This window comes from Phycodurus eques, chromosome 12, assembly GCF_024500275.1.
Source record: "Phycodurus eques isolate BA_2022a chromosome 12, UOR_Pequ_1.1, whole genome shotgun sequence".
Classification (NCBI taxonomy): domain Eukaryota; kingdom Metazoa; phylum Chordata; class Actinopteri; order Syngnathiformes; family Syngnathidae; genus Phycodurus; species Phycodurus eques.
The window spans coordinates 10,154,518-10,272,052 of NC_084536.1; the positions used below are offsets into that span (position 1 = coordinate 10,154,518).

General features: G+C 40.7%; 6 protein-coding genes across 11 annotated transcripts; 2 read left to right on the plus strand and 4 right to left on the minus strand.

Annotated features, from left to right (window-relative positions):
• Positions 1-9,170: 9,170 nt before the first annotated feature.
• Positions 9,171-21,082, minus strand: ralba (v-ral simian leukemia viral oncogene homolog Ba (ras related)). Its single transcript, XM_061691716.1, has 5 exons — positions 20,943-21,082; positions 13,846-14,027; positions 10,915-11,123; positions 10,659-10,836; positions 9,171-10,189 (listed from the first exon to the last, which is right to left on the minus strand). Exons 2-5 carry the CDS (start codon positions 13,957-13,959, stop codon positions 10,067-10,069), a joined length of 624 nt encoding a protein of 207 aa, XP_061547700.1. The 5' UTR covers positions 13,960-14,027; positions 20,943-21,082; the 3' UTR covers positions 9,171-10,066.
• Positions 21,083-21,336: 254 nt separating this feature from the next.
• nepro (nucleolus and neural progenitor protein) lies at positions 21,337-28,693 on the minus strand. Of its 2 annotated transcripts, none has more exons than XM_061691797.1 (9): positions 28,588-28,693; positions 28,241-28,395; positions 27,661-27,749; positions 26,045-26,173; positions 25,144-25,218; positions 24,738-25,036; positions 24,022-24,080; positions 23,721-23,935; positions 21,337-22,007 (listed from the first exon to the last, which is right to left on the minus strand). In XM_061691797.1, the coding sequence occupies exons 1-9, from the start codon at positions 28,670-28,672 to the stop codon at positions 21,953-21,955; spliced, it is 1,161 nt and encodes a 386-aa protein (XP_061547781.1). In that variant the 5' UTR covers positions 28,673-28,693; the 3' UTR covers positions 21,337-21,952. The 2 variants fall into 2 exon arrangements, with proteins under 2 accessions (XP_061547781.1, XP_061547779.1); XM_061691795.1 differs by having other exon boundaries at positions 21,337-23,164.
• A 1,714-nt stretch (positions 28,694-30,407) lies between these two features.
• LOC133410992 (transmembrane protein 163a-like) lies at positions 30,408-70,845 on the minus strand. Its single transcript, XM_061692759.1, has 8 exons — positions 70,329-70,845; positions 62,638-62,757; positions 39,976-40,019; positions 39,150-39,241; positions 38,718-38,814; positions 36,263-36,374; positions 34,636-34,777; positions 30,408-34,516 (listed from the first exon to the last, which is right to left on the minus strand). Exons 1-8 carry the CDS (start codon positions 70,540-70,542, stop codon positions 34,456-34,458), a joined length of 882 nt encoding a protein of 293 aa, XP_061548743.1. The 5' UTR covers positions 70,543-70,845; the 3' UTR covers positions 30,408-34,455.
• A 5,715-nt stretch (positions 70,846-76,560) lies between these two features.
• Positions 76,561-82,115, plus strand: acmsd (aminocarboxymuconate semialdehyde decarboxylase). The gene is made up of 10 exons (XM_061692469.1): positions 76,561-76,629; positions 77,350-77,394; positions 78,788-78,884; positions 78,967-79,016; positions 79,374-79,610; positions 79,786-79,879; positions 80,617-80,712; positions 80,790-80,962; positions 81,073-81,171; positions 82,053-82,115. The coding sequence occupies exons 1-10, from the start codon at positions 76,561-76,563 to the stop codon at positions 82,113-82,115; spliced, it is 1,023 nt and encodes a 340-aa protein (XP_061548453.1).
• Positions 82,116-85,903: 3,788 nt separating this feature from the next.
• ccnt2a (cyclin T2a) lies at positions 85,904-101,796 on the plus strand. 5 transcript variants are annotated; one of them, XM_061691439.1, is made up of 10 exons: positions 85,911-86,215; positions 89,742-89,823; positions 89,917-90,045; positions 90,358-90,418; positions 92,853-92,915; positions 94,534-94,579; positions 96,972-97,135; positions 97,231-97,301; positions 99,087-100,380; positions 100,508-101,796. In XM_061691439.1, exons 1-10 carry the CDS (start codon positions 86,058-86,060, stop codon positions 100,579-100,581), a joined length of 2,142 nt encoding a protein of 713 aa, XP_061547423.1. In that variant the 5' UTR covers positions 85,911-86,057; the 3' UTR covers positions 100,582-101,796. The 5 variants fall into 5 exon arrangements, 4 of the variants coding, with proteins under 4 accessions (XP_061547425.1, XP_061547422.1, XP_061547424.1 ...); XM_061691438.1 differs by lacking the exon at positions 100,508-101,796 and having other exon boundaries at positions 85,910-86,215; positions 99,087-100,497; XM_061691440.1 differs by lacking the exons at positions 92,853-92,915; positions 100,508-101,796 and having other exon boundaries at positions 85,910-86,215; positions 99,087-100,497.
• A 1,286-nt stretch (positions 101,797-103,082) lies between these two features.
• map3k19 (mitogen-activated protein kinase kinase kinase 19) lies at positions 103,083-105,322 on the minus strand. Its single transcript, XM_061691971.1, has 5 exons — positions 105,308-105,322; positions 104,110-104,393; positions 103,787-104,039; positions 103,499-103,707; positions 103,083-103,412 (listed from the first exon to the last, which is right to left on the minus strand). The coding sequence occupies exons 1-5, from the start codon at positions 105,320-105,322 to the stop codon at positions 103,280-103,282; spliced, it is 894 nt and encodes a 297-aa protein (XP_061547955.1). The 3' UTR covers positions 103,083-103,279.
• Between the last annotated feature and the right edge of the window lie 12,213 nt (positions 105,323-117,535).

A 117,535-nucleotide genomic window follows, 5' to 3' on the forward strand; every position in this document is an offset into this window, starting at 1 on the left:
AAGTACATCAGTTTGTGAATGAAGAAGTCTTCCACAACTACTGTGACTCAGCAAGCTGCAATACTAGTTGTCATTTTTCACAGAGGATAAAGAAAAATGCCTGTGAGTATTGTTGTATTGTCTGTCTATGTGTGTTGCTGCACCATTTGTTTTCAAATACCTGTCTCTTGAAGTTTTATAACACTGCCACCTAGATGTTATGTCCATCCATCCATTTTCCATACCGCTTATCCTCACTCAGTTCGCGGGAGTGCTGGAGCCTATCCCAGCTATCTTCGGGCGAGAGGCAGGGGACACCCTGAACTGGTCGCCAGCCAATCGAAGGGCACATACAAACAAACAAACATTCGCACTCACATTCACACCTAAGGGCAATTTAGAGTCTTCAATTAACTTGCCATGCACGTTTTTGGAATGTGGGAGAAAACCGGAGTACCCGGAGAAAACCCACACAGGCACAGGGAGAACATGCAAACTCCACACAGACGCGGCCGGATTTGAACCCGGGTCCTCAGAAATGTGAGGCAAATGTGCTAACAAGTTGTCCACCGTGTCCCCTGCTCACAAGTCATAAGCACAACATAGGCTCAATGATGGCTCTTCTCTCGAAAAACTCGTAAGTCGGGTCACCTGTATCTTAAGGTACTACTGTATGAGTTATATTTTGCTCTGCATTGTGCATTTGTTTTTTTGTAAAGGTACATTTTAAAGACTGTTTTTTTTTTGTGTGTGTTGATTTTGCATAGTGCATAAGTGCTTTTGGATGTTACTGTTTCAACATGTTGCAAACTCTTTTCTGGCTATCGAACTATTCTAACATTGTTTCTATTTGTCAGTATTATGAAAGGTAATGTTTCCTTGCACTCAAATGTTTTTGGCCTTTCAGTCATAAATTTAGGGTGATGAGCGAATAAGCACAACTTCACACATCAAGAGTTGAAGAAAATGGAACACTCTTTTTACTGCTTTTAAAAACGCTTTGTTTGAGAAATAAAAACTTTGTATGTATATATTTATATGTGTATATATTTATAATTCCCCCTCTAAAATTAGCATACAAGCTCTCGGTTGTGAGTATGCAGCCATTGAAGGATGTTTCACATTTGCCACAGTGCTTATGAAATAAAAGTATACCACCCTTTTACTGTATGACCATTTATAGTATGCCGTTTGGACCCACTGTGTCCAACCTTAATGGATTGCAGCAATTTCACAGAGAACATAATGCATGTGTGTCTGCTCACAACCAGTGTTGTCTAGAATGGGTCACCTGTGCATTGACTCGTAAAAAAATAAAAGCATCTTAAGTGAAACCAAACATTACTTTAAAATGGAGGTTGGGTCTTCAGTAATCATTGGTGTACAGTGCGTATTCTCCAGATTATGTGTGTGCTTGTTTTGTATGTGTTCTGCTGGACCTTATTACTCTATTGTTTAGGTCAGGGATTCTCAAAGTGGAGTCCCCGCACGCTGCTCATGTTGTCTGTTTTTCAGCAGGAATTCAAAAGAGAGTTCGTCGACCTAGTTGCAGACAGAAGAGGAAAACAAAAGCAAAATAAAAGCAAATACAAATATAAAAACAAAAGAAAATTTATCATGTGATATAGTTAATGTACATATTTACATACATTACAATAGCAGATGGTGACTAGAAGGGTCAAAAGTACAGGATCCCTCGCTAATTTCTTAATATGATAATATTGGGGTGAATGAGGTAAATTCTATTTGTTGCAGAATGTTCCTGTTGTTTGTGACATAAAATGTAAATGAAGATCAACGAAAAGTACGGATTCTGGGAATGAAGAGATTACTGAAACTGCTGCAACGGATAGTGCAAATGGTGGCATGCAGGGTGAGCAGAAACTGGAAGATAGGATGGGGGCCTGCCGATAGAGATGTAATTATATTTTTATTTTGTATGCAATTGTATGAATGTAATCTATTGTCATTGTATAGTTTTGTTTATTTTCAATTTCACGTGAATATTTAGGTGAAAACGTTTCAAAAAGTATGTATGGGTTCACACGGTAGTTTTGATTCATTGGTATTAGAATTATTTGCTTCCCTGTGACGGCTACATAGACCCCAAACGTTTGAGAACCCCTTGACTTAGGTGTCCTTAATATTTGGTTGGCATTCGAGCATATGGATTAAAAAAAAAAAAAAAGCAAGATCCATTTAAAGTGTGCAAGTTTAGTACACAGGCATCAAAATACACCATGTGGGAATGATCCAGAGGACAATGTGTGTGTGTGTGCGCGCTCGTGTGCTGGATGAAATAGGGACAGCAGGCCCTCTTCTTCGTCTTCCAGCACTGCGGGACCGTTCTGTCAAATACTGTAGCCCCTGTTGAGCAAAGCCCTATGGCGCATGGAGGATAGTCGTCGGGATCCATTACTCACAGCTCCAAAAACTAGGTCCCCTATGTGACAGATCACAAGCAAAAGTACTGAATAATGCACAATTTCAAATTGTATGCATGGGAATAGCAACACTTTAGATTACAGCTAGAAAAAGGCCCACACTTAAGGCTTAATCTTACTTACAAAAAGACAGTCAAGGATTTGCGGTGGCGCTATGCAAAAGACTTCTAATGTAATGAATATCTGAAATCTGAAATATAACGTCATGTTATTCGAGTGAAGGAAATGGGATGTCTTCTGAAGTGACAGGAACAAAAGAACAAGAGGTGGTTTCATGTCAGTCCTGCTATGCTGGCTTTCCTCTGACATGAGTAACAGCTCATATTTATCGTGTTTACGCATTCAGGCAAGTGGCTGTCATAACTTCAAAGGGGGGAAAAAAAACATCTTTTAAACCTTCAAATACGTTTGTACGATGTAATTAATCATGTATCTTAAAGATCGCGTTTATATTGTGAGAGTTTTTGTTTTGTTTTTGTTAAAACATTATGACCTGACAATAATACATGATAAATATGATCTATGGAAAAACAAACAAAAAAACCAGCCGTCTCTGGCCTCATCTTGTACCTCTAATTTGATTTGCAAGAAATCAGTGTCTGAAGAAAAACAAAATCATACAAGGAAAAAGGTTAGCTAAGAAGAAGTGGGACACTGAGAGGACCGAGGAGAGGCGAAAGGAATACATTGAGATGCGACTCAGGGCAAAGGTAGAGGTGGCAAAGGCCAAACAAGAGGCATATGATGACATGTATGGCAGGTTGGACACTAAAGAAGGAGAAAAGGATCTATACAGGCTGGCCAGACAGGGATAGAGATGGGAAGGATGTGCAGCAGGTTAGGGTGATTAAGGATAGAGATGGAAATATGTTGACTGGTGCCAGCAGTGTGCTTGCTAGATGGAAAGAATACTTCGAGGAGTTGATGAATGAGGAAAATGATAGAGAAGGGAGAGTAGAAGAGGTAAGTGTGGTGGACCAGGAAGTGGCAATGATTAGTAAGGGGGAAGTTAGAAAGGCATTAAAGAGGATGAAAAATGGAAAGGCAGTTGGTCCTGATGACATTCCTGTGGAGGTATGGAAGCATCTAGGAGAGGTGGCTGTGACGTTTTTGACCAGCTTGTTCAATAGAATTCTAGTGCGTGAGAAGATGCCTGAGGAATGGAGGAAAAGTGTACTGGTGCCCATTTTTAAGAACAAAGGTGATGTGCAGAGCTGTGGCAACTATAGAGGAATAAAGTTGATGAGCCACACAATGAAGTTATGGGAAAGAGTAGTGGAGGCTAGACTCAGGACAGAAGTGAGTATTTGCGAGCAACAGTATGGTTTCATGCCTAGAAAGAGTACCACAGATGCATTAGTTGCCTTGAGGATGTTGATGTAAAAGTACAGAGAAGGTCAGAAGGAGCTACATTGTGTCTTTGTAGATCTAGAGAAAGCCTATAACAGAGTACCCAGAGAGGAACTGTGGTACTGCATGCGGAAGTCTGGAGTGGCAGAGACGTATGTTAGAATAATACAGGACATGTACGAGGGCAGCAGAACAGCGGTGAGGTGTGCTGTAGGTGTGACAGACGAATTTAAGGTGGACGTGGGACTGCATCAGGGATCAGCCCTGAGCCCCTTCCTTTTTGCAGTGGTGATGGATAGGCTGACAGATGAGGTTAGACTGGAATCCCCGTGGACCCTGATGTTTGCAGATGACATTGTGATCTGCAGTGAAAGCAGGGAGCAGCTGGAGGAACAGTTAGAAAGATGGAGGCATGCACTGGAAAGAAGAGGAATGAAGATTAGCCGAAGTAAAACAGAATATATGTGCATGAATGAGAGGGCTGGTGGGGGAAGAATGAGGCTACAGGGAGAAGCGATAGCAAGGGTGGAGGACTTTAAATACTTGGGGTCAACCGTCCAGAGCAATGGTGAGTGTGGTCAGGAAGTGAAGAAACGGGTCAAAGCAGGTTGGAACGGGTGGAGGAAGGTGTCAGGTGTGTTATGTGACAGAAGAGTCTCTGCTAGGATGAAGGGCAAAGTTTATAAAACAGTAGTGAGGCCAGCCATGATGTACGGATTAGAGACAGTGGCACTGAAGAGACAACAGGAACCAGAGCTGGAGGTGGCGGAAATGAAGATGTTGAGGTTCGCTCTTGGAGTGACCAGGTTGGATAAAATTAGAAATGAGCTCATCAGAGGGACAGCCAAGGTTCGATGTTTTGGAGACAAAGTTAGAGAGCGCAGACTTCAATGGTTTGGACACGTCCAGAGGAGAAATAGTGAGTATATTGGAAGAAGGACGATGAGGATGGAGCTGCCAGGCAAGAGAGCTCGAGGAAGACCAAAGAGAAGGTTGATGGATGTCGTGAGGGAAGACATGAGGGCAGTTGGTGTTCGAGAGGAGGATGCAGGAGATAGGCTTACATGGAAAAGGATGACGCGCTGTGGCGACCCCTAACGGGACAAGCCGAAAGGAAAAGAAGAAGAAGTGTCTGAAGAAAAACAACCAATCACAGTCAGAAGGCGTGACTTACGGGGTGGTGTTAATCATTTGTCGTGCACTCACAGGCACACACCTGTGACCTCTGAAAATATAACTTCAAAACAATAACATTTCGGGCTCTATTTTCATAAACTGTGCAACGTGCACCCAAATGCAAATGGAGACGTATCTTGATTTTCAAGGCTCGCTGACATGTTTGTCAATTTGGTAGACCGGCCTTCACCAACGAGTGTACCGACACAATGGGGGTGTGTCCTTTGACATTCATGCACCAAATGTGACAATTTGGTGCATGAAAGTCAGTCCAAACTTAGACCTGCTCGGATCATGTTTAACTTTTAGTGCAAGGTATAATACTTCCGGTTGAACGCGATGATGGTGAATTTGATTGAGGTGATCCCGTTACACTGCGTTTGAAATTATTATGCAAATATTTTGCCAGATTTTCCTAAATAGGTGATGCAAATGACAGTTGGCATAATTTTCTAGTCATCAACCATCAGAACATAATTCAAATGTCAACCTCCCAAATAGTCATTGAAAATAGTTATTTATTGTATTTGTAGTATTAGGAGGTCATATTTACTGGAAACAAAACTATATGAATCAAAGACATCTTAACATGTCAAGTTACATTTTGATAAAGGACTCCTTATTTCAGGGGTGTCAAACTCTTTTTTTTTTTTGTCTCGGGTCGCATTGTAGTTATGATTTCCCTCAGAGGGCCGTTAGAACAGTGAAACCATATAAATGTTTAATCATCACCAAAACATATTATTACCATTACACAACAAATTGAGGGATAAATCAGAATTGAAATCAGAAGACAAGGATAATAGTTTGTTCAAGTATTGTTGAAGTTACTGTAGAAGAAGGGTTTGGTAACAGAAAAATGCAATATCTCAACATTATTGTTTATTATTATGACAATTTGGAATTTGGGTACAGATTTTAGCACAAGTCACGGAAGTTGACGAGCATGATTGGCTTTCGCAGGCTACATAAAATGATGTGGCGGGCCGCATTTGGCCCCTGGGCCTTGAGTTTGACACCAAAGCCTTATTTGATAGCAGCTTCACAATTCTTAAATCCATGAAAGTTTGGACTTTTTGGAACTATTTAATTTTCCCAGGATTATCACGGGATCATACTGCATTTAATCACGTCGTCTGTTGCCACATTGGCCAAGAGGAGAGACAATGCTCCAGTCATGCACGGATCGCTGCATCCTCTTCTGCATATCTCCACGTGAGGTCTATTGTCCTTTCTGTTGTGTTGGGCAGTGGGCACAGTCGTATGCGTGACAGCCGTATGCCAATATTTAGGTAACAGTGAGAAATTACAGATCATATAGTTTCCCTTAGCATTGATGTGTCTGCTTTAAGATATAAATAAAATATAAAGATTCAGATGCGAAACAAAAATTCCTCAATCAATCCTTATTTTTAGTATTTTAGTATTTTTTTTGAAGGCTCAATAACAGTGAATCACAGCCCTTCACTTCGTCAATCGTCACCAGTGAACGGAGCTCAACAGAGGGAATAGGATGAGTGAAATGCAAACATAGTGAGGCCACTGGGGTTTGTGGAAAATGGATGGATGAGCTTCAAGGAAAAGCAAGACTGCCATCTACTGGCCGAATAGAGAACAGGCGCCCCCAACTCCAACAGCAGCAGCACAGTTGCAAAAATAGAAGTTCTTCTTTGTCCATTGCATTTATCTTACAGGTCGAGCGCAATTCCACAGTATGTGTTTCTCTTTGCGTCTAATGAAGCAGCGTGATGGTGTTTTATCACGTGAACATCCTCATCTCCAACATTAGCTCACATATAATGAGGGTTACTCAGAGGACGGGGGGGGGGGGTAGGGCCCTCTCTGCACGATGATTAAAGACCGGTGACACTGCATCGGTCATTAGGCTGCCCCACTTTGCCCTTTCATACATTTCTAAATAAGTGCCTTCCTCCGAGTTTAATGGACCCCCTAATCTGCCTACTTAGCGGCGGGCGAAGGGAACGGGTGCAAAGTGTCGGGCGAGCGGGTCAATGTGCCTGTCGGGCGGGCTGACATTTGGTTTCGCTGGTTGAAATGCTTCATTATACTAGTAGCTTTCACTAGTGCAGCGGTTCGCAAACTTTTTACACCAAGTACCACCTAAAAAAAAAGACTTGCCTCTCCAAGTACCACCGTAATGACCGGTATTCAAATACAGTAGGCCCAAGCATTCATAAAGTATAAGTCTTTAAGTGTAAATTTAAAAAAAAAAAAAAAAAAAACAGGCTTTATTCCCCAAAAAGTATATTCAGTATTATTATAATCCACGGTAACTATATCCACAGTTTGAACATTAACACTGTGCTCAAATATGGGAGGAAAAATGTACTTAAATAAGGATTCAATTAAAATGTAGCCGATTGGAAGGGGGTGGGGTTCCAAAATATGTGTGGAATAAGTGTATTGTCCTTAAATGTTAAATACAACTGTACTTAAATGTACAGTACTGGATTTTACAATTTTTTACAACACTGTAGCATTATACAAATTATTTTATTTTCACGTACCACTAGAGTGAGCACAGGTACCAGCAGCGGTACTCGTACCACACTTTGAGAATCACTGCGCCCCCACACACACACATAAACTAATGATAATAATAATACATTAACTGCAAGCAGACCATTCACATGCAAACAGAAATATGTAAGCTTGCTGACAGGGTGGACATTTGTGGCTAATGTTATCATTTTATAAGTACATGGTGGACCTTTACCAAGCAACATCATCCCATAACAAGCAGACTTTATACTGTTTGACAACTATACATTTAAGTTGAATTTTTGAAAAGTTTTTATATCAGTTGATATTTCACTATGACAGAGTGAATGATAAGGTAGACTAAAAAAAAATTGAAAATTACGAAGCGTGCGTCCAGGGAAAAAGCCAAAAGACTTCCTTTTAGTGTAGTTACTCTGCAACCATCCACTGTCTCAGTCTCCTTTGAGGAAACACAAAGAACACCCACATTAAATCTAGCACCACCTTAAAACATTCTTAGCTCTCTAAGTACCGCCATAAAGACCAACATTAAAATACAGTAGCTAGTAGGCCTAAGTGTGCATTAAAAAAAGAGAGATGTTTTCATCCTAAAAACTACATTTAATGGTTTGTTCCATAACTTTCCATTTGGGTAGGATGTGGGCGATATGTGTGGGTCTTCAAACCTTTCACCAGGAAAAGTGTGGGTGTCACTAACATAATATCTGATCATCTGGGTTCTCCCATTACATTTTCAAGTCAGACACGGGGTTAAAATTGACCATAGCGGGAAAAGTGTCAGCGTTGAAACATGACGCCCCTGCTTTAGAGGATTACATTTACATCTAATAGTCTTAAATGTTATAACAGTATAGTGTATATAGATTCCTTCAGTAACATGCATGGAAGCCATCACACATCATAAATACCATAAAGCAGCAGAATGAGGTCAGCGTAATTTCCCCTTCAAGTAAAAGACACAAACGAGCCCCTCAGAGGCACACACACACAAAAAATGACTTCTATGTTTGGTTATGGAGGACTTGCAGTAATACTTTCAAGTCTGTGGAATTTCTGTTGTTTTGCATACTGCCAGGGGACACTTTCCTATCCTGCCCCTTCACAAATGCGTGTATACCTTTCAGAAATGGGATTCACAAATTCTTCCATGCAGGATAAGACTGATCTGGAACAAATGGCTGGCAGTTTATCACTGTCAGATAGAGAGAGAGAGAGAGAGAGAGAGAGCGCGAGCGAGAGAGAGAAAAGAAAAAGAAAAAAAGTTCAACAACCGCCCTTTGCTACACAATAGAGCGGCTTACAGGTAACAAAGCAACTTCTGCATTGTTTGGTGCATTACAACGACGGGAACATACAGTAACATTTAAATGCAGTCGAATATTCAGTTTTAATTGTTTTGAATATGTTGTGACAGAACTCCTGAGATTTCTAGGGGCCCTCAAACATCTAAAAAAAAAAAAAATTTTTTAAATGGATGCATAGTTTTCTCTGATATTCTTGCTTCAATGGTTCATTCAAACGCTTGCAAACACATCAAATTGCTTAATCTATCATGATCGTTTCAACTGCTCACCCTCCCTTCTCATGCAATGGACTAGCTCATCTTTGAACTTGTCAGTGGTATGAAAATCAAGCATCAAATTGTTAATGATTGCAGAGGGATGGTTTTGAAAGAAATCAATTTCTGTTACGCATGTACAGCATATATAAAAACATTTATTCAGCAATGCTCACAGGACGGAATTAAAAGTATACTCACAGTAGTGGGCAGGTAAAAAGAAAATTGGGGATGGGGGTGTGAATACAAAGAACATTGGAAAAGTCATTTTCCGTGGCACTTGATTATATAAAAAAAAAAAATAAGGTTAAGACATTGGTATTGACTCGGAAAAGTTAGGACTTTTCAAATAGTTTTAACGTTTTAGTGGCAAACTCTGGACATCAGCTGTAGTGCATGTCCTTCAACAAAAGAAAATGATCTCCAAACTTCCTTGACCTGTCGTAGGAAACAGTAAAAGATGCACTTTGGGAATGTTTGCTTTGAAGGGTCAGAATGACATCAATATGGAGGAGCACCGTATAAAAAAACAAACAAAAAAACAATATGACTTAAGAAATGTTTGGCCATGTATGTTCTCACTGATTTTTCAGTGGCTAGAAAGGACAAATTCATAAAATTCATAAAAAGACAATTGGAATTGCTGTAAATTTGGTGTAAGATGAGACAGTAGCATTAGAGTTCCTTTGCAGTAAAATAAGGAGACAATCCATAATGTAGATTAAGATTGTTAAAGTAAATACAAGCACTGTTACTGTGAAGCCCGGTGGGGCAAAGTCAAAGGCAGTGTCTCTGACCCTAGAAAAGAAACGGACGTCCCAAGATGAAGCGTTAGCGTTGGTGAAAGGTTGGTTCATTAGTCAGGACCGATGTTGGCGTCCGATGGCACAGCAGCCCGGATGGCATGACTCAACAATTAGGTAGTTGACACACTGTACTGGCTATAAAATATACTTTTTAAATTAAATGGCAAAAAAAACATAACATTTAAAAAAATAAACTGGGCAGTTATATTGTGCATAGTAAGGTCCATAGTTCAGAGTAGACAGCATCTCTCTCTGAAGCTCTTCTTGTTCTTCTTGTGTTTCCCTTTTCCGTTTTTATCCTTGTTCTCAGACATTTTCTTTCCCCGGATGTCACGCATCAGGTCAAAGAAAACCTGCAGTGAAACACCAAAAGCAGACTTCTCAACTCACAACACACAAGGGCCAATCAAAGCCTCTCGGCGTGTATCTGAACTTACCGTCACGGGGGGGGGAATGATTGGTCCACGCTTGTTTCTTCTGTTTCTTGTTCATTTTTAATGCCTGGTACAACTAAATATACATTTGTTTGGACAAAATATAATAAGAAAAATATCTCAGAGGAGTTCAATTTAAGCGCTGATACCTAGCCAATTACAATGGCTTTCTTGAGGGCAAACAAAATCACTGGGCAAACAATTAAGCTTAAGCATGTCAAATAAGACGAAGGAATCAGCTGCATTGTTGTCGTGTTCATTACATTCTTCAGGTAATAAATAAACCTTGAATGGTACCAGGAATAAAAATCAACAAGAAATTGAAGAAACAAGGTTGGTCTGTTCATATTTTCCATGACTGAACGTGCGTGTGCATGAGAATAAGCACCTTGTCAACATTGGCCCTGGTTTTGGCGGACGTCTCGACATATTGGACCGCCCACTCTTCGGCCTTCCCGCGCGCCTCGTCCACAGACACCTGCCGACGGTCCTCCAGGTCCGACTTGTTTCCCACCAGCAGGAGAGGGATCTTGTCCTCTTCCGCCTTTACTCGCAGGATCTGCTCCCTGTGAGCACGCACACACGCACGGTTGTTGTAGTCCACTTCAAGTATGCAAGATAAAAACTTTCCGGGTGTCCAGGACCTGAACTCGGCAGTGGCCGTGAACGACTCGTGCTCGGTGATGGAGAAGACGAGCAGGAAGCCCTCCCCGCTTCGAAAGTAGTTGTCCCTGATGGCGGCGTAGTCCTCCTGGCCCGCCGTGTCCAGGATGTCAATCTGGACCTCCTCCCCGTCCAGGACCACTTTCTTTCTGTAGCTGTCCGCCTTGGTGGGCTCGTAGTCCTCTACAAACTGCAAATTAAATTTTTGCTTAAATTCGACGGCCGATAAGACATCAATTTAAATCTGTGTCAACTTCAGGGAACAATTTATTGATTTATGTATTTAATGTATTTATTTAATTGATTTATTTAAACTTACAGTTAACTTTATAAGCAATGCAGCTGAGCCTGGGAACTCCCTACACTTTTTGTACTTAAAAATGAAAAATAAACATTTCAGTTATTTTGGAAAACTTTCGGCGGCATGGTGTACGACTGGTTCGTACATCTGCTTCACAGTTCTGAGGACCGGTGTTCAAAACCCGGCCTTGCCTGTGTGGAGTTTGCATGTTCTCCCCGTGCCTGTGTGAGTTTTCTCCGGGTACTCCCGTATCCTCCCACATCCCAAATACATGCATGGTAGGTTGATTGAAGACCCTAAATTGCCCGTAGGTGTGAATGGGAGTGCGAATGGTTGTTTATATATGTGCCCTGCCATTGGCTGGCGACCAGGTCGGGGCGTACCCCGCCTCTCGCCCGAAGATAGCTGGGATAGGCTCCAGCATGCCCGCAACCCTAGTGAGGATAACCGGTACAGAAAATGGATGCATAGAAAACACTTTTCACTGTCGAAAACTTTAGAGAGCTACTTATATAAGTTTTCATTTAACTTTATAAGACATGCTGCTGAGCCCAGGACCTCCCTGCCCTTTTTGTTAGAAAGTTACAACAAAGATTACCTACTTTCAACAACTAAAAAAATTAATAAATAATAATAATAATGCATAAATATCTGCTCCGTTATTAGTCTCCTTGACTACTAATAAACGTTATCGTGTCAAGCCTTGAGGAGAAAAAAAAATTAAGAGTTTATCTTCTGTTATTTAAAAGGGAATATATAATGGGAAATGCTTTAATTGCTTGTATACACATTTGGTCTCTGTTCTGCAGTCTTTTGCTTTTTTAATATACTAGTCACGGTTCAAAGTGCACCCACACCTTGCTCCACCCCTAGTTGTCATGGCAATGAAATCCATACTAGACATTGGCCCAGCAGTATGTGGGCAGGGTGACCAGTGGCTCAGTTGCATGAGGCAGAATTGCCCCCTCAAAACAGGCTAATTTTAGTAAATCCAAAAATAGTATGACACCAATTCTTTAACCTTGGAGTGTTTTAAAGAAAGCATGTCTCGGACGCATTAAGACACCTCAAAAAAGAAAAAAAAAAATACATTCATCATATCATACATAAACTGCTGAACCAAGTAGTCAAATAAGGAGAGCATTCCTTTTTTTAATATTTTGGGATGTATTCCAATCCAAAATTACTAAACACTATATCATCAATTTGCAGTTATTTGCTTATTTGGCTTTTAATGTCCTAGATTTAACAACGTTGAGGAAGTAGTGATTTTGTCATTGCCCTAAACAATGGGGACATGCACTCAACTGCCACCTTATGAGGAACAACAAGTACTAACATCACAATATCAGTCAGCAATAGTGGATCAGAACGGCACGTGGACATGGGGAGGAGGATTAGGAGGAGTCTTCAAACTGAGTAACAGTATGAGGACAAACGGGTGATATAAGAGACAGTTCTGACATGTAATGCCATACCGAGAGCAATTTTAGCATGGGACCATTGTGAGCTACAAAATAATGAATGAAATAATTTTCGGTTTACAAACAGTCTTGGCATGGCTGTGGAGGGCTCAGAACTTTGTGCTTTTTCTCGCGCCACAAACATTAATGGCTCTGTGCGTTGGGTAACTGTTTTGTTTTTTTTTGCCTAAAATGGCCACCGCCTCCCACAGTGCAACGCCAGAGCTGCACAGCATTGTGGGAGGTGGCGGCCATTTAGGGCTAGTAGTAACCACGGTGAACATAAACAGTAAGTACTGTACCCAAAAAGGCTAAGACACTGCACGGTGATTTCGCTAGCGAAAACAGTTATTCATCATCAGATTTCTGTTTTTACCTATTTGTATATTGCACACTATTTATTTTTAACCCCACAATAAACAAAATACGGTCGCTCCAACGTCATTTTGTGGCTTGAATAGATTAATTGCATTTCCAATCATTTCAATGGGAAACATTACCTGGCTTTGTGAACATTCCAGTTTGGGAATGGAGTCACTAAACACATTTGTAACCCAATGTTTCACTGCATTTTATTGGCTATTATTATGCAAACGTATATTATGCATTTAGTAAAATAGTCCTTTTCTATTATTGCAGCTGACCGCATGCTCGACAAGCGACAAAATGATGATACAAGACAAAGGCAGAAAGCATTTTTGGTTCGCCGCAGGTGGATAATTTAGGTTTGTCTTTACTTTCATAAATATGAGCATGACTCAAATAGACATCTTTTTCAGAGTTCAAAATGTGTTTTTTTCCACCCCATGGATGTTCTCTGTAGCAGTTCATCGAGTTCATAAATATAACATGCTAGTTTTTTATTTTGGTAAAAATAAATAAAAATGCAGTGTTATCCTCACTTCAGATGTCAAAAAGGTTTTGTGGCTTCCAGTATTTATTTTTCTGTGGGAGACCAAATGGCCCTTTGAGTATGTAAGGTTGCCGACACCGATCATAAACCTACAACAAAATTGAAGGAAAGTGATTGGAATATTTATGATGGGAGCCAGTCTCGTACTTCATTTTGTTTCCAGTTTGTCCAAACAAGTAGTTTGTCGAAATCATTTTAAATTGTGATTTAAAAAAAAAAACTGGTAATAACCTACCTCATCATACATAAACTGTAGGGTGAGAGCTGACTTGCCCACGCCCCCACTGCCCACCATTATCACCTTGTGCAAAGCAAGAGAACTCTGGCTTTTACTTTTACCAGTAGCCATCGTTGGAGTGGTCTTGGCCTCCCTCGGACACGCTCACACACAAGACTTCGCAGCACTCTTGACACGACCTGTAAAAGACGAGGAAAGTTCAAAATCACCATGATGGATCATGCCGGTACCGCCAGGGGTAGATGGGTACCTTTAGGAGCAACTAGATGCTTCCCTTTGATTGACACCAACTCCTGAATCATAAATTTTTATTAAGTCAACCATCGTGAGGTCATTCCAGTTTATGGGGTGTAATGAAGCCATCACTGGTTGCTCCAAGACGGCCCCCGGGACTGCAGAAAAAATTATCTTGAGCTCGGCCTTTTTAAAAAGGAAGGGAGAAGTCGCCGGTCATCTCTTTGCACATTATGAGTTCCAGCCTGAGAGGGTGAAAGCTCAGACTCAATTGCTTTCACCGAACTTCCATATCTTCCATCTTAGTCAGGCAAAGAGCGTCTTTTACCGTGTTGTAAATACCTGCCTGCCGTGTAAGATACTATTTGTGTACCAAGCATGACCCCCTTTCCATATCTGAACATACACAATATAATTCAACCAAGATTATTTAAGTTTTGTGATTGTCACATGAAGCAGAAATGGCAGTTTAAATATACATCTGTTATTTGATGTTTTTTTATTTAAAACATTTAAAAATGTGAATATCAGGTATAGCTGGTCCACTTTTTTTAAACTAGTACATTCGGAAGCGAGAGCTCATTTTGCCATAAAATGCTCAATTGAAATATGACAAAGAACTGCGTCAGGGTATGTGCAGTATGAGTTTGTGGCTTGTAAAATATTAGTATTATATGTGTTTAATGTTTTAATGTTTTCCATGTTTAAGCTGTGAGCACAGATAAGACTGCAAAATGTAGTGGATGTAAGTTTAAATTTATACAGTGATGCGTTGAAATACAAGTTTAATTGGTTCTGTGACCACGCTCGTACCTCAAAACATTTCGAATCATCGTTCACCACTTAAATTAATGGGAATGCCATGTTAATCTATCAACATGTTTTGCTCCACCATTTGCATTCAATTATCATTTGCTTGACGGGTTATAACACTGCGACAGCAATGCTATTTGTTGGCCCGTCTATGGCATTTTGCATTGTTTCTTAGCATTACTAAACAGATGTAACTAAGACAAAGCTATGCGGTTTGTCTACACACAAAACATGTAATTCTCTGTTTTATATTTAGTTTGACAGTAAACTTCAATTGGGAGTGGCAATAAACAGCTTGAAGCCCTTTTTTCAAGAATTGTTCACTATTTGCCAAACTGCTTATTGCGGAATGAGTTGAATTGGGTTCACTGCCACCATACAGCCCTAGTATCTTAGGTTTGTTCGTAAGCAAAAAAAATCTAATTAAAATAAATAAATAAATAAATCACTCGTATCTAAAGGCACCACTGTACAGTGAACATGACAATTATTCTCCCAGTGACTGCTCACAGTTTTAGAGACACTGATAAAGACAAATCCCACAAATTGACAAACCACCGACTAGTCAACAGCAGAATTCCAAAACACACAAAAGTATCTGACTGACTAAAAGTTCCATCATCATGATCTATTATCAGTCAACAACATACATCATTGTCCAAAAAGCACTTGGGCACATTTGACTTGCATTATTAGGTAAATAAAAAGGTTGAGTGTGCCAACTGGAGATGCTGAGAATGTGGCATCATCTTTCCAAACTGCCTGACCAGGAAGTTGAGTCCACATTGTGTCCTTCCTGCCTTTGTTAACAAATTAGGTCAGTGAAAGGGTTGATAGACAGAATGTCTACTACTCAGCATTTATACATTGGGGAGAGGGGCGGCAGATGGAGGGTGGTCTTGACATAAATCATTAAAACATGACCCATCTCCACATGCACACACACATTTGTAATAATGTAAATAAACCCGCCATATGTTAAATAAGTAAGGGAAGACTATAGAGCAAAATGGTTTAACATTTCCAATGGACTTTTCCAAATACAAATGTGCTGTCCTTTCTGTTTGAGCAATGGAAAATGTGTAAATAGCCTGACCTACATATGTAAGAGGGTCTGTTGCGTGTTGGTCTGCTCAAGGTGATGCTGGGTTAGAGAATAGGAGCGGGGGCTTAAGGGGGTCCAGAGACCACTTAGGCTGCTGAGCTCATAAAATATAGATAAAACTATGCAGCATGGACGACAGGATTTAATCAAGACTACTCTTTGGGTGGGGGGAGGAATACAAAAAATAGGGCAGCGTTCCCCCAACTTTAGCAGTGATGCAAGATGTGGAGACCCCCCGCGGATAGTGATGAAAGAGTACAGACACAACGACAAGCCAGCGAAAGTCTACAGGCCACGTAAAATAGGCAATTTCTCCAGAAGACAGTACATCATGTAAGTGTTTGGGTCGATTAGGCACCAGTCAAAGCTGTGTCCATTAAAGATACAATTCCATCACAGTTGAATTCCGCTGTCATGCCCGCAAAGGCTAACTAATTATACATAAATAAGTGTTACATTTGGTTGGGCTGACAACAAAAAGCTGACAAAGGGGAGGTGAATACAACTTATGTGTAAACACCTCAGTATGATGGAGTTCACTTTTACAGTACATTCCCATTACAATATCCAACTCCTATTGAAAAATCTATTTACAGTGTTACCTTGACTTACAAGTCCCTGACTTAGGCTTTTTTTTATATACAAGCTGTCATTAGGCCAATTTTTTTTTGCTTCGACTTGCGAGCAAAAAAATTGACATAAGCGCGCTAGATGGTGGCAGCAAACTTCAAAACGAACAATTCATCAAAAAAAGGCTTCAAGATGTTTATTACTACTCCCAGTTGAGGTTTACTGTCAAACTGCAGTCGTGCTCACAATTATTGGCACCCATGAAGTTTAAGTACTAAATGTGGAATATCTCCTGAAGAAAATTAATCAAGTTAAAATGTTTCTATAGAGAACTTGTGTTTGATACGAAAGAGCAAATGATAACATTTTATGGACAGATAAAACAAAAGTTGAGCTTTTTGACAATGCACACAAACAGTATGTTTATAAACAGCGCGATGAAGCCTTTAAGGAAAATCGGTCAAGCATGGTGGAGGATTCCTAATCCTGTGGGGCTGCTTTTGAACTTCTGGTACTGGAGGCCTTGACTGACATGAAATCAGTACATTATCAAGAGATTTTAGAGCAAAATCTCTTACCCAGTGTAAGAAAGGTTTGAGGCAAAGATCAGGAGTCCTCCAGCAAGACAAAGACCCAAAGTGCACATCCAAAAGCACACACAGATGAATGGTTGAAAAGGAAAACGTTGACTGTTTCAAAATGGCCAACAAAGAGTCCTGACCTCAAATCTTTGGGGTCAACTGAAATCTGTCCTTAGGCAAAAGAACCCAGCAAATGTTTAAGAGCTTGAACAACTTGCAAAGGAAGAGTGGGAGGAAAGTACCACCTGAGAAGTCCAAAAAGCTTATAGATGGATACAAGAAATGTTTGGAGGCTGTCATCGCTACCAAAGGGTGTGTTACCAAATATTAAGGAGGGGTGCCAATATTAGTGCACATGCTGTTTTCATTATTATTATTATTATTTTTTAATTACACTAAATTGAATTTTTTTTTGTTCTCTTAGTTAAATTACTTTGGACCTCCAATTAAAAGATGCTGATGATATAAGTTTGGTAAATTTCCATTTATTTCTGAATCTATTACTCAGGTTATGCAAAAAAATTAAGGTGTGCCAATAATGGTGAGCAGGATTGTAACTGTGTTTAAAACAACCACATGCCTTCGCGTAAGAAATTCTGCTTCATGCTAACAGGAACACACAATGCAAAACATCTTAGACAGGCTAAAGGATAGCATCAATGTTGATTTGTTACATAACCCTTTAAGCAACAGATGTTGGCACATAAATGGGGCAGCAGCACATGTAGATAGACAACACCACTCACAGGCATATATTCTTTATCCTCTGCAAAAAAACAACTGATTACTGCAGCTTACTGAGCATTTGTAACTGTCTTCTTCAGGTATATCAGTATCACTGTAGTATACTGACCCCTGTTGGTCGAGACACGCACACCATAATAAGCCACACAATTTATCATGATGCACTGTTTGATTCTTTACATTATATTTAAGATTATAAAAACAAAGTAATAAAGTACTGTACTGTTGAGTGCTATTTCTTTTTTTTTTTTTAATGCGTGTTGTTTTTTGGAGGGGAGGCTGGAAAATAATAGAATTTCCATTCATTTCGGTGGGGAAAGATGATGTGAGATGAGTGTTTTGAGTTACAAGCATGGTCACGGAACAAATTTAACTCATAAGTCAAGGCACCACTGTATTTGCAAAGTTTACAAAGTTGTAATAGCTTGCAACGAACTAACATAATTGAAATACCGTAGCTTACCACATGCAGTTTAAAGTTTGTCCATTTTGCAAGCAAATGTATTTGAAAATAGAGGTTGAATGAGTTTGCGTCCAATCATGGTTAAATAAAAACCTATCTGAGAGTCTCAGTTTAAACATTGTATTCTTTGTAACGCTATACTGTAATGCATTTCAGCTCTTATCTCTTTAGCTTGTGCAGGTTTGGCAAATCAAGCAGAGAACAAATAATAGGATATCAAGTGTGAAATACTCTAATATAAAGCAGCCAGGTGGAAATGTCGAAACAGCACCCCACAATGCATACTAATGATGCCAGGGTATGTAAACAGAGGCGTCTTTGACCAAACCAGGCAGCAGGAAACTCAGTTCAGGCATCAGCCCCACTACTCTGACAACACAAATAGAAATCCAGCCACATAAGAGCATTAGTCCTGCACTAAATATTTAGCTGCAAATTGATGGTGCTGTGACAATAGAAATCCAGCCACATAAGAGCATTAGTCCTGCACTAAATATTTAGCTGCAAATTGATGGTGCTGTGACACTGTTAAGAACAACTTCTTTATGCAATAAACTATAACTATCAGAAAGAATCCTGGGATTAACAAAACAACTGGAATTTTTTTGAACTAATCTTATCAGCAATTACGAGAAAATTACAGTGAATTTACAGGCTGACAAAAACAATTTCAAATCAGTTAAATTATATGGTAGACTATGACTTCCTTGAAACTGCTCAAACATAATTATTTCAAGGAATAAGTCATCAAGGCTGGTTGATGTCTCCCACCATTTCTCAGCTATGAATCATCTGATCCTCTTTTTGTAAAGCCTGCCCATTACCTCGACATGAACTGTTAGGGGGAAAAGATATAGGTAAAAGGTCAGCGATGTTGGATATGAGGGCCTGACTCATGATCTTTCACAACACATGTGAAAGCCTTTACCCATTTGTTTTCAATCACAAACCTGTATAAATGGCACGGACATGAAACAGGGGAGGATTAACCCACACAGAATTTTTCCACCAGGTATTTATCAGAGCTGCTGTATAAAAAGCAAAGGCAGACACATGCTGTATCTTCTGTTCAAGCCCCGATGTGCCCATTTTGCAGGTTTTGGTGTAAAAAGGCTATTGACATGATAAAGTCAATCATGTCGCATTCCACTACACGAGAAGTTGGCTGGCTGCAAGTTTTGCTAAAATTCAAACAATGTCTCCTTGGCGTTCAGGGACAGAGGCACTTATCATTGTCAAGTTTCACTTTTGTGCATGGTTGCCTGGAAATGGAAGGGCTTACATCAAAAGGTTTAGTCATAGAACAGAATACGGCAAACAAGCGGACATGGAAAACCACACTGACAGTGGTTATTGAAAGTCTACAAACCCCTTACTTTTGTATCCTTCTCCTGACTGATCCCTCTGAACAATGAGACCCCTCTGATTATCCCGAAAACAAGCATGGTAGGTTAATTGAAGACTAAATTTCCCGCAGGTGTGTGTATGTGAGTGCGAATGATTGTTTGTTTATATGTGCCCTGCGATTGGCTGGCGACCAGTTCAGGTGTACCCCGCCTCTCACCCGGAGATAGTTGGGATAGGCTCCAGTACGCCTGCGACCCTAGTGAGGATAGGCGGAACAGAAGATGAATGAATGACACACACATATATATATATATAGTTTTTACTCTCTGATTTTCACATTATGACATAGGTTCACAATTTTTATAGACGGTATATTTTAAAGATATCCCATATATTTTAAATTTAGGATCAAGACAATATATAGAACCCTGAATAATACTGTATAGGTTGCCTGCAATTATATTTCAAACCCAGCAGGTGTGTTTTGAGCGACAGGGACACAGTATCAATACAATTGGAACCCCCAAATAAACGTCTATTTACCGTTAAATAGTACAGGTTACCGAGAACAATATTTTTGGACAGGCCATCTCGAGATGTAAATCTTCCCTTATTTTGCCATTATGGTCCGCTTTTGTTTTGCCCACACTGAGGGGGGGCTTGTTCATGCAATCTTGGGTCAACTGTGCACATTCAACCTCCAGGGGCTCCTCGGTTTAGCGACGGCGTTCCGAATTGATCTATCACTGTCCTACACGAACGCTGCATTTGTTACATTTGCGGTAAGTATGGCAAACACTTCTGGGTCAGAACTTTAAAACAATCAAATGGGAGGGTGGGGGGGGGGGTGTTAACCTCAAATCGTCAACTGAAAAACTTGACATTTGATACTGAAGCCCAATGGATACAAATAATAATGAAAGGCTTCCCTTCACGGACACTTGCGGCGTATTATTAGACTTAAATTAACATTCACCGTAAGCGGGACATCACATGAGAGGTCCATAGAGCAAGAGCACTCTTGGGTGTGTCGCCTACTCAGCAGGAAAACTTTGGAGCAGCAAACATTCAACTAGGTGGGCAAGTTGTGTACATAACTATTGTTACGCTTAGAATATAATTATTACGTGAGGGGCACTGATAATTTAACAACTCTAGCTACATTGGAGTCGTTTATTTTTTATTATTATTATTTTTAAAAAGCATCCATATCAAACAGCAAATATTCTCAACTTACGAATGCAGGATTTGTATTTCTGCCTTTGGTCGCTGCTATCTGGACGGTTGGTTTAAAGGACCAAATCGATGCATTGGTTCCCCCGGAAGGCAGCACAACCACCGCCTCGGCAACAAAAGCCCCACCTCCCGGATGTAAAACACCAATGGACGACCGGCGTCATCGTGCCTTTTCTTCCTTGTCTTCAAAAGCGCAGCGCAATACTGCCACTTCGTGAACGGGAGTCAGCAATTTATCGTTCACCTTTGATTTGCTTTTTGTTGTTGCGTTTGTCACACTTAAATGTTTCCCATCATCAAATAAATGTAAATATTAGTCAAAGACAACACAAGTAAACACAAAATGCAGTTTTTATTATTTAAGGGAGGGGAAAAATCCTAACCTACTTGGCCCTGTGTGAAGAATGTTTAATTTTGAAGAAGAAAAAAAAGGCAAACTAAAGCTGTCCCACAAAACCATTTTTATTCAAAATACCACCCTTGTGGCTTTAAGAAATACTTTAAATAAGCAAGAAAGAGAATTGTTGTAGTCAGTCACGTTTTTTTAGAGCAAGTAAAAGATAAAAATATGGACTTGCTCAATTCTGTGGAAAGAAATAGGGAGTCATCTTGTAATTTTCAGTTTGAAAACGAACACATCATCAGATTGAATCTGCTGAGTCTGCAGTTTAGAAAAAAACAAGAGTGCTCACAACTTGGAGAGCTGTTGCCCCAAGTGGATTGACACGAATCATGGCTCCAACATGAGAGATGTCAGTGGAAACCAAGGTGTGAATTATAAAACTTCTTCAGCAAGGTCAAATAACAGTGTGTAAAATCTGGACCAAATACAAAAAAAATGAGAAGGTTGTAAAAGGAAAGCATCCTGGTACACCAAGGAAGACCTCAAAGCGTCAAGATAGAAAACTTAAAGCAATATGTCTTGAAAATAGAAAATGCACAACAATATAAATGAGGTAAATATGGGAGGAAACTGGGGTCAACGTCTGTGACCGAACTGCAAGAAACCGCCTAAAGGAAATGGGATTTAAATCCAGGAAAGCCAAACGAAAGCAATCCTTCACACCTAAACAGAAGGGAAAAAAACAAGGTTACAGTGGTGTAAAGAAAAGCATTAATGGACTGTGGGTGACTGGATGAATGTGATATTCAGAGATGAATCACAAATCTGAATTGGGCAAGGTGATGATGCTGGAACTTTTGTTTGGTGCCATTCCAATGAAATTTCTGTTAGCATATGTTCCCAATAACTACAAATTTGAGTTACGTCGTTACTGTAGGAACAAAACTCGAAGTGCAGCAATACAAAACACGTTAAGATGCTGTGGAATCAGTTGCTTTATTATAAATGTAACAATTATCAGTCGCTTTCACGATTCTTTTAAAAAAGAGACACTAAGCATTTTTTTCACTATTTGAAGCAGTGCGTTATCTTTGTCTTGCTAAAATTTGCCTAATTTGAGAGGGCGGCCCTGTCTCATGTTAGTGTGCAAGTTATTTCGGCCCTATATACTGAAGATGAGTTGGGGTGGAGCAAAGACAACATGGATTGCATTTCCACTCATGGAGGTAGCACTTCATCACCAAGCTGCTGAATTATAATGCTCGGAAACGGTCAGATAAAACCTTTACTTGGCTTTTCCAACAATTTGTATACAAGCAATTATAAAGTGTTTTTCATGATGTAGTGTGTAGATTCGTCTGCAACTTCACCAAACAAACAATCAGCTAACTGAAGACTTAAAAATGACTCATGTGAGAAAGGTTGTTCGCTTCAATGTGTCAGCCCTGTGATTAAAAGGTCATCAGTCCAGGGTATATCCCACTTCACCCACTTGTGAGCCTGCAAAGGCTAAATGGCATAAAAATCGATGAATAGGGGAATTTAAAAACAGTTACAAACCCACTAAGGCAAAAATATCATCTATGTCATCTGTACTGCTACGGTTAAACATCAAGGCAGTTGTCCTGCCTATTGTTCTGCTTATCCAATCATCTGTCTGGACTGCAAGCGACACACGCTTCTTTGATTTGAGTCCATTTGTCGCATTATTTCTCATTTTGGATGATCTAAACTGCCTCCTGAGTGACCACAGACGGGTTCTCAGGCAACCACGTCTCCGGCACGCAGCGAATGGGCGGCGGGTCTTCAGAACTGGGCCTTGAACACGGAAAAAAGCCTGGCGAACTTCTTGTTTGAACGCCTGCAACTTCTTCTGCACACTGCAAATGAAGATGGATCACACTTAACTTCATGTGTTGTCCAACAATATGGTGATGTAAAGGGTTGGGCGAGCACCGATACCAGCCTTATTTCAATGTATCAGTTACTCGTGAAGGCTGCCGATACCAGCCACCGCTACTTAAGGAACCCTCTTGTGGCCGTTCTACGATCAGGAAGGGACATGCATGGCTGATAGAACACTCTTCTGTGTGAATTGCATCCCTCTCACTCCTCTCATATGCTCAATAAGACTAAATGTCTGAAAGTATATATATTTCATAGGGGTTATATTAATGCGTCAAGTGCATTATTAGTGTGTTGCGACCAAAATGTATACATTTATTTGATTAACTCAATGTCAGAGGTGAGGATAAGCGGCTCAGAAAATGGATGGATGTGTTAATTGAAATTTTATGTATCAAATGTACTAGTAGTACTGGTACTCTGTATCGGTCTCAATAAGTGCTTAAGAGTGAATACTCGTACTGGTGTCGGTCTGAAAATAAGTGGCATCGAATACAACATTCATAGTGCTGTATATATTCTTGTCCTTACTTGTAACCTGCAGCCTCTGCTCCTCTCATCCGCCAGCACTTTAATCTCAGGAAGGTTAAAAGTCGTTTAGTTTTATTCAGTTTCTGGGATTTGCACCACAAGATCATTTCTTCTAGATTGGAGGCCGTGTCTTTGAACGTGGCGGCTTGCCTCATGAGTCTCTGAAACATCCGCTTCCTCTCAGCATGGTGTTGTTTCTCTGGGAGGATTGTATTCTGGAGTACCAGAATGATATATTGATTAGATAAGCAGCAGCAGCACATGCATAACAGAAAACACTGAATGTTGTCCAGTTACATACCTTTGCATCAGTGCTGGAAATGCTTTGACTAGACTTTACGCTAGTATCCAACACCAACCCTGCAATGACAGATTAAAAAATAAATTTAAAATTGTTTTCCCATTCACTCCAGCACATTCAAAGCGCAAGACAGGAGATCATGTTTTTGGTACTGGCCCTGTCACTAAAAAGAAGTTATTCCACACTCACTGTCATGGACAGCAGCCATTTTGGCATAGATCTGGTTTACTCATTTAGGATTTTTGTTTGAATTTTAAATAAAATACAAATTACCATCCACAAAAGCTGACACATATTACCGTCATCTACAGGACTCGGGTGAGCATTGGTGTAAGTAAGCCCTCTTAGAATTGCTGTTTATTAAATCGTTTGCTAGTCAAAATATATATATATATTAGCACACCCAAAACCTACTCCACGGCCTGGGAGGCGGGCTTTGTGGCCAGTGTGTGTATATGTATGTATGTACGCGTGTGTGTGTGTGTGTGGGGGGGGGGGGGGGGGGGGGTGGTGGTCATGGTTTGCAGTCCAACTATATTGCAGGTTTTGATTTACCGGTATTTTTCATACTGTTTGTACAATATTTTTCATGTTATCCATTGCTCTTGCTCTCTCTCAATATATTATGTGTTTAAATGTGCTTATATTGTTTTAGGTGTTTATAGGCCTTTTTACAATAATTGTTGCGGAGGTGGACTGGAATTTAACAACCCCACCTCTTTGCACAACAACACCCAGGTCTTGTTGAACCTTCCTCAGCTGTCCCCGGTGATTTGCTTTGACACGAGCCTTCCGTCTCTCCTTGTTTGCCTTGTGTCCCGTGACGTGGAGATCAGATTTGGGTTTCACAACGAGTAAAGCTGCATCAGAAGGACCTAGGAAGTCAGCCATATTTGCGGGCAGGTTGAAGTCTGTGAGGAAGGGCATGGGCCGAGCGAGGGCTACTTCCGCCCGGAGCTCCAAGAGCTGCTGGTACAGAACAGACAAGCTGGCCAGGATCCCTCTGAAAATAACCCTAATGGAGCGCAAACAGCCATGGACAATTGCTGTTCAATTTAATAAAGACGCCAAGCATTGCAAAATATGAAATGCCTTTATCTATAAATTGTTGAGGTGACTCACCAGAGGCGACTGAGCATGCTGGTTATCACCAAATTCAGGATGATGAACTCATATTTCATGTGCTGCTTGGATAAGCTGAGGCAAACGTTTAAGGCAGTGATGCTCAAAGTGTGGTATGCTGGCTCCCTCTAGTGGTATGCGCATGAATCACTGCCCAAGTACAGTTCACTTTATCCATCCATCCATTTTCTTTACCGCTTATCCTCACTCGGGTCGCAGACTACTGGAGTCTATCCCAGCTATCTTCAGTTGCATTTAAATTTTAAGAGCAATTTGCATTTAGTTTCTAAGCTTTGATTTAGGTACAATTCCTACTTTACGTACAATGCATAATTAAACTAATCCTCTGGTAGTTTTTTCCAAAATTTTCACATTTTGATTATAACATTTTAACTTTATTCCTCTAAAATTGCATACTGTCTTTTGCATGATGTCTTTTTCTTGTAATGTAACTTTGGGAATTAGGGCTGCCACAAGCAATTATTTTGTTCGTCAACTTGTCATTATTACTTGTCGATTATTTTTGTGATTAGTCGACTAATGTAAATTGCAGCTTATTGCACAAGCAAGCAGCTGCTCTTTTACAAGCATTATTACCTTCCAGGTTGAATTGTTTAAGGTATGTGAAAATATAATAGTTCATTTAACTTTTAATAAACTTTGCAGCTTGTACCAGCATTCCTGACAAGTTTATTTATGATTCTCAACGTTATCATTAATAGTCGACTAATCTTGGTAACCCTATTAGGAATACAAACCCTTGTCTCATTTTTGATAACCATTTACATTTTGTAAAACGTTTGAGAACCACTGGTTTAAGGGAAGTCAGTGACACAATAGATCAATAGATCATGAAAACTGAAATAAGTCTTAATTCTAGAGGCGCATCTGGAAAGGATACACAAAAGCTCTGCTACAGCGTTTCATTGTGCAGCTCATCAGTTGCGCAGCTCCCAGCACTTTGAGACATTGCCACTCCAGCCTGGGTTGGCTGGGAAGATCGGCTTCACCGGCCTTCATGCTCAGCTGCCTGAAAGGAAACAAGTACAGTGGGGCCTTGAGATACTGTACGGGTTTAATTTGTTCATTGCTCACGCTCTTAACGCAAATCCTCTTTCCCCATTGAAATGATTGGAAATGCCATTAATCCGTTCCAGCTCCTCAGAAAACACCAACAAAAAAAACAATAACATAAAAATAGCACTTTACAGTATTTTACTCACACACATACATTAATAACATAACGACGTAGAACGTAAAGAAATAAATAGTTTGTGCCGAGAAATTGTGCAACGGTGAGTGCACCTTGGCTACCAGGAAGTAGTATAATACAGACATACAGAGTTGCATGGACAGTCATAACTGCTCAGTAAGCTACAGCAACATTAGTCGTTTCTCACAGATAATAAAAAAAAAACGCGTGCGAGCATTGTTAAATTGTGTGTCCACATGTGATGCTGCGCTGTTTGTGTTCAAATATCTGTTGCTTAAAGGGTTATAACAACCTGACATCGACGCTAGTTTTGTTGGCCCGCCTTTGGGCAAAATTATTGCATTGCGCGTTGGCATTAAGCTAGCGGACCTTCGGGGGAAAAAAAAAATTGTGATATCAAATTTAGGCCATATCGCCCAGCACTATTTTCACATTAAATGTCTTATCTTTGTAGTGTAATTATTTGAAGAGCTTGAAAAATAAATTTTTTATTTACATTTTACACAATGTCGCAACTTTATTGGAATTGTGGTTTGTACAATTTGTATCTATAAAATATCCAACTTTTTACTTTGAAGAAATAAAAACATATCATCATACTCGTAATATGATCACTTTTATCTAGAAACAAATAACTATCTGAAAAATATACAACTTTTTGTCAACAAATATACTCTTAATATCATGACTTTAATCTTGAAAATATCCAACTTTTTAAGTTGAAAATATACATCTCCCCCCCTAAAACATACACAACATTCCTTTAGTAGTACAACTTTGATCCAAAAAGACTTCCGACTGTTTATGTAGAAAATACACAACTTATTCTTATAATACTACTACTTTGATCTCGAAGGATTTCTGAGATTTTATGTAGAAAATATCCAACTATTTGTCCAAGAATGTAACTTTATTCTCAAAATCTTGAAAATATTTTATTTTCGTCTCAAAAATATCCAACTTTCCTTCTCAAATAAAATCCACATCTTCATTCGCGTACTATTAATAATTTAGAAGACTTTCGGCTTTTCCATGCCTGAAAAAAAAACTGTAAAATGTATTTTTATATATATATATATATATATATATATATGTGTGTGTGTGTGTGTTGAAAAATATGACTTTTTACTTCTAATATTATGACTTATCAGGAAAAATTTTAAATTGTTTCTCAAAAAAATATCCTACTTTTTCTTTGAAAATATACAACTTCATTTTTTATTTCTTCAGTGTGGCCCTAATCCCCTATAGTGTCTCATGTTGTTCAGCACAAGTGTCAAGAACGAGTCAACCGTTGTGCCTACCTTTGGATCCTATTGGGACACAAATCGCTCAAACTCTGCAGAGCGGAGTCCAACTTCATCTCCTTCAGTCTGTTAACGCACTGTTCAACCTGGATGACATGAATCAGGCACAAGAAAATGCACATTACACGTCCTTATTAAGGCTTACTGTTCAACACACCCACCATCACACACGTTGTACTGTACTTTTATTAGGCGCAACCCTAGTGAGGCTAAGCGGTGCGGATGGACGGATGGATGCATTTGCTGCTGACTGAAGTGGTCCAGTGATGATGATGATTAACATTTTAAACACACAGAATACGTTCAAAAATATTGTACACTTTATGTTAGAAAATTACTTGGTCAAACATTGTTTTGTAATACATAGTCATTCCCAAGAGCCAAAAAAGACGCACAAAATGCAACGCAGCACATACTGTATGTGGTAAAGCTACAGCTGCCTGTAATTATGCACATGGCCAGCAGGTGGTTTCATGTGCAATGAAGCATCAAGAAATGAACCACGACTCCAACCAATGGCTGAAGTGTTACGATGCTTCATGAAGCTTCATCTCGCCATCACTACTTACAACCTTACCTGCTTTAGGACTCGAAAGGTTTTGTTGCCTCTTGCGCTATTGTTGAGATTGTAGAGCAAATCGTATAGAACTCGAACTTCCGTCTGAAGAAACCTACTTCGAAGTACCTTGAGGACGTTGTCGTTCTCCGCCAGGAGGTTTTTCACAGTGGTGTCTGCATTAAAAAAAAAAAACATATTTTTCTTATTCTTATTATTATCTCGACACTCACTAGTTTGTCCACACGCACGCTCAAAGTAGCCTGAGTGTCGCGCACGTGTGATACAGCAAACACCCACACACACGGTTCTTAAATTGAGCTTGGACAGGCAACGTACGCAAATGACATAATCCGAACATGTCTAACCTGTTTTCGAAGTAAAATGTACGCAGACTTTGGAAAAAGCACCGGGAATGGTAATATTGATCCTGTTCCACGGATAGCGTGCCATTTTGTGTCGAGAAAACACGGAAGTCTGTCAGCCAATAGTAAACGTGCAAACGGCGACGTCACATAAAGCCGTGGAAGGAATCAAGACTGCGAATAAATGCGCAATTCATACGTTAGATAAACATATTGCAGTGTTTTCACTTATTATTAATATGTTCGCAATAGGTCACATACAATTGTAATAAACTATGGAATTTTTATTGGGTTCGGTATTGATATGCATATTTTATTCTTTTTTGATTGTGCTAATTGCACATTCATTTTGTATATGAGTAATCTTTATTTGGGTCACAGGAGAGCTGGAGCCTATCCTACTCTTTTTTGGGGGGGGCGGGGGGGGTGTACAACCTGGACTGGTCGCCAGCCAATCGCAAGGCAAGTATAGGAAAGAAAACACCCACTCACAATCATTTATTTTATTTTAATAACTTAATGATATCATAGAGTTCATATATACATAAAGGATATTTGAATAATCAATTAAAATGTATACAATATGTGAGTGTATCAGGCATTAAATACATGCATACTGTATGTTTAGAGCAGGGGCGGTCAAACTTTTTCGTCTGAGGGACGCATACAGAAAGCTCGAAGGATGCAAGGACCACTTAGAAATGTTTCATATTTAAGTTATTAAACACACTAAAACATAGTCCACCAAGCGATTATATATTGTTTATAAATTGTTGTTATTTAAAAAACACAGCAACATTCCAGCTTTCTGTTAAAAGTAATCAGGGAAATTTTGGAGTGGCCCACAGCCAGTAACCCGCTAGAATAGATCTGCCCTACATTCTGCACATTTTTATTACTCACACTGTAAATATTTTGCACATTGGGCACATTCACGCCTCATTCAGGGTCCCCTGAAGTTGGGAATAGTTGGCCGGGTACTGGCACACCTGTGCTGGTCTCCGGTCTGGTCGCCCCCCTTCTCTGCCCTGCCGGTCTTCCAGTTTAAATGCATCATACACCCATCCACCCCAGTGGGTGGAGGGCAGTGTCGGACTGGGGAGGACACTCGGCCAGGTGTTCTGGCACTCTGGCCTGCCCTCTGGCCCACCGACACCCCGCCACACATGATCACAGTCCAGGGATAATGGTTGCCGGTCGGGGATCTGGTAACCATAGCAATAGGTTTCACATTTCTCTTGGCTTGACTCCTGGGGCCTGTGCCGCATCCCCAGCCCCTCACCCGCTTAGTTGTTGTTCAGCAGGGAGATGGGTGATAAGAGAAAAGATAAGAGATTGTCAATGTATGAGAAGTTGGGAATATCGCCAGTTCCTTCAAATGGCCATTAAAGAGTGGGTAACAGTCAAAGAATGCAAAATAAAACATGAAGACTCAAGAACCTGAGAATGAATGGACTTTCAAAAAAAAAAAGAAAAACATGTACTGTATGATACATTTATGGCATCATAGCAATGAGGTTCTTAGAATGGAATAGAGTCTTTAAAAAAGCAATATCGGGAACACGAAGAGAGTCACACAAAACAAGGGGGTTGGTGGTGTTTATCCAAGGCACTGCATCAGTATGAAGGGCGTCACGCTATACGCAATTGAGCATTATGTTGTCTCGCAAGGCACATCCAGACAAACTACTCACACTCACATTCACACCCATGGACAATTTACCATCTTACCCACAAGCTCTAATAGACGTCCTAAAGACATTAATTAATATCTCACAGTGTGACAAAAAGACAAACACTCTGTCGAGGGATAAACTGGCATAATCTTTATTAATCATTGAAACTTTTTTTTAAACACATTTTTTTTTTATATATATAAATACAATAAATGGTGTATACATTATAGGTAATATCACAGACCTCATTACTGTACAAACATGGCAAGATACATATTGATCGTGCGTGCGTGTGTGTGTGTGTGCAATGCATTTCAAACTACTTATAGAGACTACATTGGATTAAGTCCATGCAAAGCATCGAAAGAGTGAAGAGTGTCACTGCTGTTAGAATTGAACAATCATGTAACGTCAACGATTTGGTATGATAATTCATCAGTACAACTACAGTGAAAGATGTGAACTGTAATGATTGAGATCTGTGTTCATCTTCTAGTAAACTCACTTCAGCCTTCACACGAGGCAGCAAAAAGCGAACAAATTCATTAATGTGCTTTAAATTGAAATTCAGCTCATGAGATTGAGTTCAAAGCTTCACAAAGATACTTCAGGAATGAAAGAGCATCATGGCAGCATTAGAAGGTACAGTAAGTGAATTCAGGAGTGTGAAGTGGGTACAAAAGGACTTGAAAATGACAGTGCAAAGAAGAGAGGTAGAAAGGTCTACGCAAAGTCTAGACTCAAACCATAAGAGGTATACAAACAACTTTAATGAACCCTGATGATTCTATATGCTTGGTCTGTGCCTCACAATATGCAACAATGTGCTTAAAAATATGCTTTCTAATGATTGTTACTAATACTTCAGAGAGAGGGAGGAATGGACATTATACAAATCATTGTGCTTTTGGTGAGCTGACAACACATGAGTTGGTTCATTTATTGTATTCCTGTCATTGGCACAGGAGACCACACCACAGTATTTTTTATACTTTACCCATATGGCAATGTAATTTGTCAAAACTGACGTGCAAGGTAGACCCTGTCAGAGAAAAAGTATAACGCTGTAACTCAGTAACTTGTACTATAGAATAGGTCCTCGATTTATCAAAGATTTCCATTCCATTGAGATTTTTTATTATCCAATTACACTTAATCAGTCCAAAAAATATTATTTATTTAATACAAATAGTGCATCTTGGTTCATTTATTCATGGAAATGATGTATAGTGACAGGCAGAACAATTTAATTCTCTTACACTAGATTTCAAAAGTTCCAAAATTCACCTGTGTATACACCTTTTGCCATAAATACAACAGAATAATAGATTTGTGTTCAACTAAACGGGCCCACATTTCATACGAAATAAATTTGTGAGTAAATTGAGACAAGATTCTCATTATTTCACTTGATACACCTTCTGTGACATTTAAGTTGGTGGTATGCCGTGAGATTTTCCTCATGTAAAATATGTGCCTTAGCTCCATAAAGGTTGGGAAACACTGCACTAACCTTCATTAATGCAGTTGTAAAGTCATAATTCCAGTAAATTGTTGTACAAAAAACTCTTCTAGGCCATGAATATACAAAAAATAAAAATAAAAATTCAAAAGTACGGTGGCAACTGAGCGTGTTCATAACCCTCTAAATGTCGTAAACCGAGAACTCCCTGTACATTGTATACCTGTACAGATTAAAATTGTTGCCATGTGGTTTCTAACCAGAAGGGAGCTCACAAGTATTGAAGATCCACATGGCTACAAAGCCCACTTCCAATACTGCAAATACATGGGTCATCATTTGTGAACTCTGGGTATCTGTCTTCACATGTCACATCATCTATGAACAATGCATATCCTCCATGAGGATGTCTATTACACAAAACGGACACTATCCACATTGTCAGAATATTCAGTACAAAGTATTTACATGTACAGCATCTCTGAGGTCATACCCAGACGTTTCCAAAGATCAGTAAATACAAACTGATAGTAATCAGCATGTTTGTAAAACAACAACCTTGTCAGACAGCGGTACCAGCTTGATCTCCACTCAACCAGCAGCGCACGCGCACACACACACTGGAATGGAACTGTACTTCACAGGGCGGTTTCACAAGGGGGCGCAAATTCCCCATACAAACGCTAATGATTGACATGTGGTTCCATTACCTTCACAATAGAAACGCATTTCTTGGAGCATTTTCTTAAAATTGGTTTGGGTTGTGTTGCTGCCCCCCAGCAATGCTGCCCTGTGAGGCCGCACATAATGCACATGCCAGAAACCGCCACTGTTGTTGGATGACAACAGCCTACAGTGCAAAATCTGAATTTTATTTCATCACTAATATGTAAAAATATTTACAGAATATATGCACTATAAAGTAAACATGTTAACATTTTCAAATGAAGCTTCTTAATCCAAATTTTTGCTGTTTACCTGCATATCTATTTGTGACTTTTTCGACTAACGGAACCAAATGTAAGTTTAACTTATTGACAGATTGTGTGGTGGGTGTTTACATTCTGTTCATTGCGACATGAAAACATGCACTACAAATGTCTCACGTGCTGGTGAGCAAATACATATTATGTGTACTGTATTTGCAAATTTGTACCTTTTCCACTTGGTGCTTCATCTTTGTAAACCGTAGTGAGCCACAAAGGTCGAGGCGATGCAACTGGAATCAGCCTTGACTCGACCATGACCTGGATGACTGAGACTCTACGTAGACACTCAGCCATTGTGCAGTCTCTTCTAAAGCCAGGTACACACATAATGGGGCCGATTTCCAGCATTTTCCCTCCCTTACGATCAAAGTGAGCAAAGGCCCTTGTATTGGATGTCTCTGAAAGATTATCCTGAGCAATAGATTTTTCTGTGGTCTGGGGTGACTTTAGAGTGATTTCCCTCCTCCAATTAAGTTCAGCACATTCATCTGTTGCAGCTAGCAGCTCTGCCTCCTCAAGCCAAAACCTAGTTGATATCATGCTCTAAATATCATTGTTGAGTAGTAAAGTCGGCCAGTCTGTACAGCCCGTAGTAAGAACACACTTTCTGGGGTCTCTCACATTTTGAAAATCGATGAATATGTTAAAAATCGGTATGTGTCTACCCCACTTTAGGTTACAATAGTCAACATTCATGAATGACTGTTCAAACATGACACAAACAACAATAAACATATAAAAACAAGATTTAGGTATTTCGAGCCCATGATGCCAAGATTATGGCACATGGGTCACTTCAGAGTTCAGTGCCTTCACATAGAAAATCAAAACCTGAGAGAATGTTACAAACAAAACAGCATGAATACTATATAGAACTAGTTATATAGACACATGTACCCCGACCCTTTGCAGCTACAGCTAGTGTAGTCCAACTCCTGATTGAAAAAAAAATATTTGATTAGAATGTTTGCCTCGATACGTTTCTCTATATAGCTGAAAAACCCTTTTACAAACTTTGGTTTTATGATACTTCTTTTAATCACTTTTCACTTACCCCGTTAAAAGGGGACAGTTAATGTTTTTGTTGAAAAAAAAATACATTGACCCATCCATTGCAAACAAATTGAAATATGGCAAATTATTAAATAAATAAATAAATAAATACATGAGAGTCACTGATATCAAAGTGTGAATACCTTAAAGGAGGCGCTCATTTCTTCTGGCTACTGAACCACAACTGCGCAAATATGATGTTTGCTTTTTTTTTTTTTTTTTTTTGATACATCACATAGCACACATCACATTGACTCATAACTTATACACTTTGTCTGAACCGCTTGTGTATGATTAAAAAAAAGACGTCTATCAAGGTCTTATGTGTGCCTCCTGATTTGATGGTTTGATGACACAGCCTGTTGAACTCATTCAGTTTCCATCCCTCCATCTTCTTATTTAACCAGTCTTCATGAAATGTGGGGAGGCTTAACAATAGAAAAAGTTATCTTAATGAGCGTGTCTGTCTGATGTATGGGAAGGGAAACATGAGAATGCATGAATGCAGAATATAGACTCTATGAGGCCCGCGACCCGAGTGAGGATAAGCGGTAAAGAAAATGGATGGATGGATGAGGGTATGCTTATTACAGTGATGTACGTAGCGCCCAAAATTCAAATGTCCAATCACTACTTTTAGCACATAAGGAGCGAGTTGATAGCAGGGGGACAAACAGTCAGTTTGAGAACCTCACTCAAAGCGTTCGTAGTTTCTTGTTTGCCTCACACGGGGCACCATATCCATTAAAAGCCTGTAGAGACACAAAGAGTGTAAAAGTGCTATATTTCTGTATATCACAACACCGTGCTTGGTTCTGTTTATTAGGTCAAACAAAGACAGACATCAAACGACTGTTAGTTTATTCCTTACTTGACCCCGTATGCCAAAATGATGAGTCCAATGAGAAATCCAATCAAGCCATCCAAGAACCAGACATCAGGGTGGTCCTTGAACACTTGGGCACTGATAAGAATGGTAAATCCCAGGAAACCACCAACCAGAGAGTTAAAGCCTGACAAAAAAAAGAATAGTCTATATTTATCTTCTATCTGTTTTGGAGGAGGAACTTTTATTGCTTCAACCATGTTTCATTTCTATAATTTCCAATTTGAATGTTTAACTTTTAATCATCTTTCAAATTAATTCTAAAGTTTTGTGCTGAATGTTTTGTTTTGTTTTGCCATTATAAAGCACTTTGAATTTGCCTAGTGTATGAAATGTGATATACAAATAAACTTGCCTTGCCTTCGGAATCAACCAATCCCATTCAAACTCATGTAAAATGGGAGTCAGCACATGCCAGCCACCATTCAAAGTGCCTCTGATTAACTTTAAATAAAGTTAAACTGTTCTAGTATGCTTCTTCTCTAATTTGCTTTCTGGCAGAGGCCTGAAGGAAATAGGAAATGGATGGATGCTTGGATACATAACAGAAATTAATGGGCTTTACACGATCAGGATTTTTGGGGCTGATCACCGATCAGTGAGTTTAAAAAAAAAAGACAACTGATCACCGATCCGATCACAAGATGGAGCAATGTGTCTATTTAAATTACTTGTACAGTATGTACTTGTGTACTGTATACTGAGTATCTTCAAAAATATTCTCTAGTCAGGTCGTGTATTCTAATCAGTCAGGTCAAACCAACATTACAACATGACAGAAATAACGGGTGCTAACCTACTGTAATTAATTTACTTTCTTGTAATTAAATTACTTCACACACATCGAAACTTTAGAGCATGATTCAACAGAATGCCGGCATCTTTGCGTCCAACCGTTAGTGCTAGGACTAGCTTGCTAGGCTACATAACGTTTTGTTGCCTGCTTGCGAGCCGTATCGTATTAAAAGTATGTGAACATACCTCAAGCAATCCTTGAACGAACGTCTTCTTCCGAGCACCGGTGACCACCACCAGCACACGTTTTTCCCCATTTTTGTCTTTGACCAACACAATACACGGCGCGATCCATTGTTGTTGTCGTGGCCGTGATAACGAGTGTATACGGTCGCGTTTGATTTGACAAAGCCCAGTGATCGTAAATGACATCAAGACAAGGCTAAAAATAAACTGGCTTTTGGATTCAAATATACTGTATACAGGCAGCACGGTGGACGACTGCCTCACAGTTCTGAGGACCGGGATTCGCCTGTGTGGAGTTTGCATGTTCTCCCCGTGCCGTGCATCCCAAAAACACGCATGTTAGGTTAATTGAAGACTCTATATTGCCTTTAGGTGTGAATGTGAGTGCGAATGGTTGTTTGTTTATATGTGCCCTGCGATCGGCTGGCAACCAGTTCAGGGTGTGCCCCGCCTCCTACCCAATGATAGCTGGGATAGGCTCCAGCTCCCGCGACTCTTGTGGGGATAAGCGGCTCAGATAATGGATGGATGGATATACTGTATACGATGGCACTGCAGAGTAAATGTCTTTTGCATAGCTGATCAATACGTCATTTATTCCAATATTCCCATTGAACTGCATGTGACCTACCATCTGTGATGAGTGCGCGGCTCGTGAGCACTTTGCCCAGCATGAACTTGGCAACAGCCAGCACAGTGCACACAAATCCACTCACGATGGACACACTGAAGAGGAAGTCATCCTAAAGGACAAATGATGAAGACCTGATTATTTATTCAATATAGGAGATCACATTTTAGTACAGAGAAAAGATACATCTGCACAATTGAAAGAGATACAGTTTAAAATGTGTTTCAAAAACTCTGCCTCTACCTGCTTCCGATTGAGGTTCATTTGAGCAGATTCCCTTGTAGTTTTTCAAAGTACGAGCCCTGAAGTTTTCCCAAAATGTCTGCTTCAAACCAAAATGGTCGACTTACTTCTTAATTTCAGGCATGGGTCCTTGAGACTTTTTCGTGCTTCATATTATTTTCAAAATATCTACCCAATTTGTCCCAGATTATCGCTCTACTAGTCACTTTAAACTGCATACACTCCTTGAAGTCTCGGCGCCCTTTGCACAATGGTCATTGTACCACACTATTGCTATATTAGTCATTCAAACTGCTCTAAGTGCTAGAGGACTCTTTTTGTACAATTGTCAAAAAAATATATAATAATAATTGGACCAGCATTACCAGATATCTAGCAACCCTTTATTGCTCAGTGACTGTTTTTCTCAATGTCTTTATGTCTCAAAACTATTCTCTGTCAATTGACTGTCTGTTGTCGTACTAGAGCGGCTCCAACTACCGGAGACAAATTCCTTGTGTGTTTTTTGGACATACTTAGCAAAATTAAGATGATTCTGATTCTGATTTTGTGATAATCGGCGAAACTGATTGCGGGAGGTAATTTATTTTAACGTATACATTTTCACCATTCGAAACACCAGTATGTGCTTTACCATGTGAGTATGTCGAATGAGATGTGAATGAATGAATGAATGAATATAACGGCACCCAATGATGCACTTGGGCCACGGCATGAGTCGCTCATCCCCCACTAATTCAAGAACTTCAGCCCGTTTGTTCGCATCAGTGGTTATCTGGTGCAATTGTGAGGTGCAGCTAACTGCTAGCTATGCCTACACTCCCAAACATTTTTTTCCTTATGATAGTCTTAGGTGGTGGCCGCTCAATAGTTCCTCGTTGTCGGCGAGAGTGTCATGCAGGGAAGGAAAGAAGAGCAATAAAGGGAGAATTTTAAAAAAAAGTCCACCTTGACAGCCAACTTGTTGACTGGGGCTTCTGGTTGGCATGGTCGCTTTAGAGCGCTTAATTGTCGACCATGAGTGCGTGCATGTCACGTAGGGAAGAAAAAAATGACAGGTCTGATGTGACAGTCAACAAGTGGACCGGAGTTTTGCACTGGCGTGGCTCTTCTTGTAGACCTCTCATAGAAAATAAAACAATGACATTGTATGGAAATACAGCGTCTGTAATAGCTTGTGTGGGTGTTTGTGTGTGCGTGTGTGTGTGCGTGTGTTTGTGTGTGTCTGTTTAACCCCTTCCGTCTCTTTCTCACACAGTTGCCTCATGACGCAAACAATCTCTGCTTTCTGTGTTTAATCAGGCACTGCATGTAGACAGCTCACAATGAGAGCAGCAGTGACGTGAATTAGAATTCCCAATATTCTGCACTCCCTCATTACGATTTAGCTGCTTGATACTTCAACGAAACACAATTGTAATCACAAATGGCCTCAAGAATGCATGAAAACTGTGAGGAACACATCAAATTAGCAAAAGGTCAAAGTCACACGATGAAACAGTCCAGATGTTCAGGAGAAAGATGACTGCTCACAGAAAACATCACATGTCACATTAGACCCTGTTTCCGACATCTTCACATCTAATTATCTGATTGCGGGATGCTGAGTTGGGCAGCATGGTGAAGTAGTGCTTAGTACGTCAGTTGAGGTAGTTGAATTTCTCCCACATTGGAAAAACATGCAAGTGAGGTTAAGTGAAGACTAAATTGTCCATAGGTGTGAATAGTTGCTTGTCTAGGTATATGTGTCCTGCGATTGACTGGCGATCAGTCCAGAGCGTACCCCACTTCAGCTTAGGTACATCGAGCGATATGGGCGAACACGACTGAAGCGCAAAAAATACAGAGGGTGACTCTTTGCCTCACACCGAGCGATTCAGCGCCACGCTTCTATTGGCCCTTTGTAAAGGGTTTTGAGGCACCATATACAATAAGCTGTATGTTATTATTGTTTTGTGAACCAGAAAAATATGGCACGATTGTCAAGGAAAGCCACAATGACAGGAAACAGGAGACAACAAAGGAGAGAGTGTGTATATTTTGAGAGGCTATTGGCAATGATCGATGTCCCCACTCTCCACACTTTGCTTTCTAGTCACAGGTGCATATTGGCCAATGACAGGCTAGGTCTCACGCTTAAAAAACCGCAAATGCTTTTCTTTTTGACTTCTAGCTTTTTTCTGTTTGTTCAAAAATATGTGTGATGTCTTACCACTTCTGGGGGCATCCTGGAAACCAGATTATGAATTGCCTTTCCAAGAATGCACAGGGAGCAGAGCACAAACACAATTCCCAGCACCACACAAGCTCTGTAGAGAGACAAGACAGAAGAGCGAGACACCAGACTTGAGAAAATGTGATCCGAATACGGCTGGATTCCTAGCTTTGATAACACAGTCTTTGATTAGTTGTGGTGTCTTTTAAAATATTTTCCTGGAAATAGACATGACACATACTAGCTAATGATGGTGGAAGAGCAGCAATGGCCTTAGGATGTTCACCATGTGAACAAACAAGACTTGGTTTCAAATTGTTTGACTCCATGGATAGATCCCAACAATCTGGTTGAATAGGTCTGAAGATGATAGAATAAATTGTACGATTCCAAAAGTGTAATGCAGACCACACTTCATTTTACACTCACATGTATTCTCGGTGTGCTGAATGCACAGCGGCCGCATTGCTGTAGCGCCAGAGTACAATGATTGATGAGAGAACATCCAAGGTGGCATCAAACTACACGCACAAGGTACGAGTCAAGGAGAGAAAGAAGGGAAGGAGACAATAATTAGATGGTTAGACCCGCAGCTTTTAACAACACACTCTCACACTCATTCTGTGCTGTATAAAAGTCAGTTAACTATGCCCAGACTGAATGGAGCATGGAAGGGAAATTCCTTACAACCATTAGAGACAATTTAACACATTTATGACAACGTGAACCATGGTCTTTGGTCTTTCATGGTTCAATTTCACTAGAACAAATGAAGTTTATGTGTTAAAAGACATTGAGGACCAAAGCTAATCAATTATCTGTTCCCTCACTTAAGTAGACTTCAAACATCCTCTGGAATAATCTGGTTTCTTTAATCTGGTTCACCCGTGTCTATTCAACATTTTTAAGCAACTGTTGAACAAAAATATATACGAATACATTTTGGTGATCCTCCCCTTATTTTCAGAGTTAGGTGAGTTGATTGCACTTTCTATTTTGTATTTGAAGAAATACATAATGTAATAGAGGGCTGGCGTTGGTGTTTAATTGCCACACAGAAGCTGTTTTGTTCTTGGTTTTCATTTGCAAGACCCTGTAAAGTGAAATCTTGTTTCTACATGATCTAATCCCCTGTTCAGACAACGGGGCCAGTAAAAATTGAGTTCCAAGACTCATTGATAAATCACAGAGACCAAAGTTATAACTAATTGATCAATGCAAATGGAGGGAACAATGACGGAAGCTGGAAACTCACGGCAAATCCGAAGGCCGATGCGCTGTGCCTCATGAACGATACAGCTGTGGAAACAGACACAGACAGACAAACAGACAGCAGTTAGTGTTAGTGAATTGATTTCCAGACCATCCATCCATCCATTTTCTTCACCGCTTCTCCTCACTCGGGCGTGCTGGAGCCTATCCCAGCTATCTTCGGGGAGGAGGCAGGGTATATCCTGAACTGGTTGCCAGCCAATCACAGGGCACATATAAACAAACAACCATTCGCGCTCACATTCACACCAACAGGCAATTTAGAGTCGTCAATTAACCTACCATGCATGTTTTTGCGATGTGGGAGGAAACTGGAGTGCCTGGAGAAAACCCACGCAAGCACGGGGAGAACATGTAAACTCCACACAGGCGGGGCCGGGGATTGAACCCGGGTCCTCAGAACTGTGAGGCAAACGCTCTAACCAGTCGTGCACCGTGTCGCCGATTTCCAGACGTGTTGTGCAATTTTTTATACATTTGCAACCAATTCTATTTCAATCCCATCAATGTGCAGAGATGGCATGGCACACCATCAGTCTGATGTTATCTAAAAATAACCTGTCTCTGACTCCATTGATGTGGGCTTGTTTGAGCCTAATTGGATCCAACCAGAATCTTCAACGTGTGACTCGCTACATTCCAACAATGAGCATTCAGAGCCGAGATTCGCTGACCATAAACTGTTATGGGCTTAGTCTAATTTCTGGTTTTCACCAGGTTGAACGTGCTGGCACACCTCGTGGAATATACTGCCTGCCTGGATGTGCCTCAGCTGTTGTTGACTGAAATAGGAAAAATACTGTCATTCTTAATCATTAAAAAAAAAAGTAGGAGCAAAAACATGAAGCCACTGCAGAAATATTGCTTCACATCTGTTGTTAAGTTCATTCATTAATTTTCCGTACCGCTTATCCTCACTAGGGTCGCGGGCATGCTGGAGCCTATCCCAGCTATCTTCGGGCGAGAGGCGGGGTACACCCTGAACCGGTCGACAGCCAATCGCAGGGCACATATAAACAAACAACCATTCGCACTCACATTAACACCTATGGCCAATTTAGAGTCTTCAATTAACCTACCATGCATGTTTTTGGGATATGGGAGGAAACCGGAGTACCCGGAGAAACCCCACGCAGGCACGGGCGGAACATGCAAACTCCACAGAGGCGGGTCTGGGATTTGAACCCCGGTCCTCAGAACTTAGAGGCAGATGTGCTAACCAGTCTCCCACGCCGCCCACGTTTATATTAATAAGTATATATTTTTTTACACTTCTGTCTTCCTCTTCTCCTCAGTTATCACATTCCCCATCCCCCACCCTCCCAATGAGTATCCTCATTGTATTTCTCTCACTTTCCTGTTTTTCCACTGTCCACAGCTCAGTTATCCTCTCTCACACCCTTCTCCACTTCAACCATTCTTGTTAGCACTCGTGCTTCACGCCCGACCTGAAGCTCTCACAGGAGGCAGAGAAGAATCGATCTGCTAGCAGACGACAAAGGAGATCAAGATTTATTTTATGGCCATAGGAAGGAGTGTTCCATCTCCATATAATAATAATAATAATAATAATAATAATTATTATTATTATTATTGTTATTATTATCCTTTTTCAAATTATCTATCCCATTTGAAATGAATGGAAATGCCATGCTTCCCCCCAAACAAACAATGTTTTTTAATACGAAAAGTAGTACTATAATATTGTACTGTACTTTACAAAAACATTTAGTAATGACATAATGAGAATCTAAAGAATTCAACAGTTCATGCTACATTTTTGTTGCTTCAATTCAATAGAAATTGCGCTGCTCCTTCTGGTGTGTGCGTCTTGGCCACCTGCAGGCAGTGCAAACATGTACACGTGGAGGCATTCAAAACTCCTCAGCAGGCCACAGTAAAATTAGTCGTACAGAGTATAAAGAACATATGCCTGTGAGTATTGTTATATTGTCTGTGTACATGTGTTGCGTCTCTGTTTGTGATAAAAAAAAAAATTGTTTCTTAAAGGATTATAACACAGCACATGGTATTTGTTAGCCAGTCTATGGCATTTTGCATTGTTAGTTAGCAGTAAGCTGAATGGTCTCATCTTTTATTTATTTATTTATTCATTTTTAACCTGTCCTTATCAGCTGCATGGCCATGCAGAATGGTGGATCTGTATGCGTCCCCCTTTTTAATTTAGTTGTTATTTTTGTTAATTATTCTGATTTTTATTGAAAATGCTGAAAAGGGTTTTAGGGACAGACAGGGACAGAACGAACAAGGGAAATAGGGACGATACACATGGTCAACATTACATAGTCAACATTACAACAGACGAATCTTATTTGTGGACGCGGGGTACACCCAGTGAGGACATGCAACTACTAACCAATAGGACAAGATGAGAGGACAGAAAAGGACAGGGCAGGACAGGATGTGGGAAATGAGCAAGGCAGTGCTACTGATGAGTGGTGTGGCGGAATGCTTTTACGTATAGTGTCTAAACACCTGTGAGTTGATATCTTAATACAACCTGTGTTATTGTTAGTTGTCTCAGTATAAGCAATTCAAGCCTATATGTGTATGAAACTTATTAATGAATAAACACCATATCACATGCATGTTAGTCAACTAATGTACGAAGTTGCTGTGTCAGCACACTGAGGAAGGGCGGGCCCAGTCCCCTCCACCCGCATTGGGGAAATCAGCGAGGGGGACGGCACCCAATCCCAAGGACCCCCAGCCCAACCGAAGTGCCCTGACGTGCCCCCAAGGGAGCGGGCAAGGGGACCGGACCACCAACCCCCACGCCCAATTCCCCCCCCCCCCAGCGCACCCTTCTGCCAACAACACCCCCGCCACGCCCAGAAGGCATGGGGGTCCCAACCAACAACAGGGCCTAACGCATGAGCCAGCCTGAGAAGACAACAGCCCCCCAACAGTGAGCATGAGAAATGACGGGCGAGGGCACCAGCAGAGGGAAGAGGAAGGCAGGGAGGACCCAAAGGTTCTAATTTTTATTTTTTATTTATTATTATTTATTATTATTATATATATTTTATTTATTATTATCAGCTGGAATAGGCTCCAGCAGGCCCGTGACCCTGATTGAATGAATAAAAACGTGGTGCTGTCCAGCCGTCCTTCCATCTATCCAATAGGATGAGTCTACACACGTATGAAGAACAGAATAGAAGACATACTTTGTTTCCCTCACAAACCTTTCTTACGTGACATTTTAAAAAAAATTTCCCCCATAATTTAAAACAATTCTCAGGTGTCTTAGTAACAAATTACATAATAACCATGACTTCTTTATGTCAAAATACCCCAAGGATGTAGAATTATAAAGCAAAGCAAAGCAAATTTATCTATATAGCACATTTCATACACAAGTTAACTCAATGTGCTTTACATAATTAAAAGCAAAAAAAAACCCAAAAAAAAACGCTTATATTCAGGTGCAACGGCTCACCTCGCTTCGCTTGACTGCTGAATCAATAGCTGTTTTCGTTACCATAACGACCCCAGGCGGGGTTGCAATGATGCGAGTGGCCTCAACTTGCACAAGCGGAGCCCAGAGTGTGTAATAAAAAATACAGGTGCTTGTAAAGACAATAAAAGCATTTTCACTCGTGGAGGCAGCACTTCGAACACTACACTTCATACACTACACTTCATACACATACACAATTAATAGCGCTTATCAGTACATGTGGTGCATGCTGTGAACAGATTGGCAAACACTAATACAATGGGGCCTTGAGATATAAGTGCCTTGACTTCCAAATTTTTGCCTTTGCTTGGCCGATTTTTCTGCCTTGAGTTTTGGCCAAAATTTTGATGACTGCGTTTCAGAGGACCACCGCTAGATAGCGCCAACAAACTTCAAAACATCAGGCCACCATCAATTCACATTGGATTCCTTGCAGTGGCAGGACAATACCAGTTGGTGGTGGTAATGCGACATTAAACTGGTTTGCTAACCACAAATAGACCCCATAGAAGAACAAGGAAGGACAATACATTAGGTACAGTCGTGTTTTGTGCTTGCATTTTCCATGTTTGTCGATTATGTGGAGAGCAAATGCAATTACTATGTTTTTAACATTACAATACTGTTGAGTGCAATTTTTCACGTGAAAAAATAATCTATCTGCTGAAATTCCAAGAATTTTGTTTAAGTTAACCAAGGTCTCGAAACGATTAATCAATGATCAACATAATTTTCCATTCATTTGTTAATAGATTAGTTGTTAATTCATTGATTAATTTTTACACCTCTAAATCCGACAAAACTCAATGCAGCTCTGCTTACCCTCTGGCCTTGGCATTCACAGTACACGCCATAGACCGCTGTATAGCCATGAGTTGAACTCTGTGGACTGGAACTAGCTAATTGATATTTGTGGTAAGGAGGAGTGCGCTTTTGTTTGCTAAATTAATATTCTAAAGTAATTGGCAACACATTAACATTTCCTCAGGAACTGTTTTGCATAAAAATGAGGGGTAAAATCATTACACTAAGATTTAGGTTGATGCTAGCAGACACGCCAGTGGGACTACTTAGTCAGTCTAAAAATACTGCAGCATCACTTGCCCAATGATCCATACTTCCTGCCTCTTAACAGACACGCAACAAGACTGCAGCCCTTTGCCCGGCTGCAAAAGATCACGTTCAATAATTCAAGACCTACTGCTTGGCTCTGCACTGTGCTGCACCGCTGTGTCCGTACTTTAGGGCTCCCGCCTTCTCTTTAACCTCCCATCTTTGCTTTCTCACTCACTCGCTCCCTCTTGCATGACAATCTTTCCTCGGTCTTTCTTCTTAGAGAGGAAAAAAACAACACGGTCTCTCTAGTGAGTATTATACATTTCAACCTTAACCCCATATTGATCCCTTGAGCTTATTGCACTTTGCAACCATCTATTACAAGCCTGTGTTATTTGTCTCCAGTAGCACATCACTTTTACCATCTGCCCTCTATCTATCTATCTGATCATCTTCCATCCATCATCCATCCATCCAAATAATAAAGACATTATCTGAAGAAATGTTGGTTATTCATTGGGTCAAAGCAATAACACTGTTTCTTGTTACTTTAACTCATCAGCTCTTGTGGTTACAATAACTGACCACATTGTCAAACAATCTGATACAGACAGACTGTGGTCACATGAGGAATAGTCAGACACCACACACACTCTTCTCTTTATAAGAGCCACACACACACACACACACAAACACACGCATAAATCACTTCAGCTCTCACCAGTTGGGTGCTGTTTAATGACACCCAGATGCAACACACCATAGCTTGTTAAAAAGATACGTGACACCGGGCACCAACATTACAATATTTAGCAAATCCACACGGTTTGCTTTTCTGTGTTGTTACACTGACATACAGTAGCAGCAGCAGCGACGATGGGTGGTTCATTCATTACACGGGCCTTAGGTGGGGACTCACGGAATTAATCAAAATCTTAATACCATCACTAACACACCAGTTATACAAACCATCCATACTGTTAAAAATGTTTTTTAAAAAATGCAACATAACAGTATGCAACTGTTGCATGTACACAGTTCAGAGTCTAAATATATTTAATAGCGTGATCAAAAAACATTAATAACATACATCATACTCACCAGATATGCTGATTATTAAATGTATTAATTTGTGCAGCTCGCTTTAGATATGTTTTGCTCGTCCAACTCAGCTACATAATTTGAAATCTGATTGGTTAAAGAAACAGTCTCATTACTAATATACCGGTAGTTAAGTTATGTTGGCCAGCACTACCGATTCTCAAGGCCCTGGGCAGATTAGATTGACATGGCAACACAAACAGGCTGAAATATGATTGGACAAGAAAAATCTAACATCTACATACAGTACACATACAGAAAGCACTGCAGTCAAGAGTATTGCTACCGAATGAAGAACAGGGGCGTGCGGGGGGAGGGAGAGTGTTTAACATGTGCGCAGGTGTGTGTAAGCCTGTCTGTGGCATTTCATCAATAAAATCTAATGTAACCATGTTGAAAAAAAATAGCATCAAGTTAATATCTATTAAGGAATTTAAAAGGTTATATGCATTTGACTATAGAGAGAGTGCATGTGAGAGGGGAGGGGCTGTGTCGAGTCTCTCTGCATAGGGTTAGTTTCACCGGAATTAAAGGTGCCGTAACACAGCAAGAAAACAAGCCCCCACTGAATAGTTCCCCTGCTACCTGTCACTCATACACACAAACACAATTTTACAGCCATTCAAACTGTTAAAAACCTTTTTAACGTTATACCACGCATTTCCGAGCTACGATTGAATGCACCATACTGCGGCTCACACACGAGCAATCAGACCGATCAAATGTTCGACGAAAAAGCCATGTAAATTGAGTAACTCTTTTACATGTTAATGTAAACAATGTTTGACAAGTATGACAAGTTAATAGGTCATGTTGAGGTTAGGAGGGATATTGTGGATTGTGAAGTCGACCGGCAACCAGTCAACACCAGTCCAGACCTTCCAACTCAAAAGTTAGCCATTTTGATACACTATGTGTCATAAAGTTGAATCGGAGCCCTGATGCAAGGCTGATATTGTTACCTACAGTATATTAGCATGCTTGCTAGCTATTGTAATCTAATAAACAAAGCCACTCACTGGTTTGCACATATTTATGGAACATTGTTTGGAAAATGATTGATCCCAGCATCATATGTTGATCAGATTTTTGATATAAGGTTTTGGATTTCATACAGGGGAGACCGGGCACTCGTTGGGCATGACTGAGTTCGTGTTGGATTCCAAACATGTCAGAAAAATGGCAATAATGTCGATCACTTTTCCAAAAGCTGAAGCTGATTTTGGCTCATCCCCAATGGAAGAGTCCTTAAATGATTCAGGTCTTACCTGGAGGAAGGGAGATATTTTGTAACTAATGGAAGTGTTCAATCTCATTGAATGGCAATGACCTATGGGGTCCCTCAAAGGTCAATCTTGGACCCCCTCCTGTTCAGTCTGTATGCGACCCTTGGGTCAAATTCTTCAGAACTTTAATTTTGACTATCAAGAGCTATGCACATGACACACAGTTATATTTAGCAGTGTCTCCACTGTTCAATTGTCACTGTCAACAACAGATAAATAACTGGATGAGCCAAAGTTTTCTTCAATTAAACCACAACAAAACTGAGATAAATGTTTTCATGAATAGCCTGAAATGCTATGCTAATGCCTTTCAAACTCTTGTTCAATGTTGTTCTTTTTTAACTTTGAGCACCTGATGAAGAGAATAGACTGCTGCAAATAAATTAATACAAATTAATGGAATGAATATTCAAATTTAGGTTGTAATTGCAGGTAAGTGCTTCTGGGAGTGTTTAGGCTTGTCCTCATCCGGGTAAGCTGTGGCTGAGCTGGAGACAGTCCCAGTGCCTTTTGGTGGGAGACGGGTTCCACCCTGGACTGGTCGCCAGTCAATCATAACGCACATACTATAGAAACAACCATTCACACTCACATTCACATCTATAGACAATTTATAGTCTTTAAGGACCCTCAAATTGATATATTTGGAATGTGGGAGGAAGTCAGAGTTTAACTATTGGAGTGGTAAATGAAGGTATACTTTACATGCTATGTGTACTGTGTATTCACAATACACATGTAGTTGTTTGCCAGTCCACCATTCAGTAATAAATGAGTCATTACGAAGCTGACAGGCTACAAGGTGCAGGTGTGTCGCAACACAACCGCTAACAGTAGGAGCCACGGAGAAAATAGGCCAATCAATGAAGACAATGGAACTGTATCCCATCTGGCAGCAGCAGCTTGTAATGTTTCACTTGGAAAAACAACACCTCCAGTGACTGGAATAAAAAAAAAACACAATAAATCATGCATAGTGCAAGACTGCAATTAAAAATCATGCCAACACAACCACATAATGTTAATTTTAAAGTTATAGATTTAATGTTGATCTGACTGGCCCATAATCAGAAGTAGCTGCGACAATCGGGTCACCCCATTGCGATCAAAGTCAATAAAGGCTCTAAATCTGATGTCGCTCAAGATTCTCCTGAGCCATAATCCTGTGGTGTGGGGTTTTGTCCAGAGTGACTTCTATTCCCCGACCTACTCTGAAAACAGTTGGGGCTGAAAATCATAAATGATCAACCTGTTCAATTATTTATGATTGCAAATCTTTATATGTTTGTTTAATAATTAATTCAGCCCCCATATTCTGTGGTTGTCAAATCTTTCTTCTATTTATTTTGTGGCAGTCTGGATGCCACAGGTCGGGATGCCACAGGTCAGTCTTGGTACTACAGCGAACATCTCATCTGATTTTGACTCATCCACATATTTTAATTTAGAGTATCTTTCTCCTTGTCCGATCTGCTTGGAATGATCATCCTGATTAACTTAAACACGTGCTTTGAGAAATAAATGCACCAGTTACTGAAAATGTTCCGCATGATCTCTTCAACCTGAGATAACCCACAATCAAGAGGAGCAGCTACTGCATTCTTGGTAAGGCTCCCACCCCAATGCTATTTTATCTTGCTAAAATGAATGAGCCAAGAGTCATGACCTGCAACTATATCCATCTATTTCAATGGGGCGCTGTCCCTCTGTATTTGTGTTCTTGTGTTTGAGTGTGTAAAGGGAGCTGTAAGAATACTGATGAAAAACTGAACTTGTGCTTGAATTTTGGTTGAATCAATTCATTCATTCATTCATTCAGTCATCTTCCATATTGCTTATCCTCACTAGGATATGAGCCAATCAATTCATACAACCTTACAGCTTTCTCTATAGTACAGCTTTTTTCAAGGACATTTTAGTCCACTGCTCTAATCAGTGTGTAGATGGATAGAAATACTGATTGTTTTCATGGCTGCAAAAAAAATATTTTCTGCACTTTGTGGATCATTATTATTAAAATGGATTTATCCGCACCATTTGAGGGGATTTATCAAATGGACTGGAACTAAATAGGCAATTAGTGATGATTTTACTTTGTCAAATTACATAATACACAGTTATCACATTCTTAAATGTTTTCAAATGGCAGCAAACAAAAAGGTCTTGTAAATTTGGCACATCACTTAATAAGAGTCTTGTTAACAAACTGGACAATAAATACATTAATTAAAATATCGTAGAATATGTGAAATCAGGCATCAATTTGGTCAAGAATTGAGACATACTTTTAGCTTGCAGATGCTGTGGGCATGTTGATGAATTCCTGAAAACCCCCCTTCCCCGGAACTTTTCAGCTGCTTTCAGCTGTCAATCTTATTACTACTTACTTACTTATTTCAGGGCTCATAAACGGGGAGAGGAGAATTCCCAGCGATGGACATTTCACCCACTCTCACGGGCTGCAGAGAAGCAGCCTCTGAGCCGCCATAATGACCATAAGACGATTCGCCCTCCTTCGAGCATACTTCTGTGGCTGCCGAAGTGTGCGCCATAAGTGGCCACAGTAGCGCATCGGTCCCCTTGGATGATATTTTCCCCCATCCTTCTCCTCCTCTTCGCCCCACGACGTATGGCCGGCAATTGTGAGGGTGACGGTTCTAACCCTGTTGTGCTGGACCTCCGGTGGCTACTTTAACCGTGGGTGGCAAATCCCGTCCGGTTCGCCGCTGCCTCGCAACGCAACGCGACACTGTAGCCCAAATAACACAAAACACATTCCACTTCAGGGAAGATGCATTTTTTCGAGTTGTAGGCATAGTTTGATGGCCAATTGCATGCTATACTGGTAGTAATGGGTAAGGTTTTAATGAATGAGGAAGTAGCAATTCTGCTGAATGGCCACTGCATGGAATAAAGGCGCTTGGTGTTTATACAGTATAATGGGGAACGGCCTCATGCTAGATAGTATACACCCCAACCCGCTGTCATCACAGGACTAATTTTTAGCCCCGCCCAAAATATTCAGCCAACTGAGATGATGAAAAATAATTTTAAACTATATCTCAAAAATTCATTACTACAGTAAATTGTTCTCATTCTTTGCACGTTTTCAGTACTTACCTTCAAACATATTTATTGTATTATAGACAAAATACGACAATGAGCTTGGTTCAATTTGAAAGGTTTTGCGATTGCTTTTGAGCGGTACAAGAATCGTGAAAATGTGTAGTATATCGATGCAACGTGGGTAACAACAAGTATGCCACCAGCTGTGACATGCTCAGCAGGTCCATCCATCCATTTTCTGAGCCGCTTCTCCTCACAAGGGTCGCGGGCGTGCTGGAGCCTATCCCAGCTATCATCGGGCAGGAGGCCAGCCAATCGCAGGGCACAAACAAACAAACAACCATTCGCACGCATATTCACACCTACGGGCAATTTAGAGTCTCCGATTCATGCATGTTTTTGGGATGTGGGAGGAAACCGGAGTGCCCGGAGAAAACCCACGCAGGCACGGGGAGAACATGCAAACTCCACACAGGCGGGGCTGGGGATTGAACCCCGGTCCTCAGAACTGTGAGGCTGACGCTCTAACCAGTCGTCCATCGTGCTGCCTACTCAGCAGGTGTGAGCTCTTATTTTGGAATGACAAGAAGTGTTACTGCCACCCAAGTGGAGAAAGGAAAGCCTCATTGGGCAATCTGCAGTGATACCATTGGTGGGATTCCGTTTAATTGTGTCTATGCTAATGCTAATATGCTAACATGTGAAATGTTTCGTATTTTCAAGTGTTAGTTGCTATTACCCTAGCAGTTAGCTTGGAAGTTAGCTTAACAAATGCTAACTTGTCAATGCTTAGTAACATGAGGCCTGTAAATGTGATGACCTGAAGCCAAATTAGCAACCTTAGCTATGTGCTTCAGCCATGAAGTTATTTTGTTTGGTATGATGAATGCCTGTGCTATTTCTTTTTTTATTGACTATGTTTACAAAGTTATTGTAACAATTACCTCCATTTGCTTCATGATTCGTGTATCAATGGCAATATTATTTTCCTTCAATGTTTTAAACCTGATTTAAGACACCTGTCTTAAACATCAATTCTAATAAACTATAAAGAAGAAAAGAAAGTGCTGTTTGAGTTTATCGCCAACATTCTGTGCTGTTGTTGGCAGTTTTTGAGTTAAGGCAAAGACTGAGGGAAAACTTCAAATAACTCAACAGGTTTCCTGCAGCAGGACAGATAATATCACATTTCTGACCTTTGCACACTCGCACTCAATGAAAATTCATCATCAGCAAAATATCTTTCTATGTGGTACCATGGTTTTTGGTAATACAGTCATATTTTGTCAAACAGTTCGTTACTATTATTCATGGAGCCTGGTGGCATGCAACATTTTTATTAGCTTTGGCTTCTGAAGAAAGGTTTTTGGAGCAACTTTGAAAGACGAGATTTAAATGAAAGGTTGCTCACCACGCATAAATACACCCATACTTGTTCTGGAATTCTCAAATGAACAATTTCCTCCATAACACAGTTGATAAATGTTTGAATTCAAAAGTCCCATAAAAATCAGGAGCTCGATCCAACATTGTGCATTGGAGTACGTCAGGCAGTCAAGTTTTGTTGGATGCACAGGTTAGCATTAGCTAACAACGTCAGCTTTTTACATACTCGATTGCTTGGTGCCTGGGGTATTTGAGTTTGGTGATGGTGAAGTGCTGCCTCCATGAGTGAAAATGCTTTTATTGTCAACTGTCAGTAGGCTATATGGCTATATGGGGCAGGGTTTCCAGTAGGGGTTGAACAATTTCAGATTTTTTATAGTCGACGCTATGGTGATGACAGTCAAGTCGACATAGATTAATCAATGAGGTCATTCTGTTGTAAACTCGCTGTATGTGCTTTTTCCTTTGTGCTTTTAACACAAGCTCACTTACTCCCTTTCCCCACCGTCCTCGATTGCACCGTTCCAACCCCCAACTGTTTGAAAATATGAAAAAAGTAATGCATAACATGTCTCCTTTAATAGTAACTTCTTGACTTGAGCAAGAAGACGTTCCACCATGTGTTATCCATTTCTTGAATGCTATTTACATTTTCCATTAGCCCCCAACTATAGGTTTAATGAAAAATTCATGATGAGTGATGAAGAACCCCATCTTTTTCCAGTCTAATTTTCCAACAGCCCCTTTTCCCCTGCATGGAATTTGTGCCCCTCTGCCATACTGAAGTACAAGAAAACCCCAGCCTCTTGGTAATGAATCCATTGCAATCATCAGTTTACCATCGATCATAATGAAAGAAGCTGTGGATTGTTCTGGGACTTTCACGGCCACCTCTATCGTGTAGCTCCACAAGAAAGCCACCATGGTGTGTTATGGGATTTTTTTTCAGCCCAGGTCTCGCTGAACAATCAGTTTCATGCCATCAGGGTTGTTTCAATCTGATACTGGAGATTTCATCTCAAGTAGCATGCAGGTAGAATGACACTTTGGGTGTCATGATACATCATATTTTAAGGGAAGTGTAAATTACCAGTGACTCGGCATTAAAGACAAGGAGAGGAATGTATTTCAGAATGAATGTTTTAAAATAAACTTCACTCATAATTCTTAAAACGTTAGTGGTGTTACATCCATCCATTTTTTTAAAGCTCCTGCCCTCATTAGGGTTGGTACACTGGTTGCCAGCCAATCGTAGGGACAAATGACCATTCACACCTATGGGCGATTTCGAGTCTTCAATTAATCTAACATGGATGTTTTTGGATTGTAGGGGGAAGCAGAGAAACCTCTACCCAGGGAGTCCGATAATCCCAAAACTCAGAACTGAGGCAGATGTGCTAACCATTCATTCCCTGTGCTTCCAGTCTTGTCCCAAACTGGATTACACCAGATGACAGCACATAATTTTCTAGAAAAAAATACTGAGAAATTTAAAAAAAGTATTTGCATGACAGTGCTTCACTTTTTCCACATTTTGTTCCATTTAATTCCACAGCCTTCTTCCTATATAATTTCCAGTCAAATTATACACACAACCACCCATAATGACAACATGGAAACAAATATTTTGAAATGTTTGCTAATGTTTCAAGAATTAAAACAAAACTGCAAAATATCTTGCTCTTGGACCTTATATAGACAGGTGTGTGCCTTTCCAAATCATGTCCAATCAACTGAAGTTACCACAGGTGGACTCAATTTAAGATGTAGAAACACTTATGTGTCACTGATGATGTAGTGGTACACTCACCTGACTTCAGTACAGGTAAATGACTGTGCATTTGAATAGTTTTCTGTCTCTATATGTGTCTTGTGATTGACTGGCAACCTTTGATTGACTGATGACCATTCCAGGGTGTAGCCTGCCTTTTGCCGAAAGTCAGCTGATAAGCACCAGCTACCCGTAGTACTGAACTGGATAAGTGTTAGAGAAAATAGACGGATGGATGTTATGTATGCCACTGCAGAATTACTAGCGTGTCTATTAATATATAATAAGCCACAGTATAGATTGCATTGCATTGATACAAAACTGATACCACATCATGATATAAAAACTGATGATTTATGGTTTTAAGACCACCAATTTAGGATTTGGTGTTAGTGAGGTTAAGCGGTACAGAAAATGGATGCGTGGATGTTTGCCACAACATGCGGACAAATGATTGTGACAAGAGTATCCTGGCTATGAAATGTTCAATAGTACCACTGGAGCATGAGAAAACTTTCTCCGCCGACATTTGTATGTGATCTCATTGCACAGCTTCCCATCTTTGGCGGCGAAGCATAAAAATAATCAAGTGGTATTTACTGCTAAACGACAGTGCAAGGCTGCCGAGAGAGGCCGTCCTATAATTACGCCGCAGATGGTCAGCTTTTGACAGCCAAGCAAAACAAGCTGATAAAATGCGGCTGGCGCTCTGGTAGAAATGCTTACCGCTGGCAAACTAACTAAGAGAAGAGACAGAACATTGCAAGTTGTTCATAACAATTGAAGGTAGTTGAGATTTTGATGCTGGTATCTGTCTTTAATGTTTTCATATTTAAGAAGAATAATTATTATTAGTGGGATATTCAAGTTAATGAAACCCAACTTGGTGTTCAGTCTTGGGGAAAATGGTAATTTGATTTTCATCCTCATAAATGCAGAACAGTACATTTTTAAAGGTAATGAAACAGTATTCCAAATTATTAGGCTTATGCTGTGTTTTGGGCGGCACGGTGGGCGACTGGTTAGCCTCACAGTTCTGGATGCATGTTCTCCCCGTGCCTGCGTGGGATTTCTCCGGGTACTCTGCTTTGCTCCCGCATCCCAAAGACATGCAGGGTAGGTTAATTGAATACTCTAAATTGCCCGTAGGTGTGAATGTGAGTGTGAATGGTTGTTTGTTTCTATATGCCCTGCAATTGGCTGGCGACCAGTTCAGGGTGTACCCCGCCTCTCGCCCGAAGATAGTTGGGATAGGCTCCAGCACGCCCGCGATCGTAGTGGGGTTAAGCGGAACGGTAGATGAATGAATGAATGCTGTTTTTGTTGATTTTCATGTCAATGCAATTTACAGTGAATACAAATTATATTAGCTCCTATAATTGTCTTGATTTTATCAAACAAAACTAAAAGGAAATGCTATTTTGATAAAAACAAAACAAAAACAAAAAAAACATCATGTTAACATAGGAACCCTCTTTGATCCCCATTTTATTCATTTATTTATTTATCCAGCAATATTTGAAACCTGGAGTTGCATTTTGGGCTATGCACAGGTTCTCAGTAGGGCTGAGGTCAGGGGATGGTGCCTTCTAAGTCAATAGACTATTACATGATTTTTATTATGCATAAAAAGTGTAAGTTGCTTAATAATGTGGCACAACCACAAGTAAATTCCCTTTAATTGGCCTAAGCATGGAAAAAAATGATCAAGCCTGCCAGAGATTTCTATCACCAACATGAAACATCCCTCCCAGACAAACTTTTTTTTTTTTTTACTTAAATCCTACATGCATGATAATTTGAAACATGGTGTAAAGGTAATACACAAGGAATTAATCCTCCTCGGCCAAGTCTGTGAGAGCGCTAAGGCTGAAAGATGAGCTCTTCCGCTTTAATAATTTCATGAATGGGCCAGATTTGTTTTCATTCTATTCTGGTTGCATTATGACCATGATGAGAAAACCCTTTCCTGGTGTACAAGACCTGAAAGACCAAGATTCTAGCTCAATAACAAAATCACAACTCGGAGGCGTAATTCTTATAAACCTCTGCCAAAATACCTAGAGCCCTATAGATAACAAGTGTTAAACCAAAACATGGTCAATCATTGCCATGCATTGTACACAGAAATGTTATGAAGACACTGAGAAACTGCTTTACATTTTGAAAAAATGCATAGTATGTCTCCTAAATCAATTTAATATAAAGATCAAGAGAGAACCATTGCATAAAATAAATTAAGACCAAGAACTGCAACTTTATCACTTTTTACTCGACCCACCTGGTTCTGCTATATTTTGTTGCTTACCTAAACCCTCTTGAGACCCAACGGGGTCAACCAGAGTGTCAAGGATGGACAGTGGGTGATACTCTGGTTTTCAAAATATATATTGTATACTGGGAGGAGATAATTTATTCAGTTCTCATAGAAAGTATGGCAGAAGCATCTGGTGTGAGAAACTGAGGAAGCAGAAAGCGTGAATTGCCAAGAGAGAGAGCGAGAGAGTGTGACTCCAACAGAAATACACGTGTCCGTGTCAATGTTCAGTTGAAATGACAGATTAGGTTACCATAGGGAAGCCTGGCTTGAATTGATGGTTTTACAGAATGCAGTACTAAAGAGTCCTTTCTGTCATTTGTTTTTGGATTGGAATTTTGATTCCGTTTTTTTCTAATTAGATTCAGGGACTGTTTAAAAGACAATTTTGGTGACTGAAAACTCCATCCATTCTCTATAGGGCTAATCCTCGTTTAGGTCTCAAGTGATCTGGAGCCTGACCCAGCTGACTCTGAGGGAGAGGCGAGGTATACCCTGGACTGGTCGCCAGGCAATCACAGGGCACATGAAGCGAAACAACCTTTCACATTCACATTCGCACCGATGGCAGTAGTATCTGTTTGCATATTATTACTTATCATGCCCTTTTGTGTCAGTAAACGGGCTCCTTTCCTGCCCTTGCGTCTCTAATTAGTTTCAGTCCATATTTTCCCTGGTTTTGCTCACTTTTTGGATCTTTGTAGGCCACTTGTGTGCGGTGTCAGGTCTTTTCTGTCATTACCTTTTGCTCTCGCTCCCTGGCTACACTTCTTGTTCCCTGTGTGCTTTTCTAAATTATTATTTAAAGGGAATACTGTGTTGAGGTCATGCTTGCAATTCGAGATGATTTTCTTCTTTTTTCCTTCACCCTTGTGGAGACAATGTTTCTAGTAAAAGTGGAGATGCAACAATAAATTATTGAGGTGGAGTCTGTCCTATCTGTCTTCATTATTTCAACAGTAACTACTACATACTGTTGTGAGGTCAGTTGTGCTTCCACATACCATTCGAAATTGGTAGTAAATAGAGTCTATGCAATACAGCTTTGCGAGAGAAAGTCACAAGGCAGCCCTGTCCTCTCCACTTCTTTTACACAATGCTCACATAGTAAGCAAGACGACTCCTAACCACTCAAGCTTTACATACCAGCACACAACTCGTCTGAGGCCTCATTCTGTTTCAGTATTTTATATTGTCTGTTACTGTGACTGTCAGGGAGGCATAACTATCTAAAGCATGACTGGCAATATAAGCAGGTATGTGGGGCGTCTCAATGCACCACTGTAAATCCGTGCTATGTCTACAACATATGATTTAACAATGGTAAACCAAATAATGGTGTTTTATCATTCTAATTACCTAGGACAAAAGGTGTACATGTACCCACTTTATCATATCGATGATGTACACATATAAGCTCTATGACAGGCAATCAATGTGATCTGGGTTCTTAAAGCTACGTATATGACTTTCCTGGTCATCAAACAAGGCTTTTTGGCTTCAGAGTTGGCCCTTTTCCATCCACGTGCCAAATAACACTTTATTTATAAATAGACTCCTTCCACATCACTGCTAAAAATAGACCCCACAGAGAGAAAATAAATAAATGATCGTGTTTTCATCTGTGAGACAGACAGTTGGTGTTGGAGAAGGGGGTATTTGGTGTGTGAGTAAAGCAGAGTCAGAGAGAATGAAATGAAGATAACAAGGGGGAAAGGCTTGGAAGAGAGAGAGTAAGGGGAGTGGGTGTGACTGAGGACCCCATGGGAGTTCATTGTGGGGAGGTAGCGCTGTGGCAAGACAGGCAAATATTTCTCCAGGCTCGGCCTGCAAGTGATGAATGGCCTGCTGACACTGGTGTTGTTTTTGTCTCAGTCGGTGGATGAATTAAAGATCCCGGAGTCAGCAAATGCCCATGTAAAGATCACAAGAATTTTACAACATGTGTCCATTGAGATACAAACAAAAGCATTCATTCTTCTTTTCAAACTGGATTCTTAGCCAAAATTATTATTTCCCTGCTTCCACTGTGTTCTGTGGCCAATTCAGTTCACCTATCCATCCATCCACTTTCAATTCCCCTTATTCTGTTCAGGGTCACTGGGATCTGGAGCCTATCCCAGTTGACTTGGGGGCAAATAGCGGTCTAAACACTGAACTGGTCTCCAGTCAACCACAGGGCACATATAGAGACAGACAACTGTTTAAACTAACGTTCACACCGTCACTGAGTGGAAACCGAACCCAGGCTACCTGCACCGAAGTCAGGTGAATATACCAGACCACCAGTGACCAATTAAGTTCATCGAACATCGTTTATTATACCAAACAAAAATATAAACGCAACTCCCATTTTTCAAGAGCTGCACTCAAAGATCTAAAACCTTTCCTACATACACAAAATGCCTATGCCTCTCAATTTGTCTAAATCTGTGTTCGTGAGCACTTCTCCTTTGCCGAGTTACTCTATCTGCCCACAAAAGAAAGGACATTCTAGAATTTGCAGTTTTACTTTTTTGAAAACCAATAGTATCTGGTGAGGCCACGACTTGCCTCACACAGTGCAAATGCTCAATGCTCAACAGGAGTAAATAGTTCAGACATGGGGTACGTACATAACGATAGTTGGACTGAATTTGAGCAGTTTCCCGCACTTCCAATTAAAGTCAGCAAAGGTCTGATAATCGGATGTCTCTGAAAGATTATTCTGGTTGATTAACTTCTGGTGTGGAGTCTGTCCCCCCCCTCCCCTTTCTACTCTAAAAACAGTCTGGGCCAACAATCGTAAATATTAAACATGTTCAATATTTACAATCACCACGTGTGTATGTGTGTAAAAAGCCAAAGAAAAAGACTAGGTTAGCTTAGTTTTCTATAACAGCAAATTCCTGAAAATCTTGGCATACTTTCAGGGAGCGCTTTCCAATGTAGCCTTTAGTAATGTGACATCCCATCATCAAGGTAATATTCTCGTTCATAGCAACTCGTCTTGTAATCTTTTACACTATGGTGACAAACAAGGGTCTGTTTTTCCTTCCAGCCACGTTTTCATCCACGTGTACAGCGTAGAGAAATATCACTGGTTTATTTATAACTATTTCTGTCTTTACTTTATGTATCTGGGTTGGAGCGCAATAATTACAGTGCTTCTGCAAGGAGCAAAAAGAACAAGGGTAACATTTGAGGAAGGAGCTGATATGTCTGAAGCGGGGTACGTATATATTGATTTTTAACACGTGAGAGACCCCATACATGCTTACTGCTCCTACAGTGTGTGGTGTACTCCAGATGAATAACACACAGCTTTAACATGTATAATAACTGTTTTCCCATTTGGAAAAATAACTGTTTTATCACACATACCACAGGATAATCGATTATGGTAATGTTTCAGAGAGGGCCTTTGATGTTGGGCAAATGCTCAAATTTATCCTGATTATTGTTATGAATGCCATCCATCAATCCATTTTCTACCGCCGGTCGGGTCGCGGGGGCAATAGCTTTAGCAGGGACGCCCAGACTGTGGTGGGACGTGCCTGGAACACCTCACCAGGGAGGCATCCGGCAGGCATCCGAATCAGATGCCCGAGCCACCTCATCTGGCTCCTCTCAATGTGGAGGGGCAGCGGCTCTACTCTGAGATCCTCCCAGATGACCGAGCTTCTCACCCTATCTCTAAGGGAGAGCCCGGACACTGTGCGGAGGAAACTGGAAACTGTTATGAATGCTTTACTCACATAGGGCGCTGTTGACATTTACAATTTACTTATTCAATCCATCTCCATGCGCAAAACGTTAAGAGGTCGTAAAGGTGCTCCTGAGTGCCCGTTTTGTATCGAAAATATTCACCAGAGGAAAACAGTCAGCGATTTATCATACATATAGTAATACTCTGCGGCACGGTGGACTACTGGTTAGAGCGTCTGCCTCACAGTTCTGAGGACCAGGGTTCAATCCCCAGCCCCACTTGTGTGGAGTTTGCATGTTCTCCCCGTGCCTGCGTGGGTTTTCTCCGGGCACTCCGGTATCCTCCCACATCCCAAAAACATGCTTGCTAGGCTAATCGACAACTCTAAATTGCCCGTAGGTGTGAATGTGAGTGCGAATGGTTGTTTGTTTATGTGTGCCCTGCGATTGGCTCGCAACCAGTTCAGGGTGTACCCCGCCTCCTGCCTGATGATAGCTGGGATAGGCTCCAGCACGCCCGCGACCCCAATGAGGAGAAGCGGCTCAGAAAATGGATGGATGGATGGATGGATAGTAATACTCTCAAAGCTCCCACCGAGAAAGATAATGAACTAGGTAGGTCAGGTTGGGAAAGAAGGCACAGAAGCGATGAGTCATCAAAGATACACGATGGCTAAAGGAGCGAGCAGAATCTAGGGCAGGAGTGGTGCTGTTTAAAGTGGAGCCATCACAACTACCGAATCCCAGGTGCCGCCTGCCAACATTCATGCCACTTCATCGCTTTTGGTATCGTCATACTTTACAGAGCTTCATGTCATCTCCATCTTTGTCTGTGTCTTGCAATCTCACTGCTGTCCAACGCAACACGGTGATGCTGCAGTCATGGATTGATTTCTTCACCGTGAACCTGTGACCTGTCCTCTTACTGTTGACAGTCCAACTGAGAGCAGCCGCCCGCAGCTCACTTGTCCTTTCCATTGAGACCTTGAATCTCAAAGTTTTGTGTTCAGATGTACGTACTTCATCATTCTTCATTCCGCTTCTATGGGATTTTTTGTTTTATGAGTCCTTACAATGGCGGCACAGTGGCGACTGGTTAGAGCGTATGCCTCACAGTTCTGTTTGTTTCTATGTGCCCTGCGATTGGTTGGCAACCAGTTCAGGTCGTACCCCGCCTCCTGCCCGATGATAGCTGGGATAGACTGCAGCACTCCCGCGACCCTTGTGGGGATACGTGGCTCAGATAAGGGATGGATGGATGGAATCCTTACAATTCCTTTTTCTGAATTGGAAGTTATGAACTGATAACTCACAACACTCATCTGCAGAATTTTGGATATGTCAGATCCGCTGTCTTGTCATCCTGAGCTCCACTCCTTTCCCCTTTCAGTGTGTGTGTGTGTGTGTATGTGTGCGTGTGTGTGTGTGTTTGACTCATTCACTGTCAGCCATTTTCAAAGCACAGTTCTCCATAATGCCAGTGGTTTTAGAGCATTTTGACCGATCTTCAAGGCCCACAGAATATTGTGTTCTGTGACAATATTAACCTACTCTTCCTTAACCAAAACGAAAATGTTTGTTTCTAGCTTTTTTCCATTCTTTAGTAATCAGCAGTAGAACATGGGTTACTTTCAACAACCGACCCATGGATAAATCAAAGAAAAAAATGTAAAACTACGTGTTACATGAACTAGCAGAGGGCAGTTTTAGTTTGCTTTTTTGGTTTGCTGTAGGTGAATAAATCAGCTTTAATCTTATAAATACGAGGAGGACTCCAAAAGACCTTGAAAAAAGAACCTTTCTTTCAAATAAAATGTCAGTTTAATGCTGAAATAATATTTTGAGTTCTCTGTAGCAATTAACTGATTTTGTAACTACGAAACAATATTGTTTTTATACATACAAGTAAAAAAAAAATTTTTTTAAAAAGATATATGCAGTGTTATCCAAACTTTAGATGTCAAAAGGATTTTGTTTTTGTTTTTGTTTTTTTCTGTGGGAGAGGGTCCAAATTGCTCTTTGAGTATTTAATGTTGCCGACCGTTGATTTCTGACAACTAATTCTTCCCTGTTTTTATTTACATTCTTAGCCCGCCTGAAGCCTGTCTTCTGTCTTTATCCTTTCCACGGCTGCTTCGTTCGGATCTTGTTTACTGCCTGCCTGCACCATGCACTACTATCTCTCTGAGAAATTGAAAATGGCAACATCAACAATCGTTCATGCAAGACCCCACACATAATGATTTTTAATATCTTAACTGAATCACTCGATACACCCCACACCGCATGATAGTTGCTCAGAATAATTGGGCCTTTTTCTTTTGAAAGAGGGGGAAATGCTCAAGTTAGGCCCATTTATCTATATGTGTGTACTCATCTTAAGAGTTGAGATGCTCTCAGAGACGCTAAATAGCAGCAATGATCATTCAAATTTGAAACTACTATCTTACCTGATAACATTTGTATCTCATCTGTCGTGTGAACATCGTGTTTGGGTCTACAATTAATGGGCTTGTGTTCTAAATTAGTTGTGACTCAGGAGATGATGTGATTCTGGGCACTCAAAATGTGTTCAGTAATGAGCATCTCACTGCACTTTAACACGTGCCTGACGCTTAGTCAAGATGACAAAGCAATATCCTGTATCGTGCCCACAGCATCATATATTATGTGAGGGGCACCCTCTATGTCATAAGATGATGACAACAACAAAACATAAACCTTTGACACTGTCGCAAGGATCACATGACCATGTAGCTTAGTTCCCCAAAATAGGTTTTAAGATGCAGTTGTAGAATAAAAAGACTAGAAAAAAAATATTGGTTCTCATGTGCAAATGTACCCTATGAACCGAACTTTACGTTTGTAAATTTCTGTACTCATAATCTGACATAATTTGACAAGCAATGTGCCATTAATAAAGGAAAACAATGACAACAGTAAAGTTTTCTTAAACTTCTCTTGAGATTTCATGTGACATGATTTATACATTCTACATTATTTAAACATTTCTAGACATAAAACAAAATGGTTCATCTTTTGTGTCATAAGTTTAAAACAATATTTAATTTCTTTTAAACGCAGAAACCACATTTCTGTCCCATCATCCACTTCCTCCTTATAGCTGAATAAAAACAAAGTGTTATTCTAAAAAGCACTACTTATGTAATGTGTGGCTCATGGATCACGCTAAAAGAATCCATTGAAAATGTGTCGTCAATGCGCTCTTAACTCTGTAATCAATTATTTCAATGGCTTTTCATCTGCAGTCTACCCCAAATGTATCTCTAGCAAACTACTTCCAGCATGTCCGTTATTATTTCAGCAGATGTTCACATTAGAATAGCCTTTAGTACGTGGAAATGAGAACGACTGTAAACCTGCCGCACTCAGCATAATTGCCACAGCCTGACAATACTCTCGCTCATATTCCGCCACTTAAACATCTAAGCAACATTTCATGTGCATGACTTAGAATGTTCAAGACTTACTGAAAGCTGTCACGGCCAGAATGAGGGTGACCACGATGGAGATCCATGAGACCCAGAGAGCCTTCTTCCTATAGTTCTGAGCCTCATGAGGCTTCAGACGCAGGCTGCTCTCAAGGAGACCTGCAAATAAAAACAGAAACAAACGAACAAATGCAGACTCATTTTCAATGACAGTTTCAGGGTCAGGTCGAAAAGAAGTGTCTTGTCCAAGACTCTGGCAGAGAAAAAACTATTTAACTCACACAAAAACTGACCTACATACTGTATAATGTGTAGTATAGTGAGTATATATTATTGTTCTTGAGTAGCTAGCAAAATGGGTTATATATAGTAACTTTGTCAATCAATATCTTCATAAACGAGTCATGGGGAAAAGAGTAAGAAAGAAGAAGAGGACTGTTTTTTTCCCCCTCAGATTGGATTTTTTCTGACCATGGATGAATGGATGTTATGATCACAATTTATTTCACCTCAATCTAGCGCATAGCCATCAAAGTTAATAGACCCCTGGGTCCATGAGCCTGTTTCTTAGCGGTAAACTGGCGAGGCACGTTTTTTTTTTTTTATTAATAGTCGCTACAGTGGTCGGAAAAGTTGGTAAGTCGCTAATGGCTAAGTTGGCAACACTGACAGTCTCTGTTTGCAGCCCTGTTGTTAGTGTGTAAGCAATGCACATCTGCTGGAAGTGACAGGATAAATATTGAATGAATGAATGAATGGATTTTGGTTCAAGTTCCGTTCTATTGAACAGGGAATGAATAATTAAGTTGAAACATTGAAAAACACAAATAATTCCCATGGAATTTAGTGGTGACCATTTAAAAAAAATTCTAGTTTATTTGAAAGGGGACAATGCAATTTCATAAAACACATGAAGTACACATGGTTAAAAAAGCCAGAATTAGCCAGAAGGCTAGTTTTCATCTGTAGTTATGTTTAATTAGCATTAGGCTTATGAGTAGGTTTTTGGAAAAATGTCTCACCTGTGAGGAGTCCTTGGCCCCAAAAGGTTTGCGAACCTCTGATCTAGTATACCTGCTTTCAATCGGCGATCCTTTGGATAAATTCCCCACTTGGAGTTTGCCAAAGTACAAGCCCCAGAATTCACCCAAAATGGCTGCTTCAATCAAAAAGGTCAACTTCCTGTTCAACTCCACCAAATTTCAAGCCAATCAGTAAAATTTGTGTTGGAAGCATAGCAAACATTTTTCCAACTTCTCAGAGGGAGTTAGTTACAGGGGGGTTGTGTTGTCAGGCAGGCTTAGGTCCTCAAAACCACCTTTGTTCGTAAAAAGGACAATAAAGTCATTCCAAGTATGAACCCATCATCACAATACAGTGGTGCCTTGATATACGAGTGACCCAACTTACATGTTTCTCGAGATACGAGCCGTTGTTCGGCTGATTTATTTTTTTTCCTTTGGCTTGCGAGCAAATATTGGCGATACAAGTTTTGTGTGGTGGCAGTGCACTCAACTCAATTCACTTCACAACAAGCTGCAGTTTGACGTAATGAACAAATCTTCCAAAAAGAGGCTTCAAGCTGTTTACTCCCACTCCCAGTCTCACTTGAATTTACTGGCAAACTAAATATAGAACAAAGATAATTAAATATTGTGTATTTAAAACAAGCCTTTAAGTGAGCATGATTAATGCTAATGCTAACACATAATGGGAAACACCATGCACTGGCTAACGATTAACATCTATGTGGCAGTGTTATAATGCTTTAAGCAACTGATATTTGAACACAAACGGCAGAGCAACACATGGAGACGTACTGTATAATATAATAATACTCAAGGGCAAATATTTGTTATCCTTTGTGAAAAATGACTAATATTAATACTGAGGAGTTGTGAGGTCTCCTCTGTCTCCGTGTATATCTGTATGTCTGTATTATACTGCCACAGGGTGGCCAAGGTGCATACACCAGAAGGAGCAGCATAATGCCAATTGAATTGAAGCATAAAGTGTGACAAAAACGGTTGAATTCTCTACATTCTTTTCAATTATGCCATTACTTTGGTTTTAATTAAGTGCAATATCATACAGCACTATATTTCCTCATTAAAATACACATTACATCATTTTTTTGTTGGGGGGAACAGCTTAATGGCGTTTCCATTTATTTCAATGGGGGGAAATTATTTGAGATACGAGTGTGATGAGTTACGAGCATGTTCATGGAACCAATTAAATTCATATCTCAAGGCGCCACTGTATGGACTACATATTGCATCGGTTTAAAGAAGCCAGTTCAGGAAAAGGCCAGAAAATCCACCCTTGTTAACCAACCTCATGACCCTTTTACGACATGTACTAATGTCCAGCAGCCAATTACAATTACACACCATTTGTCACTAAACAATCGCACGTACTTTGATATATTTGTCTACACTCGCAGCTCTGAGAAGAGACAGACAAAATTATTCCAAATTCCCCACCACCTCAAGCACATCCCACGTAGTGAAATATGAAACGACCTCTGCAGATTCCTGCAATATTCATGAGTGAGAACTTTTATACGCTAAATAGTATTTCCAGCTATTGCTCATTCTACCCAGCTACAGTACGTTTCACTTGGACTGTCTTTGTCGCCTGTGGCCAGTCGAAGCAGACTGCTTTCCTCTTAGTGTGGTAGTTTGGCAAACAGATGCGACAAACAATTCTCCCCTCTGCCTGTGTTGTGGGAGCCACGACCTGGGACATTGAAACCCTGGTCAAAGAGGCCCAGAAAAAGGACCCAGGTCCAGGAAACTTCCCCCCAAACCGATTGTTTGCATAGCCCAGGATACCAGAGCATTTGTGGTGGCTTGCTCCATCTGTGGCGGAGGAAAAACCTCCCATCAACCCCCTGCTGGTCTTCTGCGTCCCCTTCCCATTCCTAGATCTCGTTGTTCTCATATCGCTGTGGATTTTGTCTCCGGGTTGCCGCCATCTGAATGTAATACTGTTATTGTCACTATAGTTGATCGCTTCTCCAAATCTATCTATTATGTGCCCCTTTCCAAGTTACCGTCAGTCCTTGGAACCACCACTCTTCTCGTTATTCAAGCTTAACGGAATCCCTCTAGATATTGTTTCAGATCGTGGTCCACAATTCTCCTCCCAAGTCTGGAGAGAGTTTTGTAAGCCGGTGGGCGCAGCAGCCAGCCTCTCCTCGGGGTACGATCCCCAAACCAACGGACAAACGGAACTTGCCAACCAGGACTTGGAAGCTGCCTTATGCTGTGTCGCAACCCACCATCTGGTTTCTTGGAGCACTTTTCTCCCCTGGGTAGAATATGCCCATAACGCCCTCACCTGCTCTGCGACAGGTATGTCACCCTTCATGGCATGTTATGGTATCCAATCTCCCTTGTTCCCTGACCAGGAGGTGGAAGTGGCTGTCCCTAGGGTTAATGATCATCTTCGCAGAGTAAAGGCGGTATGGGAAACCGTCAGAGCAGCCGTCGACCGTTCGGCAGAAAAGAATAAGCGGATGATCCCCCGCCCCCGGGTATCGGGTCAGACAGATGGTGTGGCTGTTGTCCCAGGACCTTCCCTTGCAAACGTAAGCTTCGTAAGCGTCACGTAAGCTTGCCTCCCGGTTTGTGGGGCCCTTCAAAATCTCGAGGATCATACACCCTTCCTCTGTCCGTCTGAACCTACCGGCTTTCACGAATGTTCATCCCACCTTCCATGTTTCCATACTCAACCCTGTTTCCTCCAGTGTCCTCAGCCCTCCGGTTGACCCCCCCCACATCCCCCGCAGCTCATCGATGGTCATCCTGCGTTCACGGTTTCCAATATCCTGGATGTCTGTCGCCGGGGGCGGAGTTTCCAGTATCTGGTGTATTGGGTGGGTTATGGCCCTGAGGATCATTCGTGGATCTCCCTTCGCCTGATCCTGGACCCCTCCCTCCTTAGGGATTTTTACAGGGTGAATCCTGGTAGGCCTGGGCGGACGCCAGGAGGCGTCCTTTGAGGAGGGGGTACTGTGGCGGTTCGAGACAGCCTCAACTTATTTTGGTGGGCTCATTTCCTACACCACACTGCTTGTAGTTTGCTATATTGTTTCAAACTGGGCTGGGCAGCTTCTGGAGAGACACTCATTCGTGCGCACCAATCCACAATCGACGAGCATTGGCATTTCCATTAATTTGAATTGGGAAAGATGAGTTGAGATATTTTATTTTATATTTATTTATCAAGGAAAACCTAATTGAGATTAAAAATCTCTTTTACAAGAGTGTCCTGGTCATCTAATATGAGTGTTTTGAGTGATGAGTACAGTCATGGAGAAAATTAAAGTCCTATCTCAAGGCACCACTGGAAATCATTTTCACACATCTCATTGTTTTGAAGATGACATTTATGGGAAATTATTTTAAGTGATGATTCATTGTTGAAGCAAACAGCTCAAAAAACATTGCCCATTGATCTTTTTTTTTATTTTTTATTTTTTACTTTTCACTGACTTATTAGCGGTCACATTGCTTGTTTTCCACAACTTAAAAAACAATCACTCTCTTGTTGAGTCGCTCTGAAATCGTAACAAATTCCATTAAACCACATCGGACATTTCCTCAACACAAGTCTTTCTTCCCTAAAGCAGACTGAGTGATAATGTCAACACTCGTAACTAATATTTTTTGCTATATTCCATTTTGAAGGGCACGCTCTCAGTTATATCCTCTCACATTTAGTGACTGAATTTTGTGCTTGATTCATTTCAATTCACTCTCACAGGAATTTGGGTATAAAAAGGATGAATTAAATTTCAAATTCCTCATTCATGTTCACAATTTTAACAAGCTCAATGAAGTTGAACGAGTCCACATTAATGTTGCTGTATGGGCAAAAGTGGGAAATACAGGCTAATAAATTCAATTTGTGTGTATACATACAGTATAACATAAAAAATTCTTGTGTGAGTGTTCAGCAGAGGGGGAAGTGTGACAGAGGCTTTAAACACATAGCTGCGCCATCAGACAGAATTGCATGTGTTCCGTCTCACTGTGTTGCATAGGTCCATGGACGGCATTGGTATAAACGATGCAGTCAAGAAGGGTGATTACACACTTTAGGTGACCAAAAATACATGGCTGGGCATGATACTCCAAAAGACTGTGATTTTTGCAGATAACTTTAATTAAACTGCACATTGCCGCCATTGGTGTCCTGACCTAAGCAAGACTCTTTTTGCCTGACAATTCTAGTAAAGTAACAACTGATCATTTTTGCCAGTTTAATTGGTCCAGGCAGAGTGAATACTTTCTGTGCTTTATGTGGAGTGGGGCCAAAGTACAACCCCAATTCCAATTAAGTTCGTAAACATAAGTAAACATAAATAAAAACAGAATACAATGATTAGCAAATCATGTTCAACCTATATTTCATTGAATACACTACAAAGACAAGATATTTAATGTTCAAACTGATAAACTTTATTGTTTTTAGCAAATAATCATTAACTTCGAATTTTATGGCTGCATCACGTTCCAAAAAAGCTGGGACGGGTGATAAAAAAGACTGAGAAAGTTGAGGAATGCTCATCAAACACCTGTTTGGAACATCCCACAGGTGAACAGGTTAATCAGGAACAGGTGGGTGCCATGATTGGGTATAAAAGGAGCGTCCCTGAATTGCTCAGTCATTCACAAGCAAAGATGGGGCGAGGTTCACCTCTTTGTGAACTAGTGTGTGAGAAAATAGTCGAACAGTTTATGTACAATGTTGCTCAATGTACAATTGCAAGGAATTTAGGGATTTCATCATCTACGGTCCATAATATCATCAAAAGGTTCAGAGAATCTGGAGAAATCACTGCATGTAAGCAGCAAGGCCGAAAACCAACATTGAATGGCCTTCTCCTCACTAGGGTCGCGGGCGTGCCGGAGCCTATCCCAGCTGTCATCGGGCAGGAGGCGGGGTACACCCTGAACTGGTTGCCAGCCAATCGCAGGGCACATAGAAACAAACAACCATTCGCACTTACAGTCATGCCTACGGGCAATTTAGAGTCTCCAATTAATGCATGTTTTTTGGAATGTGGGAGGAAACCGGAGTGCCCGGAGAAAACTCCCGCAGGCACGGGGAGAACATGCAAACTCCACACAGGCGGGGCCGGGAATTGAACCCGGGTCCTCAGAACTGTGAGGCTGACGCTCTAACCAGTCGTCCACTGTGCCTCCCCTTGAAATCATATTTAGTAAAAATAAACACATTAACTAAACCTGACGGGTGCCTATACAAAATAGGTTACAGGTGTAGGGTTGACTCAATAACATGGGACCATTTGTCCATTATGGAATGTTTAGTTCCACTGACGAGTGCATATAATGAATGGGATTATAAATGTCCAAAAATCATACATAATCTCTTTCACACACTCACACATTAATGCTTTCTTAAGGCATGCAAACACACAGTAAAGGATTTATTGGTCAAGTATGTGACTGGTACCAAGGTGGCTTCAAGGCAGACCTGTCGGCCCAAAGCTCTGTATTATGGTCTAAAATTCTCTGTTTAACATCCATCCATCCATTTTCTGGATCGCTTATCCTCACAAGGGTCGCGGGCTGCTGGAGCCCATCCCAGCTATCTTCGGGCGGTAGGCAGGGTACACCCTGAACCGGTCGCCACCCAATCGCAGGGCACATAGAAACAAACAACCATTCGCATTCACATTCACGCCTAACAAGTCAGCATGATTTTAAAAATCTTCCTACCCTTAAAGCAAAACAAAACAAAACAAAAAAATCTATGGGCAGCATGGTGTACTAGTGGCTAGCATGTCTGCTTTGCAGTTAGAGTTAGAATCCTGAACTGATTCAAACCATTCCAGCGACAAAAGGGTCTGTATCTTCAACTTCCACATAATTTCTTCTTTTATCATGATTCCATTCTCCACAATAAAAAAACACTATTTTAATCAATTAAACAATTTTAAATTCACCGTTTTTTCAACCAAGTCAAATCATTGCACTTTCACAATGGTCAACATTCCGAATACCCGTATTTTTGAACAATTGCACATGTTCCATGAAAAGATTCCAAAACCGATCACAAAAATCCAACATATAAAAACATTCAAAATCTTCATTTTGTTTTTTTAAATCCATATTTTTTTGAAGAGTCCACATTTTCCCTGAGAAAAATCTCAAATTAATGGAGACATTTTACAAAGTTTCCTCTAGACTATATTACAGCTTTTCTCGAATTCTCCCATTCTACACTACCTACTTTTCTCCTTCACACTCCACCATTTCAGTTCAGCGTCAGGCAGGGCACACCCTGGACTGGTCCCCAGCCAATCGCAATAGACAAACAACCATTCACACTCACATTCACACCTACGCTCAATTTAGGCCTCAGTGAACCTAACATGCACATTTTTGGAATGTGGGAGGAAGCCAGAGAACCACAGATTCAAATCTTGAACCAAACTGCAAGGCAAACATGCTAGCCACTAGCATACCGTGCTGCCCATATATTTTTATTTTTTATTTATTTTTGTTTGTTTTAAGGGTAGGAAGATTTTTTAAATCATGCTTACTTGTTAATTATTCAAATAAGAGTGGGCTAAAAATACCTCACCTCATTTCCCCAGGGGCCCCCGTCTAATAATAATAATAATAAGAAGAAGAAGAAGAAGAAGACCAACAACAACAACAACAACAAGATATGAAAAAGAGTTAGCGCACCTTCTCCCTCCACACTGTCTGCGATTTTCATCTCCTGGCCGGTGGTGAGAGCCTCATGTCGGACGGGGCTTCTGACGTGCTGCTGCTGCTGGTTGTTGCGGTTGTTGCCGAAGCCATCCGGGGCGCACTGGCCGTTCCGCACCGTGCCTGGAGACGGATCCACTATGGTCAACTGCGGGACTGGGTAGAACTCTCTGGTCACCGGGTCTGTCATTTCTCTCGCTTTGAGTTCCGTTGTGGTTTCAGACTGGCGCGGCGGCGGAGACGACGAGGATGAGGAGGATGGACGATGAAGAGCGCAGCAGACATCCAAGTGCGAGGTTATAACGACACCAAGCAGTGCCGGCTCGATTGCGTAGTGGGGCGGAGGAGGAGGGGAGCGAGGGAGGGAGGTTGCTTAGACACGACGATGTAATGTGAGATTCATAAATACATAGAAAAATACATAAAAAGATTGTTTTGGTTTTTTTCCCCCAATGGGCAGGTGAACATTTTGTGACCTGCAGACTAAAGAGCGACGTGAACACAAGCAGCCAAGTGCGATGTAAGCAAGCTGGAGGGAGACAGTTTGAGGTTAGATGCAGTGATGCGATACTGTACTGTAAGTGTGGCGGGCGGTACCCTCACATTTTCTCTCCTCCCCCCTTTTTACCCTTCCCTCAGGTTTGCATGAGCCCCGTGCAACAAGCTTTCATGCTCGGAGTTTGACATGAAGAAAACAACAAACACGATACAATCATTAATTTCTTTTGGGGAAGTGTACTTGTAAACACAAAATAACCTGCTCCGCCTTTTTAATCGAATTAAATATCATTAAAATACAATTTTATTAAATGTTGCCTCAGAATATTTCAGCATGAATGAACTGGCCAACACTGCAGAATGTGGTTATTGTGTCTGCACCGCAGTTCAGAGGTTCTGGGTTTGAAACACAGCTCCGGCTCCAGGTATGGACTTTGCATGCCTCCCACATTAAAAAAAAAACACGCATGTTCATACTTGGCTAATTGAAGACTAATTTATCAACAGGTGTGAGTATGAGTGGTTGTTCGTCTATGTGTGCCCTGCAATTGGCTGGTGACCAGTCCAGGATGTGGGAGAGGCTCCAGGTCATCCGCAAGCCTAATGAGGACAAATGCTGTAAAAAAAAAATACAATACAAAATGGATATTGACAGGCAACAGAGAAGAATGTGCTCCCATAAATGGACAGATGAGACAAAACTGGAGTGCTTCGGCAAGTGACAGCAACTATGTTGATGGACGCAAAAAAAGAAGCATAGAAAGAAGACAGCAGTCCAAAAACATGAAGGAGGCTCAGGTATGTTAAGGGGCTGCTTTGTTACATCCAGCACAGAGTGTCTTGAATGTATGCAGGGCACAATGAAATGTCAAGACTATCAAGGCATTCTGGAGCAAAATGTGCAGTATGCAGAAGGCACCTTTCAAACCTGAGCGAGGTGGAAAAGTTTAGTGATGATTGTGGATGTTTTTTTGTTGTTGTTGCTGTTGTTTTTAACCTGTTCTGTTCAGCTGCATGGACATGCAGAATGGTGGATCTGTACGCCTTTTGTGCTGGAACAGTTTTGTTGTGCAACATGGAACCTTGAAATACTCCCTCTCCTTAGTTTTACGTTTTTTTTTTATTATTCTGATGTTTATGGAAAATGTAGCTGAACAGAAAAGGGTTTTAGGTAACAGACAGGGAAACAGAACCGACAAGGGGAATAGAGGTGCGAACAACAGCAGAACAATAGTTAGACAGCCTAGATATTTGACCACAAGTAACGTTACAACAGTCAAATTGTGTTCTCTTTTGTGGATTGGGGGTGGGGGGTGTCACCTGCTGAGGACATTCGACAACTAACCAATTGGACAAGATGAGAGAGGACAGAAAAGGGAAGGGCACGACAGGATGTGGCAAATGAGCAAGGCAGTGCTACTGAGGAGTAGTGTGGTGGGATGCTTTTGTAGTGTCTAAATATCTGTAAGAACCTGAGTTCTGAGGAGTTAAGCCAAGCGAAATGTGAAGACCCACCACCCACCATATTACTACAGTTACCAGGTCCCCAACTAGCAACCATTATTTATTTACCATGATCGTGGGGTGTCGTGCGTTAAAAGACTGAATACACTGGTGAGGGTGGGGCAACCGTCCCCCCCAAACAGGCCAACCAGCTCCCCAGAGGGTGTGCGAATGTATGTGGTGCATTAAACATCTGCAGAGGAAAGGCATGGCGGGCCAGAGAGCAGGTTGGAACACCTGGAAAAGTGTCCTCCCCAGCCTGACACTGCGTCTCCACCCCGCCCCCACTCCCCTCTCCCAACTGACGGGTGTATGATCCATTGTAAAACTGGAGGACCGGCAGGACCGAGAAGGGGGGCGACCAGACCAGAAACCAGCACAAATGTACCAGGACCTGGACCGGTGGGAGTGGAGTATTTTTCGATGGAATAGTATCAAGAATTAGTACCAAGAAGTCTAAATCAATTCTTTTTTTTGTTTTTGTTTGTCAGTCTCTTGCACAAAACAGCATTTTAGCATTAAATATCAATCATTAAAATATCACATTGCCTCATTCTGTTTGTCCAGGGTATGTATAATTTTGGTTTTAGCAGCCTGTCCAATTCTTAATTGCAGGCTGGTTTTAGATTACAACACTAAGTGGCCACATTTCTTCTCGTAGGGACCGACCGGTTGGGACTGCAGACAGGCCAAAGCAGTCTCCTAATACCTGAAACTTCCACGATTGGCTTACAAGCAGTGCAACCACAGACTGAGCAGCTGCTAAGTCAGGTCAAAATCATGCATCTCTAGTGTGGTATTTCTGTAGCAGTTGAACATGTGAGAGCTGAAGGACTGTGTGGTAATAGCCACCACCATGGTGAAACAATGGGTGAAGAAATAGGATGGTGTCCAAACAGCACATGATGCCACATAACTGAACACTGTTCACGGCTGTATGCTGTGCTGTGACATTCTGAGCTGTATACAATACAGTATACATATTTTATACTGCGTGTGTCTAAGTGTCTATAGCTAATCACATAGGCCACATTAAAGTAGTAATAAAGTAGTCACATATTGAATCTTTCTTGAACTCTTGAATGGCTTCTCCTGTTCCCAAGACCAGTCTGGTGTATGGTGCTCATCAATTTGGCAATGGACTCAATGAATCCCATGGGGTTAATGATAACAACGCAATCTGCGAATAATTGCAATGATTTATGTTCCCCTTGCCTGAAGATAGCTGGGATAGGCTCCAGCACGCCCGTGACCCTAGTGAGGATAAGCGGAACGGAGGATGAATGAATGAATGAATGATGTTCCCCTAAAAGTGATTATACTTTCATATATTAATAGTTTAAACCATAAAGATACCACAAACTACAGTGGGAGGAAAAGTATGTGAATTCTATGGAATTTCTTACATTTCTGCATAAATGGATCATAAAATATGATGAGCTTCTTCTAAATCACAGGAATAAACAAAACAGTCTGCTTAAACTAATACCACACAAGCAATTATATGTTTTCAGATTACATTTTGAAAATCATGCAAATATACACAGGACAGGGAGAAAAATGTAACCGAACCTCCAGGCTACAGATTCTCCAAAAGCTAATCAGGTGTAAGCCAACCCGAGCTAACATGGAATCCAATCAATGGGACAAGATTGCAATTGGGGCTTAAAGCTGCTCTGGCCACTAGAAAACACACACCATGTTAGAATTGTCTCCTGTCAAGAGGCATTGCCAGAGGTGTACCATGCCTCACTCAAAAGAGCTCTCAGAAGACCTATGATTAAGAATTGTTGGCTTGAAAAAAGCTGGAAAGAGGTTACAAAAGTGTCCCTAAAAGTCTTCATCAGTCCACAGTTAGTTAGACACATTTTCTGTCAAGGAGAAGGTTCAGCACTGTTGCTTCTCTCTCAAGGAATGGTCATCCTGTAAAGATGACTTTGCAGCCAGACAACGCAGAATGCTTAATGAGGTTAAAAAAGAAGAAGAAGAACCTTAGTGTGTCAGCCGAAGACTTACACAAATGCCTGGATTTCTGTTGACAAATCTACCACATGTCAAACATTACACAAGAATGGGGTGATGGGAGAACACCAAGGAGGAAGCCATTGATGTGTTAAAAAAATATTGCTGAACACTTGAAATTAAAGAGCACTTGGATGTTCCACAGAATTCCTGGCAAAATATAGTTCAATTATATACAACCCCAATTCCAATGAAGTTGCGATGTTGTGTTAAACATGAATAAAAACAGAATACAATGATTTGCAAATCATCTATCCATCCATCCATCCATCCATTTTCTGAGCCGCTTCTCCTCACTAGGGTCGCGGGCGTGCTGGAGCCTATCCCAGCTATCATCGGGCAGGAGGCGGGGTACACCCTGAACTGGTTGCCAGCCAACCACAGGGCACATGCAAACAAACAACCATTTGCACTCACATTCACACCTACGGGCAATTTAGAGTCTCCAATTCATGCACATTTTTTGGGATGTGGGAGGAAACCCGCACAGGGAGAACATGCAAACTCCACACAGGCGGGGCCGGGGATTGAACCCCGGTCCTCAGAACTGTGAGGCTGACACTCTAACCAGTCGTCCACCGTGCCACGATTTGCAAATCATGCTCAAAATATATTTAATTGAATACACTACAAAAAGTCGCAGTTTTTTTTTCATAGTTTGGCCGGGGGTGAGATTTATACTCCGGCGCGACTTATATGTGAAATTATTAACACATTATTATATAATTTCACGTTATTTTCACACTGACAACCGCAAGAGGGCGCTCTAGGCCTGTGTATCTGTACCTGCTACTTCTGTACCTCTGAAAATTGATAATTTCAACGTTAGTGGTAATTTATAAAAACAACCGAGAAGGACTGAACAAAAATGGCATCGAAAAAAATAAATTTCCCCCCAAAAATGCGACTTATACTCCAGTGCGACTTATATATGTTTTTTCCTTCTTTATTATGCATTTTTTGGCTGGTGCGACTTATACGCCGGAGCGACTTTTAGTCCGGAAAATAAGGTATTCTGTTTTTATTTATGTTTAAGACAATGTCCCAACTTCATTCGAATTGGGGTTGTAGGAGGAACAAACAATGCCATATGTGGAGGAAAATGGCATAGCACACCAACATCAGAACCTTATCCCAACTAAGCATGTTGGAGGTAGCATCATAGTATGAGCGTGCTCGTTACCTCAGGGCCTGGACAGCTTGCTGTCATCAATGGAAATATGAATTCACAAGTTTATCAAGACATTTTGCTGAGGAAATTGCGTCCATCTGTCCAACAGTCAAAAGAGGATTGGTATTGCAGCAGGACAATGATCCAAAACACACAACAGAATGGCTTCAGAAGAAGAAAATACATTCTGAATGGCCCAGTCAAAATCTCGACCTATACCTGATACAGATGCTGTGGAATGACCTGAAGAGAGCTATTCATACAAGACAGCCCAAGAACCTTGCTAAACTGCAACAGTTTTGTATAGCATAATGGTACAAAATTCATCCTGATCGTTGTGCACGTCTGATCTGCAACTACAGGAAACATTTGCTGGAGGTTATTGCTGCCAAAGGAGGGTCAAACAGTTATTAAAACCAAGGGGTTCACTTATTTTTTCCTCCCTGTCCTCTTAATGTTATGCTCTATAAAAATATGAAAACATATAATTGTGTGGTACGTATTAGTTTCAGCAGATTCTGTTTATTCTTATGATTTGGATGATCAGACTACATTTTATGAGCAATTTATGGAGAAATAAAAAGAAAATTCAAAGCGTTCACATACTTTTTCCTTCCACAATATGATCCTGAAACACTTCAAAAGTAGAGAAACTCTGCTACTTTGTAGGCCGCTGACACTACCAATGGTTAGCGCTTTGGTGTTTAGTGACCCGAAACTGTATTTTCAATTTGCGGTATTGTTGTTAAGAAAATTTTCAGCTGAAGGTTGTAATTGTGCAACTGTCATTAATGAAACTGCTACATAAAAAAGACAATTAAACATTGTTTTATGGAATATGTGGTCCACCCAGAAAACATCACAGTGCTAATCTTAAGTTAATAAATGACAAGGGGTGTCTCAGCAGCAGTTATTCACCTGACGGTCATTGCTTCCCCGGCTGAGGGTGGGTGACTGACTTTGCCGGATTTCCTCATTGTCATTCAACTGAATGCGCTGCCAACAGACCTCGACATGTCCAAAAGGATGAAGGTTGATATACATAATCATATTTTACCAAAGGAATGGCCTGATTTGAAGAAGGTAGGGAGATAAACGGCACATTCACTTGGCACACATTTGAATTACCGTAACTTCTTATAGCATGGTGAGGAGAGTAAATCCTCATCTTCCATAAAGCCAGATTTTATATGACTCAAGCACAAAAATGTATTTGTGTGTTAGTTTTGTCTGTTCTAAATGCCATCAAAAACATCCAGACAATTCCCAGTGGTGTAAAACAGGACAGCTCAGTCCATACATCAGTGCAAGTGGTTAAACGTTAATCAATAACTAACTACTTGTGCTTGGCTTTCGCTAATGATTGTCCGACTTTATTGCCGGAGGGGAGGTTTTCATTTCTCTTTTTTTTTTCAGTTGTTTTACGTTTTACAACGTACAGTATAGCGTACACTACTGGCCATCATTCCACTGAAACACAACTTTAGATTGACTATAAAAGTTCCAACTAAGCTCAGACCGACATTATTTGCTCACAATTTGTATTGTAGTGTGGATTGCAATGCTCTTTAAAATGTACACATATGCACGAGTCAAATCATAACATCTAAATGAAGTGCAAGCGTGGCACTTCATTTAGATGTCATGATTTGTATGTGTTACAGTGGCTAATCATATCGACAATACTAGTATGTAATACTACAATTAATTGATCACATATGGATATATACTGTATAAGGATTTTACATTACACATTAGTAGATACAGCTTTCTGAAAACTCCAATGGTGTGTATGCATTTCAGAGGTACGGCTATGATGGCTTCGTCCAGCTTCACCATCACTGCAAGGTGAGTCAAGTGCAGGATGATGCTTACATCAGAGGACCTGCAGTATTCTCTTCAAATCTACCTTCAACACAACAAACAAGGGTGGTTGTCATCTGCAGAAGATGGATGAATTTGTGTTTCACACTTGCATACAGTACTGGTTGTTGTATATTTGTGGTGCAGACCACACACTTGTAGGCATGTATGATGTGAAAGGGTTGGAGCACACAATGAGTGCTGTGCTGGACCTCTAAACTGAGTTTTTTAAAGTCCATTCCAGAAAATGTGTTAGTTTTTCAAATTCAACTTACATTTGCATATCATATTTTACAATGGTTTGTTTTTGATCATTTCTTTATGTATTTTTTTATTAATAACTTTTATGTGCAATACATTTTAATTGACTCGTTTATTTAAGTGCAGTTTTTTCCCCCCTATATTTAAGCGCAGTCTTAATATTTATACTGTGCTTAATGTTACACCGGCTTAAACCTTTTTTTTTAAATACAGTATATTTGTTCAGTTCAGTTGTATTTAACTTTTAAGTACAATTCATTTGCATTTCATCTTTTAGAACTGTTTATTTTCAAACATTTATTTTAGTATGTTTTTTTTAATTTTACTTTTATGTGCAATACATTTAATCATTTAGGTGCAGTTTTCTTCATTTTCCTATAATTAAGCACAGCATCAATGTTCAAACTTTGTGTAATGTTATGTTACAGTGGATTACAATAATCGTAAATACCTACACTACTAAATTTAAATTTTCATGGTGGTACTTGGAGAGCTAATATTTTTTTAATAAAATGCTTGTCGAAAAAAGTTCAAGAATCACTGATTTAGAGTCTTCAATTAACCTAACATGCATGTTTTTTTTTTTTTAATTATTATTATGGGAGGAAGCAGGATTACTGGGAGAAAAGCCCACACAAGCACAGGGGGGGGAAATGCAAACTCCAAAAAACCTGGCCCAAGATTCGAACCCCTACCTTTAGAACTATAAGGCATATGTGCTAACCATTACAACAGTAATGGCATACAATATCTCATATATATATTAGAATTACAGATTCAGCAAATGTGAGCACGTTTTGGTTCATCAACAACTCACTCTCTGTGAATTAGGTGTCTCCATCATAGACTCCTAGGCTGTCTGCTGCCATCATGTGGCTGTTATGCAGCTAACACAAGTTCGACTTTGTGTGTCCAACAAATAGGTAGACAACTTCTGTAAACAATCACAGAAGGGAGAAGCAAACAAAAGGTTTGGCCAATGGGGACCTCATGGCTTTCTTTTAAATAAGACAAATTATACATTTTCAAGTAATTCAAAGTCAACCGAAAGTTCACTTTTTAATGTAAAAGCAAACGAGAACATTTATATAACTTTTGAATTGCAACTGTGTTTCAGGGTGAAGCGAAGATGATGAAGGACGGTAAGCTGTTTCGTGTGATTCAAGAAAATTGCTGGGATGCAAGCGCGCGGATACGAGACATGGATCGATATGGTAAAGGCTGTGACATATCGGCCTCCAATCACATAACCCCTGAATGAAATCGAAGAGAGTTTCTGATTATGACAATATTCAGGTGTCACAGTTCAAGCCCTTTCCACTGTCCCTGTGATGTTCAGCTACTGGGTAAGACACACCAGAAACATATTAATTTCAGCAGTAACACAGAACAGTGACTCAGTTGCGCCATCAGCCCTTACTCGTTTGATATTTGAAATAATAGTCACGGTGACTGGCATTTGCACATTTGCCATTGGCCTGTGGGACAGGTAGTCTGACTGAGCCCTATGAACATCTGCAAGAGGCCAATGCAAAAGTATCACATGACATGACATGAAAAAAAATCATACTCTGAATAATAATAATCTGGCAACCCTCTGTAGGAAGGGTAGAGTTAACCACGCTCTGATAGTAGACGATCATCAACTCAGGTGTGCAACACAGACAATCACTACAACATTAATCCACTTGTTTTATTTTCAGGCCAAACCGCATGACACCCTGGATCTATGTGTCCTTTTGAATGACGATTTGGCGCAGACGGTGTGCAGCCACCCCAAAAGATTCGTGGGCCTGGGAACGCTGCCCATGCAAGCCCCCGACCTGGCCGTGCTGGAAATGCGGCGTTGCGTAAGGGAACTGGGTTTCCCGGGGGTGCAGATTGGCTCACATATAAACAACTGGGACCTCAGTGCAGCTGACCTTTATCCCTTCTATGCTGTAAGAATTTCGCTTACTGCAGATGGTCCTGGTAGAACGCTTGCGCGATAGTGTTTGTAAACAATTCGACATTTACACCTCGCCATCCTACAAGTCCGATACTTTTTTGACATTCTTGGAGGTCATGTTTTTGCTCATTAAGAAATACTGACGCTGCAGTCTGTTTCCCATGCAGGAAGCTGAAGAGCTGAATTGCTCCATTTTTGTACACCCCTGGGACATGCAGACGGATGGGAGGATGGCTAAGTATTGGCTGCCCTGGCTGGTGGGTGAGGGAGATGGAGTAGAAACAGGATGTGTTAGATCTTAACCGATTTTTTTATCGTGAGCGACCCCACACATGATGAGAGAAACATCAGCATGTGTTTAACGTTTACAATTCACTCCCGGCACCCCTTTCCGAGCAGATCGGGGACCAAATTCACTCCTAACACACCCACAACACAGAATAATCGGTCAGGGAACACTTTCTGAGACATCTGGATGCCTGAAATGGAATATTTTAGTTTTTATATTGTATAACTGCTTTTTAATGTGTTTTACTAGTGAATTGCAACATTGGTTTGATTAGAATACATAAGATGTGACTTCAGGCTTTCTGCTCAAGAACAATAGAAATAGGTGGAGGTGTGAAGCCAACTGCACACATTCCCAAGAGAGGAAGGTTTTTCTTTTTTGGGGGGGAACCAACCCCAAAATGCCTATTGGTGGTTTATTCAAGAATTTTTGGGTTTATAAAAAAATATATACTATGTATTTTTTACAATGCAATCATAATAGGTGTCAAGTACCTGCGGATTGTCGCTATTCGTGGGCCGGCCCAGTCCCTAACCCCCACGAATAGCGGCGGTCCACTGTATGTGTTTAGAAAGAAAAACAGCAAAATATGCACTTTCTAATTATTACAATGCACTCATTTGCCTTTAGTACAAAATTATCCGAACATTCCTGTGAGAACAGGTCAACTTATCGTAACCCTTCGATTTTTCTTGTATTCATCAAAAAGGCATGCCAACAGAGACGACAATGGCTATTTGCTCAATGATTTTTGGAGGTGTCTTGGAGAGATTTCCAAAATTGAAGGTCTGCTTTGCTCACGGAGGTAAATGATATGCTTAACATGAGATAGACTATGTTTTATCTCTGGTAATAAAAAGATATCCCTCCTTTTTATAACAGGAGGCTCCTTCCCCTTCACCGTTGGTAGAATTGAACACGGGCACAAAGTTCGGCCTGACTTGTGCGCTGTAGACAACGAGTCCAATCCCCGCAAATACCTCGGTTCTTTTTACACTGACTCCCTCGTTCATGATCCTGTTTCCCTGAAGCTACTGACTGATGTTATTGGAAAAGTAAGCTCCCGCGTCTTGAAGGTGGTCAGAGAAGACTCCTGCACTGGGTCGTGTGTTGGGAGTTTGAACAGGCGTTAGTTTGTTGTTCTGTGATCTGATATTTTCTTTAGGATAAAGTGATGCTTGGAACGGATTACCCATTCCCACTGGGCGAGCTCCAACCCGGATCTCTCATTGAGTCAATGGAAGAATTTGACGAAACACTAAAGGTAGTATTCATGTTTGAAACAATATACTGTACACTCCGTTACAAGGCTCCATTTGATGCATCTAGTGGGTTACTGCCTGTTGGATTTATCTTGCCCAACATTATAAAAAATAGACACAAAAGGAATGAAGACGCTGGTTTATTTTTCTCATGAGGAGGGCGCATGGGAGATTGTTCAGATTACAGCCTCTCAACACGCTCTGAACAATCTCTCCCGTCGCTCCTGCATTTATTTGAAAATAGGGAGGTTTCTAAGTTTACAAGACATAACGTACTAAGCTACAAGACACAACACACTAAGGGTAGGGTTTCAAGGTGAAAACATGGCACCTGCCACGTCCCGGCCACGTCCTTCTCTCAGATGATTCCTGCTGAGTCATCTTCTTGAAGGCGAGACATCTTTCTTTCTAAACATTGTCCATAATACTAATGCAAGCTAAGCAAATAAATGATAACTTCTACAATATATCTAACACTGCCCCACTTTGTCCCAATGCAAGTGGACTTCAATGATGTCATAAAAATACATTCCTGGATACATATACTGGTATCCCGATCCACACCAATGTTTAAAGAGTTTTGTTTGGCCCATGCACCACCCTTGTTTAGAGTTTCATGGACATCAGTATGTAATTTCTTCATCATCGGGCTACCTAACTCACCAACCAAATCCATCCATCCATCCATTTTCTGAGCCGCTTCCCCTCACAAGGGTTGCGGGCGTGCCGGAGCGTCTCCCAGCTATCATCGGGCAGGAGGCGGGCTACACCCTGAACTGGTTGCCAGCCAATCACAGGGCACACACAAACAAACAACCATCCGTAAAATCATTAATAAAAAAAAAACAAAAAAACTTGATAGTATTGTCTTCTTGTTTTACAGGATAAGCTGTTGGCTGGAAATGCACTGGAATTTCTGGGCCTCAAAAAAGTACAATTTGACTAACAAGCACATTGAGTCCAACCTGTGGCAGAGGTTTGAATACTCATGAGTCTGTTGTTGTTTATGGTTGTTTTATCAGTCATTTTAATTATTATTATTAAATTCCATAATTTTGTCTGATATAAAAATAGCGAGAAAATAAACTGCTGGTCTACTGCCGTGTGACCAAAACAAAATATGCATCCAACCAACAAAAACGGTTTAAACCAACTAAAAATGCATACTGGGCTGTGTTTTTTTAATTTTTTTTTATTTTATTGCATAAAATCTGATTATGATATGATTGATTAATCATACCATTTTCTGTCAACTGTATATGACTCAAATTACATTCTGAAACATGAATGATCAATAAAACACAACATTTTTTTTATTTTTTTATTGCTATACCATGATTAAAAAAAAAGTCAGTCTGATTTTGGATTTGCTCTTTTTGGGATTCATTGACTAATGCAATAATGTTACTGTCATATGGTAAAGCCGATTTTTCCACGAGAGGAAGGAACCGCTGTAAAATATCTATATGAGCGAGGGATAAAACTTCGATTGAGAGAGAAAAAGGACAGAAAAAAGAAAGCAAGGTAGAGACTTATGTCAGCAATACTCGCCGTCGCGCGGTGACGTCGGTTAGGAAGTGGTTGCATTTATTTTAGTGTTGTACTTTCCTATGTTCAAAAGCAACCTTATTTTCATCCCTCTTTGACTCAATGATATATACCACAAAGGTTAGGCAATTTCACTTTCCGAAGAGACCCGTGGATGACATCAATGGCAGTGATGACGACGCTTCGGAGGATCCTGGAAGAATCTTTCCAAAAGTGCATGGAGGCGTGGCAGAAAAGGCTGTGTATATATATATATATATATATATATATATATATATATATATATATATATATATATATATATATATATATATATATATATTAAACAAATGTTATGTGGTGATAGCACATGCTTTGGCATTGACAAAAAATAAGTAAACCTCGTGAAAATCGGCTGAGAAATGAGAAAGTTATGACTTAATTTCAGTGTCCAGGCATTACCTTTGAAGGGATCATCGGCCTTCCCAACATGGCCGCCGAGTCTTATTATTATTTTAAGATTTTGAGTTTTTGCAGTGTGGGTGTTTATTTTCAGTTTTAAAAAAAATCCTGTATGTATCAGGTCACTTTCATTGCCACAAGTACATGTACTGAATCTATTTAAATGCTAGTTTATTTTTTTTTAAAGATTTTTAATTTGTGCAGTGTGGGTGTTTATTTTCAGTAAAAAAATAAATTAAAAAAAACCCTGGCAGTGTCACGTCGCTTTCATTGCTACAACTACATTCCTTATGAAACACTGTTTGCAAATGTCTGCTTTTCTATAGCTGGACATACACAATTTTAAAAGTCAGCTAGGTGCAGGTGAGAGATTATATTTTAAAAAATACATTATTGCATGATAATGAGTTTGTCTTTGTTTCTTTTTTGTGTAGTTGTTACCTTGTATATACATTTCCAACAGTGTTATCTGTTGGAAATGTATCTATTTAAGAGTCTCTAGCTCTTAAATAGAGCTAGAGACTGGCCAAAATGTTTTTAATATTCCTTTCCCCTGACATGAAATATTCATATTGTATTCATACTGTTACAAAAGGTCTGTGCTTTTCTGACAATAATCCATACTTTTATAATGTATTGAATACATTGATATAATAATAATAATAGCAATAACAATTATTATTATTATTATCATCTTCATTCATTAGTGGCGAGGCTAGCCCTATTTTGGATTGTCCACCAGAAGGTCTTTTTCAAGGTCTAAAAAGTTCGATCAAATTTCAGAAGGGTACTTTCCAAAATTAGGTCATGGGCTCAGCCCACCCAAAGTACTCGGCCTAGACCCTGGTGGCAACATTTTATCACACCTGCTGATTCGTGGCTATTTGAAGAAGACAATTTACATGTCTTCAATTACTGAATGGGTTATCCAAGACTAATTATTAAAAACATTGTGGTGGAACATGTCAAAGAGTTACCGTAATTTCTCATGTATAATGCTAATTTACCCCCCCCCCCCCAAAAAAAAAGAAAACTGTCAAAAGTCAATAGTGCACATTTTACATAGCTATAAGGGCAAATAGAAAAAAACTCTCACATTTTATAAATGTATGCCGCCATTTATGGTTATGAAAAAGTGGTACACTTTCATTCTAATATGCCACCACCACCTAGTGGTTATAAAAAAGGTGTAGTCTACACTTTCATTCCAATTTGACAGGGGTACGTATGACTGCATTATATGTACAGTTGTGCAGTTTACATACCCTGGCAGAATTTGTGAAATATTTATTTATTCTTTTTTTTACAACAACAACCATGATTAATTTATTTATGGTTATATATTGTTTAATGATAATGCTTTCGTGAAATGCTTGACCGTTTAATTTGAATCCCATTAAAATAAAATTAAAAGTGTTTTGCCTGGTCCTTCATGTTTTCTTTAAAGAATTGGACCCATCTTCCAAATTCTGCCTGGGTAATCAAACATGCCAGCACCATGGACGACTGGTTAGCACATCTGCCTCACAGTTCTGGGGACTGGGATTCAGATCCCAGCACCGCCTGTGTGGAGTTTGCATGCTCTCCCCGTGCCTGGGTGAGTTTTCTCCGGGCACTCCGGTTTCCTCCCACATCCCAAAAACATGCGTGGTAGGTTGACTGAAGACTCTAAATTGCCCGTAGGTGATGTGAGTGCAAATGGTTGTTTGTTTCTATGCACCCTGCGATTGGCTGGCGACCGGTTCAGGGTGTACCCCGCCTCCTGCCCGGAGATAGCTGGGATAGGCTACAGCAGCCTGTGACCTTAGTGAGGATAAGCGGTATAGAAAATGGATGGATGGATGGTAATCAAACATATGAGCACAACTGTGTGTTTTCTAATTTACTAAATAATAAAACGGCTGTGAATTTTAAAATAAGAGCATGTACATTTTTTTAAAAAGTATTACGTGTTCAAATAAAGTGCTTAACTTCAGAATAATTCTTTGAAAAAAAACCTAACATAATACAGATAATACTTCATGTTTTGATCATATGGGTATAAGCAAAATCATGCATTGTAAAAATGCATTACACATAGGTAGAAGGGTTTTGCACAATTTTATGGTCAACTTTGGGGGTGCGTGTTATACATAGGTGCGCATTATACACGAGAAATTACGGTACGTGTTATGAAGAAAATGCGCTGGAGAAGAAGATTTGGGGACGGAGGGACCTTGTGTGGTGTGTGACTATAAAGTATCTTTAATGCTACATTAACAAATGTTGTATATTTGATTTTGTCAGAGGTAATGACTTGGGACACCTTTGGCCACTAAAAATAGAGTAGACACACCTCGTATACAGGTGCAAAAATTAAACTATTGCGGAAAATGTACTTCATTTCAGTCGTTCAATTCAAAAACTAGAGTTTTATCCAGCGGCACGGTAGACTACTGGTTAGAGCGTCTGCCTCACAGTTCTGAGGACCTCGGTTCAATCCCCGTCCCCGCCTGTGTGGAGTTTGCATGTTCTCCCCGTGCCTGCGTGGGTTTTCTTTGGGCGCTCCGGTTTCCTCCCACATCCCAATAACATGCATGGTAGGTTAAGTGAAGACTAAATTGCCCGTAGGTGTGAATGTGAGTGCGGATGGTTGTTTGTTTGTATGTGCCCTGCGATTGGCTGGCAACCAGTTCAGGGTGTACCCCGCCTCTTGCCCGATGATAGCTGGGATAGGCTCCAGCACTCTCGCGACCCTTGTGAGGATAAGCGGCTCAGAAAATGGATGGGTGGATGAGCTTTATCCTGCTTGTTTGTGCCAGGGCCTTGCTTGCGTGCATTGATTTGATTTCAAGTCATGTTTTCACTGTTTCCGGTCTTCTGACGTCATATCCGCGTTCTCCATGAGCGTCGAAGAGCAATGGCGGCGAGCCGGGGATCGTCTTCGAGATGGGTTTTCACCCGGGAGCAGCTCGAAAGTACGCCGTCTCGCCGATGCGGAGTGGAACCGGACCGCGAGCTGTCCTACCGCCAGCAAGCGGCGTATCTGATCCAAGACATGGGACAGCGGCTCAATGTGTATCCTTCGTAAACAAACGCGTTCCGAAGCCACACGCGGAAGCTAACGAGCGTTACGATACCAACCGAATGTCTCTAGAGTTTTTCCATTTAAGAGCGAATGCTTACGTTCAAGTGTCTTACTTTATACTGCGTGCGTTATTTTGCAGCTACACCGACGGGAACGCGGTGTGCTTAGCCAGGGGTAGCATGTAGCATCCTAACTCGGTAGCAATAGGTTCGCGTCATTAAGAAGGCCGTGCGTGCATCAGGTTTGCGCCTGTGGCAACTTTGCCAACCCCCCTCCTGTTTCCTAAAACCTCAAACGGGTTTGCTCTCAATCCCGACAGCGAAGGACGCCCGAGGTGTTTGTTCGTCGCTCTTTACGGATCGATTCAGTTGTGCCTCCCCGAAGCGTCATTTGCGCAACATTGAGGTATTTGGGCCGTGCCTATGGGAGCGTTCGCCGTGTCGTCACCAAATGGTCACGTGGTGACAGAAAGCATATGGAAGTCAATGGCCGACCACGAGTTATCGGGATTTTCACGCTTATTTCCGTTAATCAAGAAGTGGTGGTGTCGTATTCCGTCATGTGCTCTATATGCAGATTGTCAACGAAGGATTCTGAGAGTTTTTACGGCATAGATGTCAAACTCAGGCCCGGGGGCTAAATTTGGCCCACGATGTAATTATATTTGGCCCACAAGACCATATTAAATGTGTATTAGAGCTGGCCCGCCAGTGTATAGCACATGCGCCACTAATATTACAAATCCCAGAATGCTTTGCTAGTGTGTTGGCCCATCAGTCTAGACAGGTGAGCGCCCCTTCCCTTTCTGTTGCTGTCGTTAGCAACTATGCTACCAGTCTCCTCGGGCAAATTTACACTTCCCCTTCCCAAAAATGGCCAACCAAAAGATGGAAAACGTTTACCTTCCAAGACAGGTGGGAGGCAGATTATCTGTTCACTAAAGTAAAAGACAGATCTGTTTGTCGTGCGCGGAGCAATATGGTTGTAACAAAGAATATAACATAATTGAATTAATGTTTTTTTTTATGCTCTTTATCAATTCCTAGGCGGGGACTGTTAATAGTTTAGAAGTTTGACTTTTTATTGAAAGACATTCTTAATTTTTTGGGTTGTTTTGTTATTGGAATTTGAAAAAATATTTACATAAAAAAGAGAGGTTGTTGGAGAGATAAAGAGAAGAGACAGAATAATTCATGTTATCTATTTAAATACAAATACCACTGATGTCTTTAATCGCAAATTAGATTTCTCATGTTTATAATATTAAAGATGATTACAGATTCAGTGTTTAAGCAAAATGTAAGTTTGTTGTCATATGATAAACTTTAACCCTACATTTCTGCAGAGAAGGGAAACATGTACATCGTAGTGATTTTTCATTAAACATTGAGTTTGGCCCGCGAAGTCCCAATTTTTTATTCCGGCCCACCGTGAATTTGAGTTTGACACCCCTGTTTACGGCATCCCAAAGACACATGAAGCTCATTGAAGCTAGCTTACGTGCAGCCACATTTGGTGACAGAACTGGAACCAGACTGACCGACTTTTGACATTTTATATAGTAATGGTAAGGCACTTAACTTTGTATATATAATATTGTGATATTAGATATATTCTTCATATTTAATGATATTTGGCACAAACAAAAGATACATCTCACATTAGGTAATACCTTTCATCTCATTCTCAAATACTTGATGCCTCTGTTACTTTTGGTGGTATTTTACCTCTTAAGTAGGCCTACTATCGTATACAATTTACAAAGTGACGCAAAGGGCCGTCGGTCACGTGATGCAATGTGGGCGCTGTCGGCCTTGTGAGCATAATGAGGCCTTTAGAAGGCACGCTCAGTTACCGGTGTACTGTTTCTCAATTTAATTTGCTTAGTTATGGCTGGTTAATATTCCTGGCCACCAGCACGGTGGAATAATGGTGAGCTCATCTGCCTTAGAGTTGAGAGTAGGGATGGGCAAGTATCGATACTAGTTATTGGGTACTCTTGTAGGCTGTCAATACCGGCCACCGATACTTAAAGGGGAAGTTTGCAGTTTTCAAACTGCGAGCAAGTTTTGAATGTAGCCTCACTTCACTCTCCCCCACCCCTGTCTCTAATGCGTTAGTAGGACTCTCACATAGTTTCCAGGCAGGCCATGCCCCGCTGCAACATGATTGGCTCCTGCATCGCAGGAAGGGCAGGCTGTGCACATGTAACAAGCTGTTCATCCTAAAAATGTATCACATTTGTACTAAATCAAAACAAAGAAGCTTGTTATGGTTAGGTTTAGGGCAAGGGTTGGGGCTTAAAGTGGTTGAGGATGGGTTAATGTTAAGGTTAGTGGGAAACCAAGTCACATACTTCTTTTCCCGTCTGGGACCAATAGCGCATGTTCTGCCGGGATACAGAAGCCAATCATAGTGCGGCATCGTGCATCCTGGAGCCAGTAATGTTGGAGCGGGGCGTGTCCTGTCTGGAAACTGTGGGAGTCCTAAGAACGCGTCTCTAAACATGAACAAGTCGTCCATTGTACGAACGTTTACCCTTGTTTTGTCTCGAGAGCTGTCCAATTCCTTCTTTTTAACTTTTGTTGCTAACCAGACGTAAATATTACGGCAAAAAAAAAAAAAAGGCTACGAGGTGTACCAACAGCGGGTGTGTTTCAATGAGAAAATGATTGACACATTACTATGTCATACCTTCTGTTTCTACAGTCTCTGATTGACTGTTCCTGTCACTGCGGGACGAGATTTAAAATCATTAATATTAAATTAGAGGCATAACATGGAGCCAAAGGGGGATGTTTTTTTTTCCAAAAGCTCATTTTAATAATAATCTACTTTTCGGTCATACAGACCATTTCAACATAAAGAAAGTGTTTTCATTTTCTGAAAACTGTAAAGTCCCACCTCTAAGCACAGCGTGAGGTGCGAGTATTATTGCTGTCCGCTTGGTGTTCACACTCATTGCTGTGATTTTTAGTGTGCTTGGCTATAAAAGTTGGGGCCTGGTGAGTGCCATCGGCGTCAGCAAATGAGAGTAGAATTGCCTGAGTCAGAAATGTTCAACTTTTTTTGTAATCAAATTATTAGGTATTTGTTAAACTTTTACAGCCCGAGTTCATAAATATAGATGTGTACAGATGCCTGTTTGTCTATATTTGCCGTGTGATTGACTGACTTAGGGTTTAAGGTTAGTTTAGGGTGACCCTGCCTCTCGCCCAAAGTCAGCTGCGATAGGCTCCAGCTCACCTGCGACACTGAGGACAAGCACTATAGAAAATGGATGGATTGATATTAGCCAAGAAGTGTTATTCAAAAGATTTGTATATTTTTTTGTTCTAGTGTTTGTTTTTGCTATGTTGATTTACCACTTAGAAATATGGGTTACATGGCTGTTTTAGGAATTGAATGCCGTATTAAACCGAGGGTCCCTGGTACTTGTTTTTACCTGGACTTTAGTCTGAAAACAGGTGATGAGTGAGCCAACAATCCAAATATTTCCCTTGATCCACATTCCAGCTCTCAACTAACTATAAATACAGCAATTGTTTACATGCATAGATTTTATATGCACCACTCATTTACCAAATTTCACAGGAATGTGAGTACCATTGTCTTTTCAAAGATTTTTTTAAAACACATTGTTACATTTTGGAGACAGATATTTTAATGTGTTCCGTTATTTCCGTTCCAGACAATATCTCCTACCACGCTATTTTTGGCCGCCAAAGTGGAAGAGCAGCCACGGAAACTGGAATATGTGATTAAAGTTGCGCACGCCTGCCTAAACCCGCAGGAATCGCCTCTTGACACTAAGAGTAATGTAAGTTGGGGGATCTCTATGTCAAGTATGGTGTGAGTTTTTTATTTATTTATTTTTAAAATAATTATATAGCTTTCCATGTTTCGTCTTTCCAGTCCACTCATTGGCCACGGTTTCCCAATGTATAACCTGCGGTATTCCCCGATGTCGGGGTCATTTTCGCTGTTGGTCCATCCAAAAAGCTACACATGCTTACGTTAAATAGCATTATGGCCCCTCTGGTATCAGCTTTGGTCATTTCAACTCAGCTGTTAGGTGAGATCATAGACTCATTACAATTGTTATATGTAATGACTGTCTATCAAACTTCAGGCATACCTCCAGCAAGCTCAAGAGCTGGTGATACTTGAATCCATAGTGCTGCAGACGCTTGGTAAGTAGTGGTGACGCGAGCGGATGATGATATGATATGAGAGCGAGAGAGAGCACATGTATCATAAACATTATTGGCTTACCGTATAGGAGGGTGTCTTATCGATGACAGTTTGTCAACTCAACATCCACTACTGTATACTCTGACTGTATGACTTCTCATAAGGTGACATGTCATTCTTTTTTCTGTAAACTATAGAAACGGCTTGATTGGGGATTTATAGCCTTCTCAGAAATTCACTTAAAGGAGACATGTTATGGCCCCCCACGCATTCTTTTGTCAAAATACACAAAGGATAAATACTTGGTTCTCGTGTAAATGGGACACACCTCACTTAATTCCGAGTATGGCTTTTGTTACTGTAAAGAGCAGTACAGTATAAGTGACCCAACTTTTTTGAGGTATAAGCCGTTGTTTGGCAGAATTTTTATTTATATTTTTTTGCTAATTTTTTTTTTTTGCTTTGACTTGCGAGCAAAACTTTGAGATACAAGCACTTGTGTGGTGGCAGTGAACTCGACTCACTTCACAACAGGCAGCAGTTTGGCAGGTAGTGAACAATTCTTCAAAAAGTCTTCAAGCCATTTAATTGCTACTCCCAGTTTAAAGTTACTGTTAAGATAATCTGGAAATTGTGTATTTAAAACAACTACATAGCTTTGACTTAAAGTCCATTTAACTTAATGCTAACAAACAATGCTAACAAATGGTGTCAGTGTCGCGGTGTTATAACTCTTTAAGTAAATATTTGACCCAAACAGTGGTACAGCACATGTAGACAGTTAATGTAACAATGCTCACAGGCATACATTATACATTATTTATCCTCCGTGAAGATCAACTAATATTACAGTAGCTTACTGAGAAGATATGACCATCTCTATGTTAGTGGCAAGATTATTTGACTCGTCACCACTACGTTGCTGGTCACAATCATCAACAAATAATTAAATGGTTGACGGTGTCTTTTTTTTTTTTTTTTTTTTTTCTCCCCTCCCTCAAAAGTGCCCCAATTCTCTGCCTGCCTCGCTTGTGCTTGCTGTGACACACATGCGCAGTAGTGGTCATCCGGATTAGCCATATGATGTACCCGAAAAAACTACGGCCAACTGGCGTTAGCAACAGAGCCTGAATGTTTCAAATACTGAAGAGGAATACGATGCAAAACCTGCGAGACAGTCCTTGCCTTTCATGGCAGCTTAAGAGTGATACACGAGCATCTACAAAGGAAGCAGGTTGTGGCTAATTAAATTTCTGACAAAGAGGGACCGTCATTTTGGTAAGCTATTTGGTTAGTTAGCTGCTAGTATTAACGTCAATGAATGGTTATGAGCTTACTTAAAACTGTTAACGTTAGCTAAAGACTTTAAGCCTTTAAACAATATATATTTAACGATGATGATTTCATTAGCCTTAGCAGACAGGTTTGATGTAATATTATAATCACATACAGACCCTTTCCAAAACATTTTAATATGGAAAAGTTTATTTCCATAATTCCATTCAAAAAGTTAAACTTTCACAATTTAAACAATTTCAAGTGTTTGTTTATTTGTACATAATTTGGGCTTCCAGCTAAAAAAAACCCCATGAAATCAGGAATTTAAAAAATTTGAATACTGTGAAGAAATCACCATTTACTTCTCAATTTTTGTAGAAAAAAAACCCCAAAGAAATTAGGGTCACATTAAATCAATAAAAAAATTAATGGCATTTCCATGCATTTTGATGGGGACAAACAATTTGAGATACAAGTGTTAAGAGTCATGAGGGTGGTCACAGAACAAACTAAACTCATATTTCAAGTTGCCGTTATACTTGTCAAACAGCCCAAAATCTGGAAAAGTAAGCGACTTCGCTGAACATTTGAATATGTGCCAGTTGTCAAAAGCTTAAGCTGCAAATTCTGAGACTCTACTTACCTTTTTGAGTTGACACAATGGTGTTTGTGTAGTAGGGACTTTGGCCATTGCTTGGAAATGGCAGCTCTTCGACCATCCTAATTTCCAAGTCATTTGCGAAGAAACTCTGAAGAATCTTATGTAAATTAGCCAAATAGTGCTGTCACAATTCCGCAAAATTCAGAAGAGCTCACTCGTATGCACATTTTCAGAAATAGGCAGGTCACAAAAGATTGACATGGTTGTTTAATTCTCCGGAGACCCAACGCAATTAAAAAGTCCATTTTGCATAATATCTCTCCTTTAAATTTGGGCACAGGATTTACGATTACTCATTGGTTGCCTAATTGTGTGATGGAATTTCAACAAATTAACGACTAGAATAATCCAACTGTATGTCTCAGTTCAACACTCACTTGCCATTGTTAGCATAGACTGAAGAACAGCGAGTCCGTGTAAAATGGTGAGAAAAAAATGACACGTCACCTCCCAACTGTGTGTGTTGAACTCACCTGTCATATATTTTGTTCCAGGCTTTGAAATTACTATTGATCACCCACACACTGATGTGGTGAAATGTTCCCAGCTAGTGCGAGGTAGAGGCTTCTTTCTTTGCTTTTTGTGCCCTCTGCTCTTATCCAACCCCACCTGATAAAATAGGTGGGGAGGCCTGTGAACCCCAGATGACATGATTGTATGACCGTATACTTCATCACTTTTAATTAATTTGGACTTTGTTGGGTGTTTATTGGACCCTTGGGACCAGTAGAGACACTCACTAGGCTAGTTCAAGACTGAATTATAAGCATTTGCGCTAAGTTGTGAGCGCAGGTCATATTTTTATTTGAATAAAGTATAAATGTTGTGTTATGGTCTTTCAGATCTCAACATTAACCACTTCATTTGATTAATTTTTCTCCTCGGTTTCAATGGTATTCCAAAGATTGTCACAGTCGCCCTCATTGTCGGAACCCTAATTATTAAAACAACTTTCATTGTACATAGAGTATACAAGGTGTATCAAAAGTCACTATATGCTTCCTTTTTTATATTTCGTTTTAGCTATCATTCGGGCAGACGTGAGGCCATTCAGCCATTTGACAGTTTCATTTATTTATTATTTACAACTAAAGTACTGCAGTTTAAAACATCACAGCAATTAATTCTGGGTAACCGTAATGCTTTTTGGTGACTTCATTGCCAGCAGGGCCATGAGTGTGAGGAACGGTGCAAATGGTTAACCCAGGAAATTGCCTGTTCACAACATTTCCACATGGGTTGTTGTTCACATCATTCCAGCACAGTATTACATAGGCATGTGCTTCTGTTGTGTTTGTAGATGGTGATCTGAAATAAATGGACAAATAAAATACCTGCACCTCTCTCTAGAGTCCAGTTTGTACAAATTGGCATTGAAACGCATAAGTGATACTTAAAAAAATAAAATAATAATAATAATCATAGTATAATACAAAATTGGTCACTACATTATGGATTTCATTTGCTGCAGGTTTTTTTTGGAATGTAGTCCTGTGATAAACGAGGGTTTACTTCTTGCACAAGAAATTACTATTCGTAGTATTGAATTCTCTGATTCGTTGTGATCCAGAGCCGAAAATTCAGTTTCAGGGTTTGTTTTTTTCCGGCAGGTCCAAATGCCAATTCGAGTCACCACTAATTCCTTCATAGCCCTAGTGGCCGCCATAATTCTTTTCTAACTGGCACTGAACTGCAGTCAGGGACAGAAAAACTTATTGCTAGGTGGAAGCTTTGCAACACTGCGGCAACGTCAATTGGTAAGGGGAATGAATATGCTTGGGAAAAATTGCAAAGCCCAAGCTGTCAAATGCAGATGGCCTCATGTAAGTCTGAATCATACCTGAAATGAAGTAGAAAAAAGAAAGCATATAGTGACTTTTGGGACACTGTACAGTGTTTTATGCAATTCATTGGAGAATGCCAGCCAAATGGATATATTGTCTAATTCTGAACTCAGCAAATTGTCAACATGGAAGGCAACAAAATCGCTTGCTTTTTTTCAGTCTTGGTCTTGGCTGAATGAGTCTCACTTGAAGTAAAACTAAAAGCTTAAAAATATAATTTACTTGGAAATCTTAAGAATAGAAATGACATGTACATCTTCGTCTGCTGTTTGACTTTAAGGAATTTTATTTGCTTTCCCTGTCATATTGTTTGTCTTTGTGTCTCACACAGCAAGCAAGGATCTGGCACAGACTTCCTATTTCATGGCTACCAACAGGTTGTTATCCTGCCCCTCCTTTGTTGCACTTTGCACACCATTGCTTCCTGTAATGCAGGGTACCCTTTCAGTGTCCAACGGGCCCTACTTGCACTGGTGGTTGTTGGGACGCTCGCCTACCGCCCGCGCTCCCCTCCCGCCATCAAAGGGAGCGGGACAGGGGCTTGTGGCTTGTGGCGTTACCGGCCCCAGTCGCAGTGCGGTGTATTGTACAAGGGACCATGTGTTGGCACCGATGGGTTGAATGCAAGATGCGAAGTGTAGTGGTGCGCTTGAAAAGCCACATGTTTGTTCGGTTGCGAAAAAGTGCAGAATTCTAAAAGACACTTTGGTAGCCTGAATAGCCGCTAAAGATTTCACAGATGTAAACATTTCTCATAGAGGTCCTTCTGGTGAGTACAGCAAAATCATTTTTTTTTAAAATTCTCTTTTCATATTCATTTCTTATGCATACCTTTATATGTTTATATCTGTAAATGCACATTGATATTTTTAGCTGTTTTACGAAAAGTATTATTCCTCTAAATCTAATCTTACCCATTAACGACCTGCATGCTAATAGAATGTTTTGGGGCACATTACCAAATTTTGAGTATGTAAGAAATTTTCTAGGTTACCAGATTAATTTTATTTGAAGCATGACTCTAGATTTATTTGAAAGTGGGTCCTTAAAGGGTTTGTTTAAAGATGTCTTATGATTGTAGTATCTTTATATGAATCGTTTTTCCCTGAGCTAACAAACTTTCTTTAAGGCTGTTTTCCGATCTAACAGATCATAATGTCGCCGTTTTTCCATTGCACAGCCAAATGCTACATATTTGATTCCAAGACACTTTCTCGTTCATAATTTTCCTTTTAGGTGTGATCGATTTAGCCATGATATAGACAAATTGTAAAATAACTTAACGGGTTATTTGTTATTAGGCTATTCAATGAGCCCAACCTTCAACTTTTACAAGCTATAGAGGACTAATTTATTACAAATACAAAGAATACTTAGCATATCTATGGACAATTATCCCAGGGCTGGGCGATTATTGGGGGGGGAATCACAATTTATTTGTTATTGAAATCGTGATTAATAAACACAATTATTCATTGATTTTAAAGCTAAGTATTTATTGAACTACCAAAACTAAACTTGAAATATAAATTAGAAGGAAAACCAGAAATAAATTAGTAACAAGGAAAATAATATATTAAAATAATGGCATTTAAAAACAATAAATACAAATAAATATCTGCTGTGTGCACCTTGGCCTCTTAGGGGCTAAGTGGTGCATGCATGGAGATACAAACTTTACAATAAAAAGAGTAGAAGGTGGTTTCGCTTGAACTTCATTAATTTAACAAATATTTCACAGATTAGGAACAATAGATGCCTGTGAATATTGTTATATTACCTGTCTGTATGTGCTCCTATCGCATTTGTGTGAAAATATTTGAAGATGTGTCACTCCTGTTAGTCTTAACTTCAAATGCTAATTTTTGTTTTTGTTAGCCAGTCAATAGGGTTTTCGTTTGTCTGCGTAGCATTAAGATAGCAATTTTCAGTAATGATGCTAATTATATGTTAAATTTAAAATGTGCGTAATTCTTTTTGTTGTTTGGTTTTACAGTAAACTCCAACTTGAGTGTTAAACATCTTAAAGCACAATCAGGGAGGGCAGAATAACATGTCACGCAGTGCATATGGGATGCTTTTACAACATGGGAACACACTGCGCCGTTCAACACAATCATTTTAATGACCGTGAAAAGACTCAATCGAAATCACGATTAAATTTGGATTAATCGGCCAGCCCTAAATTATACCTGACATAGTAATTTATGTTATAAATGTGATTAACCTAGTCATTACAAACCTGTAAACTAAGTCCAGACTTATAGTTACAGGTTAAGAATTCAGCAACATTTTTGGGTGTTGTTGGTATTTAGACGTACAAGTATTTTTATTTTTTTTAAATAGCGGCAGAGATCAAATTCCACTATAGAAGTGTCAATTTCATATGCTGTACGTTTATTTCCTGCAGTAACGTTAATGGTAATCAATGGCCTGTAGCGTTTATACTGTATTCCTCAGTTGATAATCCAGTTCATCATTTGTTTTAGCTGGTTTGACATGGAAAAACTTGTTTTACTGTTCAGCTTTTCAATATTAACTCAAACAGCTTAAAATATTTTGCAGCTTTTTTGTGTTCAAACAAGCTATGCATTAAAACCATTTGCGCCTTCTGTCCTCCTTTTTTTGTTCACATGTGGGACCAATCCTGACCATGGCTGGAATGCCTCAATCGACTCATTCACGTCATACCTGCATACATACATACATACATGCAATGCATACACACACTCTTTGTCCACTGGGCATACCTTCACACATACACAACAGTCTACACCTCACTACATTCTGCCTACAGTACAAGCCCACAGTGATTGCCTGTGTGTGTATTCACCTGGCATGCAAGTGGTCCAACTGGGAGATACCAGTGTCTACCGATGGGAAACATTGGTGGGTGTATGTGGACAGCTCTGTTACTCTTGAGCTGCTTGATGGTAAGACAAGACGTACACTGTGTAACTGTGGTTTATGATTGAGCACTGGAAGAGGACCTACTGCGTTATATTAATCCAACTATCTTGTTTTACAGAGTTGACGCATGAGTTTCTACAGATTTTGGAAAAGACGCCCAGCCGGTTAAAGAGAATACGCAACTGGAGAGTAAGAAATCATTTTGTCTGTTCTAAATGCATCAGAATGACGAATTTGACACTTGACCACAAGCTGTGTGGGTGTAATGACAGTATGACACCAGTGACAATTGGCATACCATTAAATGCTTTTGATACTGAATAAAGAAACCAAGTATATCGGAAACAAAACTGTTCCTATTTTCACTCTTATTGAGTGAATGAAGTACAATGAACTAGTTTGCGTAGTGGGGTAAGAAAATGCCGTCATGCTGAACGAGAGCGCACAGTGTTACCACCGTTAATACGGTTTTCTTGGATTGTTTTAGATTGTTTGCAATCTATGACCTCAAATGTCCCCCCTCGCCACGCCAATAATTACTATGATTATGACTTCACTACTGCGCGAGCATAGGTTACTAATGGTCTGCAGCGCATTCCAAAACTATCCCTGCCCATTTTATTTATTGAACGATAAGTCAATATATTAAGATCTAATTTATTGTATGAACCTGGCAGACACATTTGCAGCCACGACTTCTCTTGCATGTCCTTCTTCCCGTATCCACTATTGCTGCTGAAATGATGCAAATTTCCCCATTGTGGGACATATGATAAAAACATGAAGTATTATCCATATTTTGTTAGTTTTTTCAAATATTTATTCTGAAGTTCAACACTTTATTTGAACACGTAATACTTGCTCTTATTTTGAAATTCACAGCCCTATTTTTTTTAGTAAATGAGAAAACACACAGTTTTGCTCGTTTGATTACCCAGGCTCTCCGAAGACATTTGTTTTTTACTAATTTTTGCTAGTTTGTGGACTTATTTTAGTGACGTATTACGTGACCCAGCTGCAGTCTAGTGTTGTTTCGTTCGCAAACGTTTCGTTCAAAAGAATGAATCTTTTCAGTGAACGTAATTAATTGAATCAGTTTATGAAATGATTTGTTCTTTGAGCTTGGCCGCCGCCATGAGCGAGTCGGCTGGGAGCGGAAACGGAACTGCTGCAGCGTTCCTGTGCTGTCGTGACGTATCGATTGCGATGTGCAGCTGTTGCGACGGAGACGATTCGGTCATTTTTCAAAATAAAACACATTTGACACGCAAAAATGCAATACAACAGAAATTATATAAATTGGTCATCCCTTCTATGCGGCCCGGTAACAAATCCCTCACGGACCAGTACCAGTCCGTGTCTCGGCGGTTGGGGACCACTGCTATAGTACTTTGCATGTTAATAGTAATTCTTTACTCTATTTACACACTTCCATGTGCCGGCTGTCGGTGATCAACAAAATGTGACGTTATGCATGAGATATGTTATTTTGATAGTTGTATGTTGGTGAAAAAAGTATTTCGATCCAAAACCAATAATGCACTTTTGGGCTATTTGTGGCCTGAAATTTAAGTGCATCATTACCAAATAGCTACGCTTTCCGCCTCCTCAGCTGCTGGCGTAGGAGACGTAAGCGCGTTGTGCCACATTAACATCCATGCGTCCAGCCCAATGACTCTCAACGGGCTTCACAGACCCGCAGTTGACAACGATCATGGGACATTGTGAGCAGGCGTGTTGTCATGGTGAAGCAACCACGAGTTGTCCTGCCACAAGTGGAAAATGAAATTTTGAGTTTCGGTTAGAAATGTATTTTCTTGTGACACCTGTTCTGGAACCTTTCTGACACAACACGTCTAAGGCGTTTAAGGACAGAATTTCTTAGCATGATAGTTTTCAATTGATGCCATACATTGAGTTGAAAGACTCATTGATTTGGTGAAGATGGAGCATAAAATATGTTCTATGTTTTAGGCAACCCAAGCTGCCAAGAAGCCCAAATCTGAGAACAGCCAACTGACTGATACCTCCGTCACTGGACCTTCAATGCTCCAAGACCATTCCTTGCTTGACGGCTCACTTGTTGGAGTACCCCGCTCAAGTTTTTCCAAATCAGGTGCCACCTTTACTGTGTCTATTTCTGCTCAGTCTGGAGGCGCACCGCTGTCCCTGGACTCTTTCGGTGGCCCCTACAACCCACCGAGCCACAGTGAATGGCCCCAGACCAACCCAAGTCAAGCAGGGTATTCATCCAGTTGTATAAAACAGGAACCCCTCACCACTTCTCACCAAGAGCAGACACTGTCCTTACAGGCCTCTGCTTCCTCTTTGCATCCACCTCCATTAGCAATCAAGACTGAGAAAACTGTAGATCTTAACATCAAACAGGAACTAAAAGGAACGTGTGCAAGTGAAGCTGGCAAGCATCAGCCATCTACTTTATCTTCATATCCGCCACAACACTCCTCAGCGGGCAAAATGTCGCTGGATAAATACAGAGAAAAACATGCTGTAGAAGTTGCTGCTTCTGGGCAGAAAAGCCGTCAGGAGCAGCGTGCCACACCAACAGAGAACAACATGAAAGGGGATCTTTCGTCTTCCTCAAACTATGCACCACCGTCTTTGAGTCAGGCCGATCATAGAAAGTATTCACAGACGCATCAAATGTCCCAAAGTGCTCATAGTTTAGGTAGTGGTAGCAGTGCTACTGCGTCGCCAATGAAGAATAAAGTTCCTTCCACAACGTCAGGGCAGGACAGACGCCATCATGGTGACAAATGGGACAAAAGTTCACTTAATCTCCACCTGGCAATTCCTGGCTCTGGAGGAAGCTCCCAGCTGGACAGAAGCAAGGAGGAGCTTAAGATGAAAATAAAGGTTTCCTCGTCAGCAGAGCGCCACAGTTCATCGGACGAAGGCGCGGCCGCCAACAACAAGAGTAAACATTCCAGCCCCCTAGTGAGCAAAGAGAAACCGCACCGAGGCGCGGATCACAGTGTTCACCGCCATCACAAATACAGTCACCACAACCCCCACTCTCACAGTGGGAATGGACAAGGGGGCTCAGAGGGCCTGTTTCGAGGTCCTCCGGGACTGATAACTCTCGAAGGAATTGCGCTTCCTCATAGCGGATCCATGTCTTTGACTTCGTCATCGCGAAAGAGGCCGCACCCCGAGGTCAATCACAATCAACACCCTTCTTCCTCATCCTCCGCTGCTTCTTGCTCCAAATCAGGCAAAGTCTCCAAGCTTGGCACTGGTGCTGCAGGTACTTCTTCCCCGTTTTCTCCTCCTTGCTGCTCTCCTATACTGCAGTGTGTCTCGTCTAGCTTGCAGCGCTGTGGCTAACCTCCACCTCCTCTTCATTTCTCCCCCTCCCCTCATGTTACACTCAGGTGGGCTGCGGACCTCTCAGCAGTACCTCCCTCCTAGCGGGTCGCCACATGAAGTGGGAGACCAGAGACACTGAGCGAACCTCTTCTGCAGCCATGGTTCTTCATGTGGAAATTGCAAGAAACTACCCGCAGTTCAAACTACTATGCGCACCTCCTTGTTAAGTCCCCTAGGAGAAACTTCGGCGATGATATACCCTTTATTGAAAGGCAGAACATTGTACAAAAAAAATGAAGAATGTGTGTGGGCCTCTGATAAAAATGAAAGAGGAACGTAACGCTTCCGTACTCTGACCTCTGGACTGTGATCCTCAGTCCCATCTTTCTCCTGGTGTCAAATTGCTGCTGGTCTCTCCTTCCTAAAATATGGTGATGAACACGCAAAGGTTGTGTGTGGAGGGCAGGTGGAAAAGTGTGTATTTACATTGAGGGGAAACACCTCCCTACATTTCACATCTCCGCATAGGAAAACAAAAGTATTACAAGTTCTTTAAAAGGCACGGAATGGGCGCCCTCCTCATTTTCTTCCTATAGTTTTATGTTTAAATAAGTTATGCAATTGTATGCAGCATGCTAATGGCCAGCCGGAGAGGAGTTCAACTTATGTATGTTGTCATTCCTTATTGCAATATTGATGGATGCATTTTTTTAAGTGTTGTTTGATCTCCTCAGTAACTTTGATTTGTTTTCTACACGAGTACTGTTTGATTTTCAAGTTTTCATCAAAGGGATGTGGAAAAACACGCTCACCATTCACAGGAAGTGGAGACAAATGTACATACGTTTTTGTATGTTAAGACATCAATTATATCGTGACTACTCAGGTTTGGAGCAAGTTGTAATTATGACAAAATAATTGTAAAACCTACTTTAAAACAATTTAAAAAAGCTCTCTGTTCATAAACCGATTGGGCACCATGGGGAAAATGCAGTGTTCAAGAGGCATGTGCTTTTTACTATTTTATCCAAGCGGAAAGAGTTGCGCCTAAAATAGGCTAACAAAAAGACTATAGTAGTGTGCCATAGAAGTCTATACTGTATAACCTCTTATGCAGTGCGTCACAAAATAATGAGGCACTAAAAAGCCTTTTACTTGTCAGCGACATTTACTCAATATTATTCTGAAGAGAATCAGTTAAGTGGAATGACCTGCTGTGTTTTTCTTTATTTTATTTTGAGAAAAGTTGATTCTTCCGTGGACAAATTTGGTAGGTTGTCAACCTTTATCCAGTTTGGTACATTTACAACCATTGTCACCACATCAGTTGTTGACATTAAACTCCTAAATCTTGCCATGCATCAAGTCTGCTCTTCTGTCCATTGACTCGCATCCAACCTCATGAGTGTGAATTTTCAAAATTGAGATTTATATTAGTTTATCAATGCTAATGTACTGTGCAGTATTGGGCTTGAGCAGTGAGGAAACTAGTGTTTTTATGAACAGTTGGCTAGCATCTAACATGGGTAGCACATTCGTCGTAACCCTCGATCGGCCCTCTGTGCACTGAGATCAAAAGGTTGAGTAATTTCCACTCGTGGTGTATAGAGGTGTCACAATTGATTATTCAACTATTTCGATAATCGATTAGTTGTATAGAGCTAGAGTTTAACTTAAAATTGTCCAAATCCTCTGATTTCACCCTAACAATATATCAAAAATATCTGATTTCTGTCGTCCTTCATGACAGCAGACTGATTATTTTTGTGTTTACTCATAAGACATTTGCAAGTATTTGTTTTTACTTTGAAAAACAAACTTTTCTCCCTGTTTTCTGACATTTTAGGGACCAAATTACAAACCAGTAACTGAATAATAATCATGTAAAAAAAGTTTAATCTATGACAAAAATAGTTATTTTCAGCCGTGCTATGCATAACCTGTAATTGCCATGTAGTTGAACCTGAAGCAGCCTCAGAAGTGTATTTTAAGCTAGTAGCCCTTCACATTAATCAGTACCCAAGAATTACAGTGGGTGTGGAAAATATTCAGACCCCCTTACATTTTTCACTGTTATATTGCAACCATTTGCTAAAATATTTTTTTCTTCTTCAATGTACCCACAGCACCCCATATTGACAGAAAAAAAATGGAATTGTTGAAATTTTTGTAGATTTATTGAAAAAACAAAACTGAAATATCACAGAGCCGTAAGTATTCAGACCCTCTGCTGTGACATATATTTAACTCGGGTGTTGTCCATTTCTTCTGATCATCCTTGAGATGGTTCTACACCTTCATTGGAGTCCAGCAGTGTTTGATTATACTATTTGAACTTGATTAGGAAACCCACACACCTGTCTCTATAAGACCTTCCAGCTCACAGTGCATGTCAGAGCAAATGAGAATCATGAGGTCAAAGGAAAAAAAATGACAGGGGGAAATTATTTTGCATTAAACTTAAAAAAGAAAAAAATAAATATTGATGGATTTATTGATTATAAAAATATTTCATAGTGACAGCCCTAGTGGTGTATCCAAAAGCAAATCACGATTCTTACCAACCGTCTTTGAAGCTGGATTGAAGAGTTGCACTAAATTGGTTGCAATTTTCAATATTGACACCAACTGCTATGTACTAAATCAATCAGATTTTGCAGTTCTATTCACCTATAATACATTAAAGTGCTTAAGTTGTGTTTCTGTGTCCTCAAATACAATATTCCAGCTCTGCCTTCCTCCCTGAGCTGACAAGAAAACAATGCCTGGTGTTTTCAGGCACCAAGCTCAATTCAAGTGATAAAACTTAATAAAAGCACATAAAACACAAAAGCTTGTTAACCACATAGTCCATCTGAGTGACCACAGAAGTTGTTCCTCTGTTCTTTCCAAGAGGTAACCACAGTCCTGTTTCTTGGGACAAATGAATGTCGGAGCAGTTGGTCTGCCGATGGCCGCAAACTCTGGTCACTGGACAAGAGGGAATACAATTTAGTGAGTTGTACAGCACATTTTCATCCAAAGTTATGCATTTGAAGCGGTTTAAAAATTTCCACCGTGTCAAGCAGATGTTCACAAACTCTTTGGCACCCTCTGAGAATCCCTCAGGCAAAGATGGCATCAATCCTCTTTTGGCCCCAATATAGAACAAGGCTGCTATCTTGTCCATGTGTGCGAGGGGGGGTTTCCCCGTGGCCATCTCAAAGACAGTGCAACCCACACTCCATATATCAGACTTTCTGCCATAACCTGTCTCAGTGATAATCTGTGGAGTGTGACAAGATTTGTCTTTATTGTGTTACACCAGTAGTACTTCAGTGAATCACAGGTCTGATTAACTATACCTCTGGAGCCATCCAGTAAGGTGTACCATGGACAGACTTGAGCAGGTCCCCACTGCTCTTAGTGGTGTTGCTTACGCAGCTGATGCGGCGTGCACAACCAAAGTCTATGAGCTTGATGACCCCAGTGGGCATCAGCATGACATTGTTTCCCTTCAGGTCACGGTGAATGACCTTGTTTAAATGAAGGTATGCAACCCCTTCCAGGATCTGGTAGGTGTACAAAGCCAGAACGCGCTCTGGCAGTGGACCAAATCTGAAAAAAAAAAAGTTGTGAAACAGACTTCATGTTGTTAGTTGCAACTTGCAACAGTAATTTGACCAACCTGTGAAGGATGCTTGCAATGGATCCTCCCGGGATGTACTCCATGAAGATGGAAACCATGTGCTGATAAAGGGAGGTCCCGCGGAAACCCACAATATTGGCATGGCTCAGGGTTTTAAGAAGCTTTACTTCCCCCTGCAGTCGACTATACTCTCTCCTCGCGGCTTCTGGGTCGGAGGCATCCAACGTCACCTGCTTCACGGCTATTAACTGGCCTTGGTTGGTCAGGCCGCAGTATACCTGGTAAGAAAGTCGATCATGTTTGATTTGTATTTGGATATCTGGCTATACCAGTTTCCACTGTTCGAGAAAGAGTTTCTGTAAGATTTTGGAGTAGTAATTTCTGTCCATTCATCCAGAATGCTCTTATTTTTTTCAGATTTATATAATCCAAGGCGGCACGGTGGACGACTGGTTAGAGCGTCATCCTCACAGTTCTGAGGACCCGGGTTCAATCCCCCTCCCCGCCTGTGTGGAGTTTGCATGTTCTCCCCGTGCCTGCGTGGGTTTTCTCCGGGCACTCCGGTTTCCTCCCACATCCCAAAAACATGCATGAATTGGAGACTCTAAATTGCCCGTAGGCATGACTGTGACTGTGAGTGCGAATGGTTGTTTGTTCCTATGTGCCCTGCGATTGGCTGGCAACCAGTTCAGGGTGTACCCCGCCTCCTGCCCGATGATAGCTGGGATAGGCTCCGGCACGCCTGCGACCCTAGTGAGGAGAAGCGGCTCAGAAAATGGATGGATGGATATATAATCCAACTTTTAACTTCTTTAAGATTCAGAAGCAAAGCACTTTGTCCAACCCAAGCCCAGGTTAGATATTTAATCGGTCCAGAGGTACTGTATGTAGTGTAAAACTTGAAGTTTCATAAGCGTTTCTAGCCCATATTTGGGCGTGCCCAAGCGCCACTAAAATGAACCCCAGCACCCTCCCTTTTTAAACAAGTGCATAGCTTTTGGTTGAAATAACATTATACCAAGAAAATTAAAGCACCAACTCCTTGCCTCAAAAATAGTTTGTTCCATTCCGTCAAATTCTCCCTCCCCCTCCCCCCATTGGACTCGGTCCGCTATCTGCATGGAGCAATACGCTGCCCTCCAGTAATATATAGTTGTGTTGTACGTACCTGCCTTTTAACCAGCAATTGTGAAACATTTTGCAATTTCTAACACTCAATTATCAACACACTCTTAACCTTACCATTCCTCATTTTTGGTGCAATTGTAGCTAACTGTTTTATGTTGTTAGGTGGGCGTTAGCTGACATTTCTTGTGGCAAGGACACATTTCACGTGGTCAGACGCAGCATCACTGTCCTCTGTTTGAACTGGAATGAGAGAAGCTAGCTGTGATGTGTATGTGATGATATTAAAGCCAATGTGCTACTGCAAACAATTTTATTGACTGAATGTTCGTTAACTTTGTAACTCCTATTAGGACACTGAGAGAGTGGAGGAGCAAAGAGAGAATTGATGTATTATTTTTCAAAGTATTCACAAAAGTCAATTTATGTTATTGTTTTACATGTTGTGCATTGCATTTTCTTTTATAACAGCCCCCCAAATAAGTCCCTATATCACAATAGGGGACTGGTTTACCCCAGAAAAAAAAAGAATGCATACTGTTGATGTGTATGTAGAGCTGCTGCTATATCAATATGTGTTGTCTTCAGAAATTAGGCGGGTTGCAATTTTTTCATAAATCCAATCCGTTGCTGTTTTGCTGTGGCACAACATTTAAATTGCCTTTATGAGATTTGATGGTTTAGACTTTCCCAAAAGTGTGATGCTTTGTTATAAATTGGGTTAAAATGTATAAAACCTAAACCCCTGGTCATGTGTTGATTTGTGTAAATATACCTCATACTTTCAAAGTATACGGTCTAAACATGGGGCAGAGGTGGTAATAGGAGAAGTAATCTTGGTAGACTCACTGTCCCGTAGGCTCCACGGCCAAGTACTTCACCCTTAGTCCAAGATATAATGTCACCTAAACCAGATCCATGCAAGGCAGCCAAGTCCATCGACATTGTCTGGAGAAAAAAAAAAAAAAAGAGGTTACAATTAACATTTCCAAATGTGATTTCATTGGGCAATTGTAGCTATATTGTTTTTCAGATTTACCGCAGAGTAATCATTCCTTTCTAATATGTGATTGTCTCCTTTTTGGTACTCCATTTCCAGGTTTTGGGGATATGCGTCAATGGATATATCTTTCTCATCCAATGAGTTCAGCTCTTCGGCCAGACATTGCAGCAAGTCATCTGTAAGTGGCCCATCCCCTCCACCATTCAGAAACTTCTGATACACTGGTGACATAACGATATGGCCACTACTGTCATCAGATGTCCAAGTGTCAGTCATTGGGATTTGGGTGTTTTTTGATGACTCAGGAATCATTTGATTTATACTTCGTGGCTGAATTCTGATATCTGCTGGATATAAAGATGTTTCTTCGATATTTTTAGGCAAATGGACGGAAGTTTTTATTAAACTTATTAACTTAATAGCTTTTTCATCTGTTTTTAGCGTTTCAGATTTCTGTCCATAAAGATCTTCCTCTATGGTAGATAAGATTGGCCCTTCAGGCCTTTCTAGAGCGTGATGACCTATGTCACCATCATTAGAAAAAACTACTGTAGTCTCTGGTTTAGTATTAATCTCCTGTTTGTGTGCCCCCTTAGTTGCATGTGTGAGGTGATGTTTCATCCGTGGGGATAAAGGTTTTGTTTTGCCTTTTGTTGAAACCACAGTTTTCTCTGTTGGGCTTCTCCTTATCTTTGTCTGCACTTGTTTCAAGGGTCTGTATTTGACTTTACGGTTTTCTCGTGACTTCCTGGATGGAGCAGACTGCAATTGTTTGTCCTCAGAGCTGATCGGATTTCTAATATTATCGTAAATAGGACCAGCAAACATCTCATAAATAGCAGGTCCTTTTCCCTCACTCTGAATGGTTGTAAACATATCTTTGTATGTGATGAAATGCACAGCAGATTTCGATCTTTGTGGCCCAGCAGCCTCTGGACTCTTAAACTGCCGAGCATTCTTCAGTTCACTGACTGTTGGGCACTGTTGTGCTCTACTGTTGCCCACCTTGTCAGGATTTGCCCTTCTGCTGTGTGCACTAACTGTGCCCCTCTTCCATGGTAAGGGGGTATTACAGGTCCTATTAACTGATTTAAGCTTGGATTTAACCAAAGAGTCAGCAACCTCTCCAGCGACAATTTGCTCAGGGCTTCTTCTAGCGTTATCTGTGGATTTATTGGAAAGAGAGAGTTTTTTAGGGGCTTTGTTCAGATTTAGGATGCTTCTGTCTTTGTGTCCTAGTCTGGTTATGGGCAGGTTTGTCCTCAGTTCGCAGTTTGCACTGGATTCTTTTCTGGATTCAGTGCTTTGGGCAGGCTTTAATGCTTTTTTCACTTTTGCTCGCTTGATATCTGTGCTTTGGTTGTTAATTGGGCATTTTAATTGTGTTTCCTCTACAGCAGAGCTGCTATTTAACTTGACACCCTTAGTTTTACAAGAGAGCTCCTCATCTATCTTGTAATCCTTTTCAGTTGCAGGTCTATCCACAAAGTAACCCTTGATTGTTGTACTGTCCTGCTTAGCGGTCTTAGTGCAGCCATTGTGAATATAATAATTAGGTTTTGATGGTATCGGTGTTTTGTGTTTCACCCCGTCTCTAACTGGGCTCGTATTGTAATCATGCGTTGCGTTGTTGCGATTTATCAGAGTCTGGCAGTTCACAGGCTCTGGTTTCGGTATGCACGTTGACATGTGGATCAGTGAAATAGAACCGCTTTTTGACTGAGATTTTAAACTCTGCCGCATCTCTCCATAGTAGAGCTCAATATTTTCCTCATTACACCTCCCTTTTGGATGCTTTGGATCCTTGGCCTTAGTGAACATCAAGTCAATATCTTTTGGTATATCCCTTTCGTAATCCTCATCATCCAGATCAGTCAAATTGGCGCTGGACCCGCTGTCCTCACTTCCAACCCTAGTGGTGAGGGTACTGGTACGTGGGGCGCCCCATGAAAATCTCTGCCTGAGATGGGTCCTGGAAAGAGGGCTCTTGCTGATGGGTTTCAAGGGAACACTCTGCTTTAGTACTGATGCATTAGAATTGTCTCTTAGCCTGAGAGCCAGTGGTTCCAGCTGCTTGGGCATCCGGAAAGGAGAAGCAGGTTGCAGAGCCAATACTGGACCCTGTCGTAAAGCCGGAGAATATATAAATAACAAGTCAGAACAGTGACTACAAAGAGGGTGTATATGTTTTTCGTCACTTGTTGTTTGAACCACACCTTTTGTTGATTGATAGGTTGATGAGAGCCCAGTCCTGCAGACACACATAACATTTTACAAATTACAATTCATTATATGAGTCATTATTATATCATTAGATCAGTAACGGTAAAGACAGGTCAAAAATATTCTAATTTGGCAATTTTTATGTCACCTTGGTTTTACTTGTATATGGGTAAATGTTTCCAATGCTGAAATAGCCACACTTAAAGTCCTATTTTCAAAAAGTTATTGATTCTAGGTCCCTTCTCAAGGTTTCTTCTTTACTCCCCAAAAGGGGTTTTGAGTTTTTCCATGCCCAATTGGGGCTTTAGATCAGGACATGTCGTCAGTATTTGTCAACTTTGGACCTGTGAAGCCCTTTCAGACGCTTTTGTGATTTTGGGTTATGCAGATAAACGTGACTTGACTTAAAGGCAATCCTTATTGACACAACAAATTGTGGTGGGCCATTGAAATGCACTTCTTTTTATAATGTTAAAGACAAAAAAGTATAATGGTAAAGACATAAACAGCTAAATAAAAATTGTGTGAGTTGCACAATTCACAGGTGTTGCCCTTCTAACGCTATAAATACAAGTGCATAAATGATCCTAGCTATTCATTAAACCCATTAACCTCTTGTCTTCATACAATTGTAATACTGTAACGGTAAAGACATGTAATAGTTCAGACACTCTCACCAATTCATACATATTCATATCTCAGAAATAAAACCATATATTTTGCTGTCTACTATTCTGCGAATGCAAAATGGCTGCCTCATCCTGACACTTCAGCTCACAGATCTCGCTGATGTATTGCAACAACATAATGAGGCTCTCTCCAGTTCTCCAGTGGCATCAACAGCAAAGATAGTTTGAGTGACAAGGAAAGACCGTTTGTAAAAGAACCCAAAAAGGAACTTTGCAGATACTGAGATGCGTTTGTGTTCGTTTCCATAGAAAATGGATCTGAAACAACAGGAGAAAATTCCTATATATCAGAAAATGTAGCTAGCATCTTCAGAGAACATGTTGCAAAGCATAAAACGTCATTTCTGACACCTTGCGGTAAAGACATTTTGGCATCAAAAGTTCAAAAACTATTACTTTAGCATTTTTTTTTTTCTCCTAAGAAATAATTTTGATGGATTGGATTGATGGATACTGCCAATAATACAAATACTCATATCAGTAAAATTCATTGATTTTCAAAGGAAATTCATTTGGGCCATGTCTTTACCATTATGTTTTGAAATTATATGAAAATGACCTGTATATTAATTATTCACATTTTTGACTCACATTCTTAAATGTGGCTACCAAACTTTCTCCTGGCCGGTACATCTCCATGCCACAAAACATTGAGATGTAATTGTGAAACCCAATTTCTTAACAAACAAAATATCTATATATCGCCCATACGTGTTTGAATATGTGTCCTGGCCTGAAGCACATAGTTGGCACACAGTAGTGGTTCCATGATGCTGGGAGCTGATTGGCTGAGCTTGCTTGGTCCTGCTACGGAAAGCAGGTCAAAGGAAGATGGCGATGCGTCGGCCACACTTCTTGTTCTCTGTCTGTGAGGGACACACAAATTCGACTTTAATCGATCGTGGGGGGAATTATACCGGCTTTACCACATTACTGGTAACCTTTTATTGCTCAGTGACTGTTTTTTTTTTGAATGTCTTTATGTCTCAAAAGTATTCTCAGTCAATTGACTGTCTGTTGTCGTACTAGAGCGGCTCCAACTACCGGAGGCAAATTCCTTGTGTGTTTTTCACATACTTTGCAAATAAAGATGATTCTGATTCTGATGTTTTGTCTCAATGCAGTGCTAGCCAGATAAAGTCATCCTGTTTTGTGTAAATGAATGATGGCTATTGCTGCCTTGCCCTGTGAGGGATTGAAGATCACAGGTGTGCAGCATTGCCCTTTACAAACTGAAATTCCTCCAGAGTTCTTCAATATTTCAATCGTGCAGTAGCTGATATCCAAATCCCTACCTTTCATTCAGTGGGAGTCTGCCAACAAAACTCATTTGTCGGCAAACTGGCAACCCTTTGCCCTCGTTTGCTCTTTGAACTTTACTGGATCGCCTACTTGTGTGCAAAATCATGATAACTTGTCATCTTTCTTCTTCGGTCTCGCTCTGTCTATATGCTCAACATTGTTTGTATTGAGATTCATGAGGAACTAAGATGACCTACTCCTCACTGAGTAATTTGTAATTGTATGAATGTACGTTGATATTCATTGTACAAAATAATGAGGAAACTATATTGTAAAACACTCCAAAACATGCTTAGTGTGGATAAGTCTGAACAATGACCATAGACTAATGCTAACCAAGGAACAAAAGACACCAAAACAAACAAACTGCTGTAAGACATCAGGGCAAAAGGGGACCTCATTGGCTGGAAAAATGAAGGATTAGAGTGTGTGCATTTGTGAACAGTTCAAACTAACCACAGACTACAACAGTGTGTCACATACGAGTAAAATGAATTACAAATGCCAAAGTATTTGTTTGTACTTCATCCTTGCTAACGTCCAGAAAATGAGTCAAAGCCAGGCATCATAAGATAGTCTATCTATTTTCCCCTCATTCCACCTGTTCACTCTGTACCTGTGTGTTGGGGATACAGGCAGGCGGTTGCTTCTCTGAGTCAGCTGTCTTGATGAGGGGACAGGAGCCATTTGGCTCGGGCGCCTGCATGTATTGTCCATGCTCGGCAAAGTTCCCCTGTAGAAGGATAGGATGCACAGATGGGAGTTTAGATGTTGAGCCATGTTAAGGCCTGATTGATACATTGCGTTCCATGACGAACAGGTGGTGATTACATATATTGTCTTGCGTTGAGGTGATTATAAAACCAAAATACTCATCCCTTCTATCTCTCTGTGTCGACCTCCAGAAACTGGAAACCTGCTCATAGTCCTTATTTTCTCCTCGCATAACTTGGACTTGATTCAAAAGCGAGGCTCCCATGTAAATGACAATGGGGCTGATTCATCCCCCCCGCCCCCCCCCCCCCCCCCCACTCACTCCCTGTCTTTCTGTTTCTAACCTGTCTGGGGAGAACAGGTTGTCCTCTGGCCACAATGACAGGTGGCTGCATACAACTCTGCGAGTGTAACCGGAGAGGCATCCATTCTCATGCTGATCCCAAAGCAGCAGGCACTTGTTGACAATTCCAGTCACGGAGGTGGTGTGTATTGAAGTCGCTGTGTGTTAACTGTACACGCATATCCTGATGTATGTAATTACGGATAAACAGATGCATGGAAAAGGGGCCTAAAACATGCTTCGCACTGCCCACCTGCTTCCTGTCACTGCTTCCCGGCTGGCTTGAGTCAAGTCCATCAGCGTTTCCGTGGCGTTTTGGACTCTGTGAGGACTCTCCTCATCTTCCTTGTCTGCTTCTAACACACAAATGATGTACATTTAGCCACTTTATTCAGAGACGACAAGAGCATGTTCAACCACATACGTACATGGAAAGTACTAATACTTACTTGGATAAAGCAAAGGTTATTACCTTTTTGTGCCCGCTGATGTTTGTACAGCATTATCCAATCCTAAACCCGTGTTTCTTTTTGCTTTTGTTTTCTCCCTGTGTGTGAATGAAGCTGCTGGCTCTGAAGTAAGCTACCAAGTGGGGAGCTTGTAACGCCAGGGAGACCCCACCCACCCACACACGCACATTAGTCCATCCCATCCTGTCCTACCTTGGTCATTCCCTCCCACCCGCTCACACTCATTCCCTTTTGAGGGAGATGATACCCAAATGACACTTTGAAAGATATACAGTATATCAACAGTTATGACATTTGATAAAGCTCTAGCAGGCATCAAGAAGCAAACAAGTCAGAGGATAGCATGCGGGCCTAACGATTATACTCAAATGTCATGCATCCACACATCTCATTTAGCCCCCTACAGCTGCAATAATCATTGGAAACCCTCCCTACCCTCTCTGGGGCTTTTGCAGTGGTCAGGTTGACACCCAAAAGAGTCAAATGCTTCCTACAAAAAACAAACAAAGCATATTATTACACCATACCAGGGGTGGGCAAAGTATGCCATACAAGCTTTAATCCAGTCCACCAAGCATTTACATTACCAAGTGTCCTGCATTGTTGGTTTTATTAATTTAGCTTCCCCCCTTTAATGTATCTCATTAAATAATTGGTTAATTTAGCTATTGCATATATTCAAATATTGTAAAAAATAAACATTTTGCAAATATGTATTTTTTTTGCCCACCCCTGCACATTTTAATCTTTGTGTTGCAATGTCAATAAAAAAAATACCAATATGCTTGCTAAAAATGTTTTTTTTTTTTTTTTTTCTCCATTTCTATGTAGACACTCAATCATCAAGGTCATGGTAATCCTCAAAAGTTGAACCGAGGTGACTGGAGTCTTATTTGTTCAATTTGTTGTGTGTGTGTTTGTACAATGAAAACATAAATAAATAAGTGACACAGGCAATTATGCCATGGACAGTGACAGAGGTTGCCCGGTACAATGTAGTCACTTACCTCACTGTGGCTGTAGGCTAGAAATTGGTCTTGTTGACTTATTAACCGCGTGGGGGAACTTGCAGTTGACTGATCGCTGATGCTTTCCAGGTCAAACTCGAGGTCCAAAGGTCCAGGCTCTGAATCTAAATCCTGGCCAGAATCGTGTTCCTCCAGAGCCAGTGGCGACGCCGTGCCGGCATCTGTGGTTGAAATAAAAGATGATCACAAAAAGTTTTCACTTGGAACTGTTTCACTCTCCGAGACTGACTGAGAGTCAGTTGTCAGAGCAGGTCAAGCATTTTAAGAACTTCCCCATCCCCACCCTCCTTCAGTCCAGTGTTGTTTACACAGGGCCGAAAGAGAAGTGGTAAAACAATAAAATAAAAAAAAAAGGTGTCTTCTATGTCCCTTATCTAACTTCATGGACCCTATGCCAGCTGATTTTCAAACGCCTCACAAAAAGGCCCGACTGAGAATCAAACTCAGAACGAGACTGTGAGGCAGGTGCATTGTTTTTGTTTGTTTGTTTGTTTTTGGTTATTGCACATATGTGTGTACTGTATGTTTGTCTCTACCTGAGAGACCTATGGCATCGAGCATCATGTGGAGGATGTCTTCCTTCAGTGGGCTGTTTATGTTGCCGAGGTAGTGGAGAGCAGAGCAGCCGCTGTGATCTCGTAACCATAGGTTTCTAAGTTTTAAAGAAACATCAAACAATTCATTTTAGAATTAGGACAAAAGACGCAACTATGCATTCCCTGCTCAAAAACGTCAAACGCTCATCCCGTTACCTTTATCTTTGAATATATACAGTCAGGTCCATAGATATTGGGACATGGACACAATTCTCATTTATACACCACCACAGTGGATTTGAAATGAAACAAACAAGCGCCTTAACTGCAGACTTTCAGCTTTAATTTGAGGGTATTCACATCCAAATCAGGTGAACACAATGTAGGAATTATAACAGTTTTGTGTATGTGCCTCCCTCCCACTTTTTAAAGGACCAAAAGTAATGGGACAAATGAACAGTCATAACTCAAACTTTCACTTTTTAATACTAGGTTGCAAATCCTTTGCAGTCAATTACAGCCTTAAGTCCGGAATGCACAGACATCACCAGATGCTGGATTTCATGCCTGGTGCTGCTCTGCCAGGTCTCTACTGCAACTGTCTTCAGTTCCTGCTTGTTCTCAGTTTTGTCTTCAGCAAGTGGAATGCATGCTCAATCGGACTCGGATCAGGTGATTAACTTGGCCATTGCATAACATTCCACTTCTTTGCCTTCAAAAACTATTTGGTTGCTTTTGTGTTATGCTTCGGGTCATTGGTCCATTTGCACTGTGAAGCGCTGTACCAAAGAATTATTTCCCTGGTGATCTGAAATCTTTCACAATAGTTGGCCAGATCAAGAACACTCTCCAGGAGTTAGGTGTATATATTTCAAAGACAACAAAAATCTGCATCGGGTTTAGGGTATATGTGTTCATTTATGAATGTTCATCGCTGCAGTAAATAGCAGTGTCTTTTTTCATCAGTGAGAAAGTACTCATGAAGAAATGAGTGTTTTTCTTACGCTGAGAGCCTCAGAAGTTGTTTGACCACTTGGACGGGTCTGTGTTCCCAGGGCAACGGCGCCATGCCTTCAAAAAGGTCGATGTCTCTGATGGCGAGTATGACTGAAGTCGCGCCGTCGCTGTTGGGAACGTTCACCTCCACTTTGTCCGTCTGAATCACACACATAGACACAGATGAACAAAGTGTTCACACTTAATCAGTAGACAATAGTCGCCCTTACGACTTACCATGCCCCCTGTATACATATGTGTTTCTTTTTGTTTTTAATGACAAATTAACTGGGCAGCACGGTAGATGGCTGGTTAGCACATCTGCCTCACAGTTCTGAGGACCGGGGTTCAAATCCCGGCCCCACCTGTGTGGAGTTTGCATGTTCTCCCCGTGCCTGCCTCTTTTCTCTGGGCGCTCCGGTTTCCTCCCACAAACATGCAAGGTAGCTTAATTGACAACTCTAAATTGCCCGTAGGTGTGAATGTGAGTGCGAATGGTTGTTTGTTTCTATGTGCCCTGCGATTGGCTGGCAACCAGTTCAGGGTGTACCCCGCCTCCTGCCCGATGATAGCTTGGATAGGCTCCAGCACGCCCGCGACCCTAGTGAGGAGAAGCGGCTCAGAAAATGGATGGATGGACGGTTCAGGGTGAAAAACGCCTCTCGCCGTAAGTCAGCTCTGAGAATTAGTGGTTCGGAAAATGGATGGATGGATGGAAAACTTAACTTTTTGTGTTAACATTCTGATGTGAGCCTTGTTTAATAGAATTACATTTAAATTTTGTAGATTATGCAGCGGGCAGCTCGGTGGAATTGTGGTTCGCACATGCCCTGACAGTTCAAAGGTCTAAGGTTGTGGGTGTAAAACTGGACTCTGGCCTTCCCGTGTGGAATTTGTATGTTCTCCCTGTGTTTGCATGGGTTGTCTCCGGGTATTCAGGCTTCCTCCCACTTCCCAAAAACATGTTTCTAAGGTTAATTGAAGACTAAATCTTCTGTGGCCTTTCGCCCAAAGTCAACTGGGATAGATGGATGGATAGAATATGCAGCAGGCCAGTAAAAATAATTGGACACCCCTATATTGTGGACTTAACAATGAATTCAATTCAGTCATGACTTTTTGGTCTGTATTCATTGCTTTTCATTTGCGGCTGTCTTACCAGCAGGCGCTGCACTGTGCGCAGGTCCCCCTGCCAGGAGGCCTGCAGCAGCTCTGCCTGCGGGGACAAATGGGGTCTCCGCATCCAGCCCATCAGCTTCTTCTGGAGCCCAGGGGGGCTGACATGTAGCGCTGTCTTCTTGGAGCCGTTGCACAGAGTCGCGTCAGCCCCGACCTGCAGCAGGTGCTCCGCCGCCTGTACGCAACATGACGGGTAAAAACAGTAAGTGGAAGATGTAGAAGGATGGTATTGAGAAGTGTGTACAGATGTGTATACATAGAATATGCAGGGGCGTCACAAGGGGAGAAAAGTGATGAGTGAAAGGGGCTCTAGAAATTTGGCAGAAAAGTGTCAATTTGCGGCTGCTGTGTAGAACTGCATGGAATCCTACTGACGTGTTGATAGATAGATAGATAGATAGACGGACGGACGGACGGACGGACAGACTGACAGATGGAACGTGATACGCCGCACTGCACTTCGTCTTTGAAAAGGGAAAACTATTCCTTATGTCATATGTTTGTTTTGAAAACGACTCCCAGGGGGCTGAGCTAAAGAGCAAGCTTAGAGTCACATGACTCATATGAACAACATGCGTAATTGTTATTGGTAGGAAAGATCCAGCCCGCCATGAGCACACACGCTTAAGGTTTATTATCATTGCACTTTTAATGGAGGTGCGAGTGACTTGCATGTAGAGAGCCTTCAGTGGTTCTGAAGCCAATTCCACAACTTACCTCAGTGTTGCCATCACGGCAGGCTTTGATAAGAGGATTGCAGTCTTGCTCCTCTTCATCTTCAGCATTGGAGACCTCCAGGTCGTCTTCACTCTCCGCCTCTTGGCTGATGCTCACAGTGACATCCCGCAAGTCCTCCACCTCTTGGTCAGATCCTGACATTTGGAAGAGGAGGCGGGGAAAGAACAATAAAGCATTAGCCTTGCTACATGCAGTTAGTCAAGCCCTTTTGCTAACTTCGGACTGCTCTCTTAACTTTTTGTTTGAATTTGAAAGCAGATGTCTGTCTAAGATTTAAATCATAATAATAATAATAAACAAGCAAATCTGAAAAGCTTTTTAATAAAAATATACTTAAAGGCATTTAAACCAAGTTAGGTGTTTGAGTTTGTATTAGTTAAAATTAAAATTAACCCCTTAACACTGTGCCTGGACCCCCAATGTGTTCCCCCTCCATAAAGTTACTTTGCAGTACTGAAGTAATACTTGTGTTACATTGTGCAGGGCATATCACATGCTGACTTGACTAGTGCCTGGTCAGGCTTTAGAATACAATGAAAGAATGTACGCAATACAAAAACCTACATTGAACTAATACAATTCATAAATAACATGGATAAATCAATTTAGACGGTGTGTGTGTGTGTGTGTGTGTGTGTGTGTGTGTGTGTGTGTGTGCGCGTGCGTGCGTGCTTGCATGTGCCCCTCTGACAAAAAACCCTGGCCCCAGCCCGGCCCCCCAGAAAAATTGGTCTAGAACCGTCACTGGTCATTAGCAATATAATATTTATGCTGCTCATCTAAAAATAGACATAGATCTATTTCAAAATAGATTTTTTAGTCTAATTCTAGGTAATGTGGTGAGTAGTGGGGCGATGCCCTCAATTGTTAGCTGCCACTTATTTTGATTTGCAGTGTTTATGCTAAATTGCCATTTAAAACCAAACTTTTCTTGACTTACTGTGATGATGTTTCATTATTTCATTCATTCCCGAGTTCTGTAATTTAAAAAAAAAAAAAAAAAAAAGTCCTTTTCTCAACTCGCGAGTCTTTTCCAGTCTTCTTTACACAACTCCTGCTGCATGTTTACACTCGGTTGCCTGGGAGACACCCAGACAGACTGGCACATTTATACTACCA

Bases quoted from the DNA above. Each gene is read 5' to 3' on its own strand.
- ralba (XM_061691716.1), bottom strand. From the start codon at position 13,959: ATGGCTACTGGTAAAAGTAAAAGCCAGAGTTCTCTTGCTTTGCACAAG. The intron at 10,837-10,914 runs GTCCTGGACACC...GCGTGCTCACAG, and splicing joins ACGGCCACTGCCGAGTTCAG to GGAGCAGATCCTGCGAGTAA. The intron at 10,190-10,658 runs GTGCTTATTCTC...GTTTCACTGCAG, and splicing joins CCAGGGCCAATGTTGACAAG to GTTTTCTTTGACCTGATGCG.
- acmsd (XM_061692469.1), top strand. From the start codon at position 76,561: ATGTCCAAAAGGATGAAGGTTGATATACATAATCATATTTTACCAAAG. The intron at 76,630-77,349 runs GTAGGGAGATAA...TATGCATTTCAG, and splicing joins AATGGCCTGATTTGAAGAAG to AGGTACGGCTATGATGGCTT. The intron at 79,017-79,373 runs GTAAGACACACC...TTTTATTTTCAG, and splicing joins CTGTGATGTTCAGCTACTGG to GCCAAACCGCATGACACCCT.
- LOC133410992 (XM_061692759.1), bottom strand. From the start codon at position 70,542: ATGACAGACCCGGTGACCAGAGAGTTCTACCCAGTCCCGCAGTTGACC. The intron at 36,375-38,717 runs GTAAGACATCAC...TTTGTCCTTTAG, and splicing joins CCAGGATGCCCCCAGAAGTG to GATGACTTCCTCTTCAGTGT. The intron at 34,778-36,262 runs GTAGGTCACATG...TTTTTTTGTCAG, and splicing joins CCGCGCACTCATCACAGATG to GCTTTAACTCTCTGGTTGGT.
- nepro (XM_061691795.1), bottom strand. From the start codon at position 28,672: ATGGCACGCTATCCGTGGAACAGGATCAATATTACCATTCCCGGTGCT. The intron at 27,750-28,240 runs GTAAGGTTGTAA...CATGTCATCCAG, and splicing joins CCTTTCGAGTCCTAAAGCAG to GTTGAACAGTGCGTTAACAG. The intron at 23,165-23,720 runs GTAAGGACAAGA...CTTCATTTGCAG, and splicing joins GCAGAGGCTGCAGGTTACAA to TGTGCAGAAGAAGTTGCAGG.
- ccnt2a (XM_061691438.1), top strand. From the start codon at position 86,058: ATGGCGGCGAGCCGGGGATCGTCTTCGAGATGGGTTTTCACCCGGGAG. The intron at 86,216-89,741 runs GTATCCTTCGTA...TCCACATTCCAG, and splicing joins ATGGGACAGCGGCTCAATGT to CTCTCAACTAACTATAAATA. The intron at 90,046-90,357 runs GTAAGTTGGGGG...ATCAAACTTCAG, and splicing joins CTCTTGACACTAAGAGTAAT to GCATACCTCCAGCAAGCTCA.
- map3k19 (XM_061691971.1), bottom strand. The intron at 104,040-104,109 runs GTTGGTCAAATT...TTTTTTTTTCAG, and splicing joins ATTGCAAGCATCCTTCACAG to ATTTGGTCCACTGCCAGAGC. The intron at 103,413-103,498 runs GTGGAAATTTTT...CCTCTTGTCCAG, and splicing joins GTGAACATCTGCTTGACACG to TGACCAGAGTTTGCGGCCAT.